Genomic DNA, 144,179 nt, shown 5'->3' on the forward strand with positions numbered 1-144,179 from the left:
CTTTATACATCTCCCATTTCCACAGATACCTTTTAATTGTAATTTGTCTACAAAATGCACCATATTTTGTATATATCTTTGTATGTTAATTATCATGGATGTTTTTAAATATGGTCATGACAGTTATTTGTATCGAAAATATTTGTTATAAAATATGAAAGTGATTTGTATCAATATTTATTTCATTTCTGTTGGAAATAAATCTGAATCTGACATTCGGACTAATTTGAAACTAAGTTGGATACTGTTCGTATTCGCGTAATGTCATTTACTCCAATGAACTCACCTTCCATATTGACGTGACCATCGTCATCCTTGTCTGCTTCTTGGATTAATTTAGTGGCCATACCTTCAATCAGCTTAGTATAAATCTCTCTAACTCCTTTGGATAACTCTTCAGGGCTATAGTTAATTCATAATAGAATGAAATATCAGTCTTTCAACTTTACTAGAACTTTATACCTATACGTTAACTCTAAGAATTATAGAAGGGAAATATGAACCACAAAGCGTTTCGAGAATGTAAAAAGATGAAAATAATATGCACAACATAAGATGTCAAAAAATTTGTTTACGATGTTTGATGATAAACGTCATAAATCATGAAATTACCGTCTTATTATAATTTGGCAGGGGAAACACTAATGGTGGAGAGTACATAAAAAAATAGGTCCAAATGTTTATGTTTACCTGATCTTTCCATTGCCATCTTTGTCGAGGTCTTCGAACATTTTTTGAATCTCCTCTGAACTGTACAAGTCCGCTTTGGTTGAACCTTCCATGAACAATACAAGCTCGTCAAACTGCATACGGCCGTCACCTGATTAAAGTTGGGCAAAAGAATCGAGTATCTAATGCAGCAGTAACATTTCCTCTATAAGGCGGCCGCACAGTGGGCCGTGGCGAAACCAAAGCCATGTTTGTGCGCCAAAATTTATTTTGGACAATTAGAGAATTTTAATTTTTGTCATGCCCAGTTGGAAGACAGCACTTTGAAGAATACCTCTGGAGAATATCTCTTCCGGGAAGTGCATTAAGGTTGTTAATTTCCTACTTCAAATAGCAAAAATGTGGCATTTCGTGATTTTCGCGGATGTGATGACCAAGTTAAAAAAAAACAAGTCGTTTCGATCAAGGTGTTTCATGCATGAACCTGAAATGGCTACCACACAATCCTGCCTGATACATTCCTTTTTCGTTTTAATGGGTTACGGGTGGATACAATATACCTTTCATATGGTTTATAGGATGATTATTCCACGAAATGAGGTGATTATTCATATTTTTCACATTTATATCAGAAACGTTTTGATTTCCGTCTAAATGCTATCACTACCATTTTATCTGATGTTTAAGCTTGATAGTTGATACGAGATTTAGCTGCAACCTCCTGCAAAGTTTTATGTTAGAGCAGATTTTACTTGATATTCTTCGTCCCATTTTCTTTTCTCAAAGTTTCTCCATTCTGTTTTTCTTTTTTTTTTATTATTCTCCTCTCTCAAACACCAATAATGGAGGAAGTCGAGGGGTTGAATCCCGTTTAATTGACGAGTATTCTAAGACACTTTTCAAATTTAAAAAATGTGTCGCGCATTAGAACGTAAAAATGTAAAGTATTTTGATAGAAATTGAAACTAAACGAAGACAAATTGAAGGCGTTTTATAACTTACAAACGGGGACACAATATTATTCTCTGCGAACAGACGCACTTTTCTTATAAGATAGTGAGAGCGTTTTGGCGTGCTCGAAACATGGGTGTTTATGTACATAATGTAAATCAACCATTGTCAAAATTATGATCAATGTCATTTGAGTAGATACAAGTCTTTGTTTTGAACTTACAGTTGACATCGACTGTCGCGATCATCTTCTGAGCCTCTTCTTCAGGACAGTCCATTAATTTAGCCAACTCTGCACAAGAAACGGTGCCGTCATTGTTTGTGTCATAGTTGTCCTTGAACTCCTTCTTCATCTCTACAAAGATACAAGTGAATCGATGTTATTAGGTTGATACATGAAATGTGTGACAAACCCTTATAAAGGGGGAGTTTCACCCTGAAGAAAAGTTTGTTGTAAAAAATGGCAAGAAGAATTGGTGAAGGTTGGAGGAAAATCCGTTAAAGATTAAGTTATTGGAATTTTAAGTTTTGGATTTGTGAAAGCTTAAAAGTCAAGTCCACCTTGACCTTGTAATTCTATATTACAAAACATCTGAGGCACGCAGCTGCTCGTTTCAATTACAGAAAATGGTCAAGAAATAAAAAAGTTCTGGTTATTTGAACCAAGGCTTGATTTTCAATAATTTCATAAAGTGAAGAGGTTTTACAGGCTAGCGTTCAAATTCATTCGACACTCCGTTTTCTGTTTCTATTTGTGGTATCTCCCGTAGGAACTCGGCAGGACAGCATTTTGCTGGTAAACGCCAAGCTGGTATAAAACCAATTACCTATGAAACATTTTACGTCTAGGTTAATCAGTCTTAGTGGCTGACGTTATACGACAGATATCACTCTCGGGCCTTTTTATCAAAGTGGAGACAATGGCAGAGTTGGGATTCGAACTCACAACCTTGCGATTATGAGTCCAATGCTCTAACCACTGGACCACACGACCCGTGTGTTGACGATCAGCCATGCATTAACGTGCGATAGCTTCTATGGGAAACCGGTGAAAACACGTTTATTTAAAGAAATTATGGAATATAAGCATTGTTTCGAGAAATTATAACATTTTTACTTCTTGACCATTTTTTGTGATTAAGGTATAAGATAAAAGAGCAGATATTGAATTTTTAGTAATGTGACTTTCGTTTTGAAATTTAGATACCCCCGCCAAATGAGTTTTTGGCATCATTTCTTTGAATTGTTTTTGCCCACTAAATCTTGAATGAGGAATAATCAAAGTAGTATCAGATGCAAGAGGAGATTCTAAGCTTTACGTTCATGTTGGTAGGCCATTTGTCTATTGCATTTATGATTAAGTTATATGGTAAATCATCGCTCAATCTCGGTTTCGTCTTTTGTGGGATATATATATATATATATATATATATATATATATATATAGGGCCTAGAGAAGAAAAAAGTAGGAAAGTTATTCATTTTAGCTTGGCGGATGGAAAGTTCCAGCGTTTCCAATGACTCCTACCCCTCCCCCAGACAACCCCCCCCCCCCTGTCCACAATTCAATTCTGGTTTTATTGTGAAAATGGTACATGACAAAAGCCCGAAGACTCATATTATCATATTTACAAAGTAAAAATGTACATGTATATTATTAAAAGATTACAATGAATCTAGTCCAACTTAAACGTGTCTAGGGGAAAGGTTCACTTTTTCTGATTCAGAACCGCCACCCCCCCCCCCCAAGAATTCTTGGTTACGGCCCTCAAATAAAACACAAAATTTGCTCATGGACCACTATGCAACTATGCAATATCTGCCCCCCCCCCCCCGAATATTTTGGTTCATTACGCCATTTTAGAGAATTGTTAACACCATACGCTATTAGCCGGTGTTTCTGCAAGTTTTGATAAATCAAAATACACAGTTATTCATATATACATATTATATGTATATATGAATAAATAATTTTAACTGATTGGATCAATTACAAATGTGAAATTTACACAATAACAGATTATAGACATTATTCATTCATAAATTACTCCAGAATGCATTAATAGTATTTTTGATGCAAAAATCTCAGTTTTTTTAAATCAAATCAAAATTTTCTTTAAAATATTTTTTGAATTCTTTATATTTTCTGTTGATCAAAATATTCTCTTGACTCATTTAAAAAATGAGAAAAATTCTTGATGTCACAATGTTTTTCATATGATCTCATATTGTATCCAGACAAGCAAACATGCTATAAAGCTACTTCATATTTAATGTTATGCAATACAGTCAGCCATGAAGGCAGCAAATATTTAGACGAAAAAGCATTTCACAACTAAACGAATTACCCCATGGTTGTGGTTTTAGGGCATAGGCGGCGGAAGTGGGAGGCGGGAACGGGGGTCCTACCCCCCCCCCTAAATTTGAGGTGGGGGACGCCCCCCCCCCTGAATTCGCGGTTGATCACATTTTTTGCATGTCAATTTTTTTACCCGTGTCCATCCCAAATTTCAGGCGGACCCCCCTAAATTTTTGGGCTTCCGCCGCCAATGTTTTAGGGGGTTATCTTACCTTCAATAACACTCTTGGGCACTCCACGTGTCTATAAAGAGAACAAAAAAATCAGAGGACACAATGTAAAATTTTGATAATGCCGATACTGTATAATGTAGCTACATTTTCACACTAAACCATGAATAGATTAATATAGATTTTAAAAGAAAATGTCCATCCCATGTTGATACCTACCTCTTAATCTATATTAACGCAATATTTTCCTATTCTTCCCCTCCCCTTCCCTCTCCCCCCCCCCCCTTCTCTCGTAGGGCCTCTCTCCTTTGCTCGCTCTCTATCTCCCTCTCTCTTTATTTCCCTCTCTTGCTTTAAAATACTTTCAGATTCATTCGTAACCAAAATTCAAATATAATGAAAAACACTCATCATGAACATTAAAAGTATTATATGTCCCGAACGAGTATACTCTTCCAAATAATTTAAAATCATATCAATGTAAAATTCGACTTCGGAGCTCTAGCTTCTGACCGCCATGATTGGAAGTCTTCCAAAGAACAAGAACAAAACCCTCAATTAATTTATGCAATGAGCGCTGCTATGACACTGAATAAATTATCTTTTGTTATGCCCCCCCCCCTTCAGAAATTCCCATAAAACAGCACCTAAACCAAATTGGTCTATAGATCAATGCTTGGATATCAAATAATTCGGGATAAAACTCTTTGCTGACGTAGTAAAGTGATGTGTTCAGAGTTATATGATGTACATTAAATTGACAACTTGTGAAGTATTTTTGTATACTCACCGGGTATTACCCATATCATAATTAGGGAGCTCTATAGTTGCAGTTAAAGATTAATTCGGTGGATAGAGGATATAGGCCTACTCATTATAATTTGATTTGAAATTTCCTTTAAAGCGATATCAGCCAAAGCACAAATTTAAGATAGCATGCCCATTTAGATGTTAACGAGAGAATAGACCAGTTCGTAGTTACTTCATGGGACAATTTTGGTCGAATGACCTTTAATTTACTTCATTGAAATAGGCAGATTTTAAAACAAGATATTGGGTAAGCATGCCTTACATAGCAGGATGAAGAAATTGAATAGACCAGGAGACTAGAATATCTCATCAATTATCAATCTATGAAGGTATTTATTGCATTTCTACTTAGAATGCATATATATAGCATGTTGTATAATGACCAATGTACTTAGCAAACTGTGAAATACCAGCCGTTCGTGGGCGCATTGTTGCATGTTTAGGGATGTAAATGAAAAACACAATTCAAAAGAATTTGAATAATCGATACATCTAAGTTGGTGCTTATCTCATTAAATTTTAAACCACCATGTCACTTTAGTACAAATTATGACCTTCCTCTGAGCTGATCATGCGTAGAATCTTTTGATCATGCGCAGAGTGGAACTATACGAATTGGCTTATTACTGCGCAGAAATCGTGAGCTGATTTCATGCGTGAAATCACAAGGGTGTGTCGATATCAGCAGGCGGTTCTGTAGCTAGCTCTGAAGTACGACGTCGATTACACACCACTTCAGTCGTGAAGTTCGCGACTAAAATTGCGAAGCCTTTGCAACGAAAATCGCGAATATCACGACTGAAGTCGTGCGTCATGTGTGGGTCGACCGTTCTTGAGAATCACCATAAAAATTACCTCTGGGTCAATCATAATGCAATAATTCCAGAAGTTGTCGAAACAGACATCACTGAGAAAGAAAATGATTCAGTGAACACGAGGGGAGGAGCAGAAGCGGTTTGTTTCGGCACGGGTTCGGCTGGCCCTTTAGGCAGGGGCCGCGGAAGCGGGTAGCTGCGGGGGATTCACCCCCCCCCCCCACACACTTTTTTCCAAAACCGTGTACAAAAACGTAAAAGTGACCTATGATTGTGATTTTTGGCATGGTCAGACCCCCCCCCCCCACTCTGAAAACCGTTCCGTGGTCCGTAAATTTTGGAATGAAAAGAATAAATGCAGTCAATCAATAATCCCTGTTATTAATAATTTTGTGGAATGTAATTACCTTACCACCTCCTGGACAGATTTCCCTAAATTTGAGATGACATGTTGATTGTTGACCCTAAAGGGTCATGAGAATAATTTACGATGATTGAGCTCTCGCTCGCGTCGTTGACGCGTATAAATGAATAGACCGGTTTACTAACATATTCAAATTTTATGCATACCAGTTTGACTACATTAGTAAACCGGTCTATTGTATATAAATAATTCTGAAAAAAATATTGCACGACAAAATGTGACTTTGATATAGTAAGTCAATAAAGTTAAAATGTAACATTAATTGACCCAAAACATGTATACATCAGTTTGAGCGCTCAATCGCTTGCTCGGCAAGTAGGCTACTTGTGAAACGAATAGTTTTTGTAGGTAAAGATTGTTGTCCTTTGCGGTGAATTCATTTTTTTTATTCCCAAGAATGATTCTATAAATTCATTTGTAAACGCGACCTTTTTGTATACCCCCCCCAAGCGCACTTACCTTTGCTTCATCGATTTGCTCCCTCACACAGTGCCGTTTAACACCCCCCCCCCAAAAAAATATATATATATATATATATATATTTATATATACAGTATATATATATAATAATAATGATAATAAATAGATAAAACAAGATAAGATAAATAAATGAAGGATGAATAAATGGAAATACAAATAAATAAAAGTAGAAATTTAAAAAAAATATAAATAAATAAATGAATGAATAATATCAAGTTAAAAGAGACATAATAGTACCTAACAAAACAATATAATATTTAAAAATCGTATAGGCTCGCAATCCAGCTGACAATATTAGATAGACAGAAAGCAGTTTGAAATAAGGATTTCAACTTACAAACTTGGCTAGCGCATCAGACATTGTGATCGACTTTTTAAACTTTGTTACAAAAAAAACAAAGATGTTTGTTACAGTAGGTCTGGATCGGTTAGGATGCTCCCCTTCCTAGCTGACTTTCGACGACAAATGAGAAGGGTGTGGTGCTCACAAGGGTTTTAAATGAGTGTGGAATGGTTAGTCCCCCACTACAGACCACGCCCCCACCCCCTGAGAAGATAATGATCTTATTCTGTGTACCGACGCGTTCAATTCAGTGAGGTCGTATATAAAATAGGCCTTTATAGCTATCATCATCATCACGCTACTGCTGCAAGCATTTTTTTATAGTTGATTGAAACAAAAGGAACTTTGTTGTCACGTTAAAGAAACTTGTTAAATAATGATTTTTTTATTATTATTACTATTATTATTCCCTCGAACTTACATGCAAATTCGAGGCGCATCACTGTTAGATATTACGCCGCCGACTGTTAGTAGCCAGATGGCACATGAAAGTTTGGTGAAGCATAGGAGATTGATAGAGGCCCAAGGTAATCAATAGTAACAGGTATAAAGCGTCTGTCTGATCATGCATCTAGCTAGGGAAAACACATTCCATGAGAACTTTGAAGATGATTTATCAACCGTTAAAAGTCCGTTCGAAGCTTTTATCAATGCTCAATCACGCGAAATGAATAGCATTCCAATGTTCAAAAAGTGAAGGGTTTTCTTTTCATCTGTTTATCCTTTCCAAGAAGTCATTTTGTGTCCTACAATGTGAAATGTATTTGCAAATAACAGCAAACAACGTGGTTATATGTGCTTTAATTAAGGCATGCCACGCCTACAATCTGGAGTATCAGGCGCAATGCGTATTAGTAGTTTCTTCAAAACATTGTATATGAAATGCCCAGACAGCTAATCAGAGATTTCAGGGCATAAGGCGAGCTTTTAAGGTACCCTATCAAATCAAAGGGGGGCTCCGAATTAATGTTCGACATAGGGGCGCCGAATCGATGTTCAACCCAAAGACGTTATAATATATTAGACCTGTGCGGCGCCAAATTCATGTTCAAACTCTGGAGTTGTGCGCCAAATTCATATTCGACCTTCGGGGCGCCAATTTCATGTTTGACCTGGCGGGCGCCAAATTCATGCTTCACATGGGGGCGCCAAACCCATGATGTTCACATGAGTAATATAGGTAGATACCAATCATGTTCATGGTTACCAAAAGTGTTTATCTGCTTATAGACCTTCCAAAGTTAAGGTCAGAATATCAAACATTTCAGCTTGCGTTTTGCGCTCGCATCAATTGTCGAGATCACGGGCGTAAATCCCGGGAGAATGGGGGAATACACCCCCCCCCCCCCTCAAAGACAAACACACCCTTTTCGGAGAGGGGGATAACATGTACAATCATCCCCACACAGTTTTCAAGACAGAAAAAAATTGTAATCATCAAATTAATGGTTAATACTACTGTTAATGTAAGAATTAATTTATTCATCTTCAAATGCAATCAAATTGCTTACATTGGCCGAATTACATGAATTATGCATTCTAATAATGCAAATTTCTCGCGCAGTCGCTCCGCTCTCGCGTTCAACCTATATATTCTTACAAGAACTTGGCCGTGACAAATCCCTACGTTTAGATTATTGCAAATGTTATATCCCTGCATCATGGGAGTTTAGTTATAATAAGTCCATTTATGAATATGTGATTCCAATAACTTTCAAATATGATTATAACTTTTATCAGAGGAGGGGGTCATCTGGTATCTTTGTGAAAACGAGGATTTTTGTTACGTTAAATATTTGGCCTACCGTATTCTTCAAATGTACACGATGAGTTACTGAAGACGTTGATCATATCAATGCTTTTAATGAAACATTCATCTTTACCATTTATATTTTCCCTTATCCATTTATATAAGGGACTCTACATCAGAGTAATTAACACAACAATGTCATAAATATTTCATAAATAAATTTTGCTCAAAATTTGAAATGTTGAATCATCTCCCAATATAATCTTAAAGATTATATACTTTTACGTATTCATCATTGTGATATTTTCGCGGTCTTTTTTTTAAAGTTTATATTGTGGCCTGTGACGGCCTAAATTGATCATTTCACCTGGCACCCTTATTCATGATAATCATGATCCTATTTTTGTTATCATTCTCACCTCGCCTTTGACCAGTGAGCAAATGAGTTTTCATTGAACAATCTCGATTATTTAAATCCATATTTGCTCTTTTTATATATTTCTTGTTCACATTCTTCTAAAGTTCACGTTATTGATAATCAACTGTTGGGCAGAAGCATCCAGATACAGTGGGTCGTCCGGGATTGTGGATATTAGGCAGAAAGTACATGTTGGGACAGGATGCATTGGTCGGGATTAGGTTACGTTTTACTTTTTTTGTCTTCGTCCAGGGTGTACGGTCTGTTTAACAAGTTGTAGGTGTTGGCCAGTCAGGTCCTTGTCAAGTTTCTGGTAGGTGGTCACATCGGAGAGTTGGTGTATGCCTTGCATTGTATTTACTATTGATATTAGTAGGCCTATATTTTGTATTTTATATATTGGTTTAGATCCTGATGAAGGGCTTGATGAAGACGGGTATTGACCTTGCTACGGCCCTCTCCATACTATTGATCTCAAATATAATTATGAAGGAGACCCGTACACGTACATCGCCAAGATTGATCACATATATATTTATATATATGTATGTGTGTGAAGCTCTACATGTATATGTATATATATATATATATATATATATATATATATATATATATATTCCATAACGGTTCTCACGTTGCCCTCCCTCCTGCACTGTAAAAAATGCGGTGTTAAAACTAACACCAATTGGTGTTAATAAAGGACCATACCCTGAGGTGTTAAAAGTACACCCTAAAGATTAAACATAACACTAAAGAGTGTAAATGTAACAACAACAGGTGTTAAACTAAAACCACCAATTTAACACCGGTGTAAAATAGCTGGTGTGGTCCTCTATGTACACCGGTTAACACCACAGTTTTTGCTGTGTGGCTGCTGTTTCAAGCATGCATTTTCCTGCTTATTATAGCTGGCCCCTGCATACCCAACTTAATTTTTCACATGCTCTATTTATAATACAGTTTTCAGTCTTATAGACTATTCATATTTTCTATTGTCACACAAAAATGTATTCATTTGTATCATTGTTATTTTATGGATTTATCAATTTGTTATTGATTTATGAATAAAATGCAGAAACTCCTGCAAAAAAAAATCGGTAACATTGCTTCACTTCTTTTTTTCTCTAATTATTAAACATTGTTTTTTTTTATGTTGAAACGATATATTTCCTCTAATGTTACTTTTGCTTGCTATTGTTTCCTTCTTTTCTTTTATATGTTGCTGATTTTAAATCATTTTGATTATGTCTTTGTCATATATTATATTCTGTTTCGTTTTATTTGAATGTTTTGCTTTTCATAACTTTTGTATTCTTGTATTTTCTTTTAATCAGAGCCTCGCTGAAAAAAGTCAACTTTTATGCGGGTTGCGAGCAAGTAATATATTTCGTTTTTAACGGTGAAGAAATATAGTCAAACAAACAAAACATAACGTGTATTCAAAACCGCTGAAGCGAGACCAACGAAATTTTCTTAGAAGTAAGAACATGAAATGGGCTCTTTATTCCTGTACATCAATTCGGGCTTATTTCAGATGGACATTTTGGGGACGCGCTTCATGTGCTAATAAATTCTCACTTGGCATTAAATAGATGGTCCGCCGGGTTGAAAATATTTACATCTAAATAAAGAGAGTAAAATTCACAGAGCAAAATGCTTAAAATTTCATCAAGATCGGATAACAAGCAACGAAGTTATTGAATTTCAAAATTTATCAATATTTTGTGAAAATAGTTATATGCAAATCGTCATGAATATTTACTAGGTGGGCTGATGATGTCACATCCCCACTTTCCTTTTTCTTATGTTATTACATGAAATCATAAATGTTTCATTATTTCATACATGTGTAAATGATGTGTCTCCTATGATGAAATAAGATGCGGCAATAAATATGCACTTAATAACAAGTGAGGATATTACATCATCAGCCCACCTAAAGAATATTCATAAAGACCTGCCTAGAACTTTTCCGCACCGGAATAATGCAAATCTTTAAAATTCAATACTACTTTATTTGTTATCCAATTTTGATCAAATTTAGTCAGCATTTTGCTTTGTAGATTTTACTCTATCATTGAGATACAAATATTTCCAGTCTGGACCATCCCTTTAATTGCCCCCCCCCCCCCGGTCATATACTATAATCGGTCTCTTCTCATATTCGCATCATAGTGGTCCATGTCTCCCCCGTGTAATACGTCCTCTGGTCTCCCTTAAGCCCTCTTAATTATTCGCTCAAGAACCGAGCTAGGATGCACTTCGATGAGCATAGCCTAAGAGCATAGATTACCCGTGATTCAAACATGCATTAAGGGGCAGGGATCAGTGAGCGATTTTTAAGAAGAAAAGAAAAGGTCAGCAACCCACTTCCGAAGGCCGTGGTTATGGATTCGAATGCTGAATACAACATGATACAAACACGCATTGATAAGCATCGCTACTCTTTATTTGAGAAGAGATTAAAGATGAACAAAATCACCACAGAAATAACAGCGTGATTAATTTCTACTACTTTAGTCTATGGGAGAGGGTGTGGTCCCTCTAGTTCACTGCCACTGAAAAGCGAGTTGGTCATAAACACTTCAGTATTCCTAATCTGTCTCCAGATTAATGCGAAGGACGCATTTCAAGCAAAAATAATCTTTTTAATAAGAGTGGGCTATACATGGGTCAAAAATACTTTTTTTGTAATTTCAATATGGGAACATTTTTTTTTATTCCTTGTAATGTATCTCAACATGAAATGACAATATTTTTTGTCTTGGGTCCGAGTAAAAAGTGTGCCGGGCCAAAATCCAAAATGACCGCCAAAACTACCCAAAATCACAGTTTTGGCCACAACTTCTTTATTTGGTGGTCTTTTCTTTGGTTTTGGTGTCTATTCATATGTATTTGGGGGCAGGCAATTTGTTTTTCTTATAATTAGGACGTTTAAACCATTATTTGTAGAGTTAAGGTAATTATACCTAAATTTTTCAATTTTTATAGCCTTTTTTCAGCCAAAAAGTAGATTTTATCGTCCTGGGGTGTTTGGATATTATATGGTACGAGGTCAAAAATAGCAAGCAGCTTCATAGAGCTATATCGCTTTTATTCCTCTACTATGGGTTTCACAGATATTTGTGAAATATATCTTAAATAAAAAAAAATGTTAATTATCCATATAGGGGCTATACAGTATACAATTTACTGTACATACTGCACTGCATAAATGCATTGGCCACCATGACAAGGCATGTATAAACTATAGTGTTATACATGTAGAAATGAGCTGTTAGGTTTAGAATTAGATGCCTCAGAAATTGAAGATATGTTTTGTCTCAGAAACTGAGGACATGTTTGTCAAATATGCTAATTCAGGCGGCGGAGAAAGGTAAACCCCACATCATGGCATTTAAACTGTAGAAATTCTGGGCTCCGTATTACCATTATGTTAACTTAATACATGGAATCCTTGGTTCTGATTGGCTGCTGATCAACGTTACCATGATTATGTAGTTACCTGACCCCATAAACATAGGCCAGTTTGACACCACAACCAGGTAAAAAAGCCTCCAAACTATGGCTACATGTAGATTTGTGATGTACGTATATGATATGTAATATTTTATGTGCAGTTTACATTGCTGGTTTCATCATGTACATCAGCTGACAAGCAATCAAATTCACAATCTAATTTTGAACCTTAAGAGCTTATTTCTATGACACTATAGTTTATATACAGGCCTTGTCATATGTCATGGTGGTCAATGCATGGAAATATAGTGTAGTACGGTAACAGTACTGTTACTAGTACATTCTATACTGTATTGCCCCTATGGATAATTAACATTTTTTTATTCAATAAGATATATTTCACAAATATCCGTAAAACCCATAGTAGAGGAATGAAAGCAATATAGCTCTATGAAGCTGCTTGCTATTGTTGACCTCGTACCATCTAATATCCAAGAACTCCAGGACGATAAAACCTACATTTGGCTGAAAAAAAGGGCTATACAAATTGGAAAATTCAGGTATTATTACCTTTTAACTCTACAAAATAATAATGGTTTAAAAGTGCTAATTATAGGAAAACTAAATTGCCTGCCCCTAAAACATATGAATAGACACAAAAACCAGAGAAAAAGACCACCAAAAAGAGAAGTTGTGACCAAAACTGTGATTTTGAGGGGTTTATTTGGCGGCCATTTTGGATTTTGGCCCGGCACACTTTTTTCCCGGACCCGAGACAAAAAATATTGTCATTTCATGTTGAGATAAGGTAAAAGGAACACAAAAAACTGTTCCCACAGTAAAACCAAAAATCACCCATTTATAGCCCACTCCTAATATTAATGTCATGCTGGTGCACTGGCCATTGGAGAATCCAGAAAAGCAAAATAAAAGTAATGGTATACCACTTTGGTTGACTTGAAAATCGTATTCTGACACAAATCCTTTTCTAAAGTGGAAGTCCTTTCTGATATCATAGTATGCAATGATAAGACATTTATCAAATATTTAATTATATATATACGTAATCAATGATTAATCTATACTTCTACAGGATTTAGAAGTGGTAACTTTATGTTTTAAAAGCATCAGACTTCTTTAACAGAAAGTTTTACTCATTCTTCTTCCTCCAACTAAACCCCTGACACTCTCTCATTTTATGGGTTCATTCACTACATTCTTCCTACTGCTAGTAACTAAAAGGTCAAGTTATGACTACAGATTGTTTTGGTCAAGGTTAACCAACAGCTGTAGAGTGTAGTTGACCGGCCTTTTATAAGGGTTCATTTCTTAACTCCAGTCAAATTGTGTTTTTTTTTTAGTTTAAAGATTGGCTCTTAAGATTTTTATCTTGTACACAAGTTTGCAGAGTTACATTTTATCTTCATCTTCAGAGTATCAAATTACATCAAATTGCATCAAATTAATATCATCTTCAGTCATAGGCGGCGGAAGCGGGGGTCGTGTCCCCCCCCCCCTAAATTTGAGATCGGGGGACGGACCTCCCCCCCCCACCCTTAAAATGAAGGCAACGTTATGTTGATAACTTTTTCCTTTTCTTTTGCTGCTGCTTGACCAATCTTTTACCTGTCTCCATCCCAGAATTTCAGGTGGACCCCCCCCCTCCTATTGTTTTTTATCTTCCGCCGCCAATGTCTTCAATAACTGCACGCCTTTTCTTGCTTCGTCTTCATTTACACTGGTTGAAAATAAAAGTGTAATCGACCCAACAGCTACTAACGATTACACTTTGATCATCTGATCGTATAAAACTAAATATTTTGAACAATTATGGTCAAAAGGGCATAACCGAGGCCAAGAACAGATGGCAGATCCGTAACAGCAAAACCGAATGCTCTGTAAAGTTGGTTTTCAAAGTAGAGATATCCGATGTAGTAGGCGATTCGACCGATTACGAAATAGAAAACCAAGACGGGTATCACCGAGAGCTGATTAAGTGGGAGACTCGATGCCAGGGCTAGAACTGTTCCAATGTGTAAGACTGTCTGCTCCAAGGTATTCTGGAGATTCCTTTGGCGGGTCAAGAAGTCTCGATGTTTGATGGGGTCGACTGGTGCAGTGGGATCCGCTCCAAGGGTGTCCATGTTTTCGAATCGTTTATTTGCCACGGCTCTGATGCTCTTGAAGAGAGGCAGGATAGAAAATGCCAGGCAACGGAAAGCAAAGGTCAGACGCTCGCCATCCGATGTCGGGGCGTTTTGGGTTGATAAAAATGGGAGGGAATCTCTCAGGTAAAGGTAAAAGATGGCAGCCATGAAGGCTATACCAGTGGATGCAAACCTCACCACTGTCCATTGCTGACCATGAAACATCGTGGAAGATTCTGGTTCCAGTTTCACAAATGTAAATGAAAGTCAAACAGCCAACGCACAGAAACGTAGGCCTACTTTTCGTGGTGTACAATCTGTTTCAGTATGTTCACATTATAATCAAAGCTTTTAAGAGCTGATCCGTCTTCTACGGAGCTAAAACAAAAGGAAATATGCACTTTAGTATCACGATTTAAGGTCATACTGCTCAGTGTTTAAGTTCAATCTGGAAACCATCACGTGCATGCTATATCTCAATTGATTGAACCTGATATGACTGCAAAACATTGAGAAAGATCACTTGCGAAGCTTAGACTTTGATCTGCATGGACTTTAAACTATGAATACACCATCAAGATTATACACAATATGATATGAGGTAATCGCAATGTTTGTTAACTTTTGTATTATCATAAAGGAGAGTTCTCCCCCCCCCCTCGCGTGGCAGCCATCTTTGATCGTTATTGAATTTGGAGACTTTGAGCTGATACTGGATTCATGTTTAGATCTCTTCTCACGCATACTGCCGCGGAAGAAGCTAAGGTCAATTAAACCATATCTAAAGAAAACAATGGACATGATTTGAGGAAACTTTTGTTAAGATTGTATCGTTTATCATCCTTTACAAAATGATGGTGTACATTGATGACTATTGAAAATCAGGGCGTTTGGACTTGGCATGCTTGATTAATTATAGATTTGTACGTCTCATAATTATATCTTATTCTTTCAAAATTATGACATTTCAACTCTTTCAAATTAAAAATATATCTACATGGTTAGCTTCTGCTATGCAGACAAGACAAGGAGGTACTTCATGCTCTTAAATTCATAAATCTGGTTTTGATCTCTCATGAAAAGTTAAGATCAGCACAAGTGATGAGAATTGTTACCATCGGTCATCAACACCACCATCATCTATGTATTTATCATCAGAATCATTGTCATCAAATCTGTCCATCAGAAACACATGGGCAGAAATCTCTCCCGAAAAGTAGGGGGAACCAAGGGGCGGATCTAGGATTTTCCAAGTGTGGGGCACATTTTCCCCCAGAAAATTTGACCAAATTAAAGTTATCACTTTCAAAGGGGGAGCACACTTGGAAAAAGACAGATTATTTCAATTACATTTTTTTCCATCATATAAGACCACAAATAGTAGGGGGGACATTTTATATTGTGTCCCCCCCCACTTCCAAATGGTAAGGGGGATGCATCCCCCTGCCCCCCCCCCCCCCCCCCCCCGGCATAGCATTAATCACCACTATCATTACCAATACCATAATCAAGACCATGATGAAGGTTATCATCATTACCACCATCATAATCATCTTAAACATCACCAGTATCATCATCGTCATCACCATGATCACCATCAATCATCAACATCCTCTCCATTACCGACATCATCTCATATACTGTCATTATCAGCATGTGCAGTAGCCACATCACCAAACAATCTACACTGGTCAGGAGGAAAAATGCTGCATAAAGACATTCTTTAGAAAAATGCTACAAGCAGAAAGTTTTAATACAGTCCATGATGGCTTGAAACATCACGCCAACATCTCTCCCATTCCAGAAAAACAAAATTGTCACTTTCAAGTCTTCCAATCCTATGCATGTTTGGGCCCCGTCTTACAAAGAGTTGCGATTGATCTGATCGATCACAACTGTGGACGGCCAGCAACGTCAACATCTATTGTGCATGTTCAAAATATTTTCTAATTATGATGTATATTCATGCATTCATTGCTTCCTTTAAAATTCATTATGCTACTCTTTTTACAAAGGACATTGTGCAAATTTTCTTTAGAAAAAAGTATGAAACTGATGGATTTCCATATAATTACGATTGATTGGATCAATCGTGATTGATTGGATCAATCGTAACTCTGTGAAAGACAGGGTCCTGGAGTCTCTGCATAGTTCAGTTACATTCCAACAAAATTCAGTCAATGTTGTACAACTGAGTGGAATGTAAAAATATTGTATTTGGCCAGAAATAAGAGTACCTCACACCCATGCATGGCTGCTATACTCCCCGGGGAGAGGAGAATGTGCATAAATCGCATGTGGGCAAGACTGACTAAAATAACAATCCATTAAACATACAAAATCTTCAGCACCTACTGTATAATGCTCAAATGTCAGTACATATGCCTCTTTTTAGAATCACTTTTCAAAGCCACCCTAAACCAACACAAATAGGTTGTACGAAAAGTTTTATTCAGTTTGATGGATGTGCTATTGTCTGAAAAACACACAATGAATGAATAATTTGCTATGTAATACAAAAATTATCTTGCATATTTTCAACACGTACAGAAAACAGTGTAGCGGTTTCACGGTACACCATGTATTCTTCCATGGGCGTGTGTTGGACCTGAATAGGACCACCTAAACTCGATGTTTTGATAAGTGTGTTCTTCTCGTCTTCGGGAGAATGAGCATTAGTTGTGAGAATCAAGCTATATATACTCTTCTATCAAGGTGCCACATGCACAAAATACCCAAGCTGTTTATAAACTATCATGATCTGGAAGAATCAAATATAATGAAATTTGAATGTTTTTAATTATTCTAGTATGATCTTTTTGGTCTTGTTTGGGCCATTTCTCCAAATGTACTGCTTTTTACAATATTTTGAACACAGCCTCACCTCAGGAATCTATTCATCATATTATTTATATTAACAAATGTAAATGCATAATTTCGATACAATAGGTCCTAATGAACTTGATATTTCTTTTTAAAGCCCCATACGAAGCAAAAACTGAGATGGACAAATCGTAGACTAATCTAAGCTTCTAAGCACAACAATGCAACTTATGCATTTCCACTGCTTGCCAGCCGAGTACTTTGCTCAAGAAAAACTCCAATCTCATAAGCAGGTTTAGAAATAGGCTTAAGCGTGCATTTTGCTTGATTTAAATATTTGCCAATTCAAGTTTTTCCAACCATTTGTAGAGGAAAATGGCAATGAACAATATTTAGAGTTTAATTTAGAGAGACTCTGGAACCTCGGCCATTCATTCATTTCAGTCATGCCATACTTTGACACAAATCAAATTGCCCATCAGAGCAAAGAATACCTCCTGATTATAAAGGCATAAACATATGCCACATAAAGATGGTATCATCTTGTTTAGTAGAAGATACTCAGGACACATGTAATAATTACGTGTTCATGACACATTTATTTCTATAACTTTGAAATTTAGTTTTCTGACTCACTCAGTAGAGTATAAATAATGATGAGCCATATAAATAAACTACGAAACTGAAAAAAATTGTAAAAGTTTCATAGACTAAAAAAATTGATATGATCAGTGTACAGTACACAGAGATTAGCAATTAATAGTTTGCTTGAATTTCACGATTGATTGTACTTTGTAGTCAATTCAATTAATCGGAAAAAAATGTCTATGATTGCTATTAAAGCTTTGTGTTACAGGTCCTGATCTGTGAGGGTTACCATAGAATTCATCTCTTGTATTTTCTTGGTTTCAAAAACATCGTTTCTGCAGGACTCCTTCCATGAAGATCATGTCAGTATGTGTCTTTGTTAGGCAAGCATGTGGGAATCCAACAGCAGGGAAAAACTCGACCATCATCTCTCTCTTTGATCCATTTCAAAGTTGAAATGAAGATTTCCACTCAAAGTATTGAATGTGACCTCAAAGTTCAAACTCTCGTCTTCTTTCACTTCCGGGTTAGCCTTGATGAAATGGACACCTTGCTTGCTATGCATGTCCCAGACTAGTCTACTACTATTCTCACCAGACCCTTTGATTTTATCTTGTAGTCCAGTGGAGATAGTTGTTGTGTCATCCAAGTCGTACTCCATCCACAATGCAATGCCATGACAGGTTCCATCCCTAAGGAAAATCAGAAAGAAAACATCAGAATTTCAAGCTGCAAAATTATCAAAATACAGCAACTGAGAATCAATCACTTTAAGATATCTTTCTCACTAATTTCCTTTATGTCTTCAAATAAAAGACATATCTTTCGGGATAATGAAAAGGCATATTCCATACAATGGAATTCATTTCCAAATGCAGATGTCTAATGTTTAGTTTGTGATCCAAATTTATTATAACAAAATAGGTAAAGAGTTGATGCAGTGAATCATTTGTTTTTTTTAACTATTTCCTCTTTGGACTGTATTATGTGTATTTGTCGTTGGACATAGCAATAGCATTACGACATCCGATCACCAACTTGGTCATATTTCTCACTTCTTTCCAATGTCAAAACTTTTCGCTACAGATTTCACTTACCTGCAGAAATCAACGACTCCATTCCTTACCGACTTCCCTTCAGGAATTGGTTTGGAGAAGTCAAAGGTCATGAGTTCAAACTGTTGGGTCAACCGTCGACCAGGATACTCCCAGAGATGATGAGGTTCCGTAGGTGCATCAGTGCACTCGGATGACTTCTAGGGATACAGATTACAGAAGAAATACAGATAGCAATTTTACTTATTTTATCTAATTTCAACTACCGGTACGACAGCTCTTTCGTTGGTCGACACTGGAAAATCAGTGCTGAATACCTCTGGGTTCCCAGCTTTTCAAGAAAACAAACTTCCCTGATTTTTCCCTGATGAAGTTTAAAAATTCCCTGATGATACAGATTCCCAGTTTTGCATCTTTTCTAAGTTGTTGCAGTGAATTATACGTATTTCCAGTACAAAAACAGTAATATAAACCTCATTAGTACCACCATAACCAGTCATTCAATGGATGCTGTTTTCGACTATTGGGCCGATGAAAATTCTGATTTTTCCCTGATTTAAGGTATGTCTTAATCAAATTCCCTGATTTTCCCTAACTAGAAGATAGTACAATGATTTTTCCCTGATTTCCCTGATGGGCTGGGAACCTTGATATCTGTGATAAGTCGGATCTTTATTAGTGCAGCCCCTAAAAATTTGAATTTTCAAGATCTGACACACCCATAATTTACTGACCAACTGTGCTTGTTATATCAAAGAAAAAAGAAGAATGGACCCAAATGATTTAAATTTAGTCATTATATCCATGCGTGTGCCTATAATCTGAAGGAATAGTGTACCTCAAATGTAAGGCCTATATGAACATATGATGTAATAATTGAGTGTTGACCTCCACCCTTGAATCTGCCTATGCAAATCAATAACTTACCTGTACTATATCATCAAAGATTCTGACATCAAAGTCCTCTAGAGTCCTCACTGGGGCATGAAACTTCCAAAGGTCATCAAACTGAATGGCAATGCCCATGAGTTTACCTCTAGAGGGCAGCATTTTGACATTGGGTGCGAGGAGAGGACGCAGAGCAGACCAAGCATACCATAGGTAGAGATTATGCCAGGGTAAAAGACTTGTAAGGAAGAAAGGCTCAGCCAAGAGTACATCGACCTGGAAGATGGGGAGAAATAACAATCAAGTAAATGAAGCATGCATTTCCAAATGATAGTGGTTAGGGTTACAGTATTCCGAAGGGTATCACATCTTATTCCATTTATGAGTCGGAAAGGCATCTACTTAGAAAAGTGGTACTACATAGTCCATTAAGCCTACAGGTTGAGACATACATATATAAAATGTAAAATACCAGACTGTACAGTAAAATTTTCAAAAAATAAGTTAGATTTTTAATTGATTAATTATGCAAGTAAGTGTATGAAATTTGCCCTAAATTTGGTTTTTGTGTATGTTTTTGCTTTTAACTCAGTTTATATAGCTATTAGAATGTTAATTTTCGGTGGGAGTATCAATTATTACATTTTTAACAAATATCTAATAAATAGCAAAAATATAATTAATTTCTTATTGCTTTTTAAATTCTTATGTATTTCTTTGTGTTTTCAAACCTTTGTTTATTATTGTTTTTTCCAAAAACATTTGTCGGGAACACTGTTGCGATCATAAATAATATAAAATAATTCCATTTCAACCAACAACAGTCAAAATAATCATACATTTATGATTTTTGGTTGAAAAACACAATTTGCATTGACTTTGTAGATGGAATCACGTTTTCGGGCAATTTGGGGTCTGACATGCACTTACAAAATGTTGCGTAATTTCAGAACCGCAAACCCAGGCGTCGCAAATTTGGTCTCAAAAGATGCGCAAGACTTGAAAGTAAAAAGTCAGTGAGCAGCGCGGTAATAAAAAATTGCGCGTTGGCGTAGTGATGAAATTTCGTCAAGGGGGGGTCAAATTGACCCCCTCCCAGTTTAAGAGTTAAAGTATGACTTAGAGTCGCACTTAAATTTCCAGTTGCATGCTCAATAAAAGGTATGATCGAATTGGTCAAACCATGCGAATCGGACATGCCCTTCTGCGTGTTAATCAATAAGATTGCATGTTATATTATTATGTGCGCGTCAGTACAAATCATGCCTCTAAATCATACTCTTTGTAAAACACCCCCAGGACTAATAAAAACCCTGAAGTAACACTTTATACCGTACTTGAAAAGACATATTTATTTCATATTTACACACATTTCTACCAATGGTAATACAAATTTCATGCATATGAAATATGATCATAAGAAGGAGAATAACCACCAAATCATACCTTATTGCCATCCAGATCAGCTACTGAAAGATCTTGTGCTCTTTGGTCTAATAGTTTGACCTTTGACTTCAAGCTGTTGACCTCTATGACCTTTTCCATGACACGTCTACACAGAGATGAAGATTCAATACCGTAAACCTCAAGACAAAATAATATCAATTATTCAGATTACTCAAAGACAATGGAAAAATATCTCACCACTCAAACTTGAGAATTGCATTCAATTATATAATATCTATCCATTTTTCTTTCTTTGTACTTCTCTTTCTTTATTTATTTAGAGAAACTGGACCTAGGACTTATTTCACAAGATGTTAAGCTATCGACTATGTGATGGGGCCAGTTTTTGTAAACCCAAATAGATGTTGGTGCCAGAGGCAACGTAAGCTATGCTTCCTTTCAACCCCACCCCATCGGTGCCAACACCGAACTTTAATCACCAATTGTGTCCTCAAAAAAAAATCTCATACCTGCTACAGTTTCATGACAGGTGCTTCACAATCCATTAATGAATATTTTAGGTTAGGAATTTCAACAAGAGTGTCGCTAGGGCGAGCACATAATACGGCCACCTGTACCACGGAAAATGGAGTTATTGGTCGAGCAAGAAAAATGAAAGATGGCGACTGGACCTTCTGACCTAAAAATCAATAGGCTTCATGGGATCCATGCTAGTATCATACAGACCAAATCATGTGAGCCTAGGATAACTTAAACTAAAGTTATTGCATTCAAAAGGACTTCAGAAAGGCAAGATAAAAACATGTCACTGTGAATTTGACCTCAAAATCAATAGGATTCCCAGGATCCATGCTAGTATCATACATACCAAATTATATGAGCCTAGAATAAGTTAAACTAAAGTTATCGTCTTTAGAGTTAGAAGGGACTTCGGAAGGGTAAGATGAAAACACATTACTGTGACCTTGACCTTCACCTTTCAGCTTCAAAATCGATAGGCTTCCTGGGATCCATGCTAGTATCAAACACCAAATTATTTGAGCCTAGCTTAAGTTAAACTGAAGTTATCACATTTACGAGGACTTCACTGAAGGGTAAAATGAAAACATGTCACTGTGACCTTGACCTTTGGACCTCAAAATCAATAGACTTCCTGGGATCCATGCTAGTATCATACACACCAAATCATATGCGCCTAGGTTAAGTCAAACTGAAGTTGTCGCATGTACAAGGCAAAGTTAATGGATGGACGGACAGACATATGGACGGACACCAAGCGTGATACCATAATACGTCCCATCTATGACAGGCGTATAAAAAGTTGTACTGTACTATACTGTACTGAAATAAACAGGCATTAAGAAGGCTGTTTGTGTAAAGAACCTTCCAAAAAGCTAGGCCTGATTTGTCTGAAGAATTCTGATGGTTTCCTGCAGGTTCCTTTATTCTTCTCTACAATTCCTACATTAAGTAATTCTATTCTTCTACCATAGTCCAAATAAAATACAACCTTCACTCACTTGCTTTGCTCCTAATCTTGCAGCTAACAGAGGCAACATGGAACCATCGCTAATGTTAAGACACACACTATCATTGGTAATAATCTGAGAAGGAACGGGAGGAAAGGACAGATGTATTGAATCTTTTCAAAAATCTTTTGTATCCATTATCATCTCCAATTATCTAAAAAAATGCATCCATGTTCTCCTTCCTCTCGACCAAGGGAATAGTATTATCTACTTATTTAACTTGTATTTTGATTAAATGTTTCGCGATATACAAACTTTGTGCAAATATAGAAAACTTCAAAAAATACAAATGCGTTAATTGACCCCTTTCAGCCTGTGATGCTGGTCAATATTCCAGGTACACAATGAATGAATAATAACGATAATGTTGAATGCAAGTTTATCGTCCTGAATCTAGATCTGGTACAGCTACCTTTACTGAACTTTGTGAAATCATGACATCCAAACTGAAAAACAATCACGTTGAAGATTGCCGACACAGATAAGCATATGTGGGACAGAGTATTATAATTGCTTGGAAAAAAATACCAGACATTTGGATCGCACCCCATGCACATTTGGCCAGTTTATCGGCAATTACACAATTTCAAATCATTACCACAACTGGCATTTATCTCTAATTAAATGTCATCTGATAGTTCCTCGGTAAAACTCAGAAATGCTAATCTTTCAATTTTGAAACATTACAAGTGGAATGCCTCTGGCCGTCTCACCTGCATCACGCGGTTCAATATAGCAGCAGTGCTGACTTTGAATACTACTCTAACTCGCACAAGATGTTCAGTGATACATGGTTACTCTTATGTCCACTTTTTATGAACTAGACCAATAAACTTTTTATGAACTAGACCAATATGATTTTTTTTTTTTTTTTTTTTTTTTTTCTTGTTTTAAATAGAGTGAGAAGCTGGCACTCTACAAACTGTATTTGTTTGAGCAATTGCAAATGCAAAAGATATCGAGGCTAAAACCATAACATAATAACCTCTGAAAATAGTCAGTAGTATACCTTTATTTCAAAGTTTTAATATCCATATAGTAACATAATCTATATCTTACACTCATCACAAACTTTTATCGATTTGCAATCGCCAAAACTTTTATTTGTTTACCATGTACATGTAGCAGTAAACAACAGTACTGTCATGACTATAGCAAATCGAACTATTCCGAATGATTACATAAATATTAATAAACAATGTATATCCTCGATACCTTTTGTATCAAAATTCATCTCCTTTACTTCAATTACCATTATATCACGTTTATGATAAAGATATACTTTTAGGATCAAGTATCCTACAGTGATCAAAACACCCCCCCCAACTATTTTGAAAAATCCATAGACTGAGCTTCCCCAGATGTATACGATCAGAGGAGGATAGCATTCCAGAGCTGAGGTCTAGGTACTCGCCTCTTTCCCGCCTCTCTCCTTTCATTAATTTCTTTTCATATGTTCATGTAACCTGTGACTTAATGTCAAATGACTTCCTATAGTCACACCTTTATATTGCCCTTTGTTGAAGATGGAAAGCATGTTTTGTTTGCTTTCTTTTCCTTTCATTTCCAAATTCTATCGACCATAGTAAGGTATGCCCTATTGATTTCTGGACTCCACCTTACTTCCTTTTATTCCCTTGCTATCTTAAGGCAAATTCTTGTAATTTAAGCTTTGACATGGACAATTCTTCGATTAGTTTAGACTATGTCATTCGTCGTCAAACTTTAATTACATGCATTTATTAACAATGGGTCGATAACCTCTTACTACTTTTATTTATCACACACAAGTCATGCTAATTTGCAATTCCGATACGCTCTTATTTAAGTCCTGCCTTGTTTCTTGGTAATCCTTTAAATTAGAATATCTTTTGATATCAAATAAATGACAGACTATTAGGGGTCCACCAGTTCTCTTTCCCGAATTCCTTCCTCATTGTCCAAATTAAATGTTCCTTATGTTCAGTTCCTTTCTAATAACGATAATCACCAGCTATTTTTAACAAGGGATGCCCTAAAATCTGGCGAAAGGATTAACAGGATACCAAATTCCAGGTAAGGCGTACGGAATGTGAATCTTGTTGCATGCTTGTCTTGTTTGTGTTTGTTTTCTCTCTCTATTTATATCTTTCAGTAAACTCGAAATTTTCTATTGTAAAGTTCATATGTAAATTGTTGGCTACCGGTATTCTGATTTAATTGCCTTGCATGCCGGAGGTAATTTTATTTATTTAATTGAAGTTTTCTGCCATTTAATGTACTCCTTTGTGTATTGCATTTCTTGCATGCTCTCTGTATTTCACGTTTGAACTGTTGTATGCCGATTGTACATTTTATTCTCCCCCTTCAAGCTTCTGAATATTTCAGTCATTGCATGCCCTCCTCTTTCATGTTCGAATTATCTAGCATGCTGAACTGCAATTAAGTTCCACATTCTTTATAATATTGTCTATTCAAGCTTTCGAACGTTATGTTTTTTGCATGCCCCTTCATCTCAATTTAAAAGTTTTTTTTTTTTTCACAATTACGTCAATCCTAATCTAAAGATATTTGGTGTAACTGTCTTTTTTGTCTAACGAATGTAATTGCCAAATCAAGCAATTCAATGCATAACATGTCCTCATCCTATATCAACTATGTTAAATCATCAGGAAATGTTACTTTTCATTCTTCTAAATTACAGGTATACAAAGATGCAAACTGTGAGCTGTCAAATGCACGGGGTTTTGCTGACTCGATGATGAAAGTGAGGTAATGCGCGGCCTTTCTCGTTCCAACCTCTCTCTCTCCTTCCTTTGTATTCTCTCCCTCCCTGTAACACTCTTTTAATTATTTTCTTTCGTTTTTCACATGTCACTATCTCCCACTCTGTACCTGCATTTGCGATCCTTCACTTAGATGCCGAGTCTACGGAACCCTGTTCATTTGGCATAACACGTGTTTATATGTACATGTATGTGTATTCATCGTATATACAAGGGTGTGTTTGTATGTGCATACCTGTATACATATTTCTTTATAGTTATTCAGTCTCTGCATTCAATCTTTACATATTATATGTATCAAATTCAATACATGTATCACCGGTCTGTTTCGTCTTTTTCTTTGGCCTCTATACTCTGTACAGTTTCATTTATTATCTATTACACATAGTTTACTATCACACAGTCAACCTTATAACGAACATTTTTCTATTATTGTCACTTATACTTTTCGGCACGCTTTAAATAAGCGCACCGAATTTTACAACCTGCATTTTGGCGAGCTCGTTCTGCCATCAAATCCTTATGTACTTCATTATGCTATATGATTCAGAGGCCAAAGACTAAGAGAATGATAATAAAATGAAATAGCAATGTTAGTTACTTACTTAAAGCTACCACACACAACACATATATATATACATTCTATGTATCATTTATAATTAGTCTCATTGAGTGTATTGCAATCACTATTTTATCAAGGGCATCTCGCCAGGAACTTGTAAAGATGCTCCACCTTTTCTTTAGTTCATTTGTTCGTTCGTTCGCTCAGCCTACGAAGACTTTAGTTCGATGTTATTGTTACTTGTGCATTCATGTGATTTTTCGTTTTGTCTTGTGTCACTGTCATTTTTCTTTTGCATGTCAATGTTTTGTTCCTCCCGTTCATTTATTCATGTATCTGTTTCTCTGTAAGCCCACTCCATATGTTTTAAGCAGGACTCGACATTTTCTTATTTTTCTGAGCACTAAGACGAAATTCAATTATGAGATTCTCATCAATCTTTCACGTCTGATTTAGCAGATGAGCCATTTTTTTCTTTGAATAATGATGACCTTTTTGATTTACTCCAATCTTCGCCAACTAGTCATACAAATTCTAACAATGACGCTGCATATAACCGTTTTGTTGCAAGAACCTTAAATTTAGAAACCGATACTTTTGATTTGCACTCTGATGAAGACGAAATTCTAAGTCCTTCATCTGAATATATAACCCAGTCTCAGTTTAAAGAAATTACCAAACAATTCTCCATAGATACGTTTTCTCTTTTACACTTTAACATTAGAAGCATAAGTAAGCATTTTGAGGAATTCCAATTGTTATTAGATAATCCTTCCAAACTTCCCTTTTCTATAATTGGACTTTCGGAAACTTGGTTATCCAGCGAGTCTAATCTTCCATTTGCCCTGGATGGCTATGACTTTATCGTTAACAACAGGCAAAATAGGTCTGGTGGAGGGGTTGCCCTCTACGTTTCTCAAAATTACGATTACATAACTCATAAAGAATTTATTAAATCAAACGAAATTGTAGAGTCTCTTTTTATAGAAATAAATATTCCCACTTCCAAAAATATAATCATAGGCATTATGTATAGGCCTCCAAATTCTAATTCAAATGATTTTCTCCTCTACCTTTCAGATTTGCTAAAAGATCCACTTTTTGTAAACAAAGACGTCTTTATAATGGGAGACTTTAATATTGATATTTTGAAACATGAAAATAATAACATATCCCATGAATTCCTTGATATATTCTTGACTGCCTCATTCTTGCCTTTGATATCGAAACCATTCCGCCACACTCATAGATAATATTTTTTGTAACGTTCTGCCTTCGCCGGACTCTTCTGTAGTCATATCCGATATAACCGATCATTTTCCAATTATGTCACATTTCACCCTTAGGCGCCCACTGAACAATCTACACCGGCCATCAAGGCGAAGACCAACTCATGAAAACATAGCCCGACTTGACGCTTCTTTAGAATCTTCAGACTGGTCGCGTGTTTACAACTCAGATGATGTTAATGCATCATTTGAGAACTTCCTTGACATATTTTGTAATAAATTAGATACTTACATTCCAAAAGTAAAAGACAAAGAAACGGCATACAAAAAAACACCAAGACTTCCATGGATTTCCAAATCAATTTTACGTTCAATTAACAGAAAAAATAATTTGTACTATAAATTTAAGACAAAAGGTTCCGAGCGAGCCAAAATTAAGTATTCTAGATACAAAAATATTTTGACTAAAACAATACGACTAGCAAAGAAAAAATACTTCACGAAACAATTACATTTATATAAGAACGACATGCAAGGTACATGGAAGATTTTAAAACAAGCCATGAATTTATCAAATAACAAAACAAGCATAACTAAAATAAGGGATAATGATCAAATTGTTGAAGACTCTGAAATTATTGCCAATATTTTTAACAACTATTTTTCCTCTATAGGGGTAAACTTAGCTCACGAAGTCCCTCCTTCGAACAAGCATTTTTCTGATTATCTGGGCATACCTAATACAAATTCTATATTCTTTACACCTGTTGTTGAACAAGAAATTATCGATATTGTGTCTAGTTTGAATAACAAAAAAAGTCCTGGCTATGATGATATCAACAACTTTATTTTGAAGGGTGTAATTTCCTCTATTGTTAATCCTTTGGTATATATTTTTAACCTTTCATTGCAAAATGGTCAAGTCCCCGACAACATGAAAATAGGTAAAATAATACCTCTTTTCAAAAAAGATGATAAGCTTAATGTCAATAATTACAGACCTATTTCCTTACTATCCTCCATGTCAAAAATTTTAGAAAAGGTCGTTTACAATAGAACTATTAACTTTTTGAAAGCACACAATATTTTCTCCGATTACCAGTTTGGTTTTAGAAAAAAACATAATACTGAACATGCCTTATTAAATTTCATTGACAAAGTGGCACATGCTCTCGACAACTCTTCACACATGGTTGGTATCTTCCTGGACTTCTCCAAGGCCTTCGACACAATCAATCACAATATATTATTACATAAACTCGCTCACCATGGGGTGCGTGGGAAGGCCTTGGAGTGGTTCAGGAGTTACTTATCCAATAGACGTCAGTACGTAACATTAAATGGCTATACATCCAATATGCAAAATATAAATTGCGGAGTCCCACAGGGCAGTCTGTTAGGTCCTTTATTATTTATCATTTATATTAATGATTTTTGTAATTCATCCGATATTCTTTCGTTCATATTTTTTGCCGACGATTCAAATCTTTTTTATTCTCATAAAAATCCAAAAACACTACTAGATATAGTAAATTCTGAGCTAGAAAAGGTTACTTGATGGATAAGAGCTAACAAACTATCCCTTAATCTAAAAAAACCAAATACACGTTATTTAGTAATACTATAGACACACTGCCGGCAAACATTATGTTTGATGATACCCCTTTAGAAGTTGTTTCGTTCATAAAGTTCTTAGGCATAACTGTCGATAATAAACTTTCGTGGAAATATCACATTGAAAATATTTGCAAAGCGATTTCACGCAACATCGGCATAATAAATAAACTGAAATTTCATTTTCCTCCACAAACCTTATTAATGCTTTATTCTTCTTTAATCTTACCGTATTTGAACTACGGAATTCTTGTTTGGGGCAATACCCACCAAGTTTTATTAAACAGACTTCTTTTATAACAAAAGAAGTCTCTCCGTATAATTAACCATTCTTCATTTCTTTCACATACAGATCCATTGTTTGCCGAAAACAAGCTGCTAAAAATAAATGATCTATATCTGTTTCACTTAGGCCAATTTATGTATAAATATAATAACAATTCACTTCCTCACGTATTTGATTCAATGTTCCCTCAAAATCGTTCAATTCATCATTACCCTACAAGACAGTCTAATGAGTTTCATTTACCTCTTTTAAGAACATTATTAGCTAAAAAAAACATTTATATACGATGGCCCGAGATTCTGGAACTCCCTTAGTGAAGATATAATTAGAAGCCCATCCCTTTGTTCTTTTAAAATGAAACTTAAAAATAATTTTCTGAAATCATACAGGTCATCATTTACTCAGTTTTAAATAATTTTATCATTAAATTCACCATTTCATGCCTCCTTAACTTATTTTTTTTTTGGTATAATTATCCGCGCGTTGAAGTCCTGCTGTATTATCTCTGTTATCTTTCTTTATCTCTTTTCATTTTTATTTTCATATCCTTTGTGTGTGCTTCAATTGTTTGATTGTTTCTTGTTCTTTGTTCTGCTGTTCTCTGTTTTGTAAACTTGTCTGTCTTCGTAGGCAATTCTAAAATAATTATTTAGAGGGGTCCACACAATACAAGCACTGCTTTTTAGTGGATCCCTCCATTTTCACAGAATTTTTATTTAATAAAATGGTTATGATATTTGCTTATATATATTCTGTTTTGCTTTACTTCGTTTTATAGATAAATATCAAATACTGTACATGCCTGAATTTATTTTATCTGTATAAGTTCATTGTAACTATTTTGATCACATTACTTTGTTCTTCTGTTGAAAATGAAAATAATAAATTAGATTGAATTAGATTGAAATGATGGTTATTCAACAAAAAACCCCAACACGGCCAAAGTTCATTGACCTTACATGACCTTTGACCTTGATCATGTGACCTGAAACTCGCACAGGATGTTCAGTGATATACTCTTATGTACAAGTTTCATGAATCAGATCCATAAACTTTCAAAGTTATGATGGTAATTCAACAGATACACCCAATTCGGTCAAAGTTCATTGACCTATGACCTTGGTCATGTGACCTGAAACGCGCACAGAATGTTCAGAGATACTTGATTACTCTTATGTCCAAGTTTAATGAACTAGACCAATAAACTTTCAAAGTTATGATGGTAATTCAACAGATACCCCCGATTCGGCCAAAGTTCATTGACCCTAAATGACCTTTGACCTTAATCATGAGACCTCAAACTTGCACAAAATGTTCAGTGATGCTTGATTACTATTATGTCCAAGTTTCATGAATCAGATCCATAAACTTTGAAAAGTTATGATGGGAATTCAACAGATATCCCAATTCGGCCAAAGTTCATTGACCCTAAATGAGACCTTTGACCTTAGTCATGTGACGTGAAACTCGTGCAGGATGTTCAGTGATACTTGATTAACCTTATGTCCAAGTTTCATGAACTAGGTCCATATATTTTCTAAGTTATGATGACATTTCAAAAACTTAACCTCAGGTTAAGATTTCGATGTTGATCCCTCCAACATGGTCTAAGTTCATTGATCCTAAATGACCTTTGACCTTGGTCATGTGACATGAAACTCTAATAGGATGTTCAGTAATACTTGATTAACCTTATGGCCAAGTTTTATTAACTAGGTCCATATACTTTCTAAGTTATGACGTCATTTCAAAAACTTAACCACAGGTTAAGATTTGATGTTGACGCCGCCATCGGAAAAGCGACGCCTATAGTCTCACTCTGCTTCGCAGGTGAAACATCAAAATGGCCTACCTTTTTCATAGCTGTGACAAACTTGTTGGTTCTGTGTTGATCGTTGAGCATACCAAATCTTGGTCTACTCCAGACGACATGAGCTCCACAACGACAGATTGGTCTGGTCTGATGAGATGATGGTTCTTTCTCTCCGCTGCTTACCTCAAACCATTGGCTGTAATCATCGTGGGTCATTGTCAAGGAAACAGTATCACCTAGAATGAATAAAATGAAACAAACCCTTGGAGATAGATCATTACTTTCTGCAGCCCCAAGACTATGGAGTAACCTTCCCCTAAAGGTTGGAGTATCCACAGCATTAAAAGATTTTAAATAGACTAACAACCTCTTTTATTATGGTATTTATAGCGTTTGAAAACTCTTACTGCTCAGGAAAGTACATACTCTGTACCTATAGTAACTGCACTTAACAATTTCAAAACATTATTCACTATTATATCATGATAATGATGATTATGATCATCATCATCCTCCATCATTATCATCATCATCACCACCACCATCATCATAATCATCAACATCATCATCATCATTATCATCATCATCATTATCATCATCATCATTTTCCTCATCATTATCATCATTATCATCATCATCCTCATTATCATCATCACCATCATCATCATCATTGTCATCATATTCATCACCACCACCGCAACCATCATCATCACCATCATCATCATCATTATCATCATCATCACCATCATTATCATCGTCCTCATCGTTGTCGTCATCATCATCATACTGACCTTTGTTGACTTGAACAGGCTGATCTAAGAAGTAAACAGCTTGCATCCAGTGATCCCTCCATTGTGCTTCAGATCCATCTTGATGACACCATGTAGGAGCAGTGCTTAGTAACACTTTGCCTTCAGTGTCCATAGTAAGATCCCACCACATGAATACACCTAATAACACAAACACATCGACGGCCATGTCTTCATCAGTGTGATAAGAGCTAACAATACAGACTTACGGTAGTAGTAAATTAATGATAACAAAAAATAATAGTAATTTTTAAAAATAAATCATAAAGGTCTGATATTACACTCAGAACGCAAGTCTGAGGGAGGTAGACGTATTTTTGTCCGAACACATCCAATAGAAAGTAATAAGTTGAATGTTAATCTTAATTGATGATTCATTATTTAAGTCATTTGAACATTTGACATTGTTTATCCTATGTTTTCTAATAATACCAACTCAAAACGGTGGTTGAATTTCCTTGCAGTCTTTATTTCATCATAATTCATTTTGTCCCTATAATCAGAAATCATGTTAAGTTTCATGTATTCTTCCCACTGCTGAGTAACTGCCAATATTTATTCAGCTTAATGCTCTATATGACTATTTAGAGATCAGTTTCTATTCTCCCCAAAAAATTTAAACACCAACCAAACCAAAATATACCCCCAAAAAAATCATTTACAAAAATGCTAGAAAAATAAACACTCCAAAACTCTTGAAATCCACCCCCCCCTCCCCCGGGAAAAAAATCAATCTCACACCTTGGCACTTGCCCGACATCAAGCTTTCACAGCTGACTGTCCTTGTTCGACTCCCAGTAAAATCCCCCTGTGTGAAATTGAAATCGATCACACTTAGAGGCTCTGTGATTGGCTGGAACTGGTCAGGTGACACCTGACTGAGCTGAATATCATGGACAGATGCTGCCCCGGAGCATGATGTCATGTCAGGATGTGGTACAATGCCTTCACAGCCGGAGATTTGAATCGGCTGGAACTTGTGCCATCTCCAGATGAAATCAGACTGGACAAGAAGAGCTTTTACGACTGCTTTATGAGGAACGCATATGCAGTCATCCTGAAGTTGATAAAGAAGCAAGAAGAAGGTACAATTTTATTTTCATCAAAGCTTATCAAGTGCCTCATATTCAAGTCATTTGAAACTGAATGCACATTATCAAGATCGACAGTTAAAACAGCTGATCATTTATATGTCAGCGCTAGCTAGTCTGAAGAAGCCGGCATAAACCAGTAGATAAAAGCTAGCAAAGCATACAACAAGTTGATTGTGAAAAGATGAAAAATTCTGTTTGTTAGGACATCACCAATCTGATTAATCTCTTTATGGAGCTCATATAGATGGAGCTCATATAGTTATTTGCTGAAATAGCTGTACATTTAGGAATGAAATAATCTAGTTTTCAATAATACTATTCTATTTAAATTCATTCAATTATGCCAAATAAATAGGTCTGAAATGGCATAAATCTTCATCTATTCCAAACAGAACAGAAGTCCAAAAATTAAAACCCATTTTCCAGAAAATGGTTAACTTTCAATAGTTAAAATATGTTTTTACATGTTGCTTCATCAGCTGGGGTTATCATGGATTGAGTATTAGCTTTTCAGGTAAGATATATCTGTAAGCATGTATGGAAGACATTTGCTTCACAGCTCAGTGAATACAGTCAAGAGATATTTTTGATCATGTAGATATGTGATTCATAGCTCAATACATACTTACAGTCAAGAGACATTTGTGAGCATGCAGATATGTCGGAACAGCCCCTTCCCCAATAAGCTCTGTATCAAATACTTCTGTAGCAAGAATATTTGCTCTCACTGGCATGTCACCATCTGAAAAAAAATCAAATAATCAACAACAAAATTATATGATGCTCAGTAAAAATTTGTCACAAGCTCCAATCTAGTTCAGAACATCAATCCATGAAGTGAATTTTATTATGCCAGCTTACTACTTCAAACAAAAGGCATTCTGAGTGATACTTTGTGACCTGAATTATCAATCTCAGTTATGTGTTATAAAACTGCCTTTGAAACAGAAGACAAGAGTAGAAAATGCAGGACATAAATAAGTTACTTAAAAAAATAATTTCCCCTAATTAGGAATATTCAATTTAACAGAAAAACCTGGAAGTATTTAATTCCTCTAACAACCTGAACATTAGTTTAATGAATAATCAAGTAATAATACATGCAGAGCTCTACTACAAAGCAAATTTAAACACTGTCAATCTACTTGATTTTATTATGCAAAGTCCACAGCAAAAACAAGTTGATTGGAATAAATAATAATGATAATGATATGCAACATTTATATAGCGCTTAATACAATGCTTCTAAGTGCTGCATACTATTACCCCAGATTTAATGGCAACTTTTATCGAGTGCTCGAGCATTCAACAAAGTTTTTCCTACCAGGTATCCATTTACTACACATGGGTGGAGAGTGGCAATTGTAAATACCTAAATTGCCAGAGGATGCACGTGCTGCAGTGGGATTTGAACCCCATACCTTGTGGTTCAAAGTCTGGAGACTTATCCACTGAGCCACAACATCTCCAGATAATAAACAGATAATAAAATTCATAGAAGCATTGCACTGGTGTCTCCTCAAGATTGGATGTAAAACTCAAAAGTTATATTTCATTTCATTTATTGGTTTCTGCAACACTTTTTCATAAACACATTAGGAAAGAAAATACAATAATAATATACATATAGCTGACAAGCAAAACCTTGAACAAGATTGCATTTTCTATTAAAACATTTGCTATGCACATTTTCTATATGCATAAATGAGGCAGCATGAAAATTACAGATGCAATGACATCCCACATTCAATACTTCTTTGGTATTTCATTTTATAAAATATTCAATATTTCATATTTTCCAAAATAAAATGTAATAAATGGTTTTAATTCTCATTGAACATTGTAAATCATAATTTAATTGAAATATTCTACAATTTCATATAATACAATATAAAAGAGAGTGAATTTACTACATCATTTTTACATCCAATTTGATGGAAATTTTAACGGTTGTGCTCATCTGATTTTCTCCATTCAAATAGAATTTTCATTTGAGTTTACTTATAGGGTGAAAAATACAAACAGACCTGGGCCGACGGTGACTTCAGTTGAACGTTTTGAGATGACAGTGATTTTATCTGCAAACCCATTCACATCAATGATCTTCTTGGCTGCCTCTGCAATGGGTGGGAATGCCTGTAATGAGATTGGGAAATACATGAAGATTGGATTTTAAGTAACTACCAGTAATAAAAAAATAAATTGTTTGACTTATCTTCTTGCTCAACAGGACCAATGATAATGTGCAGCCCATAGCAATGCAAAAATGTTTTCAAGTTATAAAGATCTTAATAGTAATCATATCTACATGTTCCAGTTAAGACCAACAAGGCAGGATAAGTACAAATTTCAAAAGGATTTTACTGTGATGATTTTTTATTGTATATTTTTAGTATATTGCACAACTGTCAAGACAAAATTTGCTATGCCCATGTGCGAAGCTCTACACCTGCACGCTAGATGTTTAAAAATTGTGATTTCATGTAGAATTTCAATAGAAAGGATTCATAAATGCATGATTATTTTGGTTATCAGTAATCAAAATCAATTATTAATTGTGAAAGTTCATGATGAAAAACAAAGTAGTAAAAAACATAGAAACACAAGAACAATTTATATGAACAGTAAAATACATACAGGTATACAATACATAAACTGTGAATGAATTAGAAATCAATGAAATCCCACTTTCTAAAAAAAAATCAAGATTCCAATTTTCATAGATTGTTACATGAGCAACATGAGTTCTGATCTTTGGGGCAATCCTAGTCTTGAGGGGGAAGTACCAGTCACTTGACAATATAATATACCATAATAGCCTGACCATGTTCATACATGTAGGATGACCATTATTTCATGAAAACAATATGAAAACAAGATACTGAGATTATGACAGACAACTGCACAGAACATCACAGAGTTTGCTACGTAAATTCTACAGAACAGGGAAAAAACAGTTATTTTGTAAAAATACTTTCAGGTCATACTTTTTACATCCTACTGCTTAAATCTGCAACATTGGATAAGCATTTATGCTGCAGTGAATGAGGATTTTCAGAGGCTCAATTGAACATTTGGGGCAATTTTGGAGGAGCCATGATGTAGTGGTTCTGACTCTCGCCTTGTAAACAGAGGGGTCGTGTGTTCGAATCCCACCGCAGTCTGGAGTCCTTTGGCAAGGCATTAATCCACACTTTGCCACTCTCGACCTAGGTGCTAAATGGGTACCCGGTATGATGTGAAAGTCATTGTAGATTTCCAGTACTGTGTGCGCCTCACAGGCGACTGACTGGAATACTCCCCAGGGAGTGGAGGATGTGCAAACATTGTGTGCGGGAATGACTGTTTGAATCCAATGACCGGGGTAATAATATATCTGTAAAATGCTTAGACATGTCATTCTAATGTATTAAGCACTATATACAAGCAGATTAATATAATATAATAATAATAATAATGGTATAGGAATGGATATAATGCACAATGCTTCTCACATACCACCCTCTTACTCTCTCCTTTTTTTTACTACTACTGCTACTAATACTACCAACACCACCACCACGATAACAGCTAGCTACTAGTGCTACTTCTACTACATTCAAACACCTCCATATTAACTACTAGTAGCTCCTACTCCCATTTTCTCCTACTACTGATATTATTACTTTACTTCTACCACTGCCACCACCTCCATCACCTCCACCACTTCTACTACTGTTCTGCTTCCTCTGCCTCCTCCTGCTACTCTTAGGCGGCGGAAGCGGGGGGGACATGTCCCCCCCTAAATTTTAGTTGGAGGGGACGGTCCCCCCCTAAATTTTTTTTTGCTTGTCAACTTTTTTGCCTGCGTCCCCCCTAAATTCACCTGGCCCCCCCCTGAAACGTGTGTTGTCCCCCCCTAAATTTTGCTTGTTTAAAAATTTTTGGTTAGCAATTTATAAATTTGATATGATGACGACCCTTTTTTTTTTTTTGCTTTTCAAAAAATTTTTGGTTACCAAATCATAAAATTTCAGGTGGACACCCTCTAAATTTTCTGGCTTCCGCCGCCAATGCTCCTACTACTACTGCTGCTGCTGCTGCTGCTGCTGCTGCTACTGCTACTACTACTACTACTACTACAGGGCCCTGAGAATGATTTTTTTTTGTCAGGGGTGCTGAAGTAAACTTGACAAGCAAAAAGAAAAAGGTTTTTACTACAAAATGAAGGTCATTTTAGTCCTAACAAAAATTGACAAGCCAAAAAAAAGGGGGGTCCAAATGTTGATCATTTTCCATACATATTTCTCCAATTTGACACACCTCCCAGAATTCCAGGGGGTACTGCCTCTGGAAAATAATGCACGCAGCACCCCCTTGGAAAATCAAAGGGGGGCTTCACCACCCCTGCTTCCCAGGGTCATGAACTACTACTACAGTACTACAAATACTACTACTACTACTACTATATTACTACTTTTACATCTTGAACTGTACTCTCAGCTGCCCCATACTTACTTCACATGCATAAACTGAATCTGCACCACATTTTGCTGCCATCATTGCCAGAAGCCCTGTCCCTGTGCCAATATCCAGAACTCTCACCTCCTGGCCCCGCCCTCGTATGATGGATATAGCACGGCGGATACCCTCATAGTATTTCTTATTCTATATGAAAGAGAAGAAAAAAAAATAGGTGAAACTGAAATACTTTAAATGTTTCAAGAATGGTTACCAAAGATGTTTGGTAGATCTATACATTATGCTCAGGCCATTTTCAACATCATGGAGGAAAGGTTGTTGATCACTCAAGAATGAGCAAAGTAGGCCTACTGTCTTTTTTGGCATCAACTGATGAAGACTTAAGATCAGCTATCAATATCAAACATGAATATAATATCTAACATATCATATTTAGAGACAAAACTTTGACAGCTTTTCCCAAAGTGCAATATTGCAATTGTATGAATCACAACAAATTCAAGATTTTAATAGTGTCAAAGGGGGGTTTTACCCTCTCATCATCATGGAGCATATCAGTGTAAGCTGAGCGAGCAATCTCTTGATGATAATCGTAGCTCTCATCCTCCACCACCCACTCCAGTGCTCCAGTTGTGGGATTGACCCGTGATGATAATGGAGCTTGAGACATCCTACACGTTGTGTAATCTCTACTCAGCCTTGGCCTTGGGAATGTGAACAGGGTACGGCATGTACCGTATAGACCAGTCTGTAACAGGATGCTGAATCTTCTTATAACCATCCACACTAGTGCCTGCAAGAGAAAGGAAACATTAAGTCACACTAATCTAATAACAGTCTAAAATATCATTTCATTTCTCGGACAAGTCTGGAGGGCAGGGCTTTTGCAAGAAATTCTAATGGCAGGTCTCGCGTAATAAGTCTGACTTTCTCAAATTTGTATAACTTGGCACAGTGGGGATCCAGTATCTTTAAATAGAGGGGGTGCAAATGACATCTTTTTTTAATTCAAATAGTCATAAAAATGAAATTAATCAGCAAAATATTGTATACTGGGGTATGTGTAAATGGTGTGTTCTCTAACTGGGCCAATGTAACCAGTGGAATACTGCAAGTGAGTGTCCTTGGACCCCTGCTTTTTGTAATGTACATCAATGGTCTGCCAGACCAGATTTCGTCAAGTACTATTTATTTATTTGCGGACAACACCAAGATATACAAGTATGTAAAAAATGACAATATAAGCAGACTTTGTCATGTTTCCTATTCTGACAAGTGGCTATTAAAGTTCCACCTGGATAAATGTCAGGGGAAAAAATGATGAATTAAATGACTATACATAATGACACATGATAATGCCACACATTATCTATCACAAGTTAATACAAGATTTTAGAAGTGATAGTTAACACAAAGCTCAGTTTTGGCCAGCATTTTCAGTCAAAGGTAAGTAAGGCCAATAGGCTTATGAATGTAATAAGAACATTTGTTTATCTTCACAAGGAGAACTTTTTACTCCTATACAAAGCATTGATTAGCCCTCATTTGGAGTATGCTCGGTAGTGTGAAGTCCATACTTCAAGAAACACATTCAAGCACTAGAAAATAACAAAGGGCTGCTAAAATGTTACCCAAGGTAAAGATACTTCCATACGAATAAAGATTGATTCCATAAAAAATTCCTTCATTAGCATATTGCTGTGCGCAAGTTATTTCACAGGTATGACCAGGGAGTGGTGCCAGATTTGGGTCAGGTGCATGGAACTACCAGAAGTCATAACAAACAATTGTACATCTCTATGTCAGTCACTGAGAAGCGTATGAATTTTTTTTTTTAAGAATGAGGAGACCTTGGAATAGTCTAATTAATTAATCCACCCAGTGTCCACAATGTGCAGTGAAATTCAAGTTTGATGCTGACCTACCAGGACATGATCAGGCCAACCTGAAGAGGAGAAAGAATTTAGAGCTGAATACAAAGGCTTAAAGAGAAATTCTAGTAGTTGCAGTAAACACTGATTTCATGAGAAAGTCTGTAAAACAAGGCTTAATTGTCAGTATATCATCGAGGATCTAGATCTGGTACAGTTTCATTAACTGAACTTTGTGAATCTTGAAATCTTCGCTGAAAAATATTCACACCGAAGATCCCCAACACAGATAAGCGCACGTGGGACAATGTATAATTATTGCTTAGAGCGTCGGGCCCGACGCCCTACCCGAATCCTGTGCTTATTTGCTGATTTCTCAGCAAGTACACAATTTCTTCCAGAATCCTTTGGCACATGCGTTTTATTTATACAAACAGACATTTTGGTGGTCATTTCATTGGATTCTGTGCGAACTCATTTTGATATCGTTACCAAAACTAGCATTTACCTTTAAGCCTGCATTCAGAAGCACCCATAGGTATCCATAGGTAGGTTTGAAAATATGCTTAAAGGAAATTCACCATGACAAAAATGTTGATATAAAAATACTAGGAAAAAAAATAGAATTATTGGTGAGGGGGTGAGAAAAATCTACAAAAGAGTAACAAAGTTATATCTTAGAATTTAATTCTTTTGATTTGTGACGTCAATTGTCATGTACGAACCCCATATTAAACGCCATGAACATTATAGAATTCATAAGTTTCCATTTTTATGGTTTGTGATGACTGGTTTTTTATTTCTCTCAGGAGTGGGTGTGAAAAGATTTGTCAATGGATATACATAGTAATAGTAATAGTAATAGTAGTAGTAGTAGTAGTAGTAATAGTTGTAGTAGAAGTTGTAGTAGTAGTAGTAGTGGTGGTAGTAGTAGCAGTAGTAGTAATAGTATTAAGAGTAGTAGTACGAGTACTACTAGTAGTAGTTGTAGTAGTAGTAGTAGTAGTAGTAGCAGTAGTAGTAGTAGTAGTAGTAATAGTAGTAGTAGTAGTAGTAGTAGTAGTAGTAGTAATATAGTAGTAGTAGTAGTAAAAATACTAATAGTAATAGTACTTATATTCTAGTAAAAGTATAAAATTAGTAGTAGAATCGTTATTATCATCACAATAATAATTTAGTCTTGCCCTATTAAGCAAGATTAAATTAAATGTTTTATTTATTACTGATTGTAGAATTGATGTATGGAGCTTACTTAAAGAGGTAAACAGAGAAAAAAACTTTGAAAATTCACAAACATAACTGAATAAAATCAAAATTTTCATTATTTCCCTTATTTAGAACACGGTGTCCTTTTAGAGACACCTTTCATTGATATTTCAATGAAAGAGACCCTTGTCCGATTAAATTGATTTAACTAAGTAATTTTGACATTTCATTTGTTCAATATTCTGTATATTTATAGAATACTTATATATAATGATAATTTTGCAAATTATGCGTTAATATGTTATTTGTTGAGGTAAAAATAGGGTTTGAAGGGAGTAATAAGATCAGTAGTGTCTGATTGTATGAGACTAAAAAGGAAAATATGAGAGGCTGCGTGTGAAAAATCTAATTCATTTATTATATTTGTCAGATAACGCAAGAAATACAAATGAGAGTGTTTAGAGTATAAACATACCTCAGTTGCATGATGAGGCGAAGACAAGGAACATATGAACAATGCTGCAAACATGTCCAAGTGAATAAAGTAGTGCTTTGCAATAATAATTAAAACATAGAAAAAGTTGTGCAATTCGCGATGGAAAAAATACTATTAACAAAAATAATGCTAAAAATTACAACGATCATAAACGTTGGTCATATTTAAAGTTGATCTCCTAATTTATGGAAGTTTGTATAAGAATATATTAGGTTTAAAGAGAAATGCCAGTAGTTGCAGTAAACACTGATTTCATGAGAAAGTCTGTATAACAAGGCTTAATTGTCAGTATATCATCGAGGATCTAGATCTGGTACAGTTACATAAAGGGCAAGTCCAAGAAAAGGTCACCCTGGAAGGCAAAATTTAATCTTTAATTTAAGAAGTTATCTTTGGTGGGGTAAGAAAGCCCAAATGTGGAATTTTAAAATTTCATTAGGAAAAATTTGATAATATGCATATTTATGCTAATTTGGGGCACCTAATTTGCATAATCAGTAAAATGGGCGTTACGTATGGGACAATTATAAAAACTCATAGAAAATGAAAACAAAACTTCTGAGATTCAGTCATAGGTGGGACATGGACCCCCTTACATCTTATTACTTTTGGCAGAAAAGTGGTGTCATCTTATTAATTATGCAAATTAGGTCTTGTCCAAGGATGGAATGTCCCATACGTAACATTTGAGGATGTTATTTTAAGTTATTTCTCATAATACAATACTGGTATTGTTGCATCTCTGGGAAGTTCTAATTTATTAAGTATGAAAATGTTATACCACAAAAAGTTTCAAAAATGGAGTTTACTTTTTAATTAAAAGTTAATTAAAAAATTGTTACGTATGGGACAACATGTTACGTATGGGACATTTACACACAATGTCAATGGGGAGATTTGTGTACAAAGTGAATGGAGAAAAACAAATTTGAAGAGTGCTCTAAAAACTGATTATTTACCTTTTCTTTAGTTTTTAAACACTGATTTGTTATGAATACTGATTAATGAATACAAATGAAGCCCAAAAAAATGTGAAAATGGAAAAATATGAAAAAATAAAAACAATAGAAATACATAAGAAATTCATAAAACCATGAAAAACAAGGAATAAAAAGGTTGAAATGGCTAATTTCCCCTTCAGTGATATCAAATATGTCTCAGTAGAACATTTAAAAAGAAAGAAACTCTTTTGTTATTTCCATACTTTAAATTATTTCAATTTTTTGAATTATGGGGAAAATTGTGTACGTTCTCTATGGGGACAAAATGTCCCATACGTAACATGTCATTAATTTGTTTAATAAGAGTCTGTAATTAGAGGGATTTGGCTTATGACATGAAACTTGCCATAAATATACTATAGTATTGAGACTTCTATCACACTAAGTTTCAAGTTGTCAAGTGAAATACTTTCAGAGAATTCTCAACTTGAAACTAATGTATTAAAAATTGTCTTCTCTGCGTCCCATACGTAACGGCGCATCTTTTCGCTCTAAAAGGTCAAGATCAAGGTCATATGTCACAATTTTTTGCATGATTATTCTTCTCCTAGATGTCTACCATCACGAGGGTATTCAATCTAATCAAAGTCATTTAACACTATTTTTCAGGTCATTTAAGCCTCTGAAATGTCCCATACGTAACGCGCGCGAATTCTTGGACTTGCCCTAAACCAAATTTTGTGAAATCTTGAAATCTATTCTTAAAAATGTTCACGCTGAAGATCACCAACACAGATAAGCGCACTTGGGGCAGTGTATAATTATTGCTTTGAGTGTCGGGCCCGACACTTGACCCGAATCTTGTGCTTATTTGCTGATTTCTCAGTAATTACACAATTTCTTCCAGAATCCTTGCCCACATATGTTTTATTTAAACAAACAGACACTTTGGTGGTCATTCTGTTGGATTCTGTACGAACTCATTCTGATATTGTTACCAAAACTGGCATTTACCTTTAAGAATATACAAAATATATCTGTTCAACATTTCAAAGTTAAGGAGTAGAGACTACCGTGATTCTTTTAAAATGACATAGGAGCCGAAAGGGGTCTACACTACGATTTAAAATGCACCTCTTCGTATAGACTTTCCATAATCTTTTCTTTGATGAACTTATCTTCATTTGTAATGATTGTGATGGATTCATAAGCTATAGGCCTAATCTGTATCTTAAATTCAATTAGCTATTTTGTTCCTGCATATTTTTGTTTTGTTTCACATTCTCAAGTTATCCCAAAGCCAAGAATTAATTTTCATTGATTAAAATTAATCTCATCAAAAAATAATAATCAATGAAAATGAAATAAAAATAAAGATTTAGCATCTTAGTTTTGTGTCATTTGTCTTTTTCTTTGTTTTTTGCTGAACATTTCAAACATGTTTTTTTCCTTACATAATTTCTGTAAAAAGAAATTCGTTTTCATGTTGTTTAATTATCTATGAGAAAGCATGAGGGGTCAGAGAGATAGTGCCACCCATTTCGATAGTTCACATTTATTTTTTGTTTTTTAATGGAAAAAAGGGCGGGGATAAGACGGAGGGAAAATAAAAAAAAACATTTTTAAAAATATTTGGGCCTACATTACCCCCAAAGAAGTTAAAATGACATTCGTTTTTGGTTGTCTTGTCGACCTGAAATTGATGACAACTAGCCCCCATATAAAAAATAACCTGGCGCCATCCCAGATAAAATGCATCATCAACCACCTAAAAAATGTTTAAAGGTGATATGTCAGTGTGGCTTGCCGTAAATGCATTTTCTCGCTGACGGTGGCAGGCGGTGTGCAAAGAAGATAATGCCTACATGTACGTAGGACATGTCTGAAAGTCTCTTTCCAAGAACCATTCTTCGTATCGCCCAAATCGGCTTTGTGAAACAGTTGAGTGATATCTCGTTCTTACGGTTCTACGAAAGATCATTTCATGCAACAGGCCCTGGGCCTGGACACACTTTTCCTGTGAAAAACGTAAAAATAAAATAAAATTTAAAATGCTAACGTATAACCTAGGGCTAGGCTTTAAAAGTAATATTGAAAATAAAATAAAATAAGACTTTAAATCCTGGTTGGATTTTTCTCACAGTCAAACTTTTAAAAAAAAATCTGGTAAAAGTGGTATGATATATAGATCTAGATTCTAGGCCCAGCCCCAGGCCTAGTATTTTTACAAAATAGACTTTCGTCAGGATGACCTTCCCTATTTTAGATGCGCAGACAAGTTAGCTTAACTACATGTAACTGCATCCTTTCACGTGAGGCCTCTTTCACATGGTTTATAATATTAATAAACCCAACTCTTATCTTAATGGATGGGACTAGCTTACTCAGCAAGTGGATCTGACAGTGACCGTTAACATGGTTAACGTGGTTAAAAATGACAGTGACAGTTAAAAATATCTTCCTTGGACAAGTTGGTACTGTTATAAAAATAAAATCTTAGAATTTGTAAATTAAATGAGAGATTTATGAATTTATCAAATCAAACTTACGAGCGAGTGACTTAACTCAAGAAGAAAAGGGGAAGCTTCGTTTATCTCTTTTCCTAATACACATGCGGCAAAATGGGCAGGCCATTGAGCGACATTTTCGCGGGCGAGTGCAAGTCGAGTCCAGGGGGGCTTGAGCAAGTGGATTCGTGACGATTTTTTCATTACATAGCTCAATCACTCAAGAGATCGAGGGGCCGATTGCACGAAAGGGTCTTTGCAAGGACCGTCTTTCGTGTCGCCCATCTTTTATGATGCGCCATGTGAAACGCATTTTAAATAAATCATATGCAAACATATTTCATTCGTCCGTTAAATTAAACAAAATATTTGTTTATAAAATAATGTGATATATCATGAAATTGTATAAAAATTAGATTTAAATGCAAACTAACGAATCTTATTCTTTATCATAAATTTCAGAAACACCCCGCCTATAGCGTATCATAAAAGATGGGCGACACGAAAGACGGTCCTTGGAAAGACCCTTTCGTGCAATAGCCCCAGGATTCTACGAGATTCTACGGCTACGTGTAACTAGTTTTCTCAATTAGGATATCTATTCTTACGTTGGCGTTGTGACATTTTTGCGGGCATTTATACCGTACTTTACGTCGACTTTGTCATAACTCGCTCAGTCTGAAAATAGGAAACTGAAATGAAAAGTGGTGTGGCAGTGCAGTGGTAAGTTATTGTAAATGTAAGTGAACAGGCATGAAAGTTGAATTGAAACTAAGACTAAGTGATGAACACAGAACAGATGAATTGATTGACAATGACAGGTTGTATCCGGATCACTCTAACTTTACTACATGTTGACTGTTGTTAGACAGCTGGCAGCCGTCTGTTTCGAGGAGTTTTTTTAACATTTTTTTTTATTTCTCCTCGTACACCGACAGCTCGCTATCATGCAGCCACCATAGTAGAGGCGCTGGTCAGAAAATTGGGATCGTCCCAGTTTACAGGGACTGTCTCAGTTTATAAGGATTTCTTCACACAAGAAATCTAGGACAGTTCATTCACCTGTCAAGTGCCGACACCAATCAAGTGTGCTAGTCAATGTAAACAAATCAGGTTTCATAACAAGTTTATTGGAAGACGGTAAGTCATGAAAAATAGACAGTGAACTGGTGGGAATTAAAATTTAAGGTCACTGAATATATTTTTAGCACTCTTATTTTCCGTAATTGCGGTCTTTGTCCCGTAGGGGGAAGTGAAAAAAACCGTCATCATAAACAAGGACAGTCTCAATTTATCAAGACATGATTTGTCTTGGTTTATGAGGATATCCTTGTTTTCTGGGACAATCCCAATTTTTGGACCAGCGCCTCTACTGATTATTAGGGGGTTAACAACAATGCAAAATCCCCCCGAGGCTGACGCCGGGGCTCATCGATTTTTGGCCTAGGCCTATGCCTAGCCCACCCATGGGTTCATATCGTCTCGCGAGTGAAGGATTATCAGTCATACGCATGCGACACACCACTACACTTCGAAAATACAGTGGGCTTTTGCCCACATAAAATATTATGTATAAATAAATATTCCACATCCTGCTATGACACTTACCGAATCATTTAGATCCTTCCGTGACTTCTTGAAGTTTCTTTCTAAAAATATGTATATTTTCTTGATCTTTAGTGAAGATTTTACGGAGATAGAAATCAGTCAGCGTTGATATCAATTTTCTCCTGAAGAGGGCGCGCGATTTATATTCATATCAAAGACATGACAAGGGAAAGAATAGGCACCTACACTATTTTACACGAATATCGACGCAAGGCATTACGCAAAGTCCGTGAAGTGTCCAATCTTTTCATTGTATAGACTTTGGTATACCGTATACGTATTATTGACGTTCGTCAAAGCTTGTACTGCTGGTTTCTTTCCAGGCACGTATATTATTTTCATTTTTTTTTATCAGTCATCTTTTTAAATTAATGCAAATGAGTGTTATCATCACCAATAATAATCATTAATTATGTTTTTGGAAGGCATTTCATTAATTGGTGCCCATAATTAGTAAATTAATCATGAGGATTGCGCATTCAAAGAATTTAGATACAGTTATAAAATTACCGAGGAGCTGAATCAAGGTTGTGAAATTATTAGCGCCACCAACGGGCTTCCTTGTATTTCCGTGGAAGAGACAAGCGAAGTCACTTTCGAGGCCGAGGTAAGCAAAATGTGCTTTTTTTATCGATTATTATTTTATTATTATTTTTATATTCAACAAACTCTTGCTACTTACCGGCAAGAGCCCCGGTGCGTAGCGAGAAGGAGCTTCGGCAAATATTACTTCAGCAATGAAGCGATGTTTGCCGACTACTTCGAAATCCAGGGTCAAACACGGTCTATTGTACGAGGTTAGTACATACTAACCTCGTACAATGTGTGAGGCCTGTGCCTAGCCTAACTGTTTAGTCAGTAGAGGCACACGGCCAATATGGGAGACTCTCTCCAATATGGGAGACAATCTCCCACATTGGAGACTTGCCTTTGCAAAAGGACAAAAGAAACAACACCAACAAAGGCATGAATTTTAATTTTCCACCCAAAATTTTGTCTCGCTGAGGTCAGAAGCCCATTTGTTTTGTGTGTGATCGACAACAAAAATCCTTATCAAAACAAAAGTGGACGGTGAATTTTTAAAGTAGACGGTGAAAAGGGATAAATTTTCATGAGGAATCTGCTTATTATAATTTCATATTTTAATTTGCCACCAAGGTAATCCTATCGCAGCAAATGTAAACAAAGGAAATTTGTCTCCAAAACTGGAGACTGTCTCTGAAATTGGATACCTAAATTCTTTACAAAAGTTTCTGCTATTGGAGGTAATCTCCCACATTGGAGACAGTCTCCAATTATTGGCTGTAGGCCTCTGCTGACTAATGAGCTATTTTGACCTTATTTTATTTTTTTTAGAAATAATGTTAAGACTTTGAAAATTTGTTTTTGACCATTTTTCATCATCTTTCTATTCAAGTTCCCTTTGGACGGATGTTGCAAAGTTTTGAGCATATGAAATTAGGCCAAGAGAATGAAATGTATGTACACGTTGCGTTAGACTCTACAAACTCCAATGAACACGATGCCATATCGACATTAATTTGTATGATTTTGACCGAAAAGCAAGAAGTAATCGAAATTCACTTACCTGTGGGGTATCAGTGAGAAAATAGATCCTCCAAGAATACCTTTAATAATTCACATAAAATATAGGAAAGTGAAATTCTAGGGTGATTTTTGTACGAGGTGATAGAGAATTCCACACTTGTTTTGGTGGAAAAGTGTGTGGGGCTATGGAAGTCTTGCAATGCGCTAACCCAGGGAACTCCCGCCCGCTTCACGGGCGGGAGCCCAGGATCTTACGTGTAAAGGCATACTCACCTGACAAGCGTGAAGTATGGTCAAAATAATATGGTCAATATTCTCTTTCACCAACCACACGGGAACAGGGTCAAGTGAGCAAGATTTGTTTGGCGATGACATGATAATCTTCCTGACGGCATCAGCTGACGCGGATACAAAGGCTGATAGCTCTCCTCCACTTGCGGCAGGATTTTCTCCAGGGTGAAGATCTTCCGAAACAGGCGGAGTAGGATCAGTTGAGGGAGAAACTGATAATAAAGCCTCCCTTATCAGTGCAACTTTACTGCTAAAATGAGTGGCAAATCTGTTGGAGAGATCTTGAGCAGATGCATGTACCGGAAGGATTTTCGGAGACCTGTCCAAGAGCACATTCAGAGCGCCAAATATTTTCTTAGTATCAGCATCACTCAATTGGTCATTGTAGAATGATGACTTTGCTTGCTTGACAAGCTTGTCTATCGTGTGGATCTGGTTCAGGTATTTATGACGATTATCAGTGGTGCGATTCTTAGACCACACCTTTTCAAGCCTTCGTCTACATGTAGTACGTCTCGCTTCATAAATCTCATCACTATACCATGGAGGATGAGAACGAAATTTGTGGGTCCTTTTGGTGGCTGGACACAGGGTATCCAGTACTGTAGAGATTGCATTGTTGTAAAATGTAACCTGTTCATCTGCAGTACCTTGAAAAGGAAAGTCCACAAATGCTTCAGCTATCTCAGAACATAGAGAATCCTTGTTGAGGCTACGGAAATTACGGGAAACAGATGTCACATTCTGTAACTTTGGTTTTGCCACGTCAAGTACACAGCCAAGAAAATGATGATCAGAATATAACTTCTCTCGAATCCAGCAGGAATTCACAAAGGAATCATCATTGTCCTTAGGAATAATCAGATCAAGTGTATGACCGCACCTGTGGGTAGGGCCCTGGATGTGTTGGCATTGCCAACTTGGCAAAGGCCAGCTTCATCAAGGGATGAGAGAAACTGCATTGCCTCAGGTTTACTTGGAATGTCTACATGAATATTGAAATCTCCGAGTAAGAGGACTTTGGACGAACTTGCAGAAAGTTCTTTCACAAGTTCATCAAAATCAGCTATTAAAAGAATTCACTAGTTTTGAGGGAATTCCGCATAGAAGGAGGTGGTCTGTAGACAACCACATAGCAAACCATCCGTGATGGATCAGTAACACAGATATGCTCATAAGTATCATGTCTCAGTTTAAGTTTGATGACAGACAGGCTGAGCTGAGTTTTGTAAATGACGGCAATTCCACCATGAGCATCATCTCTTCCACGTGGTGCATTCATGAAGGTATAGCCTGATGGAGTACTCTCATTGATCACCACTGGATCCTCACTTTTCAACCATGTTTCAGTCAGAAACATGATGTCAACGTTGTTCTCTAAGATGTAATCAGTCAGAAGGAATGTTTTGTTCCTGAGTGAATGACAATTCCATAGATGAACATTCAGTTTATCATACTTCTCTCTTTTAACAGGCACTAGATTATCAGAGGTAGCTTTTCTCTTGTAAGAGCTCACAATTACAGGGATTGTGTCGTCATTCCCTCGACTGTACCTGCATGCTTCTTTGTACAACCATTTACAATCCTTTCTTGAATACATGTATGCCGTCCACCTCTCCTACCTCTCATTCGACATATACCCAACTCCTTGATACGAGTATAAGTATCAGGTGATAGATGACAAGATCCTGGGCTCTGACGGAGAGAGTAAATAGCTTGCTTAGTATAACATACATGCTTGTCATGTCCATTGGCAAAGGAGCTAGACTTGACACCACTAGGCATTGATATCATGCGCTCATCCATTGTCACTGTATTCATTATGTGTCCATCATCTATTGTCCAATGTGTGAATTGAACAACAGCAGGTCTCTCAACTGTAATCCCTGCACTGGGACTGAGCATCAAATACACCAGTAAAACAGTCCAAGATCGGGCAGAAAACATAGTGATATTACTCCAATACAGAATGATGAACAGCTGTCAAATTTGTCCAGGAGGTTGACAACAACTACCCAAACCACATGACACTAAGTCAGAGTGAAGAAAATCTCAAAAAAACATCACAATCAACATATAACTCAGGAGGTACATGTATGGCAGCAGCACAACAGCGCCCTAAACATGGATCTACTATAGTTCATAAAACATGGACATATGAGCAACCATAAAACATCCTGTGCAAGTTTCAGGTCACATTGTGTGTTTACTGTTAAGACTATAAAATTCTTCCAATTTAGAGAAAATACATGTAAGTACTCTACCTCATCAAAGTTGGCTGTAGCAGTCAATAAAAAAAAAGTAATTTTTATTTAAACTCAAAATTTTGTTTGGCCACTCATTGGTTGCTAAGGGAGGCCATATCTTAACAACCGTTTGACCTTGGGGCAAAATATTTCAGATATTTCCGTCAGACACTTTGGGAACGTCCGATGTGAGTTACAGAAAATCAAAGGGACTCAGGTGACAAATTGCCTGAAAATTGGTTGATTTGACATGGATTGACCCATATGTGATTTCATTAACATTGTCGTTGTCATGTCCAATACATTTTCACTTGAAGTTTTCACAAATAAAATGAAATTTGTATGAAGTAACTGCAATTCTTTCTTTATCAAAGAGGAAATTCACCCATATTTAACATTGCGTTTTGCCTTAAAAAGTAATATTTCTAGGTGAAGTGCTGAAGTTTGAAATATACATGAAATAATGTGATATTGACATCTAACAAAGATATAATGTATTGTTCATTTTTAAAGAAATCCCTGTAAAGACACATTAGCCCTGGCAATTTTTACCTCTGCTATTTCACCACTCCCATTATTATCTCTGCCATTTTTAACCTCTGCCATTTCACCTTTGCCATTTCACCTCTGCCATTATTACCTCTGCCATTTTCACCTCTGTCATTATCACCTCTGCCATTTTCAACTGCTATTTTTAACCTCTGCCGATTTTACCTGGCACCTCCCCAACGCCATTCCTAGCAAGTGGGAATGATGGCGTGCAGTTTGAACCAGGAAATATAGGTCAACTTCTAGGTATGAATGCAAGAGATCTATACACAATCTCAGTTTTCAAGATGTGTATAGCTAATGTGGGAAACGTGTTTCTGCTGAATTTCAAACATCTTTCCAAACTCCCATTTCTCCCCGTTTCATGTTTGTGATTTGAAACACGTTTACTTTTGATTAAATGCAGCAGAAACGTGTTATAAAGCGTGTTTCAGGCTGTGATTCTAGGATAATAAAAGTGGCGCATATTCGTACCTCTAATCCTAGTCATGCAAATCTCTTGAGTCAAGTACATGTTGTGAAGGGTTTTGCCTTGTGTAAACAATGGCTGGAAAATCACTTTCCTGTTGGCCAATGATACCATCTACCATGTAATGTACATTTACTAACCATGTGATTTGCTGTTCCTATGGAATTGTTTAAAATCTTTCTTTTTTCTTTTTTGACATCAGTTTAAAAATCCACAATTATATTCAACCTATTTACATTGTTCAACAATTCTTTTCATGTCCCATTTGATTTATTTTTTCATTATCAAGTGAGGTACTGAAAATGCTTTTATGGTTTGAAGTAGAGTACATGTACATGAGCTGTTATTTTTCTGTTCAGCGGAGGGTCTACATTGTACAAATGTAACAAGAATGTTCACAAATAACAGATTTGAATACTTGTTGGAATACAAAATATAAACACCAAGGTTATTTAAAAGATGGATCATTCATACATTTTCTGTTACAAAAATTATATATTAAAGACTTTTTAAGATGTTGTGTTGTGTTGCATAGACTCAAACACAGATCAGTTGACTGCAAGAGCTACTTTTTTTGAACTACATGTACTAATACCACTTTTTCGTACTATTAGCCCACAAAATATTAACATGATGGTTTATTGGAAAATTTTCACGATTCACTTTTTAACATACATGTAAAACATTCTGTCCCCTTTGTCTATTTCAGAATCTTTAGCTGTTCATCAATCTTGTGTTCTTCTCAAAAGTGTAAGCCCAAGTACTGGAATCGGTCCTCTAGAAGGGAAGGATCCATTTTCATCAATTTTCAGGAAAAATTGGTATACTCAAGGATGCCTACTGCTACTCCAGCTGGTCAGCTTCCCATGCCCCCTCTCCAAACATATGTAGCAATCAGCTTCCTGTTCTTAGCTTGGTCACTTCTACAAGCCAGAGAAGGTCTCTCTTTACTAGAAACCATGCAGGCTGGCAAGGAGAAAGGTCCTGCCGATGTCAGTCCTATCCAGGAGTCACTGGTCACCCCTGCCATCGGTGAGCCGGTCAGTCGTGAACCAGTCAAGGGAGAAAGTTCTAACAATCTACTGGATGAGCTTCTTGGTGAGAGTCATTTCCATCATATATTTGTTTACATTTTTTTTTTTTTGCTTTTCTCCCATCTGACTTGACTAATCTTTCAGTACATGTACAGTATCATTATGTGATAGAATGTTTTCAGTTTCCACTCATGTAGTAAATGCAGGGTTCCCAGCCCATCAGGGAAAATCAGGGAATTTGATTTTTTTAAAAGACCTGAAATCTGAAAAAAAATCAGGGAATTTTCATCTGCCCAAAAGTCAAAAGCACAGTAGTAAGTCAGACTCTTGTTATATTTTTGTTGGTTATGGTGGTGTTTTAGTGGTGGGGGGGGGGGTTACATGTAATTCACTGCAACAACTTAGAAAGCATGCAAAATTGAGAATGGTTTAAATGATTATCAGGGAATTTTTAAACTTCATCAGGGAAAAATCAGGGAAATTTCTTTTCTTTTAAAGCTGGGAACCCTGTAAATCATACAGTATTAATATTTGAAATGTGTTTGTACTGGTGATATTAATGGTTAAGATGAAATAATAGAGTGTGGTTTCATAGTTACAAGCCCAATAAGTTTTGATTTCATTTGAAGGAAGAAGGAAGAATAAAAAAAAAGAGAATCGGATGCCGAGTATTATCTTCCTGTGTGCAAAATACGAATTTGAAAATATAATGAAGTGGCACATAAGTTCACAAAGACAGTACATCTTCAATACTTTAAAGAGAATCAATTAAATTTGATGGATTCTCTGAAGATTTCATGTGTCTACACTGGTGATTGCATGCCCCACTTTGTGGAATAGCCTTCCTGAAGACATTAAAAAAATGTACCTCTGTCGAAACTTTCAAAAATCTTCTAAAAACTTTGCTATTTAACTCTTAGATCTTTATGCGCCTTGAGCACTCTACAGAGTGGATTTGGCGCTTTACAAGTCTCATTATTATTATTATTACATGTATTTCCTGATTCAGTGTTACCTTAATATTTGATGTACACTGTGATTGAATTTGAAGGTTTGAAACATAGAGATGTGGATCCAAATGGACACGGGATTTCACTTGGATCTTCTCAAGAGCAGCCCCCCAAAGGCTCTCCTGCTTCATCTCCAGCAACGAGCTCTACTCCTTACGATGGGTACCTGTCAGGATCAGAATCCAGTCCTGGTCCGGATCCTGTTTCTCCTCTGGACGGTGGTGAAGGAATGCAAAAGATCCAGGACCAGGAAAGCGTTAGACCTAGTCCAGAGGAAATCCAAGAAGAGATCTTCCGTAACTTGTCATTTGATTTTCGTATCCATCCTGACGACAGTGATGTCATCAAGGTGATGAAGCTCATGCTTCAGGATTCTCTCTCTGTCGTGGTAAGCTCAAATATCTATCATTCAATTTCAGTTTAGATTTGTTTTCTTTGTATCTATAGTATGTAAAACTCAAGAAAAATATTTATTTTGTACATCTTAAAAGTTTCAAGCAGTAGGTCTTAGAAACTGTTTGCAGATGTTTGTACAGTATACAAGTCAGCGTTATATAAGTTTATATTGTCAGTCATGAGTATTAAGGAAGAGTAGCTCTGTGTGGTAATATTTGCAGCAGTAAAAGAATTCAAATGTAAAAATCAGTGATTTTGTTTGTTACCATAGTAAACCAATCCATCTGAATAATCTTTTTATAAGCAAATTATATACAATAAAATGTTTGATGTACAATTTATATAATTTAATGGGTTGTTTACATTGTATAAACAAAATATTTGGTACAAACTACAAATTACACCTATATGGTATTTTTGTCCTATGTATTCATGTAGAATTGTGAAACATAAAGGTTCTAATCATCTTATAGTTCAAGTATGAAAACAATGTCAAACTGCTTTATGGATTTGGATCTACATGTGTAGATCTCTAATAGATTAGAAATTGTGTTTAGGAAGAATGTAAAGAGTGAAAATATACAGAAGGCCCATTCAAACATTGTTTTAATTTTTTTTTAATTATCATTTTCATTTTATTAATATCATTATTAACATCATCATCATTATTTGATCAGGTTGTAATCAACATGGCATTTTGTTGCCTTATACTCCTTGGAAAGGCTATCCAGTATATTGTGTTTGGCAACCTTAGAGTCATAGAAAGACAGGTAAGCTGTTTTACTCCCAATCATTCTACTTAGTGGCCCATATTCTGAAGTCGGGCTTAACTTACACTCAGGATGAAAGAAGTGGTTTAAGTATGGATAGCCAATTGTTACATAAATCGTTAATAGTAGAGATATCATATTTCAGCTCATTTGACTCTCAAATCATTCATAATTGTCTAGGAAGTATAAGTTGATGATTATCTTCACCATTGAAGAATCAGCAAAGAGCACAGTAAATATAAGAAACTTACAACTTAATAAAAGTTTTGACACTTTTGGCTTCCTATAATTTTAGCACAGAGTTAGACCATGGTTTACCTGACTTCGGAATACGGGCCAGTAACTTTTATGTGTGTGCGTTTGCCACTTAATTTGCATCTACATGGTAATTAAATGCAATTTGATATCGTTATTAAATATTATTATGCCACATAATTTGTATGCTATTTCTAATTCTTGCTATGCATAGTTTTAATTCTTTTGAATTTCATATAGAGCTTGTTTTTAAATACTTTTACATTATATTAAGGAATTGGCCCAAATTGTATAATGGAGATAAAAAGTTCACAGATAATTTTTACGCAATGTCACAATTTTCCATTTTTTGACAGCTACCTCACATTGGCAACAAATATTTTTCTTTATGAATTTCCTTTGATAGAATATTGTTTACCTTTTCTTAATTTCATCATTGAATATGTCCATTGATTGATATTAAATGTGCATTCTTACAATGTATTCTACATGCATAACAAAAGATGCCAGTAAACAAGTCGGTAACTGTCAGTCATTGAGAGCAGTTTGTGAACTTTGGAATTTAAACTGATTCTTTCCAAATATGTGTACATTATGTTTAGTTGTGTATCAGTGAAGTTATTTGAGTGTGTATGTATCAATATGGATGAGTGCATTTGATTGTTATATGAAGCAAATTTGTTTAATGAATGCATTTTTGACACCTACATGTAGGGGAAGGCGGGGTAAGTTGAGCCACCACCCCCAGGCCAATAATGAATGAGTCAGACATTATAGTGGTGTCATGTATTGATGACCCTTAAACCCACCACATTGTTTTCAACTTTGAAACAAAAAGTAAATTATTATATGGAAAAATACAAATTTCAGCAAAAAAGTAAAAAAGGGTATGAAAAAGATCAGTGTTTCTACCCACACACGTTTTTAAATATAATCAACAAACTAGAATTTAATTCGTCATGCGGACGAATTAGGTGGTCTGTCTTTATTATTGCCATCATGATCACTATCACTATGTTCATGCAGATCAATATGATGACAATGGAATGCTCATTATGGATGGAATACTTGTGAAAGACGGGAGATGATAAAGCACTGTGAAAAGGGTCTGTTTGATGTATGACAATACATGTGATATGAAAAAAGTAATTATAATCTGTTTTATCTTGCTAAATTTTAACTTTTGTACCTTTAAATTATCATAAAGGATCATGTACGAGGTGGTAAAAAGAGAAAAAAATGGAAAAAAAATCATCTTGTTTACCCCAGGACTCGAACCTCCGCCCACGAGAAAGCAATGAGATGCACGTCTGACGCCTAACCGATTGAGCTAGCATATTTCCCATAGACTTTACACGTAAGCAAATTTGAGAATAACAATTCCAATTTTGCAAGTGAAATACGAGCATGATCCCGGCATCTGATCAAAAAATGGAGGGCACACTTCCGAAAGCGTAGGATCTCAGCTACTACTTAGTAAAAGCTCAGGGAAAACCGACAAGAAAAAATGGAGATATGGCTCACGAAATAGAGGAATGTCGAATCTAGTTTTGAGAAAAAGTCATGTCCCATAGAGATTACACGCAAAATGAGGAAAAATGACTGCCTCTTTTCATCGGTATTTTACGCAATGATGCGATTCTCAAAACGAAAATTCATGATAAATGACGAGAAAGAGTAGCTTCTAAACTACAATATATGAAAATCTGGGTGAAAAACGATCTATATTCAAGAAGTTACAACCAAATTTGCATAAATTTGATGACGTCATTTTAAAAAAATTAAAATTTTTAGTTTAGGCGCCATTTTGATGACGTCACGATATAATTTAGGGACATTGGTGACATGAAATCAAATCTACAACTCATACTCTATCGATATATGAAAAAAAAAATTGGCGTCAACGGACTATTTAAAGAGCTACAGTGAATTTTCAAAAGGCATGTTTTTGCCCATATATGGCCTATAGTGAGAGCTCGCGCGCACACGTGCTGCAAACTTTAACGGGTGTTAATTTCGTTATTAATGGTCGTAGAAGGTTGATCAAGGTATCAAATTGTTCAAAATTTTATTATCAATGCAATGATGTAAAAAAAACGGTGTTTATGTGTTGCGTTCAGGCGTTTATAGGCCATTTGGAGAATTTTTTTACCTTTGACGCACGCGTACGCGCGCGTCATGACCTCTACATGACCTTTGATGACATTGACATTTGACCCTTGACATGAAGTTAATGTCATGTAAATATTGTTAAGTTTTGATAATTGATAATGAAGATATGATCAAATGAAGAATTTTACAAAATGGCGCGTAGATGACGTCATCATGACCATATGACCTTGAAAAGCTTATTTTGAGGTCTCTATGATAGATTCTATATATGACGAAAAAATCAGCAAAATTGATTCAGCCAATTTTGAGAAAAGTTGGCGACAAACATAGGTGCCAAGAATAAAGAAAGAAATAAAGAAATAAAGAAAGAAAATTCTGACGAAAACAATAGGTGATCTGTCATAGACAGACCACCTAATAAGAACAATATTGTTAGTCCAGGTATGGAATCTCATTCTCATCATAGTCCTTTTCATGATGGATGCATAAGAAAAGTGTGGATGTGATAATATCGCATGAAGTTTGGACTGGGGTAATATAGAGCCAGCCAGTATGGGGCAAGTTGAGCCATGGTAATTCTTATGGTAATGTATAATACAAAACAAACCTTAAGGAACCATTGATATGCAGGCAGAAAGAAGCTAATTCACATGACAGTTACTTTTACTTTTAGAGGATGTTTATAGAGAATTAGCAAGTGAAAATTAAGACTTTAAATTAAAAAATTGACATGTTGGTTCTTCTCGCATACATTTTGTACATAGTTTCTGTGGCTCAACTTACCCCACAGATGGGGCAAGTTGAGCCATTTGACATGGTTTTATATTCAAAGATCACAGTGACTTTCAGTGTTGGGGTAGAAAGTAAAGTGAAAAATATTTCCCAAGAATCAAATTTAAAGGCAACACACTTATTTCTACAATATTATTTATCATATCAATTCTAAACATGCAAATTGCAAAAAGTGTCACAACTTACCCCGCCTTCCCCTACATACATGTACATGTACCAACATACATGAATGTGCATGTACACATTTCTCTTACTCAATTAATAACCAATTTGTAGATATAAGTTGTTTTTTTCATGGCCAAAGATAAACACTGTGACCTTCACATCACATAATCATATTATGTAAACAGATGAATGCTTCGTAACTGATACCAGTTTATTTGTATTAGACAGTGGAGTGAGGTCATAAACATTAGTCACAGACAGTACATGCTGTCATACATGTAATGCTTGTATGTATTGTATGGAAATTAGAAGTATGATTACAAGTATCTTTGAACTCCCATGGTGATTGATATCATTATTAATATTTATAAAACTATTCAGTGATTTCTGCTTTTACAGGACAAATGGATTATACAGTATGTACATGTAACTTGTTTTTATAACTAGAAAGCATTTAATATTTGGTAAATATTTTGGAATCAGCAAATTTATAGACAGAAAAAAGACGAAGAGTGTAACAAAGTAACTATTTCACACCAAACATAGAAACATACAATCAAAATACATGTAGGAAGGTTACTTTTCAGACTAAAGAATTTTTCAACATACATGTATAGTTGGCTAAATAAAACACCTTTTTTGTGTAGGAAAAGGGTCATTTTGGATGATGTTCAGACTTTGTTTATTAAGCCAACATTTACATGTTTTGCCATCCCTGTGGAGCCCAAATTTCAATTAATGGTCAGTTTTGGGATTACAGATATATATCAGGCGTGATAATAAGTTCTAAGCACTGCACGTCATGAGATACCATTAAAATGATTTTGTGCGATCTGGGCCCTGTTGCATAAAAGTTTCTGTTATGATAACTCTGCCATCCACTGGTAACTACCATGGTAATGCTGATCAACAGCCAATCAAGGATTCCACGCAAGTTACCGTTGGATGGTAAAGTTACCATAATGGTAACTTTTCTGCAACGGGCCCTGTTTCCCATTTCATAACGACTAACTAGTTTACCATCAACCAATCAAATTCAATGATTTCAATAGCTTATATCTGTTATTGCATTGTAACAAGTTTTATGAAATGGGACCTGGTGGGTGTTTCATAAAGCTGTTCGTAAGTTAAGAGCGGCTTTGAGAACGACTGGTGATCATTTCTTTTGGTAAACGGTATAAACCATTGGCGATGGTTTAGTGTGTAAGAAAGGTTCACCAGTCGTTCTTAAAGTCGCTCTTAACTTACGAACAGCTTTATGAAACGGCCCCCTGGTCTATCATGATTGATTGATTGATTGATAAAAGTTAAAGTGGGTGAAAGGGTCGATAGTAAGGTTGACTCTTGGAAATATCTCAGTTATTCCGGGACATACCTGAGAAAATTGAATAAGTAAGTACTGGTCATGGTTGTTCACTATAGTCAACTCTATTTCTTGTTTATCAAATAAGCCAGTTCGTTTCCACTCTGCGCATGGTCTGAAGATTCTGTGCATGATCAGAGGAAGGTCATTTGTACTTAAGTGACATGGCGGTTTAAAATTTGATGCGTTAAGCACCAACTTACATGTAGATGCCTTGATATATTCTTTAGAATTGTTTTTCATCAACATCCCTAAAAAAAACAATGCCTCCACGAACACTGATATTTCGCAGTTTACCAATTACATTGTACAACATGCTATAATATGCATTCAAAGTAGAAATGCAACAAATACCTTCATAGAATGTGAATTGTTGTGCTATTCTAGTCACCTGGTCTATTCAATTTCTTCATCTTGCTATGTAAGGCATGCTTACGTAATATCTTGCTTTGAAATCTGCCTATCATAGTGAAAGAAATGAAAGGTCATTTGACCAAAATTTTCCATGAAGTAACTAAGAACTGGTTTATAATGTTATAAAATATATGTGCCCTATAATGTTTTCAACATTATCCTTTCATGATTTTGTACCTTACATGTTTCTTTCTAGCATCTCCGAGACAAGTTGTGGAACTTCTCTTTCTACAAGCTCATAGTGGTGTTTGGTGTACTCAATGTTCAGACCCTAGAGGAGTTGGTTCTCTGGGTTGGATGGTTTGCTATTTTGGCTTTCCTTCATGGCTTTGCCCAACTTTCCAAGGACAGGTTTGAATATGTGAGTAGAGAGCCATTTTGTTTTGATAATGAGTTATCTGGGGCCCGTTGCAGAAAGAGTTGCAATCAAACGCAACTCTAAAAATCATGCGCAACTTCATTTTCAGCCAATCAACAGTGCGCATTTGGGACTTGTGATTGATTTTTTGACTTGCGTTTGATTTTTTGACTTGCGTTTAAACGCAACTCTTTCTGCAACGGACCCCAGATAAGTATTTCATTTTGTCTTTTATTTTACAGTAAGTGTATTCAAAGCCAATCAGATACAGTGATTTCAGTAGCTTGTAACATTTTTCAGTGTAAATCCCAGACTAATTGTTTCATGAAACAGTCCCCAGAAGTGCAGGTCCAGACCCTGATTAATGAACTATCAACAAGTAGATCTTAGGGAGATCTAGCAAAATGTTAGAAATCATAGCAGAAAAAGATGAATCAAAAACACATTGATGCATAATGTGGGGCAAGGATATTCAATTGTGATGATTACTATTTAGTTGTGATGATTACTAATTTTGTTGCTTTTAATTGAGCGTCTGGGTCCATTCAAGTTTGCAGAAGCTATAGAACATGATCCCCATCCTTGTAGTCTTAAACACTATGGCCCGTATTCTGAAATCGGGTTTAATTTAGACCGTGGTCTAACTCTGGTCTACAAAAAAATCCTCCAAAGACGCTCATTGCACTAGCCCAGTAGCCATTCCTTTTTATACTCGTAAAAACTATGAATATACTTGTAACCAAATTTATATCTCATATTCTCTGTTTGCATTTTAAATATTATATTTCCACTATAAATAAACTGTCCACGTAATTCATCTCACTTTTGTTTATTTCTTATTTCTAAGCATGTTCCAGCACTTCAAGGATAATTAAGGTCTATCTGATCAGACCTGGGGGCACGTAGCACAAAGTTTAGCGTTTGATGGCAAGGCTGATTTTTGCCCTCTGTTTACATTGATCATTATGTGCAATCAATTAAGCATGGAAATCAATTCTATGATCAATCGCTATGCTTTTTGTTACAGGCTCCTAATCAAGTAAATGCATTGGCAGTGGGAACCTACCATAAAACAAACTTGCCTGACTATCTTTTGTTATTTTCCATCCCACAGCTTGCGTTCTCTCCTACGACCTCCATCAAGACGCACGGTTTGGTGATAACTCTATTGTTTCTCATCTTGGGTGTAACCGGTGCTCTGATGGCGGGTAGCTTCTATCTCTGTTTTGAGTTAGATTGGAATCTACTCTTCTTTATGCTGGCTGAGGTGAGATATCAAATAGTTTACTTTGTCCCCTGTTTTCCACGATATCATATAAAAAAAAAACTGAAATGTTTCACTGAATTGGGGAGTAGACATATTTCATAGAATTTCATGGAAAGTGCATGTTCTCAGATTTTGTATTATGTACTATCCAGTGAAAAATCATGGTAATATAAAATAAAATAAGACCCTATCATACTTATTCTGAATCAAGCAGAATTGGCCAGAATAAAATGACTGAGTGTTGTCCACGAACACCGTTCGGCATTCTTCCCTCTTTGCATGCATCTCGAAAGTGATGAACATGACACAAATATTCAGGGCAGCAACAACAATTGGTCCACTTATTTCATATTTACTCAGAATGCAGTCAGCAATTTAGAATTCCCCTCAAATATCCAAGAACGTGGCACAAATATTCAATCTCACTCCATTACGGCTCATTTTGCCTTCCATGTGACAAGTGTATCATACATGTAAGTAGCCTGGTCAATTTGCTGTATTTGAATTTGGATCCCCGCAAATTTTCCAAACTTTTTTTCATTCCATTTGATTCTGCTTGATTTATGCTGATTCCAAACAAGTGTGACAGGCTTTTATGTGCTACAGATATGTCCTGATCCATCTTTACTTTTAAAAAATGGATAATCAAATATAGGAATGGATTAAGATTCCTTAAAGGTCAAGTCCACTCCACAAATATATAGATTGGAATAAATAGAGAAAAATCAAGATTGTTTAACACTGAAAATCGGATATAAAATAAAGTTTTGCTTATATTCCACAAAATAGAGATATGCATAACTCAGTGACGTGCGAATGAGACAGATGATGATGACCCTCACTCACTATTCCTTTTGTTATTGTTTGACTTGTACATTTCTTCATTTTTTACAAATTTGACAATAAGGGCCAACTTGACTGAATTATATAGTATAAAACGATGCTAATTCAACATGTTTAGCGAGGAATTAATTGTTGTTTCACTTGGCAAATAGGAAAAATTAGAATATTTCATATAATAACATACAAAGAAATAGTGAGTGGATGACGTCATCATTCTCATTTGCATACTGATCTGGGACCAGGATGTGCAAAAAAAAAACTGTTTTGTGAAGTTAAGCGAAATTTTAATATGCAATAACTTCCTTATTTTAAATCCGATTTTGATGAAATTTTCAGTGTTATGCTTGTTGGATTTTTCTCAGTTTATTAAAATCAACTATTTGCTGGGGTGGACTTGTCCTTTAACATTTTTTAGTTTGGTACTTGGAATCAAGTTTTTATTTCTGTTAAGAATGTTAGACTTTCAGTTAACAATAACAAAATTATCTTTGGTTTTCCTCTCATCCCTATTTTTAGTGCATTTTGGTTGGCATCCGGGCAATCTTTGTCCTTGCAAGGTATGTACCAGTTTTATTTGTATCAATCAGCTATCTTCTATTCCGCTCTTAATTGTATCAGCATTTTGTAGCCTTTTATTTCCTGTTGAGTATTAGTAGTTATGTAAAATGCTTATGAGTGAATACAATTACCCATTATTGATCTTTCCTCTCTGTTGTACAAATCATTTAAATGACTAGATATTTTTCTCTATGGTGTATATCTTTTTTTCTGCTTTATGCATTCAGAAGTACAAGTTTATACACATAGGACATTTTTTAGTCTTTGTTTAAATTGTGCAACATATAATCAGAGTTCTGGATCTCAGTTAAAAGATTGTCAAAAAATAATCTTCTTTCAATTCATGAATTTTGTTAGTATCTGAGTCAAAAGTTGTAATTATAATCACTGATATTGGATGTTTATTGATAATTTACCCTTCCCGAAGTAGTACATTTAAACCTGTTATTAGTGACCACATGTTTATAAAGACCATTTCATCTTCTCTGAAACAAGCTTTCTCATTAATGCAGATAAGAGTCTTGTCCATAAAATATTACTTGCTAAGAAAGAATACTTTTGTGGGTTTTTTATTTTCAACACAGGTCACAGTGAATCATGGAAATTTAAAGTTTTAAACAATTAAAAAAAACATTCAAAATTAAAACATTAAAACTCAATCACTGTTGGAGTTGATCTGTTGTCTCACAATAAGACAACAGATCAACTCCTACATGTATAGCGATTCTGTACTACCACTCTGATCAACATCTTCTGTACTAGTAAGGCTCAAATTTACAAAAGAGGGCTGAACCAGGAGGGGGTTCAAAACCATGTACTGTATAGATTCCATGAATAATTGTGCTTAATTTAGCATGTATTTAGCAGAAGTATCGATTATTGGACATTTCTCAATGTACGAAAATCTGCATTGTCCATGATTTTGTGCCCGTTCTGGTTTAAGCCTCTGCGCAAATTTGGGCCAAAATATCATATATCATCATTCTTGGCATTGTTTGAGTTGAATATCTTATTCTTTCAGAGTAATGACCTTAGGTTGTTTCTGTGTGGATATCCCTAATGACAGGAAGATATAATGGTGCTATTCTCTTCATGCTATTCACCTGTGTAACTTGTTGTACTGTCTAGATATGCTATTCACCTGTATGACTTGCACCATGAAGGAGTCTGGGAGAATAGAGGCAGTATTATATACCATACAGAACTGGTCCTGGAACTCATCACACTTACCCTGGATTTTGTGCACCATCTTCACATGCTAGTGAGTAAACACTTTCCTTTATTGGAGTAATTATTATATGTACATGTAGGTTTCATAATGTGCTAAACAAATTACTGTTTAAAGACTTTGGCATAATGAGATGATGGGGGTTTCATCATTTAGAAGAGGCGTTGGCCTGTATTATGAAGTAGGGTTTAACACGGTCTAACTCTGTTCTTAGCGTACATTTCATATGTGTAATGTTTTGTTTCCCCTTGCTTTCATGATGAATAGAAATACTTTATTTGTCATTCCCAGACAGTTAAGAAATGTTTTTATTGTAAAATAAGTAGATAAATTGAACATTTACTTTATAGAGATTTGTGCCACAATTGTCTAGCCATAGTTACACCACAACTTATGGACTAGAGTTTTAACCCTAAATAGACTGGGCTATTTTGACACCTAAGAAGACTGGGGGGGGGAGCTGATTCAGCTCCCCCCAAGTAAATTGCGCGAGACTTGAAAGTAAAAAGTCAGACAGCGACGCGGTAAAAAAAAATTGCGTGGCGGATTTATTGCGAAAAATGACGGGGGGGGGCTGAATCAGCCCCCAGTCTTTTTAGGGTTAATTGAAATTAAAGTTCCTTTGGGTTCACCATGTCATTAGTATTGAGACCAAAATTGAAAGGCGAGAAAGAGAGATATGAGAGTGAGAAGTGGCTTTAATTATTTCACTAAGGCTTCATTATCATATTCATTAACTTTGCCTTCATTATTTTACTCTGCATAATGGAATTCAAAGGAGGTAATTTTGGGTCTGGTGATTGATAATTGACAAACCTGTGCTTGATAAACATTAAAAATGTGAAATTTTGAACTTTGTTTATCTGTTTGTAGTTGTGGGTGAATGTATTCCTGAGCATGGCCAGCTTGTTGATCTGTATGCAGCTAAGACATCTGTATTATGAGATCCAACGGAGAGTCCAGAGACACAGGAACTACAGGAGAGTGGTTGCTAACATGGAAGCAAGGTGACTAAGCAATGCTAAAACCTCTTTAAAACCAAAATATTATACAGATATTGACTGATGGGGTGTGTAATATAAATATTCTTTGGACCGCCGGATTTATATTTTCCCAAGGGGTTATATTTTCCAGAAGCGCACAGCGCTGAGGGAAAATATTAATCCTTTAGGTGGTCCAAAGAATTTTTTTTTTACACATCCCATCAGTCAATATCTGTTATATTAGATAGCCTCTAATGATGAAGATAAAGTTAGGCCTAACGATGCATGCAGCATGTTTATGATATTCACAGTAATTGATTGAACTGGTATAGATCTAACGTTAGATCTTGATCTATAGATATCTAAGTAACGTTAGTCTAACGCAGTGAATGACCCTTTTCTAATCAAATCAACTTTGTTTAGGCCTAGCCCTAGATCTAAATCTAAGTTCGAGCCCAGTCCAGGTCCAGGACCCAAGGCAGGCCAATAATGCATGGTAACATCTAATCCACAAGAGGGCGCCATACACATAGAAAAATATATTCATGGACCGGTTGGTCAATATATTCATCGAAGGTGGACCAGCTGGGAAAATACATTGATTTCGATCATATCACGTGACGCGCTATGGACCAATCGCGCTTGGCTATCTGTCTTGGCTATCTAATATATATATGTTTATTTCAGTAATTTTCACTGTTAATTTCTGTAGGATAGCTTTGTAATTTTTTATGCATGTTCATGGTATTTTAATTCAAGAATGTAAAATGCTATGTGAGAAATTGAACACATCAAGTGACTAATGATTAGGGATGAATGACTTCCTTAATGGATCTTAGTTCTTTTCATGTTAATGTATAATACAGATCATTCATACACCTCATTTCTCCCTGTCATTACAGCGTATTATTATTTCGAACCCTTCCCTTTGCATCATATTTACAATTGCTATTATACAGATCTTCTTTGATATGATTAGGTCTACATGAAGTGTAAACCTCAACTTTTGGCAAGATATGCACAATTTTGATAACTATTTGGTGTTTAGATCCCGATACTTACATTGGTCCTTGCGATGTTTTAAGTGGTTTCTTTTTTTTCTTTGTGAAAGGTTTCCCCGAGCTACTGAAGAGGAGCTGATAGCAAACAATGATGATTGTGCTATTTGTTGGGAAGAATTGAAAGGAGCCAGGAAGCTTCCATGTAATCATCTCTTTCATGAGTAAGTCACTCATCTATTGTATCAATTTTTGACAAAACAAGTATTTATTTTCTGGTGTTTGTATGCTTCCATCCACCATAGTTGGTTGATTAAGGCATGTTTTGTGTTGTCGGTCCCTTTTGGAAGAACAGTTTGATGGATGAATAAACTTTAAACATGACACATGTTTGCATATTGGAGTTGAGATGATCTGATCAGAATTTAGGGTTACAATGTTGAAGGAGGTTATTGTAGACATGAAAATGGCTCGTTTTGCATAATATGGGAGATGCAATGATTTGATTTGATTTGATTTCTGCATATAAAGGTCAAAAATCACAGTTCATTACATACATAAAGATGGGATCATTCTCATGATGCCTTTTGAACCACTTTGATTGATGAATTTCAAACATGGCTCATGTGTGCATTTCGGAGTGACAGTGATCTGGTGTCTTTTGGGGGGTCACAAGGTCAAAGATCACAGAGGTTATGACTAGTTGTCACTGCCTTCACCCAGTAAAGAAGTTGAAGAACTACTGGGTGATATCAAGTATGGTGTTCGGTGTGATGGTGTTAGGTGCCTTAAAAAAGCCACTGAACCGAGATGGGTTCAGAGGAACGATACTGATTGAGTTATCGATAGCTCATGACGTCACGCCTCTGCGCTGCGTTGCTAAATCATCTCAACTTAACGGAGAAGTCTCAACTACGAAAGTGTAATCGGGGAGAAATTGCATTAAATTCTCATTGTACAGAATGCCACCTGTTCGCGAGCTTGAGATTGACAGCACCTCCACCAAACTTGAAATCACGATCTTCCCAATTCCTGGGGGTTGATGTTGGTCAATGGGGACATTACATGTAGATCATCAACACCAGTCGCAATGCTGGGTTCAGCAGACGACACTCAACACCAGCCTTCAACACGAACTGCTGGAAATATGTCAGATTTTCCGAGGTCAATCCCAACACCAGCCTGATTTCAAGTACTGTGTTGTAGCTAGTGTTGGTGTTGTCACAACACCAACACCGGATTTCAACACTACATGAAATCACCCATTGTGTGCTAGGAAGAAAAGATGAACGTGACTCAGTTGGTGGAGGTGGAGGCTTGTTTGTTTTTGTATTGTTACATGTAAAGGGTTAAAACATGTAAGTAGAGAATCCATTTCGAGAAAATTGATAGCAGATTTATATTATATTTTACTCTTGATGATTGTGAAGTTATTCCCATTTATCCCAACAGTGCCTGTCTGCGTTCTTGGTTGGAGCATGAGACATCTTGTCCAACCTGCCGCCAATCTCTTACCATCCAAACTACCCCATCCCGTCCTACCCCGGGGAGGGGGCCCACTCCACCTGGTCATGGTGTCAGACCTAACCCAGCTGCTATGATGGGAGGGGGAGAGGCAAGGCCTAACCAACCTCTCAGAAATCACTTCTTTCATTTCGATGGTGAGTATGGGTTTCTGTTTTTATTTTCAACAGTTTATGTTCCTCAGATACCCTAAATGTCTTTGAGGAAGTGACTTAAAACATGACACGAACCTGTCATATTAACCTTAAAATAACTTTAAATGTTTGATGAAATGAAAAGTTGATGACCATATCAAGTATGTCATGATGATGATGATACGGAGTATGATCATTGTAATGCTAATAGTGATTTTATGGTGATGATTTTGGTATTTGGTAGGGTCATAGTAATGGTAATTGTCATGGTCATGATAATGGTGATGGTGATGATAGTGGTGATGATGATGATGATGATGATGATGGTGGTGATGATAGTGGTGATATTGGTGGTGATGGTGATGATGATTTTAATTTTGATGGTGAGGATGTCTTGGTAATGGTGATAAACATGTCAGATGTTCATAGATAAAGCATCTAAAGCATCAAATTCATCTCTCCCAGCCTCTGTTAAATGCCTCGATAGATGGATGATTAATCTAATATCTATTCTAATTTCCCTTTACAGGATCCCGTATATTCAGCTGGCTGCCCAGTTTCTCAGTAGAAGTGACCCATGCTCATGTAGTAGGCCCTCAAGCTGCTCATACCTCACAGCTGGATAATATGGTGAGTTATGCTAATAATGAATAATGATAATGATAATTTTTCAAGAAATTTTAAATTGATTACCATTCAAAAAATCCCCTTCAGCCACTTGTATGAATTGAACTTGGAATCTTAACCCTAAAAAGACTGGCCAAAAATGTTATGATGCTTTAACATAAGGCTCACTGCAATTTATCACAAAATCAACCAGTGTTCAAGCTTTAAGCTATAGACCTCTGAATGATGGTCGCAATTTCATGGCAATACACCTTTTTCAGGCCGAGTTAGTTATCTAAAGGTAAAGCTAAAAGTGAATTAGCATCATTTGAAAATAAATATCACATTAAAATATATATTAATGGTCTTAGTAAATCTTGCAAAGAAAGATGATTAAAAACAAATTAACAAAAGTACAATTCTTCTTTGCAAGGAGTTGTGTTTGAAACACATTTCATCTGAAATTAGTGCTGGTCGGAATCAGCGTTTATCATGATGACTGGTGGTCAGATATCTTTGGCACAGGTTGGGCCTGACCAGTGTAGCTATAAAACTGAAATCAACTTTGCAAGACATGTAGTTTGTTTGTGTTACTCTTTAATACCTTCAGTTTGTTTTATATTTTGTTCTTAGTTTCTGTGATGTAAATTGTTTTTGCCTATCTGATAATAAGCATTTAAGAGAAACACCATATTTGATATGAAATTGCTTTTTTGTGGGGTGTATTTTTTTATAGGCAAGACAAGTGAGCCAGATGTTTCCTAATGTTCCCATGAGAGCCATCCTTGAGGACCTCCGTGTTACCAGATCAATTGAAGTGACAGTGGATAACATACTAGATGGCAGAGTGGTAAGTCTATTCAATTTATTCAGATCAGCATCTTATTAGGCAGGAGGTGTGGAGCTTTCGCTCATTCATGAAGAATTGAAGAACTTTTAGCTTTGCATTATAACTGCTTGGACTGCAGGCTAACAGATTGTTTGTTGGACCTGAAAATGTGAATCTGTAAAGATTCTGATTTTGGTTGCCAGATTATGAGGGTTACAAGAAAATATTTGCAATCAATTGCAAATGTCAGATGCAAAATTTACAAATGATAAATCAATTTTAACTAAAATAAATCAACTTATACTTGTTGATGCAAGAAGCAGACCAGCAGTCGATTGCAAATTTGCGAGTAATCAAAGTCTTGTGATTGATTTTATGACCTAAAATTTGACTTGAAATTGATTGCATGTATTCTTGCAATGCTCCATATGACTCCTGCTGTACCACCTGAGCTATTACTCCTCCTTTAAAGTTGTATCAGACAAATACCTCATGAAAGTGTGTCGGGGAATTATAAATTGGGACTTATCATGTGGCCGTGGTCAAAATAAAAAGCTACCAGAGATTCTCTGTTCCATTCTGAGATGTAGAATAGATAATAACTTTTTTATTATGATATATGTAGATACAATAAACCAATATTTATTTTCCCGTTTGATTTGTCTTTGGTAGACAACTAAGGGAATGGTTTGTGTCAACATTCCTGATGCTGGAGACCGATTAGAGCGAACAATTCTTGGTGTTCAACCTTGTTATGATGTTTATTTTCCCCTCTGAAATGTTTTTGGTGGGCCACAATGGGGGTTGGTCAGTGATAACGATCCCGATACTGGAGACCAGTCAGATCAAACACATCTTGGTGTTCAACCTTGTCCTGATATAACTAACAGTTTTAATACATCACATTTATTTTCCCCTATGAAATGTTTCTTTGGTAGGCCACGATGGGGATGGTCGGCGATAACAACCCTGATGCTGGAGACCAGCCTGATCAAGTACCTCCAGGAAACTTCCAAGCCTTCCAACCAAACCAAGAAGAGGATGAAGGCAGGGGATTGCTCTACAGACAAGCAAGGCAGCATCCTAGAGAAGAGGAGGGTTCTATTGAAATCACCAGAGGGATGGAAGGAACAGAGGACAATGCTGCTAATTGGACTAGACCAGACTCAGGGTACGTCAGACCATTTGTGTGGGTGCATCGTGGTCTAGTGGTTCTGACCCTTTCAAACAAAGGGTCGTGGGTTCGAATCCTAGCCATAGTGTGTTTTCCTTCAGCAAGAAATTTATCCACACTGTGCTGCACCCGACCCAGGTGAGGTAAATGGGTACAGGCAGGAAGTAATTCCTCAAAAAGCTGTGTGCACCAGAATCGGTAGACAAGCAAAGCCGGGGTAATATAGGAGCGCTATGAGCGAGGTGGATACGTGTGCTATACAAATCCTATATTATTTATTAGTATTTATTTCATAAATGAATGAACCTTTGTTTACATCCAGCAAGTATTTTCCCTTTATTGCTCCACTTCCCAAACTGCCGGAGCCAAGATAATCCAAGGGCATTTGATTTTTTTTGTCATTGCTTTTTGCTGTACAATAAAGATTGATTTTCTGTATGATCTATTTCAACAGGACATCTAACTCTGCTCCAGGAACGCAAGATCCAGATCTCAGTAGCGGCTTCCCAAGTTATTCCAGTCGATTCTCAAAGTCTTCTTCAGAAAGAGAAACAATCCTCCGGCAGCGGAAAGAGAAGCTCTTACAGCAGGCCAGAAGGTGAGAAAGCGTTACAACCTGGGGTCTGTAACACAAAGCTTACTTAATCATCATAGAAGAATATCTTGACAATTGATTGTATTGACTGCAATGTACAATCAGTCATGAAAACCAAGTGAACAATCAATCACTAACCTTTGTGTCACTGGACCCTTGTGACTACTGGATTCTGTATTAACCCTTTCTAGGCCGGGGTATTTTGGGAGTTCATATGGCCAGGGGGGGCCTCCCAGGCCCCCCCCTTGAGATCTCTGCCGTCGACCGTGCGATCGCGCCAAAAATTGGCACGCAGGTTGTCTGCGATATAATCTACGAAATTGTATAGTAATTTATTTCATGCAAATTGTAATTAAGTCATTATGCTAATTTATGCATAAGTAGTATGCATAATCATACGTTTTCCTCTAACTCCATACATAAAGCTCCAAACATTTTAATTTTTAGCATAGAAACTTTGTGGTGTTCTTAGCAAGTCTACATGAAAAAATTGTGATATCAGATCAATTTCTTATGTATTATATTGTTTTTTGCAATTTCTTATGTATTTCTTTGTTTTTCATTGTTTTTTCAATGAAATTTGTTGGGGACTCTTGTAAGATCATAAACAGCATAAAATAAATACATTTAGACCAGCAAAATTAAAAATAATCATACATTTATGATTTTTGGTTGAAAACACAATTTACATTGACTTTGTACACGAAATCACGTTTTGAGTAATTTTTGGTCTGACATGCACTTACATAACGTTGCATAATTTCGGAACCGCATACCCGGTTGTCGCAAATTTGGTCTCAAAAGATGCGCAAGATTTGAAAGTAAATAGTCAGTGGGCTGCACAGTCAAAAAATTTCGCAGGGGAAATATTGTGCGACTCGTTGAGGGGAGCCTCCGAGCAGCCCCCCCCCCCCCCCCGGCCTAGATAGGGTTAAAGGACAAGTCCACCCGAACAAAAACTTGATTTGAATAAAAAGAGAAAATTCCAACAAGTATAAAGCTGATAATTTCATCAAAATTGGATGTAAAATAAGAAAGTCAGGACATTTTAAAGTTTTGCTTCATTTCATAAAACAGTTATATGCACAGCTTGGTTGGTATGCAAACGAGGGAACTGATGACATCACTATTTCTTTTGTATTTTATTATATGAATAAGAAATAATCTAATTTTCTCCCCATTGTCCTTTGAAACAAAGTCTTATTTCTCCCTGAACATTTGGAATTACCACTATTTAACATTTTATGGTTCAGTCAAGTTTGTACTTATTGTCAAATCTGTAAAAATTGAAGTATTGTATCATTCATACAATAAAAAAAACAAAAGAAATAAAGAGTGAGCGACATCATCGACTCTTCTCATTTGCATGTAACTGACTCGTTTATTTAACTATTTTGTGAAAAATAAGCGAAATTTTGAAATGTCTTAACTTTCTTATTTTACATCCAATTTTGATGAAATTCTCAGCATTAAGCTTGTCTGATTTTTCTCAATTGATTCAAATCAACATTTTTCTGAGGTGGACTTGACCTTTAAAGGGAAACCTTGAGCGAGAGGGTGACTTAAACAGTTCAGGAAGATGAGTAGCAAGGGGAAAGGAAGAAGAGTATAGGAGGAGAGAAGGATAGATATCAATATGATGGAAATGAAACTAATAAAGGAACAGGATAAATATATTTGCAAACACAGAAAGGAGGCAAGAACATGACACTGTTTTCTCAAGGTTCTGATATTTTTCATTTTACTTTTTGAGGGACAATATTATTTTTTTAATCTGTACATATATGTCAAATCAGTAGATAATACTTTGTTATAAGCTCAATTGTTGTTACTGTGCTTTTATGGTTTAAGGTGTGTAGCCATTTAACTGCAAATATATGATTTATTGAATTATTCAGTTACAATTTTTTTTTCTTACTTTCTATCAAGATCTTTGTTTATGAACATAGATCACATGCATTATTTTCCTGCATTTTTCTTTTTTTTTTACAGGAAATTTCAAGAAAAGCAGTTGAGAGAATCCACATCGGAGACACCACAAGGCGCATCACACTCGCAACCTTCGACATCCTCGATGCATTCAGGAAGCCAGGAGACCTCTCAAGGTACCTCTGTCCAGCCACCACCCAGGAATCAACCTCTTCTGTATTACCGTGCTACAGAGGATAACAGAGTGGGTGATGATAGGCAGAGGGTTAGGGCAGCAGCGTTGGAAGCGGCCCTCCGTAGACTCCAGCAACAGCAGAGTCCAATATGAGCAGCTGGTCTTGCTCATTCTCACTACAGTATCTGTCAACGAACTATTTTTGCCTACATGACTGACATCGGACATTGCTGACATTATGTTTGTATTGTTATCGTCTGCTAGAGGTGTAAAAAAGCTCTGCGTCTTGATTTGTAAGCTATGGGTTTCCCAAGGAACTTTTTTGGAAAAGGCAGCTTAGATTAGGTGAAAAAACGGATATTCCATACATTCAAAACAGTATTCTGTGTACACTCATGATCCTACTTGTAGAATTTCTAACAATCATCCCGGGGTTTATCAAACAGTTGTCATAAATCTTGCATTTCTTTGCAAATATGCAATCAATATTTGTGACTGATTGCTAGCTAAGTTTCTTGCAACACCAAATCATTTTTATAAAAAAAACTTCCTCTAGTCTGTTAACACTGCTTTCAGTTCATTGTTTAACTGCACTGAAAATATTTTTGATTGAAAAGAATCAGTGTGAATTATTGACAATTAGGCAAGTATGATTCTGACCATGTTAACAATTTTTTTTTGGGGGGGAGGGTTGATCATTTTTTCCTTGCATAAATTTGAAATCAATGATCCCACAAAAGTATGCTGATGAAAGATAGTAGAAGTCATGGAAAAGATATATAGATGATCATTTTGAGGTATGAATTCTTTTGAAGATATTAAGGAAGAATAACGCTCTCCATATGCCCCCCACATTCAAAATATAACTAATGAGCAAAGACAGTTGGTCGTCAATTTGGGTGGTGTCCCACGCATGCTTATCTGTGTGCAGTGCACGTGACCTTCAGGATTGAGTTAATTTTTGTCTCACCTGCATAGCAGAGTGAGACTATAGGCGCCGCTTTTCTGACGGCGGCAGGGGCGTCAACATCAAATATTAACCTGAGGTTAAGTTTTTGAAATGACATCATAACTTAAAAAGTGTATGGACCTAGTTCATGAAACTTGGCCATAAGGTTAATCAAGTATTACTGAACATCCTATTAGAGTTTCATGTCACATGACCAAGGTCATTGAGGGTCAATGAACTTAGACCATGTTGGGGGAATCAACATCAAAATCTTAAAGGAGAATGAAACCTTTGTAACAAGATCGCTTGTGTGAAAACAGAAAAATCAAAGAAACAGATAAACGAAAGTTTGAGAAAAATCTGACAAATAATAAGAAAGTTAAGAGCATTTGAATATTGCGATCACTAATGCTATGGAGATAGCGAATTGGCAATGCGACAAAGATGTGTGATGTCACTTGTGAACAACTCTCCCCATTACTTTAGTATATATTTCACTAGAATTGCCTCTTTTATCACATCTTTCCATAAATCATGTGTTCTGTCTACATGAGGGCATGTAATACATATTTTTTTAAGAATACATCATGGTTAAAGAGTTTGTATCGTAACAAAAAGCAAAAAGAGACATTTTGAGGGTATTTTATAGTCCACCAAAGGGAAAGTTGTTCATCAGTGACATCACACATCCTTGTCGCATTGCCAATGTGAGGATCTCCATAGCATTAGTGATTGCAATATTCAAATGCTCATAACTTTCTCATTATTTGTCCGATTTTTCTCAAACTTTCTTTATTCTTATTCTTTGGTTTTTCTGTTTCTACACAAGCCTATTTGTTCCAAAGGTTTCATTCCCCTTTAACCTGAGGTTAAGTTTTTGAAATGTCATCATAACTTAGGAAATATATGGACCTAGGTCATTAAACTTGGACATAAGGTTAATCAAGTATCACCAAACATCCTGCATGAGTTTCACATCACATGACCAAGGTCAAAGGTCATTTGGGGTCAATGAACTTTGGCCGATTTGGGGGTATCTATTGAATTACAATCAAAACTTTAAAAGTTTTTGGGTCTGATTCATGAAACTTGGAAATAATAGTAATCAAGTATCACTGAACATCCTGTGCAAGTTTCAGGTCACATGATCAAGGTCAAAGGTCATTTAGGGTCAATAAACTTTGGCCGAATGGGGGTATTTGTTGAATTACCATCATAACTTTGAAAGTATGTTGGTCTAGTTCATAAAACTTGGACATAAGAGTAATCAAGTATCACTGAACATCCTGTGCGCATTTTAGGTCACATGACCAAGGTCAAAGGTCAATGAACTTTGGCAATAATGGGGGTATTTGTTGAATTACCATCATAACTTTGCAAGTTTATTGATCTGACTTTTGAAACTTGGACATAAGAGTAATCAAGTATCACTGAATATCCTGTGCAAGTTTCAGGTCACATGATCAAGGTCAAAGGTCATGTGAGGTCAATGAACTTTGGCCACATTGGGGGGATTTGTTGAATTACCATCCTATCTATATACAGTAAACTGTATTGGTCTAGTTCATAAAACATGGAAATAAGAGTAACCAAGTATCACTGAACATCTTGTGCGAGTTATAGTAGTTTTCAAAGTCAGCACTGCTGCTATGTTGAATCGCGTGATGCAGGTGAGACGGCCAGAGGCATTCCACTTGTTATTCTGTTGGTTCATTCTAACACCAGTTTAAGGTGCACTATCAACAGCCTTTAAGTCCATTTGAAACAGTTTCCTCCATTATTCATATTCATAATGAGAACTAAAACATAATCTACAATCATGGTCATTTGTATTCTCTCACAGGACAATATTTTTTCAAATATTTTTAGCTTTGTGTTGATTATGAGATGAAGTTGGATATTTTGCTTGTAAGTTTGTATTAAAGGTCAAGTCCACCTCAGAAAAATGTTGATTTGAATCAATAGAGAAAAATCAGACAAGCACAATGCTGAAGATTTCATCAAAATCGGATGTAAAATAAGAAAGTTATGACATTTCAAAGTTTCGCTTATTTTTAACAAAATAGTTATATGAACGAGCCAGTTACATCCAAATGAGAGAGTTGATGATGTCACTCACTATTTCTTTTGTTTTTTATTGTTTGAATTATACAATATTTCAATTTTTACGAATTTGATGATTAGGACCTCCTTGCCTGAAGCACAAAATGTTAAAATAATGGAATTCCACGTGTTCAGGGAGGAATGAAACTTCATTTCACATGACAATGACGAGAAAATCAAAATATTTCATATTACAAACAATAAAAAACAAAAGAAATAGTGAGTGAATGACATCATCGACTCTCTCATTTGGATGTAGCTGGCTCGTTCATATAACTGTTTTTGTGAAATGAAGCAAAATTTTGAAATGTCATAACTTTCTTATTTTACATCCGATTTTGATGAAATTTTCAGTGTTATGCTTGTTGAATTTTTCTCTTTTTATTCAAATCAAGTTTTTGTTGGGGTGGACTTGTCCTTTAAGTTAATGTACTATTGATAGGCTGATTTGGAGGCTTATATCAAATATCTAAAGATATAAATTTAAAGTTTGCATTGTATTTTCTGTAATTATGATCGGTTTTTCAGACCTGCATGTAATCAATGCAATACGTTTCAAATGACCGTAACATTGGCGTCTGCTATCATTGTTAAATATTGAACTTAAAGTTGCTTTATTTTCTATTTGAGTTGTGCACATAGTATTGATATGTTGAATGTTTTTCTTGTTCAATTTTTCAAATCTAATATACATGTATATAAGGAGAACAATTTTATATCTATATATTATATATACACACGGTACACTATATGTATATTGTAAGATATAGGGATTATGATTGATTTAATTGTTTTCTTCTACTGAATTCCTCACGAATGTCTACGTAATAAGACAACATTCACAAAATGAAACATTTTAAAGTTTAGTTGCATTAGCTGCATTTACTGACATTGTAAAAGTGCCACTACACTAATTTCCTTAATTCTATAGCTATTTTTATTCTTTATATCTATTTTATGTATGTAAATTTTGATTGATATTTCTTTGCAAAATATTCATCAGTCCAGTCTCAGGCCTGGGACTCTCACATTAAGGATTCTTGTGCATCCCCGTCCCCCCCAAAAAAAAAAAAAACTTTCTCACGCCTGTATCACAGCCTATACCCATTAGATATACACAATTCCTGGTGGGTGTTTCATAAAGCTGTTCTTAAGTTAAGAGCGACTTTAAGAACGACTGGTGATCCTTTCTTACGCGTAAACCATCGCCAATGAACATTTTGGTTGTATGTCATTTACCACAAGAAAGCATCACCAGTCGTTCTTAAAGTCGCTCTTAACTTACGAACAGCTTTATGAAACACCCACCAGGTAGTCACACGCCAGGGGGCTGTTTCGTAAAGCTGTTCGTAAGTTAAGAGCAACTTTAAGAACGACTGGTGAAACTTTCTTACGCGCTAATCCATTGGCAGTGAACATATTGGTGCATGCCACTCAACACAAGAACGGATCACCAGTCGTTCTTAAGTTGCTCTTAACTTTCGAACAGCTTTATGAAACACCCACCAGGGGGCCGTTTCATAAAGCTGTTCGTAAGTTAAGAGCGACTTTAAGAACGACTGGTGAACCTTTCATACGCGCTAAACCATCACCAATAATATACTTTTTACCACAAGAAAGGATCACCAGTCGTTCTTAAAGTCGCTCTTAACTTTCGAACAGCTTTATGAAACACCCACCAGGTCCCAGTTTCCTGCCCGAAAGATCATGCATCGCTGGTCTTCGAACCTGGCATCTCTAATTTCACAAAGTCACAATCAGCATGAATAATTTTCACATCGTTGTTCTTTTTATTTGCCTTTTATGACTTGTTCAGAAATTGACTTCCTTTGTTATACTTCAAAATGTGCATTACACAAATGTATGTGTACACTAAATCGTGCCTAAGAAGAAGAAGGGGAAATGGTTCAGAATAATCACATTCAGGGAGATAATAACATATAGGCTCATTAAATTAAGAGATCATATTAATGACATTATTTATTAAATTCATCCATACCACCCACCCAGATACATGTATGTTCTCAATAAACTTTAAAGGTATACTCTGGGCTGAAAATGATTACATCTATTAATAGATAGAGTAAAATTCACCGAGAAAATGGTGAAAATTTCATCAAAATCTGATCACAAATGACAAAGTTTTTGATTTTTTTTAGTTTAGCAATATTTGTGAAAACACTAATATGCATGTTATGAATATTCATTAGGTGGGCTGATAATGTCATATCCCCTCTTTTCAGCCTGGAGTATCCCTTTAACTCTCTGTAAGAAAGTCTGTTGGGATGACGAGAAAAAATTATGCCCCAAACATTTAAATGGAGAAATGATTATTTTTTCTAGAATGGTCATAATTCTGATTTGATTCATTGTATTTGATACAAGTGCAAGTGAAAAATGTGTGTATTTTCTTGAGATTTAAAGATTTAAATCTGGCTAAAATTTCAAGTTACATGTGGTATATATCCCATTACTGTGTTGGTCAGATCATGCTTTGGGGAGGCCACTTAATTAGATAATTTTACTTTTGTATGTGCACTGTTTGTGCAACATTCCTTGTTTTAATATTCTTTGAACTAAATGAATGAAATAAAACAAATAGCATTTCTTTTACAAAGTTATAAGATTTACAATCCCCAACATGAAAAACAGCATAGGTTGTAATTTTCATTGTATTTGTATCAGATATAATTTTCATATTATTCTTCATTTTGTTTCTATTCACTCAGATATTTTGTGCATATATCGTTATCCCTCCACATTCAGATGTGCCTGATGACAGAATGAATGTTCAGGTAGTTATAGCCTCAACGAAATGAGATGTGATTCCATGTATCTATATACATACTGTTCGTTGCAAAAAAAACAAAACCGAGATTAATCTATGATTTATCATAACTTAATCACAAATACAATAGACGAATGACCTACCAATGTAAAATCTGACATCTGATATCACTGAGATTATTCCCCATTTACGCATGAGCAAAAACAATTTGAAGAACGGATACCAAAAACTCATTTAGCGGGGGGTATCTAAATTTCAAAAAGAAAATCACATGCCTAAAAAGTTCAATATCTGCTCTTTTTATTTGATAACTTAATCACAATTTTTTTGTGTGTGGGATGCAGTATATAAATGCAATGGATAAATCTTCAGTTGAATAGTGTAAGGTTTATCATGTTCATAATCTCAATATATATTGTGTTTGTTGTATTTTTAAGAATTTTTTGAACTTCATTGGTGGAATATGGTGAGATATTGCTTAACACAGGCAGCTAAGCACTGGCCCTAATGCTGGTAGATAGAAAGCAAGGTTACACAGTACTTCAAATGTCAAGCATCAGGAACTCGATTTATGACTTCTCTGAAAACGTAGACTCATGTATTTGATATTTTCCTCCAAACGCATCAATGTATTGTTTTGATGGTTCTGTTTATCATGATTACTGAATTTTGTTTTCCTTATCAATGCATCAAGCATGTAGGAAGTTTCCTGTCATTTGAATGCATTTGTAGTATAATTCTTCAGAGTTTGTGCTGAAGAAAGTATATAGGTAGAGTGAGATCTATTGCGTGTATTGAAACCATTTTTTTTTCCAAAGCTATCCTGCAAAGATATTGTAAATGTCTAACATTTTTGTTCTTGCTCGTTTTCTGGTATCCCATCTTCTTTTTTTGTTCAAATTCCTCTTCTACAATGCAATGAGACAAAAAAATATTTAAATGGGAGTGAATTAATAAAGAAGCACTAATAATATTCAAATTTCTTCATGTGAATTTATTTTGTAGTTTGTGATTTCACAGATATTTAAGCCATTATTAATTAGTTATGGAGGAAGTCTGCCTTGTGTATGTCAAATCAAAGAAAATAATCTCTGGCCTATTGAAAGAATAGTATATGTCATTTAGGTAGGAAATATAAAAATGATACTAATGGCCATTTATATTGTGCCATCTATCTAGTAATCTCTTTTGAGGCCGCTATCATTTTTACCCCAGCCTTTAGCTCAAGCAGCCTTCCAGCGCTCAGTGCATTTCAAGGAATTAATCCTGGGGCCCGTTGCATAAAACTTTTGCCATGAACTTGGGTTGAGTGCAGCACTATGTGGTTAAATTTCTTGCTGAAATATACATGTAGTCAGGGCATCTTGAATGTTTAAAATTGATGATTTGTGAGACATCACGTATGTAATATTATATTCCCCCTCTACTTCTAGAGACTCAAGAGAAATATGTCAATATATAGATGGAAATAGAGGAGTGAGCGAGCAAGGAAACAGAATTTGAATAATTTACATTAAGTCATGTATTACAGTCGCCTCGATTAAACCAACTCCGTACTGACTGATGGTATGTCGTTGGTAGTGACAAAAAAGCTTTTATCGATCTAGAGCCCTGGAGGGGCATTCAAACATATTGCTGTACACACGCGTGACAAAAAAACACTTTTAAAGGGGTTATTTTCAGTTTTGGACGTGGGCTGTGCGTGCACTTTTTAACCCTATCTAGGCCGGGGGGCCTCGGAACGAATCGCGCGATATTTTCGCCGTGCGAAATTTTTTGGCCACGCTCGCTGACTTTTTACTTTCAAGTCTTGCGCAACTTTTGAGACCGATTTCGCGTCACCCGGGTACGTGGTCCCGAAAATACGCAACATTATGTAAGTACATATCAGACCGAAACTTGCTCAAAAACGTGATTTCGTGTACAAAGTCAATGCAAATTGTGTTTTCAACCAAAATTCATAAATGTATGATTATTTTTAGTTTTGCTAGTCTAAATGTATTCATTTTATGCTTTTTGTGATCACAGAAGAGTCCCCAACAAATTTCATTGAAAAAACAATGAAAAACAAAAGGTAAAAAAAACAGAAAAATACATAAGAAATTTCAAAAAACAATATAATACATAAAGAAAATGATTTGATATCACAATTTTTTTCATGTACACTTGCTAAGGACACCACAAAGAGTTTCTATACCAAAAATTAGTACATTTGGAGCTCTATTTAGGGAGTTAGAGGAAAAAGTATGATTTTGCATACTAATTATGCATAAATTAGCATAATCACTTAATAGCGTTTCGCATGAAATAAATTACTATACAATCTTGTAGATAATGTCCCAGGCAACCCGTGTGCCAATTTTCGGCGCGGTCGACGGCCGAGATCTCAGGGGGGCCTGGGAGGCCTCCCCCCCCCGCCCATAGGAACTCCCAAAATACCCCGGCCTAGATAGGGTTAAGGGTATCAAAAACAAAGATTTTTTTTAAAAGGGGTAGTTTTGAAAGTCTGGTCAAAGGTCAATTGAAGGGTCAAATGTTTTTAGGGTATTTTTTTTTTCCAAAGCTTTTTTTTTACAGTCAGTCGGCAGGTCCCAAGAAAGTGGCTTCTTTCATCCAAGTGATATTCATGACTTGAGATGTTTTGCATATTTAATGAGCTTGATGCGGACAAAAACACCTCTTTTCATTCGGTCATTGCTGCTCTAATTGTCCATCAAATTTCATGATTTCTGTATCATTGTAAAGGAGAAGAATCATTCTTTTAGGTCATGTGTTTGAATTTATTCAAAGATTTTGTAATAGAAGTTAAAATTTTGATCTAAAATATGCTACAAAATAAATATTTTCACCTGACAAAAGCTGCTATTTTCACACTTTATTTTTGTTTGAGCCCAAATAATTTTTAGATCATGATAAAGCTGAATATATATGCTTTAATATGGCAAAGGTTTCAAAATAAGAATTGGTTTAATCAGGTCAAGATCACACTTTTCATTGGCCAAGTATAAAAAGCAGCTTGAAAACAAGAATACTGCACTCTGATTGGTCAAAAAGACCACACACTGGCAAATTCCAACGGTTCCAGTGCCTGGGTTCATGGGAAGGTCACACTACCCATGTGGTAATCTCCTCGAATTACCCGCGCCTGTTGTTCTGTGAACCTTATCCAGCCAATCAGAACTCTGGATTTCATGCATGTACAAAATTTCAGAAATCTTGTCTTTTACCTTGGTGGGAAAAGTGTGATCTTGACCCGATTAAAAGGTGCCGCATATCAAGAGTGGCATTGTGAGAAAGCACAGAAGTTCAGCTTTATGGTGATGTATATATCATTGAGGCTCAAAATAAAAAGTTTTGCACAAGAAAACAGAGGAAGAAAATTCAGTTTTGAGGCACATTTTCAGGCCAGAAATTTACTTATCAAAATATTGTATACAAAATAATGACAAATATGAAAGAATAAAATTTACTCTATCTGATGGTGCAATAATATTTCATTTAACTTGAAGTTAAAACAGGTAAATTCTTAGAGAAAGAAAATCTCACGAATCACAAGATTTTGCAAGGAGGATTCAGCCGCATCAGGATTCAGATGATTTGGATGAATCTGGCCTTTTTTCTCATTAGCATAGGGACCTGCGGTCTGACAGTGTTAGACTAGCCAAACGTGTTTAGGGTATGTTTTTTCCCTAAGCTTTTTCCCCAGGGTCATATTCTGGCGACGACTTGTTTAGGGGCCAAAGTGTGTAAATAAAGCCTGCGAAAAATTTGTTTAGGGGGTTACTTTGCAAACATAGAAAAACCCGTTTAAGGGGTGTTTGGAAATAATTTGGCCACATGTGTGTACAGCAATACATTTGACTGTACCCATCTTCTTACGTGTCGAAATAGCCCAGTCTATTTAAGTCACCTCCCTGTATAATATATTGGAATGCAAAGAATCAGTCACAAAATAAAGTTTATGGATACAACTTATTAGAGAGAAAAAAACATTTTAATTTTTGTACCAAATTTTTGTGTAATAATTCAGTTTGACACTATAAAACATTGGCAGCATATATTAACTTAAACATTTAAACATAATTCTTTATTACAAATATATCTTTCAAACCTAATTTGTGCTCTAATTATGGCACCAGCAATAACTTACATGACCCTTCATTTAGATAAGCCAAGCTTGTTAATAATAAATAAATAATCCTTAGAAGAGGTATGGAGTCATCCGCAAATATGAGAAAAGTTATTCTGCATTCACAAATTAATCAAGGAAGGTGTCTTCAGCCAAAGTTAAAAAGTTCATTCAATTGAGGAAATTTAATAAAATTTGAATTTTAGGTAAGATATGTTGCATTAATATCCATTGTTACTGCCACTGGTGACATTTAGTCATCATTACTATTATCATTAGACATGCATTTATGCGCACATCCAACATCCCACAGACATCATAATACTATCAAACATATCGCCAAACGGAAGTGGAAAGAGCACCTACACTGCACATAATATGGAATACAGTCACATATTCGGGAGTCAACCTCCAGAAAGTCTGCAATCGCCAAGTCAAAGCAAATATTTTGTCCGATTTAAGAAAATCTTGTACAAATGACGTCTCCTAAGTTGAACTTGTCTTTATATCAAACATTTTTTTTGTGGTTCAGTGAGGTTGATTTGGGTGATATTATTTATTTCTGTCAAAACCTTATTCAAAGTGAAACATGATTACTGTTCTTATTCCAAAGTCGTAAGATAAAAAGACTAGGGGCTATTACATAGAGAGTAAGTACAGTAATGTTGCCATTATCGTAACTATAATTGCCATGAAATCCTTGATTCTGATTGGCTACTGAGCCCTGTTATCAGTGTTTGCTCCGTCCTTAGTGTACTCCTTCATACTTCAAGAAATCCAACAAAAAAATAAGCAAAGGAAATACAAGACACATTACTGTAAAAAGCATGAATGCATGCCTAAACAAATTTTACTTTCTACAAAGTATGACTTTCTGTACCCTCAATTTCACATGCCTATTCATTTTATTGATTAAAATCATCAATGAAGGATTCATGAAATTACATAAGAACAAAAATCTGGACTCTGAATACCTAAATTTCCCAAAATTTCATACAATGGACCAAATTACCATTTCAAAAAGGGATGTTTTTAAAATGTGATCATCTCTGAATCTTGTTTGAAGCCTGCCACACAATACTTCTTAGAAAGTTACCAGATTAGACTCCATGGAAACTCAACTGCGTTCACAGGTTGCATTACATATCATCAGCATGATATGGATTCCTATCTGGTGGGTGTTTCATAAAGCTGTTCGTAAAGTTACGAACAACTTTACGCACAACTGTAACATGTTCTTAAGTCATAACTCAATTACATAGGGATATCACAGAGCACATGAAAGGATAGCCAGTCGTGCGTAAAGTCATTCGTATCTTTCGAACAGCTTTATGGAACATCCACCAGGTCCATTATGCTGAGAATGACCAAAGGGACTCCAAATTTTACTTGCACTTGCACCCTTACATGTTCTTTTGGTTTTAAATGTACGTGAGCCAACCAAAATCCATCCCTTCAACACCTCCATTCCCACTGCTCACAACTTATATCATAATGTGAAATATCATACTGAGCAAAGGAATGAAGAGTAACATGTAAGTGAATACATAAGTTGGCTATCGCAAGCTTCCTTGTACGAATCATGGCAACTGAGCGATTCATCGATTTTAATGCCATCCATCAAAACAGGCTTCCACCGGAACAAAATTTCAATTTCAGTAATCCTGTATATATTTCATGCCTTAAAGAAGATATTTTACTTGTTTAGACTTTCATAAATTTCAATTTCAGTAACCCTGTATACATTTCAAGCCTAAAAGATACTTGTTTAGACTTCATGCAAAATGCCATAACATACACTTTGATCACGAGTGTGGGCAGATCTAAAATCCTGTGACAACTGGTACCAGTTACTCCACATGGATGTGTAGAACGATGGCGGGATTTGTCTGAGTGATAATAGTCTTTGGATGTTATTACATGTACAAAATTATATCATGGGAAGCCATGATATGAGAATGCAGTGTAACAGAGGAGCATCTTAATTAGTCCTGAGCCAATAAAACATACTTTACAGCGCTATTAGACAGAACACTTCAAGTCTATGGCCCGTGTTCTGAAGTCGGGTTTAACTTAAACTCAGGTTTAAAGTTGTGGTTTAACTATGGAAAGCCAGTTGTTACATGAATCTATAACAGTAGAGGTTCAATGTATCAGCACATTGACTCCCAAAACATCATTAACCACCTGGAAAGGATAAGTATGACAGTTGTCTTCACCATTAAAAATTTAGTAAAGAGCACAGTAAACATGAGAAGCATTCAATGTAAACCAAATTTTGAAATGTTTGGCTTCCCATAATTTTAGCACAGAGTTAGACCATGGTCTAAGTTAAACCTGACTTCAGAATACAGACCTATGAGACAAATCTCCTATGCTGTGAAGAGTCTTTCTATTCCTAGATCTTCTTGGGTAGTACTTTGTCAAACTGGATGGGAGTCCATGAGATGTGTCTACAACACGCTATGCTGAGAAGAGTCATAATATATCTAAAGGCGACCGCACACCTTATGATTGGTCGGCAACCCGATTTCAGAATAAAATGTAGTAGAAATTGATGCTAATATTGAGACTTGGAATATCTCACTGTGTAACGTTCTAAATCATAGTAAGAATACCTATGTTACCTATGCTATCATCCTCAGAATAAAAGCGAGTTAAAATCTAGTCGTAATGACATCAAACAATCGTACGATTGGCTACGATTTGAAACTAATTTGGCTTTTGCTCCAAAATAAAGGCTTGCAACCTTTCAAAATGGTTATATTAGTATTTTTTCAATTAATTTTAACCTCAAATAAAATGATATGTTCTATTCACATTTTCAGAAAATGTGCAAAATGCGATTTATTCCAAAATCGGATCACGAACAGTCATAAGGTGTGCGGTGGCTTTAAGTCTTTTTGGTTTGGTGTCCCACTTGTTGAAAGTCAATGCGATGACATCACACTATACTGACTCAGAAGAATCTGTCTATATCTTGGGATGGTCTCCCACTGGGTGAGAGTCTATGAGACTCATCTACTATGCCGAGAAGAGTCTTAATATATCTAGGTCTTCTTGGTTGGTTGTCCCACTAACAGCATTACCAAGCTGAATAACAGCATCCGTTGACAGCTTGTGTGCTCTCATAAGGTGGGTCTTTAGATTACCTTTAAGAAAAAGAATAAGCAATATAGTGGCTCTTTAGAAAACAAAAGATTTTGAAATTACCATTGAAAAATTGCCAGAAGATTGTTTTGGGTTCAGTTATGAATAATGAACATATAATGATCATCAATATAATCAATTGAAATCAAAGACTGTCCAATGGCAAACGTATCTACAGTTTTAATGGATTTACTCTGGCAATAACACCGACTAGCAGATAGGGTATCAACAGAGGAAAGCAGATAAAAATTCGTTAAAAATCATGAATTGAAGAATATCATTAAGGTATGCCTCTATCACTAAATTGTTATGTGCCATTGCAAATTACAGAATATCAATAACGTATTCACTATTATTAAAAAACATGTATGGTGGAGGATGCACTAAAGATGCCCATTATCATCAGCATCGTCCTCACCTTCAACACCATCATCATCATCAAATTATTTTCTTCATTACAAAGTAATAGGCCAAAAGTAAAAGCAATAAGCATCCTTAAAATGCCCTGATACATAAAATGAGTGAAGGAACTCGTTTAAGTGTTTACGGTTGAGAAAAAATCTTCACTCACCTTTTTGGGAAAAGGACTGATCACAATATGGACATTTGAAAGGACGCTCTCTGGTGTGGACGTTCATGTGAATCTGAAGTGAATTCTTCTGACTGAAGGACTTGTGACATTCAGGACACGAGTATGGTTTCTCACCTGAAACAAACAACAGAAATGACTGATGAAATAGCATGTTACCAAATATCACAAGCAAAAAGACACTCTCTTCACTAATAGTTTAACATTTGTCGCACCAAAGTGATGGACACTTCAAACTGGATCCATACATGATGAGAAATTTACTAGGCTTTTTAGTGTTTCTATGCTCCATTGTTTTGTCACGAATCAACCTAAATAGATGCCTCAGGACATCCAACTAGTCAAGGCCGTCTTTACAATAACAGGCTGTCACTGGTGATTTATAAGCTGGAAATAAGCAAAGCTGACCAAGGGAAAACCAGAAAAGTAATAACATCTGCATAAAATATGTAAAATAAAAAACAAAATAGTTAAGAGATATTTTCACTAATAAAGAGCAGCTATCACAAACCTGTATGTGTTCTGAGATGCCTCTCAAGTTGACTGGGCTTTCCAAATACCTTTCCACACGTGCTACATGCATGGGTGCTACTCGTCTTCTTGGCTTCCTTCTTCTTTTTCCGTTCGGAATCATGAGTGGTCATGTGATCTCTCAGGTGACCTGGACGTTTGAAAGACTTGCCACAGACCTTACAGGAATGAGGCCGCAAAGACTTGTGCTTTTGCTGTTGGTGTTGGCTGAGCTGTTGCATTTTAGTGAAGAGCTGTTGGAAGATTTTTAAAAAAAATCATTCAGTCAAATGCAGGTAGTAAATAGTAACAAGCTTTCAACGAGAATGTTTAACGGTTCTGGAAAATACATAAATTTTAAATGGAAATCACATTTCCTCTTTGACATAAACATGCAACTTTTCAAAATCGAGAGATGAATTAAGCATTTGTATACTATTGCTATTAATGGACATAGCAGCAGATTGCATAGATTGGTCATGAAATATCATATACTTGCACAATGTGCAAAATCAAATATTAATATCCGATCACTCTGTTTATAACCACTGGAAATGGAGAAGAATGCTTATTGCTACAGATATCAAATCAACAATTTCAGCGTTTAATTTAATCTATCATGCATTATTTATTTTTCTGAATTGTAATGTAATATCATTATGTGCTGAATAAATATAACACGTATAATATTTCAAAAAAAATACTGTTGACTGATTGATGTCCTAATGGATTGATTGTTTATCAAACATAGCTGCATCAAAAGATCCTGAATGCCCAATGTACTCAATATAAGAAGGGGAAAAAAAGAGATTTCCTCAAATCTGAATATATAGACTTGCCTCATTGCAACCATCAACTGAACAAGGATAGAGAGATCCAATAGCGGCTGCAGCATCCTTGGCAGACATGGTTGGCTTTTCTCTCAATACATGATGACCTCCTACCAAAGACTCTTTATTTTGAATGTTTCCTTCTGTCACATAAATCTCTTCTTCACTATCCTCTTCCATCTCCTCTTCATCATCATCTCCATCATCATCATCCTCTTCCCCACTTTCCTCCTCTTCTTGCACAGGAACAGCATCTGAAGTAGTCGCAGTTGTTTCAACATTCTCATGCGACGCTAGATTAGCGAAATCAACCACGTTCACGGTAACTGTCCCTGCCGAGTCTGACTCTCCGAGTCCCTCACTTGATATTGTTATTTGATCTTGGGAATGAGCAATGCTGGATGTTGGTGTATATTCTACAGGGTTCTGAATGTTTGGTTGTTGGAGTAGGATATTGGGTTGTAATGACAGCTGGTCTCCTGATAACGAGAGTTGGAATGACTGACCAAGGTTGGACATATCTGGCTGTGAAGTAGGTGTGTCCGTCTGCACCAAATGTGTACCTCTTTCACTTGTATGGATGGTGTACAATTTATTGGTCATGACCGGCTCATCATGAGAAACGTTCTGAGCAAGGCTATCTGGAATATTCATCTGAACATCGGAACCTTGCAGGAATGGGGCCACTGTATTTGGGGGAGCCACAACTTGCGTTGCCATTCCTGAGGAACTTGGAATAAAGGATTGGTTCTGGAGGGATGGGATGATGTTCTGAATACCTGAATTTTGGACAACTACTTGTGCTTGATCATGGCTGGTGTTTGGAGCAGATGTTGTCTGAACATGGATGGTTTGCTGTTGATTAGGTACACCAGTATCAATCCTTATCATATGTGGAACCTGCTGTAAAGCTGATGGTTCCATCTGTACAAGGAGTCCAGTCTGAGGGTCAATAGTGCCATGTATGTTCTGAGATAAATTGACTTCCTGGTTACCAATTAGACTTGAAAGATCTGGCTGGGAAAGTTGCAAACTAGCCTGTCCTAAATTAAGATCTCCAGTCTGCAGTGTGATGGCATTGTGCTGCTGCAGCTGCTGAATTTGCTGAAGGAGTGTTGGATCAATTTGGACAGTAATGTTGTTTGCATCCAACCCTTGAATTTGAACATTTTGACCCAAGTTTGTTCCCGTTAGCTGTAACTCCAAACCAGTCAAAACAGTTGCTGAATTTTCAGACCCGTTTTCTGCATTGCTCATTGCGACGGTCTGAGGCTGGTTACCTATATTAAGTTGGTGTGCTGGGATCGTTTGCAACACAGGCTGATCAGAAGCAACTGGAACTGGCACATGGGTAACCTGAATATCTTCGGATCCTTGCTGTACAACTTCTGCATGAGTCGTCTCAACTATCACCTGTTCCACAATTGAATTCTCCTTGTTAGTGGCAACTTTCTGTGAAGCCTTACGTTTCCTTGCTGTTGCCGGCTTGAAGTGATTTTCAATATGTTGCTTTCGAGAACCAGAAGTCCTGAATTGTTCATCACAGTGTGGACATTTAAATGGTTTGGCACCAGTATGTAGCCGCATGTGAACCTTCAAGCTCCCAACAGTTGCAAATGTTGTTTTACATATGTGGCATGTCTCCTGCTTTCCACCTTTATGGGTTCTTAAGTGACACACTAGCGTTGACTTCACAGCAAAAGAACGGTCGCATTCTGTGCATTTAAATGGCTTCTCCCCAGTATGTGTTCTTTCATGTCTAACAAGATCACAGGGCTTTTTGAAAGACTTGGAACAATGAGAGCATTTATTAGCGAACAGTGGTCTCCTTTTGATAACATCTTCCTTGGATAAGACCTCACTGACACGATTCTTATCATTCACCATTTGGACTAGTATTCGCTCAGATGTGGATGCATTTCTGGCCAGGGGTTTCTTTGCAATCTGCTGAGCCTCTTCTTCGTTAAACCTGATTACGTTCCTTGGACGTTTGCCATCTTCAAGTTGCTCGCCATCATCGCTCTCTGTTGCATGGTCTTTCAAGTGCCTCTTCAGGTCCAGTTGTTTACGGAATGCCTCTCCACACTGCTGGCAAGAGTGGGGTCGCTGATCAGTATGGATATTCATGTGTCTTACAAGGGAGCCATTGGTTGTAAATGAAGTGTTACAAATGTTGCATTTGAAGCTCTTGATACCTGTATGAGTTCTATAATGATTTCTCAGTGTACTGGCAGAAACAAAAGACCTGCCACAAGTATCGCATTTACAAGGCTTTTCTCCTGTATGTGAACGAATATGCTGTTTTAAATGACTGGATTTCTTGAAACTCTTTTCGCACATGTGGCAAGGATACATCTTCTTTTCTCCTTCATTAGACCCAAACATAGATGACGGATTATTGGCAGGCAAGCGGTTGGCTTCTGGCGGAGGTGGTGGCGGTGGAGGCAGTTCCTCTTGGACCGGCTGGATATTTGCTGTCTGAGAGAACAAGGAAGCAGATTGTCCTGTAATTGCCTCCAACTGTTGTTGAATTTGTTGTGTTTGGAGACTAATCTGACTTTCAGCAGTGATATCACCTTGACTATTAGTAAGACTTTCCAATGTTTGCTGATTGAAGGCATTTACATAATTCTGAGCTAGGCTAGACTGAGCAAGAGCTTCAGGGGTCAATCCTTCGGCTAGCAAGTTACTCTGGGCAAGGTTTTGCTGTGCTAAAGCTTGAGAAGCAAGACTTGTTTCATTAAGAGCATTTGCTGCATGGAGTCCATCTTGACCAACAGTAAGCTGACCTTGTGCCAAAGCAAGAATGGAGTTTGATGCCTGTTCTATTGCCAAATGCTCAGCTAGGTTGCTTGCTTGCTCTGCAATAGATTGAATCTCTTGAACATGGTTTGAATCCTGGTCTATATTCTCCTGTTGCTTGGCCTGAAGAGCTAATTCCCGCTTATGCATCTTCATGTGTTTCTTACAATTGACAGAGGTCTTGAATGTCTTTTGACAATATGGGCACATAAACGGGCGTACATCTGTGTGAGTTGACATATGACGTTTCAAGCTGCCATTGGTAGTAAACAGACAATCACAAATAAGACATTTATAGGACTTTACACCAATATGTGTTCTCTCATGAGCTTTTAAAACTCCTGAAGATATGAATGATCGCATACACGTCATACACTGGTAAGGTCTTTCTCCAGTATGTGACCGGACATGCTGCTTCAAATGGCTGGATTTCTTGAAACACTTTTGGCAGAATGAACATTGATAAGGCCTATCGGAAGTAGTATTTTGCGGCAGCCCATCTGATAGATAATTATTGAACATATTGCTATTTCTCGGTGGCTGCTGAATCAAACCAGTATCTGTTATCAATATAGGTTCTTGGAGTGGTATGTCTGGCAGGTCAAGGTCTGGGAGTTTCTTTGCGCGGGCCTGGGCTGATCTACTTTTCTTTTCACTATTTTCCTTGAAGTGGGACAGCATGTGCACTTTGCGTTGTCCAGTTGTTCTAAACTTCCTATCACAGTGTTGGCAATCAAATGGTTTCGCTCCTGTATGCAACCTCAGGTGGATTTTCAGACTCCCGTGTGTTGCAAACATTTTAAAACAAACATTGCACTTATATTCCTTGACCCCTGCATGTGTCTTCATGTGGCTCATCAAGGTACTCTTGACAGTGAATGTCTTATCACACTGGGTACAACTGTAAGGTTTCTCATTTGTGTGAATGCGGACATGACGCACAAGGTCACTGGGTTTCTTGAAGGTCTTCGGACAGTAATTGCAGGTATGGAGCCGTATTCCAGTAGGAGCACTTCTCTTTACCATCACTCGCCTCTGAAGAATATCTGCGACAAAGGAGAATAACTGGTTAAGCTGGTTATTAGCTGGTGCTACAGTGGCCTCTGTTGATACCGTTGGTGCTGTGGCAGGAGCAGGAGGTAAATCAGCGGGTAGATCTGGAGCAGCTGGAGCCACAGGAGTGTTAGAGACAGTAGGAGCAGGAGTTTCAGTCTGTCCTTCAACCACATTGCTTGTTACACCACTATTGTCCAGTGCCTGTTGTAAGATGTCTGTATTGATAGTATTACCAGATATGATCTCCTGAATCCTGTCCAATGGATCCCCTTCTCCAGCATTCTCCTCTACCATATTGATCAGTTGCTCAAGGGCGCCAGCTAATGCTGGAATATCCACACTACTGTCTAACCAATCTGCTCCTTCCTGGATAGCTGAAAGTGCTGCCTTGAGTGAGAGCAATGGACTTGAAGCCTCATCGCTGTTGTGAAAGCGACTGATATGAGCATTCAAGCTGCTCATTTTGCGAAAGTTACAGCAGCACTGTGGACACTCGTACCTCTGCTCCAACTCGCTGTTAATCTCGTGGACCCTTACAATATGAGCCCTCAAGTTCCCACGCTGAGCAAATTTCTGACCACAGAATTCACATGAATGTGGTTTGGTTCCGGTGTGCTTTGTCAAGTGTACTTGCAGAGCTCCATTTTGGTTAAATGCTTTATCACACTGCGGGCACTTGTATGGCTTTTCACCTGTAAATAAGCAATAGCATAAATGCAAATTAAAGACTGAAAGATATTGACACGACCTTTGCAGACAAACTAGACCTTTCAGTAAGTTCATTTTAGTCACGGAATCAAATAAGTTGACAATAAAGACAATCACATGTTAACTTGTCAACTTTTAATACCAGAAAGCACATATAATTTATTCATTTCAATATACAAACGCATATATGTATACTATTAATATGGCGGCTCAGCTACAGCCGGGGTAATAATATGATACCAATTATCAAAGCGCAGTAGAGTATATGCACATAGTAGCTGCGCTATATAAATGGACCTATTATTATTATTATTACTATGGTTTCTTTCCCATTAAGATTGTGAAGGTGAAAGTGTTTAAGTTCTAGCATAGAAATCTAATTTGTATAGGAAATGTTTTGTAGCTATCCTAAAGTGCTATATCACGCCAAAATGTCTATTAAATATGACAAAGTTTAATTAAAATAATTCAGGCTTACTTGAAATGGAGAGTAATATTTTCTGATCTGCATTTGCTCAATACTCTGTAAATACATATTTTCCTGAAAAATTGTCAGGCAGATATCCCTTTTTTTTCTTCTTAAATATAACCCTGTGTAAGTTTTGCTCAATTCTGTGAACATTTTATTTTCTATTGTTACCAGTACCACAGTTAATCTTTAATATGATTCACATTTCTAACCTTCACTCTTTATTTTCCTCACTACTTTTTTATACAAATATAAAAACAGTTTGTTTATCAAAATAATTCAGGCTCCTCTTCCACATCAATATGCTTATAATCAGTGTTGTCAACACTACTGACCAAAACTTTTATAACCTCCCCCCCCCCCCACAAAAAAACAGAAAAAAAACTCACCTGTATGAATACGAATATGACGCTCCAGCTGACTAGGTTTATTAAAAGATTTGCCACAATAAGTACAGCCATGATGGAATTTTGATCTATCTGGGTTGCGTCTCACAAACTTTGTGTTCATAACCGCTGATCTGTATCCATAATGGAGGGGGGAAAAGAACACAAAAATTATCCATTTGACTGTTTCTATGTTAAAACATAAATTAAAAATAAAGTATACATTATGAATTTATGATACCAAAAAATAAGATTTGAGTGAAAGGAAAACATGAACGATTAAATTTTCCTAGGGCACTGTTCAAAACAATAGCCATTTACAGCCATGTATAATACTAGGTCAATAATATTCAATAATACAGTTCTTATTTGTGGTACTTGTTTTTTTTTTCTTTCCAAGTGATGCTAGCATCAATCTTCCTAATAAAGTGGAAAAATTACAGATGCAATTGCCTGCTGATCGCCCGCAATGACAGCACACGCAGTTGCCTGCGAAGTCCATGCAAAAAAGTTTGTTGCGGATGATTTGCGAGTGATTGTGATTTATGTTCTATGATATAACATAGAAAGTAACTAAGAATACCCATGAATATCTTAACGGCCTCTAAATCTTCAATCAATATGCACAATATTTGCACACATCTAAAAGCCTACATACCTAAACTTGGGTTTGTGTTTCTGCCTCATGTGTTCTTTGAGTATGTAATGCATAGGGAACTTCTCTCCGCATATCTTGCATGTGTGTTCCTTAGGTTCATTGGATTCATTAGCATGCTCTTGAAGGTGTTCATCTAGAGATCTCTGTTCAAATTCAAAGATAAACATCAGAAGTCAAACAGCTGCATAACAAGTTGAAAATCATAGCACCAGTGTTGTGTACATGTGACCAACTGGTAATAGATCCAAGTTGCTAAGTACTGCTCCCCCCCCTTGCTTTCCAAATTCTTTAAATGAAGTCCATCCCAACAAAAAGTTGATTTGAACAAAAAGAGCAAAGTAGCATTATACTGACAATTTCATCAAAATTGCATATAACTTAATAAAGTTCTGACATTTTAAAGTTTCACTTAATTTCACAATATGCACATCCCTGTCGGTATGCAAATGAGGGAACTGATGACATCACTAACTATCCTTTTTGTATTTCATTACATGAAATATTACATAATCTCATTGTCATTTGTCATTATTTTGCCCTAAACATGTGTAATTACCATTGTTTGAAATTTTATGGTACAGTCATGTTGGTCCTTAATTGTCAAATCTGTAAAAATGGAAATATTGTATAATGCAAACAATAAAAAACAAAAGAAGTAGTGAGTGAGGGACGTCATTGATTCTCTCGTTTGAATATCACTGATTTGCGCATATAACTGTTTTGTGAAAAATAAGAAAATATTTTAAAATGTCATGGCTTTCTTATTTTACATCCGATTTTTATGAAATTTTCAGCATCATGCTAGTTTTATTTTTCTATTTTTATTCAAATCAACAGTTTTCTGGGGTGGACTTGACCTTTAAGCAAGCCCAATACCAGACACTTCCTAATCCCTATGTGAAGTCAGAATATAACAACCAATACTCTTTTTCTAAACTGTTAATATATATCTAATGTGCATTACCTGGAGGCCAAATTCATCCCCACACTCTGGACAGATAAGAACTTCTTCTTTGGCATGAAGCATGATATGTGACTTGAGACTTGCCACACGGCTGAACTTCTTCTTGCATTCTGGACACTCCAAGTTCTCCACATCATGAGTAGCCTTGTGAAGGGTTAGGTTGTATTCAACATTGAAGGACATGGGGCATTTATCACATCTGTGCAGCTTGTCATACTGGTGGCTCCGTTGGTGCCGTTTCAAGTCTTTCCACCGAGCAAACTCCTTAGCACATTGGACAATTTCACACTTGTATGGTCCATTGCCTGGGCTTTTGGGAGGTGCGACCACAGCTGGGACAGGAGCATCTTCCTCAGCATTTACTACTATAAAAAAAAAATAGTGAATATATAGATTTTCGAATAAAAAATTTCTTGCATTTTTTTATTCGGTTTACAAATTTAAACGGCAACATGATGATTGAAAACACGATATACATAATGCATATATCGAAAAACAAAGGGTGTGTTTCATGTCCTCCTTTCTCAGTCGTAAAAGTAAACGTCTTTCAAATCATGATTCAGAGGAAAATTTAAATTTCGAAAAAGATGCGCTTGTACTTCTATGCGATTATATAGCTCAGATTTTATGACCTTCAGCATCGTGAATGCGACATTGAACACGATTGAGTTTTGAAACATCTTTAAAATTGCTCTCTCATTGGAAGCCTACATGTACATAGTTTAAACTGTACACTAAAGCTGTGAAAGCGGGAAAATTAACCCTAAGAAGGCTGGGGGGGGCTGATTTCTTTTTACCCCGTTGGTCGCTGACTTTACTTTCAAGTCTTTTAATATCAAAATTGTGCAGTTCCGATATCACGCAACATTTCATAAGTGCATGCAGACCCAAAATTGCTCAAAAACATGAATTTGTGCACAAATCCAATGCAAAGTGTTTTTAGCCAAAATTCATAAATGTTATTATTATTATCATTATTTGTTTGGCGTCACCTGTGCCTGGGAAGCGAAAGGCGAACTGAATCACTATGATGCCGTCTCTCCTCCCGATATAACTGATTGGGGGATATCATTATCATGTTTGGTCAAAATAAAATCCCTGACAATTTCCATTGACAAAAACAATAAAAAAACAGAGAAATACATTAGAAATATAGAAAACAATGAAATGTATAAAAAAAATAGTGTGATGTTGAAATTCTTTAAAGTACATTTGATCAGATTTCTATAAGGAGTCTGTTAATACCAAAAATTAACATTTTTGAGGCATTATTTAATTACAGCAAACTTTTGACTTTACTTAATTAGCATAATTTATTAGCATTAGCAATGAGATTTTTTGCAGAATGTGATTTTATAGTTTTGTAGATTATGTCATGGGTAACACAAGTACCAATTTTCTTCACAATCATGCAATTGACAGCCGTGATTGACAGCTGAATCAGCCCCCTCCACTCGTCTTTTTAAGCGTTGTAATAGCCCAGTCTCTTTAGAGTCAAAGACAGTGAACAGTGCACAGCTGATCATGTTTGTGTTCTGTGTTTTGTAAGTTTTCAATGATTCATGTTGCTGTTTTAAATTTGAAAATTGATATACAGTGCATCTAAAAAAAAACTATACACTTTTGAAATGGCTGCCAAACAAAAAATATGTCAGGGCTATTCCACGGTTACTCACGTTACATTTGGAGACACCTTGACTCATACTTGGAGCTGTAACTCCATTATTATTGATAGGAACTAAACATCTCCTTATCACAACAAAGTACACAGTCTGACTATCCTTTGTATAAAAACAAAACTTGGGAAATTCTATTATGCTCCTGGCAAATCTTTGGAATGTGTCAGTTACTCACGTTACATGATTTGGACATGCATAAAATGAAAAGTCGACATAAGTGAAAAGTCTCCTCATACAAGGCTTTTATGAAAGTTGATTATATCCATTTCAAAGAAGTATATTAGGGAGACAAACTTTGTATATAATCAAAAAAATAAAGAACACATGGTTTTTACTTGGGGTGCAGATAATATGGTTACTCACGTTACGGTTACTCACGTTACATTTTGTCCATGTATGGTTAACAACACACATGTCATTAAAAATTCAATAATGTGTGTAAAATTCATTGCTAGGAACATCAAAAAGAGATTTTATACCAAAAATTTGAACAATTGGAGCTTTATTAGGGAGGAGGGAAAAGTATGATATCGCTTACTAATTGTGCATAAATTAGCATAATCGCTTAATACCAATTTGCATGAAATAAATTACTGTATAGTATTGTAGATTATGTCCAAGACAACCTGCACGCAAATTTTCGGCGTGATTGTGCGGCCAATGGCCGAGATCTCAAGGGGGGCCTGGGAGCCCCCCCCTTCCCCCCCTGGGCCATATCAACTCCCAAAATACCCCGGCCTAGATAGGGTTACAGATAAGGGCATTCAATGTGTTGTTCGAACACTCTTTAAAGTTTGGTTAATCAAAACCAAGTCTTACTAATGCACTCTCGCATTGTGAATACTTCTACTAATATTCAATTTTTTGTGTGATTGTATGACCACTGATATTTTGATGAACAAAAAGTCGCATCAAAGAGATGTACCCTCATTTTCCTTTTAATTAATCAAAAATAACTTCTCAACTCACCATGACACTTAAAACTTGACATCCCACAGAAAAATGAGACAATGTTACCGAACTGAATAATTTTTACTGGTTACTCACATTACATGATGGTTACTCACGTTACAAAGTTACTCACGTTAGTTTTTCTTCATCATTTTTATAAAAAAATTGTACTTTTTAATGATTTTGATAGTCATCACTGTGTCAAAGATTGTTTGAAGGAAGAATTTAAAATCCCACCAATTGTGAAGAATTTTTCTCTCAGAAAACAAAGTCCTTTTTTTTGGTTATTCATGTTACATCACCTGAGCAGGTTGCAATATTCATTTTTGAATGAGTACTACAAATTTAAATACTTGAAAAGCGGTTGTGTATTTAAGAAATTTGACTCTTCTAAACTTCAGAAATATATAAAGTGGTATGTTGTTGCAATAATAAAATGTTAATAAGGCATATTTCATTTTTCACTCTTTTTCTTGTATTTTGGTACACAATGGAAGACACAACTTTTGACCTTTTTTTTCCAAAGTATACATATGAAAATAAACTTATTTCTTGTTCCTGAAACTATCATGTATGAAGGACTTGAAGTATTAATTTTAATTTTTAAGCTCATGTCCACCAACCTGTGGAATTGCCCTGTCACCTTTTTGGAAAAGACCTATGAAAGCCAATAAGGTCAATTTTTAAATGAAACCAAAAATAATTTGGCAAATTATCCATACTTGAGCACTATCCACTTAAACAAAGAGTATGAAAATTAGGCTGGGCAGGAATTACACTTCCAATTTCTTTCATTTTCTGAGAGGTGAGTCCCTAGGAACTTGCAAAGTTGATAGTGTTGTGATAAATTAATGATTATTCATGATCAATTTTGGTTGTTTGAGCAAATTTCATGAATTGAAATTGAATGCATGAGTGAACATGAATTGCAATTTTGAGTGCATTTTTTTTTCATGTGAATCTCAGCAGTGTATTCATGGGAATCAGGAGAATAGGGGTGAAGTGAGTGAAGATGGTTGATGGGACAAAGGTCAACAGAACATTTAGCCCCCCCCCCCTCCCACCTTCTCTCTTCTTGAGACAAGGCTTCGCTTGGGTGGGCAGGAGTTTAAAGGTGAGTCCTTTGGGACTTGCAAATGTAATTAGGGTGTTGTGCTAAATTAGTGATCAGTTGAGACCAGTTGTGGTTCCTTCAGCAAATTTCATGAGTCAATGAATTGAAGTTTTGGTGTCATAATGGCCCGAATTCACGAAAAACCTAGCTCCTGGTTTTTGGTGGTTTAAACCCCCTCCTGGTTTAAACCCCGAGCTGGGTTTTTCATTTGCGTTTCACAAAAGAGGTTTAAACCCCGAGGGGGTTTAAATGCGTCATAAAACGTCATGAAACGTCATATTTTTTAGTCTGCTCTTAGATGTGGTTTAAACCATGGTTTAATTTTATGAGCATGCGCACTTGAGGAGTTTGTGAAAAATCCGTGAAGCAAAGAAAATTTTTCTTGCGGTCCTGGACCTGACAAGTGGTCTTCTTGATTAGAAATTCGTAAGTATTCTTCTTTGAATTCGTAAAAAAAATTCCCGCTTTCCTTCTCTGGAATATATTGATACGTTTTAAGCAGTTATATGAAATTGGTAGTGTTGTTTTTCATGATTGCGAACGAGGTTTTGATATTGACAAGTCCAGACGATGCACTTTATCGTCGCGTGTGTATTGCCACAGTCCCATCCGTGCATGTAAGTGTTGGGATATTTTGTCGCTGTGTTGTTGAACGAGTTGAAGGTGCTCAGCCGCGGGCCGGCCGGGCTTACTTTTATGAGCTTCACGAGGATATTTATATTATTATGCCATCTATATCTTAATTTGTCAATGTCAAGATGAAAATGAAATATCTAAATCTACATAATTTTTGTACTATTTGGTGCATTTTAAGAGGAGAAACTCAGAGTCAGAAAGATTTTTTTTTTCAATTTGATTTTGAATTTGCCTTGACTAAACTTCGTAGGCCTACTAAAAAGCCTAAATAAGTAAATTGCATTTCAAATTCAAAATATACATTTGTAGATCGAGACCTACCTTTTTGCTTTCGGCACAGGCCAATTTTTGAGGCTGTAGGAATATTAAAGAGTTGATTACTCAAAATTTGGTCTTTTCACTTGCAAATAGAGAAAGTAGAGCCCCCCCCACCAAAAAAAAATTAAGTTAAGTCGTTAGGCCTAGGCCTAATTTTGAAAGGCATATTCCAGTTTCAAACAAATTATTACAATATTTTTTTTATTTATTTATCATTCACAGTGTTTACTGTGAGATTTGCATTTAAAAAGTGATAAACCAATGAATATTTAAATAAATTTTTTTTTTTTTTATTTGACCACTGTTTCACAGAATTACATCGGCATCAGAGGTACCATACAGTGTAGGTCTCTATGGATTATCTCCATCTTCTTCACAGCTTTAAATTACTAAGAGGTATGACTATGATTATTAATTTGATTTACATTGTTTTGATTTGTTTAAAAGTATTATTGAAATGATTTAAGATATCGAACATGAAATATTTAGACTGAAGAAATGAAATGGCTTGAATGTAGTTTTTGTTAATCTCTGGAAGTAAATTAAGATTGTAGTAATTATGTTGGCAGATCAAATCTACATGCACATGTACAGTTTGGAATGATTATAAAGATCACAAAATAAAAGAATTAAAAATAATATTCAACTCTTCTGCATACAGCTACCTTTCCCAAGACATTGTGGGCTACATGATGCTAAAAATCCATCGAAATCGTACAAGGATGGGCCATCTCGAGATCAGTATCGACTGTCAAAAGAAACCGTCACCAATATGCTGGAAGCCGAAATGAAGAGGGACACACAGCTCAGAGGATAGATCAACTTCCTGTTTATTTGCAGGTGTTGACAACTCTCCATTTTTATGCAGTGGGTAAGTAATTTAATTTTTCATAAACTATTATTGAATGTTTCTTGGCACTGTTAAATCTAAATGACTGAGATTGTTTCTATAATTTTAGGACTCCAGATAAAGCTGATGACATAACAATATCTAGAAATCAGAGAAGGAGCACATAAATAAGAGTATCATTTCAGCAACAGTCAAGTACCTATGAATTGCATAATATAAAAATTCCAAAACTACCACAGCAGTAGTGAAGCTCTGCTTTTACAACTGTTATGTCAGGTTAGAGTTATAAATTTTGCCATTAACCCGTGGTAGAGCTTCATGAGGTTCACCAAACTTGTACACAAAATTTTGAAATTTTGAGTATAAAATTATGCTAATTTATGCAAAATTTATTCATGCTAATTTATGCGAAATTCATAATCACAAAAAATGCTTCTGTATTTGTAGACCAATTTTGATTTTTTTTTCATCCGTCTGGTAGAGCTACATGTACATGAGGGTCGCCAAATTTCCACACAGACTTGAAATTTTGACTAGAAAATTATTTGTGTTAATTTATGCAAAATTTATTCATATATCAGAAAAAATGCTTCTGTGTCACTTCTCTATTAATTTCAATTCTGTTTCCTCAATTTATGTCACAAATATAATTCACTAGTGACGACTTGGCTGAAATTAAAAATTGATGGTACATTGTTCGGGTACTGTACAACCCAATTATTTTTTTTAACTTCAATCAAAAGATGTGCAAAACTTCAAGGTAAAAAGTCATTAAAGCATTGGGCAAAAAATTATTCAATAGTTGTTTTTGAAAGTCAGCAATGCTGCTATATTGAATCGCATAATGATGGCGAGACTGCCAAAGGCGTTCCACTTGTTAAAATATATTGGAGAAAATTGTATGATATTTGTACAAGATGAATATTCATTGTTTATCATCTGTATGTGCTTCAATGAAATGTTTTAAATTACCTCAAAACAATCACCTCACCCATCAACCATATGGTTTGTTTTTATTTTACAGGATCATTTTAAAAGATGCATGGTGGTGAGGCAGCAATATAGCAGTCATCAATGTGTCAGAAGCTAAAGCAAGAAGGAAGAGGCAATACATGAAGATTCCTACAAGAGAAGAAGTTGAAGCAACTCGGAGACAGTTCTATCTAACTGTTAGATTTCCAGGAGTGAAAGGTGCAATTGATGGGACACATGTCTACATCAAGAGCCGGGGGGGGGGGGGGGATTGGGCCATATGCTTCTTATATACCCCTTCCAACTTCATGTGGAGAGGAATGCCTATAACAATGGCAAAAGCATTAAGAACATAGAAACACAGAGTTCATTCAAATTTATGAAGAATACTTTACTTCTTTATTTGTTAATAAATTGATTATTATAACCCTGTGATTCCTGCAGCTTAGCTTCAGCAACCTCTCTTTCTTTATTCAAAACGTCCATTCGTAGTTTGTGCTCCTTCAAGCTCATATCGTGTCTTTCAATCTCATTTCATGCTTTTCAATCTCATATCATGTTCTTTCACTCTCATCTTGTACTCTTTATAAAGTCGAGACCATGTTTCTTCCATTGAACTTCAATTCTAATGGCATGCACTTCTACCAGCTCAAACTCTTCTGACAGATGATTCTTTTTTCCTTGAGATGGGTAATTCAAATTCCATTTTGCAGAACAAAGGTTTGTGGTATTGCTGCAGGGTTAAAATTCAATATTGAAATGCATTTAAGTACATAACATATAGTAACAGTACAGTTGTAAAACACATACTATAAATCATGTTGTCAAAGATGTATGTTGTTTAACGTACTGGTAACTCTCTACTTGATAGGTTCAGCTTCTGACACCAATGTACATTGTGTTTTCTGATTGTTCTCGGAACCATAAATTGAATTTTTGAAAACATTAAAGACTTAATTATAAAAATTTCTTTAAAAACAGACAACAATGCAATGCATTCTTTTCAGAAGTATACAATATTCAGTGCACAGTTCATTGAATTGCTTGAATCTGGTAACACACATATATTGAAGCCCTTTTCATACTTCAAATGATTCACCCTCCCAGTTCAGTTTTATAAATCCCTCTTCACCTCTAAATACCTTACTACATATCTGTAGTATATTCAGATTATTTTGTGTGTACCAGTGTATTGTGCATCCAATTGATCTTGTAATTACATGTACATGTACTTGTACTTCATTTGGGGATCATGTTTAATTTGCTACAGTATTTAACATCTATTTCAACTACTTCTGATATATGAGTCTGGCCAAAAAATATTCTGGCAGAAAGGGTCAATGGAAAAGGGAAAAAAAGGCATGGTAATTTTAATGATACTAAATTACCTTGAAGAGGAATGCGATTTCGAAGAAATTCCAGCAGTCTGGGAATGTTTCCTTGATACCTCAGACAAATGAATTTGTAGAATTTGTCCTTGTTGTGAAATAAATAGATGAACTTCTGTTCTTTTGCAGATTTATAAATATCAACAATGTGTCACATTCATCTCAGTTGGGAGGGTTTTATTATTTTGTTTCAAGGAAAGTGATGAATACTCTTGATAATGTAATTATATTATGATTTGGGAAGTATTTTGAGAGGTCCACTATGTGAGATAGTTTTTATTCAAAAAAGCTTCAACTGGACATGGAGTTTTCACATTTGCAATCATTATTTGTGTATTAATTGCAACAAGCATAAAAAAGAAGAATGACCTTTCATTTTGTGAGGATGCATTTCCTAATTTAAGAACTGTTTATTTCAATAGATTATCAAACATATTTTTGTTTCATAAAATATTTAAAAGATAAATGTTCTTTACACGGTTGATTTATTGAGATATGTCTTTCAGTCAATGATGGATTTGAAGTGGAGGGGGGGGACAGGATGTTTGATTAGGTTTTATTTAAAATTCTTATATGCAAGAGTATTTTCTAATCATGTATTACAATAAGGATTAAGAATGCAATTTTATAGTGCTTGCTTCAAAGGATTTTCACTAGTAGGAAAATTGTATTCTGCACTTTTGTTATAAGTACCCCCTTATATATATTATGGGGGGATGTCAGATATATTGTGAGAAATATTCACCCAGAATGGGAAAACGAAATCAGAGTAGATGCACTTGGTTGTTTGGGTGGTGTAACTTGAGGCAGTGCTGGATTTGAAGTTGCCGTATTCCATGGTTGAGGGAAATAAAGATGATAGTTTAATTCTGGGAATGCTTTATATTTATATAGATTTTCAACAAAATTAAATGCATAAATGATCTACACTAACTTATTAAAAGAATTTTGTATGTATGAAAATGAATTAATTGGAGAATTAAATTAATAAAAAAAATCACTTCAAAAAACAAAATCTATTTTTAATTAATGTCAACACAGTTACAAAAAATAAGCGTGAAGGGAGTGAAGTCAAAGTAGATGCACTGGCTTTGCTAGGTGTTATTGGAACTTGATCTATACATGACCTGCAATGTATATATATATATATATATTTTTTTTTTTTTTTTTTTTTTTTTTGGGGGGGGAGAAACATTGTTCATTGGATTAATACATTATATGTACATGTACTGAGAATATTATATGCCTATCGAATGTCCACTCTAATGAATTTGACATTTGAAAATATTTCCATTATATTTTTTTGCCAAGGTATTTTGTTGTACAATCATTAAGACAGGAAATAGTTATATGCTTGTATATTGAAATTTTCATGATTTCTCTATGTACACCGCCTTGAAATATTGAAATAAAAAAATAGCTAACTTTAAAATATTTAAACTGCTTTGATGTAAGATGCTTCTTATTACAGGTTTTCTGTTGATGCATTTTTGAAAGAGCAAGGGGAGGGGGTGACAGAGAGAAAAAGGTAGTAGGATGGTGAATGTGTGTGCAGTAGCGTACCTAGGATTTTCCACAGGGGGGGGGGGCAAAATCGTCCGCAAAAAAAATGACAAAAAGGGGTCTTCAATCACAAGGATTTCGTACCAGAAAAAAATGGACAAGCAAAAAAAAAAGTTCTCGTCGGGGGGGGGGGCAGGGATAGGTCCCTTGCATGGGTTGTGACTCGTCAGGGGGGGGGGCAGTCTGCCTCCCGTAGGTACGCTGGTGTGTGAGAGAGATATAGAAAGAAAATGAGCGGTAACAAGAGAAAGATTATGAGAACGAGAGAGAACACTTCATCACTTTCACTTCAATATTGTGTAACTATTGAGAAAAGTTTCAAATTGAAATGAGAAATAGAAATTGATATAATTTATTTTGATAAAAAAATATTCAGGAAATATGTATGATAAACCTCTATTTTTTTTTGGGGGGGGGAATAAAATAAACTTCTAATTCTAGCTACAACTACCCCACCCCCAAAAAGGTTATCTTTCCAAAAGTCGGGTCATCTCGTCCCAAATATATGTTTTATTTCGATTTTGAATGACCTTGTATTTTTCACCATCATAAAAGAACTAAACTATTTTGAGTAGGGATTTCAGCCAATGTTCCAGTGATCCACAAATATTTATTTTTTATGCGTGCTAGAGTTATAGGATGCACTTTTGATTACCATTAACAAAATAAAGTCAAGATTTAGGGAATAAATCAGGGCGGTCTCAATTTTAAGAAAGGAAAATAAGCAAATTGGAGGAGTTTACTTCAGAAAATTTTGGGGCGTGTTCTTTCTAGAATTTACATTTGAATTTAATTTTTTTGATATTTTTGGAGATGGAACTGGATTCAAAGGTCGTTTCGCAATTTCGATTATGACGTAAGAACAGCTGATCGACAATCTTTGTTATGATTGTTGTTTTTATACTGAAAAAGCATTAGAAGACCCATATATTTTTCGAATATTGGTTGCCGGACGACTGTACGGGCATGCGCGTTGTTAACTCTCAGCTCAGCCTCAACTAAACTTAGCGATCGAGATCGTAGACATGCAAAATCAACAGCTTATTTTCATATTAAATGCCGCTTAACACCAAAAAGGCAAGTATTAAGAGAAAGCGATCTGATAAGATACTACTTAATCTTGAAACTGATGAAGTAATTATATTCATACTTCAAGTTTCATCGGGTAATCTTTATATTACATCTGTTTGTTGTCATTTTCTTTTCAGCCGAATTAAATTTATTCAATGATTAAAAACATGACATCGATGTTTACGGATGGGACCGACATGAGATTATCGTCGACGCGCAGACGACCGCAATGGTTGAGACAAATTTTCATTTTTATTGCATTTTGTGATGTATATAAAAATAGCGGATGTACAATACAATTCGACTCATCAAACAATGAATACGTTTTTAATGTACTTTCATTTCATGTAATCGACTGAGATTGCAAATTTCGGTATTTTATACCCCAGACTCTGGATTTTCGAACCCTGTTTGCCGTGGTCAGCAAAGACGTAGCAGACAACATACGCTCTTACTGAGCATGCTCAGAACCGTGGACTAAAATTAAACCATGGTTTAAACCATGGTTTAATTTTAAACCATGGACTAAAGAAACCATCGTTCGTGAAACAGAGAGGGGGTTTAAACCCCCTCGGGGTTTAAACCTCCTTTGTGAATTCGGGCCATAAAGTTTACTATTTTTGCTTTCCATATATATAGTTCTCTTACCCCATGATCACATATTATTTATTTAGCGGCCATTTCAAAAGTGGTCTTTTTTTAGACACATTGTAGATGCTCTTAGATTAATAAACTACATGTACATGTTTATAAATGTATGTGTATACAATATGCCTGAAGTTTCACACATTTTCAAATAAGACTAAGAAAGTGAGGGAGCGAAAACCAAGCTCGTAATTTGGGCGCTTCTGTATTTTCAAGTGACACCCAGTGCAGTAGGATTTTGTGCATGCTTTTGATGAATTTGTGAAAATTTTCAGTACAAAAAAATTAAGCACCTTTAAGCCAGGCCTAAAATAAATTTTCAATTTAGATTTGGGTGCTCAATTAAGCCACTGCAGTTTGCACTGTCTGTGTAAAGAAATATATATATATTATAGGCCTGGCTAGCTATGCCTAGATGCAGCACGCCAGCAGCAAAAATTAATTTTCATATTTTTTTGTGTGAAAAGTGTGAATAGGCCTAGTAGTCTTACAGATATTTCTCAAATGTCTGTTTAGTGCTGATCTGAATTGATACATATTACAAATATGTCAAGGGTCTGTCCCTCAAAGTGGTTTCAGTCCAAGCGCCCTGACCATGACTAGACTAGTCTAGACTAGAGACTTGACCTGGATCTGTTTATAGACTCGACCACAGCCACAGGGCTTGCATAGTCATAGTGAATCAGTCAGTCGGCAAGCCCCTGTGTTAATGAGCAAATGGGCCAGATTTATCCAAGTCCTCTCGTGGCTGAATTCATGTCCCTGCAAAATCTCGTGAATTGTGAGACTTTCTTTCTCAAAGAATTTAACCACTTTTTCCTGGAGTAAAATTGATTATTTTTGTACCATTGGGAAGAGTAAATGTTACTCTTTCATATTGGTTATTTCTTTTGAATAAAATATTTTGATAAATAAGTGATTTTTTTACGAGAAAAGATGGATCAAACAGAAATTTCTTCCTCTGTTTAAACTTGCAAATTGTGCAACATTTTGTGTTTTCGGTACCAACATTATTTATATCATCAGAAAGCTCAAACTCTATACTTTCTTACAATGCCATTCTTGATATGTGGCATCTTTTAGATGGGTCAGCAGCCAGCTTTTTCCATCAAGATGCAAGACGAGATTTCTAAAATTTCTGAGTAACATAAAATCCAGAGTTCTGATTGGCTGAATAATGTTTTCACAACAACAGGCGCGGGTTATTTGAAGAGATTACCACATGAGTGTGACCTTGCAGAGGCCCAGTGTGGGGAACATTGGAATTTGCCTGGGTGTGTGGTCTCTGTGACCAATCAGAGTGCAGTATCCTTGTTTTTGAGCTGCTAAATGTACTTGGCCTATGAAAAGCTGGCTGCTGACCCATCTAAGATACATCTTCTTATACAAATTGTATCATATTAAAGCGTAGATCTTCAGCTTTATTATGATCTGAAAATCATTTGTACTCAAACAGAAATCAAGTGTGAAAACAACAACATTTGTTGCATGAAAACAATCATTTTGTTTCATGTTTTATATCAAAAGTTTTCCCTATACTACAACATTTTTTAAAGAATTCCAAACACATGACCTGAAAGAATGATTCTTCTTCTTTACAAAGATACCAAAAACATGAAATTTGGTTAATATTTAGAGCAGCAATGGCAGAATAAAAAGAGGTGTTTTGGTTCGCACCAAGCTCATTAACTATGCAAAAACCCTATAGTCATGAATATCACTTGGATAAAAGAAGCTACTTTTTCAGGGCTTGCCGACTGACTGGAATAGCCCCGCCGGACGATCGGCTAGCCTGGCGCTTCATCTCGCTCAGCCCAATTTGTGTGTGTGAGTGTGTGTATCAATGCAAGTTATGAGGCCTAAAACGGAATTCAATATTCCATGAATGATGATGAAGATTGCAAAATTCCATAACTTTGTCTCCCTAAAACTTCACGGATTTTAGCCAAATCCTTTCGATTTTGGTACCAAATAAGGCTTCACATAATAACCTTCGATATGATACATTGGATTTCAAACACGGAGCGCAAAATAGCTTTAGTAAATGGAGAAAATATATCACTCCGCCGATAATTTTATTGTGCAAATTTTGCACTTCGACGACCACTACGCTACACGTACAGTACACGTACGTACACACATTACGCTATTACAGGAACTACATACTTGCTATACGGCTTGCAATGCGGTTTGTGCATACAAACTCTCGCAGAACCGCATAACACATCTCCACAAAACAAACGATTTCAATTGCATTGAAAAGGTAAAATGTAATTTAAACAATAGAAACTTACACCCAACATCTTCTGCACGATATCGGAGTCGAACAAATCGTCGACGAGGCATATTTATTTTTCAATTTCAGCTTACTTTATGAATTAGCTCGATCTTTACTATAGAAATGATGGAAATTCACAACGGGTATGCTGACGTCATCAAAAGAAAATGCCCGGATGAACAGTACAGTCAACGACATCGATCATTTGAACCTATTGTTTGAACTCAGAATTGAAAGAGGTACACGTTTATTTTTTACACATGCACCCCCGGGATGCACCCATGACACTGATTATTATTTCATTTTTCATTTATAGTGGGGGTGCATGATGCATATGGAACTCTTGCTGATAGCTCGTCCCACCTCCACCCCCGACGCCCCCCCCCCCAAAAAAAAATGGGTCCTGCACCACTACCCCCAAGAGGGGGTATAGGTGGATCCAAATCGAGAGTGCCCGCTCCCCCCCCCTAAGTTGGCGGAGCAAAAAAGGGGGAAAGAAAGAAAAAAGGGAAAGGAATGGGGAAAGAAAGACTCCGGGCCCCCCTATTGGCGAAGGCTGGATCCGCCCCTGATGCCAGTATCAGAGTATGCATCACCTATTATTTGGTCTTCATCCATATTACTGCTCGCCAGTCTGATGTGCAGAAGCGAGTTTGCAGGATCATTCTTGGTGGATATCATTCCGATATCATACAGCCGGGCTCTGGACCAGCTCAATCTTGAATCGCCTATGCGGTGTGTATCAAAAAAAAGTTTACACTAAGAAAAAATCCTGTAAAATTATACTTTTGTAATATCCTGAATATTTTTCCACATTTTAACACTGGTACAAATCCATTTAAGCAAATGACGATATAACTGTCGAAAATATTTCCGCTTGAGTGAGCACCACTTACTTTTGAAAAGTTAGTGAAAAATGATCATGCGCAGAACTTTTAAATAGTTATGCAAACAAACGTAGACCTTAATCATGATGAACACATGGAATTTAGCTAGTAAAATTGATTTGAAGATATCTTTTACATTTTTAACTTGTTTCCTTGCCCAATACATTTCGAAGAGTGCATTGCGCCCCACCCCATCGTGACGATATATGCTTTATATACACTGAGCTGTGATTTACATGAAATTGCTTACGCTTGATTTTCATTTTATTATTAATTATCAAGCTTTTGAAAAGTGTATACAATCGAGTATTAAATGAAAATGTAAACCCACTTTAAATGATAAAAACTTAGTGAGATTTAAATGCTGGAGATGTCTGATATAAAGTTTTGTTCAGATTCGGTTTTGTCCTCAAATCCATGCAGCTGTCACAAAAAGGGTAAAGGTTGTGCTTACTAAGTGTTGAAATTTCATTTTGGGTGGCAAAATTGTTCTATTTAAAATGATTTAATATATCCGTTTTAATTCAATTGACTAAAAATGCAAAGGAAATGTATGAGAAAAGATTCGCAGGGTAAGTTTGATTTCGCCCTTTCCCCTTCACACAGCGTGAAAACCAGCATTTCTGCGAGCTTTACAAAAATGGACAGTGCTCACTCAAGTGTAACATTCTGTCAAAGCTTTTACTTTCATTAGATAGATGAGACCCAACCCCAAGAATATTATACCCACGTGTTGTATATTTTCAAATAAAGGGCTTTTGCAAAGTGTAAACTTTTTTATACGCACTGTAGATCCCACCGAGAGGGGGTATTCTTTCCTTTTCGTCTGATCCCGCGTCTGATCTCCTCAGGTCGTGGCGCCATCGTGACTTTCTTCCCCAATCTCGTCAGTCTGTGTCTGGAAAGCAGTTACGGAACTCTCACCTACCACAGGAACCCAAATCAAAGGAAATGTAGGATATAAAGCCCAATGTCTAATTATCATCCCGAATTACTCTCAATGACGATTTTTGAGAAACTTCTACATGTATATACATTTCAATGCAAATAGTATTCATATTACAATATCTACATATAGTATACTGGCATATTTTTCCGGGCAATACTGTGTTCAGGTGTGAATATAAATTTGATAATATAATATTTCCCGGGAATATTTCCCCATTCTATTTATTGTCTGTTGAATTTTGTATTTATAGTACTAGATTTTGATGAATTTTTATTTCTCTATTGCATAATTATAGTGGCAAATGTTGATTAATTGTATTTATTACACTACATGGCTTCATTTTCAGCGATTTGTGGCAATTAATGATTAATCTATTTTCTACTTTCAACGGAAATAATGTATGATTAACTAAACAATTCTCTTCAATTTATTAAACTTTGATCGCTTGAGTTTCTATTTATCTGATCTATCTATATAGACCCAATATTGTTATCTATCAACGATTTTTCTTAAGTCTACGAGGTCCGACGAGGTCTAATACATGTATTATTTATACTTTCTTTTTATGTGAACCATTTTGTAAACACATTTTTTTTTCAGCCATTGGCTGCATGTGTATTGTTTTTGTAATAAATAAACCATATGAATACCCTGCAATATAAAATAAAGAAAAACAATAAATCAATCAATCCATCCTTCAATGAATAAAAATTAAATGCGTAAAAAAAAAGTTAATCACTATAAAAGAATGGCGTTTGGTCCCCGTTCTTTCCCTTTCTCTCTCTCTCTTTCTTTGTTGACGCAATTTTACAGTATATGAGCACGCACTTTTCGCCTCCATGCACCCACGATCCTCGCAGGTTCGCTCTATATAGGCCTAACACAAAAAGGTCTAAAATATTCTTAATATTAATAAAAATGCTTACCGGTAAGGGGTTTATTTAGTTTCGGAGGTTAGGTTTGATTGTTGGCTTAACGTACAATTTTCAATCGTGGAGCAATTGTCGGGAGCAATGGAATTTAAAAACCATGCAGCTCGCGCTAGACAGCTATTATAGGCCTCATACCATGTGGGTATTCTATTATAGGGGGCCGCTTTGGAGCTTCCCCTCCCCTCCCCCCCCCCACGCCGGGTAGGCGAAAGGGGGGGGGGCGCCAAAAAAAGTAGAAGAAAAGAGAGGAAAAGAAAAGGGGTGTAAAAGGGAGGAAAACAAGAGAAAGAGAAAAAATAGGGCTAAAGAAAGAGTAAAGAAAAAGAGAGAGGGAAGAGCCGGCGTCGAACTGTTCGACAGAGGCCGAGGGCGCCGAATTTATGTTCGACATAATGTGGCCGAATTGATGTCCTAAATAGGGGCGCCGAATTGGTGTTCGATGATAGGGGGTGCCGAATTAAAGTTCCACATAAGGGCGCCGAATTGATCTTCAACCTATATGGAGGCGCAGAATTAATGTTTTACCAACATGACAAGGGGCTCCGATTTGATTTTCGACATAGCGGGCGCTGAATTGATGTTTTACTAAGGGACGCCGAATTCATGTTCGACATAGGGAGGGGGGGGGGGTCGCGGAATCGATGTTTTACTTAGGGACGCAGAATTAAAGTTCGACATATAGGGGTGCCGAATTGATCTTCAACCAAGGGAGGCGCCAAATTGATGTTCGACATGTAGGCATATATTCATTCTAAATTGCATTCGCAGGGATTTAAAATAAATCTATCAGATGGACTGTAGTTATAGGGCCGAAACAATCGATTTTAAAATTTAGTCTGAATCCTACAGATTCATTTTTAAATCTAAAAAAATTTCAATGCAAATCCCTCGAGATTTAAAACTAAAATTTAGGATTCAAACTAAATCCAGGAATATATTTCAAATCCCTGTCATTAAAATACATGTATATGGGATCATTGCCCTGGTTTTAACACATACCCCGGACATAATATTAGGCCTATATGCAGTAGGCCTATATACTAGAAATTAGAGATATATACTTAGGCGACATATTTCTTGGGGGGCAATGACCGAGTTCCACACTTATTATATACATAAAAATCATTTATTGCAAGATAATTTTGAGCAGAAGGCTGATGGATGGCGTATCAGGCCTATAGATAAGAACCTTATTAATAAAGTTAAAGATAAAGTAACAGCATACAAAGTAACGTGACACTGAAAAACTATCAAAATTTGGTGTAAAATATTATAAGTTTCGCTTATCATCAGTTATAAATATCAGCAACCTCTTTACATTTATAGGCCTATACGAGAGATCCGATAATCTCCCCAATCTGATGCATTGTTTCTCTTTTATCATAATTTATGCAATGGCTCTCACAAAATTTGAATAATGATGACTAAACATGGTCCGAAGGGATCAAAGAAAGTTTTTTTTTTGTTTAGTCTTTAAGCGAATACTATTTAAAGACAGATCGTGAACATTACATATTGGCCTATTTCGAATATTGCAAACTATATACCGAGTCAGACCGTTATCTGTTCCCACCACTGGCGTAAATCCGTGTTGATGGGTGGGGGGATGACTGAAATACTTTGGCATTTTTTTGCAATCATGCTTTTAGATATGCAAAGAATTGTCATTGATATATGTCCACAGTGGCGTACCGTGGGTCACGGCATGGGGGGCACCAACAAAATTTTTAAATCACTGCACGAGTGCGCTCAGTTGCCAGGTATACTGACCTAATAGAGACATTTTAAGGACAGTGTCATTAAAGGGATATGCATCTCACTGATCATATAATGCGAGCGCGAAGCGCGAGCTGATTTTTTTTATATTTACACCTGAAAAGGGACATTATAATCAAATTTGTGTAATCATGATAGATACCTGTCTCACTAAACAGAAACAATTCGAGCGCGAAGCGCGAGCTGAAGTTTTCGTCTATTTTTGACCCCAAACAGCGAGATTTTAAGGAAAACATTTTTGAAATCCATTAAGAGTATGCATATCTCACCATAGTCGTCTCATGCGAGTGCCAAGCGCTTGCTGATTTTATTAGAATTACATCTGAACACATGAAACACTTTTTGTAGTCATTGCAATCATGATTATCATACCATCTCACTAATCAAATATTGCGAGCGCGAAGCGCGAGCTGAAAATTTAGATAATTCGGACATGAAGTGGGGCATTTTGAGGACTGATTTTAGGAATTCATGAAGAGCAGACATGTATGTCCATATGGCAAATACCCCTCCAATATTATTGTCTTCTTTACCCCATGATGGTTTAATGGTTTTATTAGAGATTACATAAAAAAATTGACATTCCATCTTAACCCCTTCCCAAAGACTCCAACATTGATGAATGGGAAGAAACGGGGGTTTCTCTTTAATGTCATAATAAGGACATACAATGTAAGTATTTCGTTTGGAAATGGTGAACTCGCTCTTTATTTGCATTGTATGATTCAATAATATTTTTTGATTTGTTAAGCGGTATTTCAGGTAGAATTTTCACCAATAAAACAATTATCTCTTTGATTTTTTTTTTCATTTCTTTCGTAAAAAGTGGGGGATGATTGTACAGGCCATTCCCCCTCCTCAAAAAGTGGGGGGATATATCCCCTACCCCCCATGGGATTTACTCCAGTGTTTCCCACCTCTAATGAGCGGTCTGATTTCCAAATAGGCCTTGTAAAATTATTTTATTTTTTATGAAGAGGAAAACTTGAAATAGATGGGGGAGTGAGAAAGAAATAAAGATTTTCGTACCAGAAAAAAAATTGACAAGCAATAAAAAGGTCTTCAATCTCGTCAGGGGGCAATCAAGGTCTTCAAGCTCGTTGGGGCAGGGATATGTGTCTTTTGTATGGGTTGTAGCTCGTCAGGGGGGCAGACTGCCCCTCTGCCCCCCCCCCCCTCCCCCTCCCCCCGTAGGTACGCTAGTGCCCTGCTGCTGAGATTACATGTAACCTTACTTGCCATGTATTAAAAGGGTCACAACACAAAGGTGCGAGGGATTTTAAAGTCTGCCATCATATTTCGGAAAACATTGCAACGTTAAACCTTAATTGGTTGAATAATCAAGAATGTCATTCATAATTAATGGAGGTCCCTTTTCCCAATATGTGAGTGAACGTTAAAAATAGTTGACAAAAAACATAGATCAAAGAACATGTGATGTGAGCCTCCCTGGCCCTGTGAGCGGCCTTTTAGTCCACGACGAGGCCTATATATTTTATCATATTGTCTTTTTTTTATTATGCAGGGTAAGCCCAGCCTACAACGCAGAGAAAAGCGCTATTTGAGACATGCTCTATATGCATACTCTTCATTTTGTATTGCTGTCAATCAACCAAATCGCTCTGACGATTGAGAGATTGGAAAACAAAAGTAGAATCGTCTGGCTCTCGGCCAGCGCCCACAAATAATGACCAATCACACTCCTCATAGCCGACAAGCCCCTTTCGGCCAATGACGCATGCAACTACGTATATATGCAATCACGTTGAGTCGAGAGCTGTGTTTTTTTTCGGTGGTCGGCGTGCATGCATCAGTAAAATTACACCGGCATCTTGTACCGGCGGAATTTGAGAGATCAATCAAAGTCGAAGATTGTCAAGACAACTGGTAAGATTTTACTTGAAGTAACCTTAATGGTTGAAATGTCATGATGATGTGATCCAGTGAATGATCAGCTTATTTTTATTTGTGTTGGTGTTAATTGATTAATCTTGAAATAACAATTTTGCTGACATGGTACGATTGCGGCAGTTGACATTGCAGAATGAAAGCATCGGACGATTTAGACCTACTCATGCAGAAATACCGGTACGGTACTACTGTATACGATGAGCAACCCGTGTTATGACTGCTGCGCCGCTGGTCCGTCCATCCATGTTTGCATTGCATTGATGACGCACACTCAGGGTCACTGAAAAAAACTAAATACTGATTAATAATTGATAACTAATCAGATATACCTTGCTTATTACTTAGTATTACTTATTTTACTACACTGGATGTTCAAAAATATAATCAATATTGAATGATCCATCATACTATACAGTAGACAATAAGACAGGAATAATCTTTTTTAATTTGGCTTGTATAGTAGTTGTGTGTTTGTTTTGTTCATTTTTAACAGATGCTTTTCTGTGTTGTTATCTCCAACATTCATTCATGCAATACACGTCAGAGAAATCTTAGCCATCAATCAAAAACTGCTTTGAATTCATTCTGATAGCTTGTGTCAAAGAATGGAATAGATTACCGCAAAGGCAAAGCATAAAATCCAGTCCAACACTGCCATTATTAAAAAAAGCATGTCGAAAATTGTTATTTGAGAGCTTGGAAAATGTCTTCAAATTAATTATGTTTACTTTCTAGTTTATCATTGTAAATATATTTGTATTCTTTTTTTTATGTTTGTTTTTATCATCAATATTTTAGCTACAATGTTTTATCATTTTATATCTTATATTATTTTTGATTATTTTTGTCGTGTCTGTATGTTTGTTTTATCATCAATATTTTGCTATAATGTTTTATATATCTTCCTCTGTTTTTTTTTATGTTCTTATATAGTAATTTCATCAAGGGGCCCCCCTTTCACAAGCTCTGCTTCTATGGGGTCCCAAACCTTTTATGTTATATTCTCTTTGCCAACCTTTGTACTAAATATTTATATTACATAGGCTATGTAGATTCGAATCAGTGATAGGTCAATACGCCATCACGTGACCATAGCTGCGAGGATCGCATTTGTTATATTCTAGGTTTTGACGTCACCTCAGGGAATATACTGCGTAGTATTTTCAATTGCGGCGTTATATCCACTAAGGTGACGTCACTCGCTGCATACAAGTTGCGCAACAAGATAGTTTATTTGATGTACGCGCTAGTGTTAACGCGTCGATTGCATGAAGAACGCGTTTGATGTATTTAAAAAAAAAATCTATTATGACGTAGACGGATCAGAGCTGTAGCAAGAATTTTGCTCTTGAACCAGATGATGAATGCAATTTCTGATGGCGAATCCACATATACTATATAATATAACAGATATTGCCTGGTCTATCGTTTTAATAAATAACATTTCAACTCCCCTCCGAAGCTATATTTTTCCCTCGGGATAATATTTTCCCTCAGCGCTGCGCGCTTCGGGCGAAATATATTCCCTTGGGAAAAATATAACTCCATCAGGGAGAGGAAATGTTATATTCAAACTCTAGGTAGGCAATATCTGTATAGTATTATACCACTTGATTGGTTTGAATAAACTTATATCACTTATCACTTATATTAAATCTCTCCCTCAACATCACAAATTTGAATGTTTTTAAAGTACATGTAAATACTCAGCTGGAAAGCTGGAAAATGCATGAAACTGGCGTAGTGTGCAGATTTGAAAGATGAATAAAACGGTTTTGTAGCTTACATGTACATGTACATAGCTTTCCATTGGTGGATGGTTGAATAACATCAATTATCACCCGTATCAGACATCTGAGCTGGTCATTTACAAAACCGTATTGCCCTACATTTTTTGAATATCGGGAAGGGTAGGTATATTGTTTGTATTTCCCTCGGTCTCAATGCGCGTATTTACTTCGCATGCAGAGACAACGCAAAATATACCTTTGTATTTTCCCTGGTCTCACATTCGGGTATTTGTGGATGCGTATAAAGAGATACGCTTCATAAGGATCCGCGCACCAACAATATACGCCATAATAAAGACAACGCTGGATCCGAGCGGCTTGCAAGAACTTCATAATGGTAAAGTGCAGAGCCTAGACCGATATTGACATTACACAATAGAACTCTATTTTCAAAAGTTCTATCCCCATTATGATTTTTGCTCTAGATATCTGATTTGGATGAGAATAAATATATTGACTAGCTTTTCTTTCGGGGAACATCAAATATATTGTCCTTAAATGACCCATATTGCCCTCGTCTAAACACTCGGGCCAATATGATTCTTTTGCTGGCAATATATTTGATGTTCCCCTCAAGGCCAGTCAATATTATATAATTATTTTCTCACTTCTGATAGTCTTTGAAAGAGAGATATGAAATGATCAAAGAGAAACAAGGCAAATATGTGCTCCCTCCTACCTGTACTTGAGCATAGACCCCGGAGAGGGGGGGGGGGGACACTTCCATTGATGAATGGATACCACGTGTGACCATGGGTTTTGAAAATATAATAATAATGTAATATGTCCATTTATGTACTTCCATATTGATAGACGCTAAAGTGTTCAAGGAATAAATCCTACCGGGTACTCATTAACCTCACCTTGGTTGAGTGCAGCACAATGTGGGTTCCTTGCCGAAGGAAATTATGCCGTGGCTGGGATTCGAAGCCACAACCTTCTATTTAAAAGTCCAGAGACTAATCCACTGGGCCACAACACTCCCTAAAAAGCACCCTAAACAAGTATTTTTCATGTTCTAAAAATGCCATCCTTAAAGGTGAAGTCCATCCCAGAAAATGTTGATTTGAATAAATAAAGAAAAATCAAACTAGCATAACATTTGCTGAAAATTTAATCAAAATCAGACTTAAAATAAGAAAGTTATGACATTTTTAATTTTCGCTAATATTTATCACAAAACAGCTATATGCACAACTCAGTGACATGCAAATGAGACAGTTGATGATGTCCCTCACTCATTTCTTTTGTTGTTTTTTTGTTTGAATTATACAATATTTCATATTTTAATAATGTATTTCTTTACTTCTTTACTTTTTGTTTCTTATAAATTGTTTTGTTAGGATATTAGCCTTGAGATATTGTTTTTATGTCCTTTTATAATTTATTAAAATTCTCTATTTTGTGCTGTACTGAAGGAATGTGCCCTATCCTATTATGAAGATAAAAATGGCCCTGCTCTAAACATATTGCAGTAGCATACAATATTTATAGCAAAAGTTGCACCTTTCTATTAATGTAGGTTTTCTTGCAGTACTTTGGCACAGCTTCAAGAAAAGCAAATAGGCATTGCATTATTATGATTCAACATGCTGAGTACTTTTTATTTGCTGCACCTGCAGAGAATTATCTGTTCTGTGGACATATTTTTTTCTCATATATGGAAGCAGCTGTTTTTGTGTCATGTAGTATCTTTATATAGTATGTTGATGGTTTGTCGTTAATCTGGCATGCTCTTCTGTTGTTGTGTTGAAAATTGTTAGTCAAAGGTATATGAATAATTGTGCTTTGATGTTCCAATACTTTTGTTTGTTTTTTATGCAAAATTATACAATGTAAATAAAATTGCACATTTGCAAAATTTTGCATGACTTGCAGTGTGTACTAGGTACATGTAGTTGAGTTATTCTTTATACCTCGGTCACATTTGCTCTATGGCGAGTCGAAAACAGCCGTTTTATTCAAACTACCTATATTAAGCTGGCACAAAAAGTGTTAAAACTGATCATGTTTTCTCCTCGCCATAGAGCAAATGTGAACGGGTTTTATGTCAGACAGAACATTATTGATTAGACAACTCAAGTCTCTTATACCCTTTTTAGACAGGCTAAAATTTCCTTAACCCCGTACTATTGGTGGGGCTAAATGGCAATTTAGCCCCACCTATAGTACGGGGTTAAGCTTAGCCCACTTTCGTTTTACACAGCGTTTTTGCAAAGTGGGCTAACCCCACCTATAGTACGGGATTATTTGGCCCTGCAAAAAAGCAGGGTTATCCCACCAATTGCGGTGCTAAGAGCAATAGTACGGGGTTAAGATCGCATGTGTAAAACGAAAGTGGGCTAAGAGCTCCCATTCATGCCCCGCAACAGAGCCGGCCCTGTTGTCCAATCAGAGGTAAGTATAATGAATATTCATGAACAGCGATCACGGCGATGAAAAAAAAAGCGCGTGCCAGAAGTCAGCGATTTTGGATATGACCCGAATGACCCCTCAGTGCGCTCGTGAATATTCATGAGCTACCAATAGTCCGGGGTTAGCGAGTTTCGTGTGTAAAAAGCAAGCATTCCTTATCCGGGGTTAGCAAAAACAATTTGGCATGTGTGAAAAGGAAAATAAATAGTACGGGGTTAAGGATAGTACGGGGTTAGCGATAGTCCGGGGTTAAGAAAATCCTGTGTAAAAAGCCTCAAAGAATGTATAGCCAGATATCCTTTGTTATTGATTTGCAGAACAGTACTAGGTTGTATTATATGCCAAAGAAAGGGAACAAGAGCTCTCTTTTATGCTGACTTCACAATTTGTAAACTGTCTATGTTATGTCTGCCATTTGCCCGAACATAGTGAGCATATTGTATGTTGGCATTACATTTAAAGTAACATGCATTTAGCAGATGTTTGTTGTATCTGGAGTTTAGAGATCTTATTAAAACAAATCTTGGAACATTGAATCTGAGAAACTAAATAGAATTTTAACACTGAGTTTTCATAGTTGCCAATGTATGTTACACTGCATTTTGATTGGGTATTTGGTCCAAGTCTAGCAATATAAAAAACAATGAAACTATGAAAGTGAATCGACAATTAAATTTGGCACATATTTAGGGTGCTTAGATTAACTGAACATCTATATCTCATTCTTCTTCCAAACAGATAATAATCTATTCATATTGTGAAGACCAATCTACGCCAAGGAGCACCCCAAAAAGTATTTTTCCCCCAACTCCTAATAAACATCAAGGATAGTACAATTAAAATAGGTATGGACGGGTGATTGATCTATTTTCTTCACTTCCAATATTTCCTTCTCTTATACATGTGCAGGTATTAATGTTTTCTTATTTATTTTGCCTGTATGATGACTTTAAATGGAAATCTTATGATTTCCATGATCTGTGCTGGCAAAAACAACAACCAGCCACACTGACCATCAAATTTATAATCAAACCATTTGTAGGCCAGGATCGCTGTGGTAAAACCATGGTATTTCTTCATCATGTTTATAGGACTTGGCACAGTATGTAATGTTTTCTTATTGATTTTGTCTATTATGCCTGTATAATGACTTTAAATGGAAAAGTCATGATTTTCATGGCCTGTGCTGGCAAAAACAACAACCGGCTACACTGACCATCAAATTTATAATCAAACCGTTTGTAGGCCAGGATCGCTGTGGTAAAACCATAGTGTTTCATCATCATGTTCGTGGACTTGGCACAGTAACCATGGTCATCAATCATCTTTTACCATTTGATAATCCATGCTTATAATACTTCGAAAGATATTGAATGGTACAGAATGCCAAGGGGTTCTGAATACAAGCTCATGTTATTACCTCTAAGTATTTATGCCTGCTTTCATATTGTGTACAGTCGACCCTCCTCAGAAAAGCATGGAGAACGGCTACCATAAAAAACCAAGATGGCAGGTCAGAGCATCAGACGCTTCTCTACGTACTATCAATCCAATCCGTGGTATCGTTGATGGTATGAAACTGGAACCTAACCCTGATAAGGATATCATCGCTCTATCAATAGGCAAGTTATATCAGGTTTACTTTTGTTGGATACTGTTTGCTATATATCTTGAAGGAGTTTTCCATTTCAAATTTGCAACGTCACATTTGTTGCAATGATTTTATTCAAGTTGTAAAATGATAAATTTCCTATAAATCTTTTTCTATGACAGTTTTTCCACAATTATGCCACTTACTATTTGTTTATCCATGTTTGTGCTTATTAGAAATATTTTGAGAAATAAGAAGTATATGAACCTAGATAAATAAAAAAAACTCTTTAAATTGTTTGTTCACTTTGTGATCAGGGGGTGGCAGGATATGTTGAGGTAGTGGTGGGGGAGGCAAAGACTACCCAAATGTGATGTCATTTTTGTTTTTCATTTCTAGCTAATATAGAGTCACATGACCCAGACCTCTCTTTTCATACTCTTCTTTCTTAAAAACAATTTGCTCCTTTTTTCACTATTTGAAATATCAAAGGGGTAGTCATCCCCTACCCCCATGGTAGGTCGGTCCCTGTTTGTTATGATGCAGTGGAATACTGTTTTTCAACTACCAGTATATTACCATGTGTTTCCACCTGGTCCATATTAGTACAACCAACAGTTTGTGCTGGTAGTTCCCATGTGTTTAATAGACATACATGTAGTATATTGCATTCCAGTCTGCTGTGAAAAGTAAAAGATTGTGGCCTTGTGAGGTTTTCATTCCCAAATATTTTTCAAACAGCACATCATTATTTATTTTTTTTTGGTAATTCATGTCAACTGTAAAAGCATAACAACTTCAGGCTGAGGAAATGTGAATGCTATGAGTTTTCTCAAAACTTGAAAATTTCAGAACTTCCGAAGTTAAAGCTGCAACCCTTTCCCCATTCCAAACTTTTGTTTACAAAAGTTTACACCTACGCCCTAACTTCGTGATTTATCTATTTTTGGGGGGTATAATTTGACCTGAATCAATATGCATTTTAACCGGAAGTATTTAATGCATGGGAATATCTGTTTTTGCATGCATATTTCTGAACTTGTATAAAAGAGAAAACTTTTTAATTTAGGCTCATGTGTGAAGTAAGTAGGAATACTCATACTGTAACAGCTTGACAGGAAGCATATAATATTTAGATCAGGAAAGGTGATTCATAGATCATAAAGAGATTCATAATGTGTTCATACGCACAAGGGAGATGAAAACAAAGTTAGACTGTTGACAGATGGCCTGGAAATCAATACGTTCTGTGTCAAATGAAAATACTGTTATCTGGATTGGTAGCATGTACATGTGCCATCAGTTATGCCTATGTGCACATACTACACTGCCTAATACTTGCATACTACCTCGTGGAAATTTTTCCAATGGAATTATTTCTGTTTTCACTTGCCAGACACTGTTTGCGTCCCATTTGCACTTTTTTAACATTGTTGTTGACTGTTGTCGCACATAAAAAAAAATATGTGACATCATGAAAATGCGAAAGAAATTTTTAAAGCTTGGAAATAGAATGTTATGCATGCTCAAAATCTGCATGAGAGTCCTGTTGTATCTCCATTCAGTGTCTACTTTTTGTAGTTTTGACGATGACTGAGACTCTTTTAAAATCAAATCACAATAGGTTTATATAGCAATAGTAATAAAACATGTAACTGTTCAAGAAGGATTCAAAGATTGTTTCACAATGTAATGAAAGAAAGTTGGTATATCTCATCTTTAGGTGGTTTCAGACCGCCTCGAAGTTCGCCAGTTCCAGGTATTCTCTGATCGGGAAATTTACCCCGATCAGAAAATACCAGGTATTTTGGTAATGTGAAAGCAAACTACGCGTAATTTCCCCGAAAGAAAATACCCGCTAAATAGTAGGTACTTGGCGAAATTACGAGAACTTTCGCAGGGATTTTTCCAAGGTCGCAGGTATTTTGGCGATGTGAAAGCAAATTACGGGAACTTTTAGCCCAGCGTGTCGTTGAGCGCGGCGGCGTGGGTGGCTGCTGGGCTAGTGAATTTGAATCTCGCGCCTTGCCTGCTTATCAGACCATACTGCGCATGCTCGTAACTTCGGGAACTTATCTAGAAGGGTACGTCGCGGGGCGGTGTGAATGCAGAAATAATTAATGGGTATTTTTTAGCCAAAAAAAGTTCTCGTAATTTAACGGGGATTCTTGTGATCGAGGCGGTTTGAAACCGCCTTTTTTGTAATAAAATACAAAATGAATTGTGAATGGAGGACACCATCCCCCCCCCCCCCAGTATCAGCACAGTTCTACAGCTTTGAGCTGTAGAACTTCCTTATCCTTAGTTTGTTGGAATGTAGCCATGTCTGCTTGCTTCATTGCCTATTGCTTGGGTTATTATTAAGTTTGAGGAATGGGGTATGCTCCTGGTATTGTTTTTAAAAAGAACATAATTTTTCTCTAAAATAGTCCTTCTAGAAAGAGTCTTGAATTACATGTACCTCAATGTAAATAACACTAAACAACATAGCTAATCGTATTGTCCATTTCCACTACCACTAGGAGTCTCTATTGTGTAGCAGTCTCTATTGTGTTTAAATTTCAAGATGATAAAAAATCTCATTAAATATAGTGCCTAATAAAGCTCAATTGAGACATTCTGGTATTTTCGTAATCATTATATGCTATGAATATCCTTGAAGAGGAAATAACTAATTAAATGAATGTAATTGCTCTTACAATTATTGTGTAGCAAAATGTTGATATGTTATGAATTTCTAGTTAAATTTCACATCCAGTTTTAATAAAGATTTCAGCATTAAACTTTTTTGTTTTTTCCCTCTTTATTCAAGTAAACTTTTTGTAGGGGTGATCTTGCCTTTACATCCTTTTGATAAACTAACATATCATTTATTACCTTGTAATGGTATGATTCTGTTTTCCTTGTACAGGTGATCCAACCAAGTTTGGTAATCTAGATCCTAGTGAAGATGTTGTAGATGCTGTGAATGTATCACTAAAATCAGGAAAGAATAATGGCTACAGTCCTTCTGTGGGTAAGAACATGTACTCAATTTTGTATCTCAAGCCTAAATGTAATTAATGTTTTCATCTAATACAAAACAGAAATTATTAAGAGTTCTTTTCATTAGATTCTTTGTGGAATTATGCGTTTGTTATTTGAAATTATTTTCAGAAAGATAGATACACAGATGTTTTTATTTTGGTTGGATCCTGACCAAAATAATTTTTCATTTGAAATTGCAAATTATACATCCAATAAAACTAAAAAAAAACACATCTTTTGTAACATTCACATTTACTAGTAACAGTTAAAGGATAATAATATTCATGGAAATAAATAAATCATTGTTGTAATAAACTGGAACAGCGTCTTGATCTAATAGTGACCAAACTTATCGGGGATTAACCAAAATATATAAAAGTGAGATATACTGTAAATACTGTATGAACAAGAAATTTATAGTTGTGCTGATTGTGATCATGCTTTGAGTATTTTATTCAAGTAGCATATTCATGTAAATATTTGGGAACTTAAAAGTGCGAAAACGCATTTGCTGCAAAAAAAAAACACACACACATGCACTTCAGTCATGCTTATTCTGTATCATTTATCACCTGTTGATTCAGAGATTGTGTATCATCCTTATCTCTTAGTCAGTTTAACAGGTGGCAAATTGAATATAACACAAAGTTGGAAATTGAAAATTACATCAAAGTCAACATAAGACTGAAAGGTGTTGTTTGGTTAAGTTACACAACTACACTAAAATACCATTAAATGATGAAACGAATATTTGCTTTTTTTTTTTTTAGAAACTATTTACATGTTTATTTTTGTAGGTTATGTTGAAGCCCGTGCTGCAGTAGCCAAGCAATACTCACACCCTGATGCCCCTCTTACCTCTGAGGTTAGTGAGTCTCTGTGAAGTAGTTATCTTTCCTTCATATTATTAATTTAGAAAGTGATGGTTGGTTGGTTGGATGGATGGATGATGGATGGATGGATGGATGGATGATGGATGGATGGCTGGGTGGATGGATGAATAGATGGATGGACGGACAGACGGATAGAGGGAGGGAGGGAGGGAAGGATGGATGGATTGTGGTTAGATAGAAGGAGGGATGGGACGATATTGTAGATGGAATGGATGAGTGTGTGATCAGGAAATAAGTTGAAGGATAAAAAGACTTATTGTTTGATATTTTTTATTGATAACTGGTTCTTTCACTTGTCATTGCATGATTACTCTTACAGGGTTTTTTTTGTAACTTTTGGGACACCGAATGAGATCCCAAGCAAATTAAGCTGAAGAAAACTTTAATCATGCAGAAATTTTATTTCCTGACTTAAACATTGTATTTTTTATGACTTCAGGATGTAATCCTGGCTTGTGGATGTTCAGGTGCTATAGACCTAGCTATTGGAGTCTTAGCCGATGCAGGTCAGAATATTCTGGTCCCAAGACCAGGCTTTGCTCTCTACACCACCCTCTCTGGAAGCTATGATATTGAGTACAGACACTATGAACTACAGGTAAGTATTTGAAGATAAGGATAGAATATGTTCGGCCTTATGCCAAAAGGGCCTTAACTGCTTTTGGCCATTCCGAGATAATGGCGTTTATAAAGGTTTTGGCCTCTCTAATAATCAAAAGTTTGTGGTCTTTTTTTTGCTTTTGAAGCCAATTTCGATAAACGTGTTAAGTTATTAAGTTTTACATGAAATGTGTTAAATTTATTATAAAATATTCAGAACCCCTAAAATCGGGTTAAGGCCCTTTTGGCATAAGGCCGACGATATGTTCTATTTGACATGCATTTGGTGCTAGAAGGCTGTTAACTTGTGCTTTGATATACAGTGAGCGCCCTCCTAGCTCTGGAGAGATGATGCATTATCTGGTCGGAGCCAAAAGTATGTTGAACTTTGAGTTAATACCATTGTGATTTGAATAGATGATTTGTTTCACACTTACTAAAATCCGACACTGAATACTGAAAATCCGATGTATAATGTGGGTATGAAATTAGAATAAAGTAGTGTAGCGTTAAGCTATAGCACCATATCAAGGCTAGGGGCAGAGTTAAACTATAGAAGCCAATAAAAATGTTGAGCCAATAATTCAGCCAGAATACTCTTATTCAGAAGTACATGTACCTGCATTATTTTTAATTAGAGGATGTGCATGGTAATAAAATACCTGCCTTGATATTAAAAATGGTTTGTGCATTGTAGAACTAAAAAGAAAGCAAATCACATGGCTGGGCATGGTAATGTCATGTGATATGATCATTTAAAAAAAGATTGTGGGATGTTAGTTTCCTTACAAAAGAAAGGGCAGAAGAAAAAGTTGGAGGGGGGGGGGAGAGAATGTGGTAATTAATGATAATAAAAATAATATGCAATATTTGTATTACTTATACAAAATTAATGTTTCAAAGTGCTATGCAACATTTGTATATTGCGCTTTTAGAAATGTTTCTAAGAACTGCATATCGTTACCCCAGAAATGCCTTTTTTTAGCCAGAAAATAATTTTAGTACAGATTCAATAATGTATATGATATTGGACTAATATTCTCACTTTTGAATTTTGCAAAGTCAGGGTATTTATGATAATTACAAGTAGTACATTGGATACTCTGAAGAATAATGTGTCTTTCTACAGTTCAATATGATATACAGCCCTTTCTTGGAGAGCAGTTTAATAATGTGCTACTGTCAGTTAGTAATACATTGTTATCTGAACATTATTATAACTACGCAAGTCCTTCACCTACGTGTATAGTGGCCCAATCCTTTGGTATTCTCTATCTAGCACTCTTTGATCACAAAATAATCGTGATATTTTTTTAAGCAAACTTAAGACATATCTCTTAAATAAAACTTTTGATTAGATTATTACTTCTAGGTTAACCATAATTGATGTTATTTTATATGGTAATATTAGAATTAAAGGTATTGTTTAACTTTGTGAGCAGCTGATTTAAAAAATTCTCAGACCAAGATGAAACATGTGTACAAGTGCATGTATTAGAACTAATAAACCCTGAAAACAACCATTATTGAGAATGAAAAGCTAAAACTAATAAGTGTATGGGATGAATTTAAGATGGTGTTTCCGGTCACTTTATATTTCAATTTTTGAAGCCTTAAATAATTTTTTTCGAACGCAATTTTTTCTGGGCTTCATTTTTGTAACATAGCCTAGACTCAGGTGACAAGTGTGACCTTCTCGCTCAGATTTTTTAAAAGTCAAACCAATGTTAACCAATCACTTTAAGCTATTTCCAGTTTTCAATTTATGATGTAGATGTATAACAATTATTATTATTATCATTTTCATTTTTCCAGCCCAGTAAGTCATGGGAGATTGATCTTGAGAACTTAGAATCTCAGATTGATGACAAGACAGCTTGTATCGTGGTTAACAACCCATCTAATCCTTGTGGATCAGTCTTCTCTAAGGAACACATTCAAGACATCATTAAAAGTAAGGGTTTATTTTTTTACCCATTGTACTAATTTGTAGAGATAATTTCAATGATAAGCAGCAAAATTTCAAATCTTCATTCTTTTTATTGATGATTATTTCATTTTTTACATTTATTTATAGGTTTTAATGAAGATTTTCTTAATAATGGAATAATATTTCATAATTGATATCAAAATTAAAGGTGTTATTTAGCAAATTGCACAGCAGGTATAAGACCAAGGACGATGATACTCTCATACTATTTGCTTCATAATGTGTATAGATACTGTAATAGATATTGTGACTTTTGTCATTATAATTCCTCTCAAACTATGCCATGCCTTGTATAAATATGTTTTATTTAAAAAAATCAGCCCTTTTATGCATTATTTTCATCGGTTTCTAATGTTTTAAAGATAATAGATTTTGTGACTTTTGTCATTGTAATTCCCAACAAACTATGCTATGCCTTGCAAAAAGCAGCATTTGTATACATTATTCACACAAGTTTATACTAAGGTTAGAGAAACATCAATTAATTTTGATAAATAGAATTTATGCCTTGTTTCAATTGTTTGAGATAAGTTTAATGTCTGAAATATAAAAAAATCATGGGAAATATTTAATCTACCCTGCATTCATCAAAGTTTCAATATCATGACATCACAATATTATTGTCACATCATTTAGCCCTAATATCAACTACCGCAAATAAGACTTCATTGAATACAAACAGTTTGCATGTTTTTATGACACTAAAAAATGTTATTCGGGTATTGTTACCATAATCCCGTACACAGTATTTGCATGATAGCATAATGTTCTTCTTTTCAGTTGCATCGAAGCACCATCTTCCTATTGTATCTGATGAGGTGTATGCCGATATGGTATTCTCTGGCCATACCTTCTATTCGGTGGCATCATTGGCTTCTAATGTTCCCGTGCTTACCTGTGGAGGACTGGCTAAAAGGTACTCTTCACTCCTCATCTTTACTCAATATATAGAGTGGTGTTCAAAAGTTAGCGAACCCCACCTGGAAATTTAAATGCCCATATTCTTAAGGCGGGTTTAACTTAAACTCAGGTTTAAAGTTGTGATTTAAGTATGGATAGCCAATTGTTACATAAATCACTAACAGTAGAGGTATCATATTTCAGCTCATTTGGCTCTCAAATCATTCATAATTGCCTAGGAAGTAGAAACAGATGATTGTCTTCACCATCAATGAATCAGGAAAGAGCACAGTAAACATGAGAAACATACAATGTAATAGAAATGTTGACACTTTTTGATTCCCATAATTATGGGCCAAAGTGTTCAAGTTCTGCCATGTTTTTCTTATAGTGGGTTCACTAACTTTTGAGCACAACTGAATATACCGTACCCTTGAAACGATCGCCTCACAGACAACTTTCACTTTTCGCTGTAATTGTTATAAGTTCACCCCCATCCTAACGGATGTTTTACAAAGCTATCCATAGTGTGACAGAATGAATGACTAGAATATGATATGCAAAATGAGATTTTCATAACTGTTTTGTGTGCCATGCCTTTTACCAATTTTAGTGGCATTTTAATTGCTATACTAGGGGTTTCTCCTGTTTATTTGGTTTTAATTTTAATTGTAAACTGACATGGTCTAGTTTTTTGTGTGATTCAGATATCTCTGCCCAGGATGGCGTCTCGGCTGGGTTCTTATCCATGATCCAGTTGGAGCATTTGAAGAAGAGGTAAGTTGTTAGGGTTAACGACGGTATAGAAAATGTTACTGTCACAATGGTACTTAGATCTTTCTGTTTATTCCATTATGTTATGATTCTCGACAAAGTACTGCAATGGGTAATTATTTACACACATTTACAATACCTTGACACACGAGGTTGCACAATTCAATGAAGGCACAGGTCCAAATGACTTTGGAGAAATCATGTATAGTAGTAAGTAAAAAAAAAGAAACATATTAAAGCCTTGTTATAAGCAGGAAGTATGATAGTCAATATATATTGTGTTTAGTTGGGACAGAAGGGATTTAATTGTTGATAATCTGTTGAATACATTTAGCTATAAATTCTAACTATGCTTCGCAGTGAAGCCTATACTTTTATTACTGTGATATTCATCTTGTGGTAGGTTCGGTTGGGACTCTTCAGATTGTCTACCAAGATACTTGGACCCTGTACACTGATACAGAGTGCTCTTCCGGCCATCTTTGAGAAGACATCAAACAGCTTCCATGAGAACACTATGGATGTATTGAAGGTATGCCTCCCTCTTAGTTCACATTGCCTGCTATCATACATCTAGCAGGCTATATTGATCATGACACTACTTTTGCAACGTAAATTCCCGTTCAGCATCACGCAATACCCCCCGACCCCCCCCCCCCCCCCCCCGCTTATTCTGAAGGGGTGTTACATATGCATGTATTTAGGGAGTATGTCTCAATCTGATCATAAGAATTGTGTCATATATGTACAGTAATGTTTATTTGCTTTTACTTCAAATGTACACATTTAGAAATCTTATATTTTGATTGGCCCCCAGAAAGAAGTAACCTCTTGAAATAGAGGCCTTTTTTTCATACTTTTTATTTTTTTTTGTTCTCATCAGACAAATGCGGAAATATGTTTTAAATTCTTGGATTCAACACCAGGCTTGAAGCCCATCATGCCCAATGGAGCTATGTATCTCATGGTAAGTTCACTTTTTCTCTACTGCATTCTGTAATTCTCCATCAGCTTTTTATAGAGACCATCTTGCTCCAGATGGCAAAGGGTAAATGACATGATGTCATAGATTACAATTATGATACATAGGGAGAAAGTTGATTTGCCCTGAAGTTGTCAACAATTCTTTCTTAAGTTGCAAAATATCTTCCATAAATCCTAATTACGATTTAATACAAAATGAATGAAAATTATTTGTTTGGAATATCTTATTTTTCAATTTCAGAAGTGGCGAGTTGCATATTTTTACGTTTGTATCACAGTTATGTCTTTGATATACTCACTTTATTGATACCCCCTCCCCCCTTTTCACACAAAGTCCAATGAAGCATATTAGAACCAGCTAATTGAAGAATGAGTGGTGGTCGGTCACTCTGTTGGCAAAACTTGTAGATCAAATTACTTCTACAATTTTTGCCCAGTTCTCGTTGAAGAACTTGGCACCCATCTTGATCTTTATAGTGTAAAGAGGTCTGGTACTGTAGTGGCAGTGACATAGGCAATAAACCAGGGGAAAATTATATTTTCATTTCTGTATATATGATACATGTTTTTTTTTTGCATGAGGAAGTTGCCATATAGCACAGTATCTTTCCCTGTCAGTGGTAGTCCTAGTTTGTTCTATAAAACTCTTCTATGGTTGAAAATTGAATTTTCCCTTTTTTTCAGTGTGGACTAGAGATAGATAAATTTGATGGCTTCATGGATGATATGGAGTTTGTTCAATCTCTGATGTCAGAACAGTCGGTTTTCTGCCTGCCAGGAAAAGTAAGTTTCCTCATGTTTTCAGTTTCTCCATTTAATATTCTTCTCAAATCCAAGCTTATTCCTAGTGTAAAATATAGAAGAAGCTGTGTTTTCTCTTTTCTGTAATTCATGAATTTTATATTTTATACCTATTGTATAGAAATATGCAATACCTGAATCCTGAAACACCTGAAACACTGCTGATAACTCTCTATTGTACATTGCTATAGGAATCAAGAATTATAGGTATTCTCCCCAAAAAAAATTACCTATGCTTTAAACATTATTATTGGCTTGCTGTTATTTCTTTTCCTCTCATTCTTCTCCATCTGGAATTACTGGTAAAATATCTAATATTTCAACATTTCTGAGAAAAAAATAGGATGTCAGAATTCTGAAGTTTGTCTGTTTGCTCAGAAGGAACATGTCACTGTTCTATTAATGAGTTTCATCTCAACCTGTCTTCATACCTTACAGTGTTTTGATTATCCCAACTTCTTCCGAGTCGTGCTGAGTGTTCCAAAAGAGAAGACGGAGGAAGCTTGTCAACGGATCAAAGACTTCTGTACCCGGCACTATAGAGGTGGTGTCATTAACACCGTAGAGGAGACATGAATGAGCAGCTGACCAGAAAATCAAGAATATTCAAAGAATATTGATGATATAGGGATATATCAAAGTATAGTATAGTATAGTTCAGTTGACGGTTGCAAAGTGTGACCAGTATTGCTGCTTTGTAATGAGGAAATTGTGTGAAGTCAATTGTGCAAAGATCTTTAACTTGTTTTATTGAATTTCCATGGTGTCATGCTTTTACTTTCGTGACGTAGAGGATATATGAACATTGTATGAGAGATTGTAGTCAGGAAAAAAAATTCCCTGTAGATATGCTTCACAATATGATGTGCTGCGTAACAAAATTCTTTTAGAATGTACTGTATAATCAAATCCCCACTGGACCACAATCTATGGTGAATATGAAATAGATTACGTTTTTATCCAGTATTACATGGTAATGAATTATGCATAGCATATTGCTGGTAGACTGACTGGGGAATTAACTCCCATGATGCCTTGTGATAGCACAAGATCTGTTTTCATATTATTTGTCACTAAAGTATGTGGCTGTAAAAGCTAGGAACTAATTGAATATTTCTAGTTTGTTACCATTGTGTTTAAATGGAAAAGTTGTGTGCAATATATAATTCCATTTAGTATGAAGGTATTATTCAGTCACTACAGTATATTTCCTTTGTGCTTACATGCACAAAGCATTATATCTTTGTTGACAACAATCAATTCCGATGGATGGCCTGTATTTAAAGGGGAATGAAACCTTTGGAACAAATAGGCTTGTGTAGAAACCCAAAATTCAAAGAATAAGACGAGAGAAAGTTTGAGAAAAATCGGACAAATAATGAGAAAGTTATGAGCATTTGAATATTGCAATCACTAATGCTATGGAGATCCTCCCATTGGCAATGCGACAAGGATGTGTGATGTCACTGATGAACAACTTTCCCTTTGGTGGACTATAAATACCCTCAAAATATCTCTTTTTACTTTTTCTGATGATGATACAAACTCTTTATCCAAGATGTATTCTTAAAAAATATGTATTACATGCCCTCATGTAGAAAGAACACATGATCTATGGATAGATGTGATAAAAGAGACAATTCAAGTGAAATATATACTAAAGTAATGGGGAGAGTTGTTCACAAGTGACATCACACATCTTTGTCGCATTGCCAATTTGCTATCTCCATAGCATTAGTGATCGTAATATTCAAATGCTCATAACTTTCTCATTATTTGTCCGATTTTTCTTAAATTTTTGTTGATCTGTTTCTTTGATTTTTCTGTTTTCACACAAGCTATCTTGTTCCAATGGTTTCATTCTCCTTTAATGTCATGTCAAATTAAACAAAAACAAACTGTATTTGAGTCTTCATTAACTTTTATTATTATTCAACATGACTTGTCGTATTATCTGGTACAGTTGAAATGCAGACTCTTCTTTTTACCAAATTTTAATTTATTCAAAGGTCCAATGTGTACACATGTTTTCATAGATTCCTGTAGATGATGGTGTGCATGTTATAAATGACTTTTATTTTGACATTACAGCATTTATTAAGAAGTCATTGATACTGAAATGATGTGTTTGTTATTGCAAACATGGCTGTTTGTATTACATTCAAATGTGAGAAATGACAGCATGATGTTTTCTTTTCCTTGAAATAACACATGATGTAAATATTTAGTTTGCTTTGCCATATTGAAGTGTTCATGTTGCCTTTATATAAGAGTTATGATAATATGGTTCATATGTAATTGTGTGCTTCCAACTTAGTTTGCCATTTTATAGAAGCAATAATTTTATACTGAATGCTGAGTGGCTCAGTGGTTCAAGCACCAGTTTCATGTACAGTTGCGGGTTCAAATTCTGGCCAAGTCATACTAAAGACTGAACGGAAAATGGAACCTCTTTCTCCTAGTAAAGGTGCTCAGCAAAATACATGTAGGTTGGAGATTGGTAGGTATTCTGGTCCTGATGGAAAAAAAGCTTAATTTTTATTTTTAATATTGTTGTTATTGTTACTGTTTATTATTATTATTATTATTATTATTATTATTATTATTATTATTATTATTATTATTATTATTATTATTATTATTGTTATTATTATCATCATCATCATCATAATCATCTTTATCATCATTGATATGTGAAGAAATAACCTTTTGTTCCACAAGGCATTGATTGAATTTGGCAACATTACCGGCATTGTTTTTATATGTATATGTGATATAATGCGATTGAATTAATGTTTTTATTGCCTCTTCCATGTATTGTGTGCCTGTTATGCCTTAGTTTTCCAAACCATGAAATATCAAAATTGAAACTCTGAGGCCCATATTCTGAAGTCAAAATAAATTTAACTTAGACCATGGTCTAACTCTGTGCTAAAATTATGGAAAGCCAGACATGTCAAAATTCCCCTTATATTGTATGTTTCCTATGTTTACTGTGCTCTTTCCTAACTCATGAATGGTGAAGAAAGCTTATTTACCCCTCCGAAACAGTTAGGAATGATTTGAGAGAAAGATGAGCTGATACATTGAAATTCTGCTGATTTTTGCCATTATTGGCTTTCCATAGTTAAACCACAACTTTAAACCAGACTTCAGAATACTGGCCTGAGAGTCTAATAGCAGTGAATTGTTATTTCTAATTGCTTCTGTAGCCTTGCCTTTAACTGCAGTGCACACTGCATTTTTATTTATTTATCTATTTATTTACACTACATAAAATACATTGTTCAGTTTAACACAAAATTGCACTGTTTAGACAATCATGCTGAGCATGTCTTTAGCTCAGTTTCATGAATTCATCATTCTTCAGTCTTAACATCTACTCTTACAAAGAGTTGTGATTGATCTGATCAATCACAACTATGGAAAGCCAGCAACATCAACACCTAAAATGCTTAAATTCATAATTCAGTGATTTCTTGAAAATTCAGTGTGCTGTTCTTTCTCTACAAAGGAAATTGTGTAAATTATTTGTAGATGAAATTATAACATCAATGAATTTCAATACAGTTGAGGTTGATTTGATCAATCGTATCTCTTTGTAAGACAGCCCCTAGATTCATATTTTTAAGAATGTTTAAGGGACCATTATAAAGCAAACACAGACCATTTATTATAATAATGATAATAATTATACTTGCTTATATAGCGCTTAATACTTATTTTGTCAGAGTCTCTAAGCGCTCTACAGTATATACAGCATAATTACCCTGGCTTTAGCAGTGCAGCTCTTACGCGCGCTGCATTTCAACAAGGAATAAATTCCTGCCAGGTACCCATTTACCTCACCTGGGTTGAGTGCAGCACATTGTGGATCAATTTCTTGCTGAAGGAAATTACACCATGGTTGGGATTCGAACCCACGACCCTCTGTTTCAGAGTCCGGAGACTAATCCACTGGGCCACAACGCTCTCCACCTTTATTATATATATATATTTATTTGAGTTGTTCATGTATGTCAACTTTGAATCTTGTGAAAATTATTTCATTCATTTGATTAGATTATTGTGCCCTGCGCCATCTCTTATTTTACCAATTGGAGTGACATTACATTTCAATTGATGTATAGACACATAGAGATGTACTGATAAGTATGTTTTGCTAAGTTGATGTTAGTGATGAACAGTATTACAGGTGCATATATTGGATAACAATATACATATCAAGGGCAATTTATTGGTGTCATGGTAAGTTGGGCAATGTTCATCATGAGACCTACATGTAACATGTTTCTATAAGTTGGGATTCATTGAAGCTGAATTCATTGAGGTGGAGTTATCGACTAGAAGAAGTTTTCTGAAATACAAGTTTCTCAATAGGCCATAGATGTCATATTTATCATTTACCGGTTCTCACTTTACAGCTCAAATAAGTTTGATTGGCAATGTCGTAGATTTATATTAACTATTTATCATTTATTTATTAACTTGAGCTCTGTATACAGTCAGGGTATGTTGTACCTTCTTGGAGTATAATGGTGAATATATATATCTTAAATGAAATATCATTTAACCTTCCCTTAGAACTGTTTACATTTTATTATTGGAAAATGGACCTTAGAAAGGCCAGTTGTAAGGCTGAGAATTCATATATTAAATTCATTTATTTATATGATCATCAGGATAGAAGGATATGCTCCAAGGGGAGTGGAGAAAGTGCTTATAAAGTGGAATTCTAGGTACACTCTCTGTTACAAAACTTATATATTTGTCTTCTGATATAACTTCTATTTCATCTTATTTTTTTATATTTTATAGTGTGCATGCCAAGTATAAACACTTGGCAGAAAATTATTTAGTTGTTCTAAAACTTGGTAATCACCCTTCCTCATTATACTTGTAACAACGTTAAAAAATCTGGAGTTGTTTGAAATTCAAACAAACTTGCAGTATACTCTCGAAGATATATTTATTTTACTTGCATCTTCCGGTACATCTGCCTGTGTCAAATCATTTGGGACCACATAAATCTGTGTGACTTTGGAGAAATTTGACTTAGAAAAGGTATATAACATAATGTTATTCGAATAACATTGTCTGAAATGTATTTCCTTGCTGATGACAGATCATTACCATAGCAGAGATCTATATTTGATACAATGTAGGATATAAATACTCGTTTTATTTGTTTTTTCTTCATGTTACAAGTTATACATTTATGCCGAAAGCAACTGAGAAGTTGGAAAGTGTGTGTGTAAAATTGAGCAATTGATTACAATTCATTGCAGCTTGTTTTTTTTGTGGTATTGGTGTTTTTTGTGAATAAATATTTCTCTCTTAAAAAGACTTATCATTCTTATGAGCCATTAAATGCAGACAAGATGGGACAAGCCACCCCCAAACCACCAATAAGTCGCCGGGAATGGTTCTCTGTAATAATCCAAAATGGTAAATTGGTCTTCAAAAAGCCGAAATTTAAAAATTAGCATATCTGAAGGTGCATTTTTTCTTCATTATACTGTAAGATTTTGAATTGTAAAGCTGATCAGAGAACAAGATACAAGAGTTTCTTTGACACAAGTTTGTGTGGACTGCTTCGAAGATTCATTGAAAATTACACAGTGTGCACATTTTATGCTTTAGTGAACCCCTACTTCAAACTTTGTTTTATTTTTATTTTCTGAAGCTCTCGCTTTGTTTCTTCTGCATTCAATTGAGTATTTGTATGGGATATTGTTTATCAATTTTGATAAATTATGCATCATTTTAAAGAAGGATGTGCTTTTTCAAACTAAATTTAAAAAAAATTTAATTCCTTTTGGGCAACTTTTAATTGGTTTGGGGTGGCTGTTAGCATATGTCTTGCTCATTTTCCTTGATGTAAATTTATGGTTTTAAAGAAAATATTGTATTATACAAGGGTTCAGTCGGGATAAACATATTTTTTCATCCATGTACAGAATTTATTGATACAAGTATTTAATCATTGTATTGCATTGTATGTTCTGCTGATATGTGTTCTAGCTGATGACAGTTGTAATTATTTACCCATTCAGAAATTGTTTATTGATGACTGTTTGATGACATTGTTATAGTTCCTGTCTGTCTTTCTTTCTTTTTTCCTTTCTTTTTCTTTTTTTTCTTTCTTTCGTTCTTTCTTTCTTCTTCTGCCTTCTCTTCTTCTTCTTCGTCTTCTTTTCTTCTTCTTCTTTTTCTTCTTCACTTGGTTTAAAACTTAGTTTTGAATTTATATTGTGTTATACACTTTTAGAGTTTGTAAAAAAAAAAAACTATCTTTGATATGCTGTACATATGTGGAAAAGTAGTCATTTCAGCTGAAAGGGTAGGTTATGAATTTAATCTGGTTTTCTTTGCATTGCTATTTAGACATTTTGAGACTTGTCTATGAAGAACGTGTATCAGAATGTCCATCTGTGGTAAAAGTAGATTTCTTTCTTTTTGTAGTGATAGTATTGGTTGACACATTCTTGCAATACAGGTGTGCTTTTAGTAGAGGTATGCAAACTAATCATTGCATATATCTACTTATGTTTGTTTATTTATTTTCCACAGTGTTGTGCATAGAACTTTCTCTCCTCCAATCTCTCTCTTTTCTTTCATTATTTCTTTTCATCAAAATGCACCAAAAACAAATACACAAATACAGTGCATATATTAACTTAATGATGTAGTTTGATATCACTTCATTGACGTACGTTCTTCAGGGTTTTATTATACATGTATGTGCACAATACATCAATATATAGACATTGTTGAAAGGAAAGTACCCATAAAAAAAATGTTCTTCATTAATTGAAATATGAATAAATGGTACCCTCTTTCAAGATGTACAGAAATTTCATGATTAAGATTTATGTTTCAGAGTATGCCATTAATTTTGTGCAAACATTTTTTTCTTGTGTGTCATGCTACTTTACTATTTCCTAGAGAGCATAGTGTGCTTGTGGACGATATTAACTCTATCTCGTATGGATTATACATAATTTACAAAGTTTTATTGTTTTGCAGTGGTATTTCTTATCTCAATATCATGTTGAAATAGATTTAAACTGAAATTGTATAGTACTTTTCAAAGTACTCTACATAGTAATTAATCTCATTTATCACAATCTATGAAAACTTAGCTGAAATTGTTTGTTGTTTAAAAGAATTTATCATCCTGAAAACTTCAATATTCTGAGAAGTGATTACTTATTCCAAGCCAGCCTTTATCCTATCCTCATTTTGAAGTATGTAGTACTTTTCCTGAAATAGTGAAACCTATCGTATTAAAATAACTTATATTCATCAAGTCAAACTCCTTGGTTTTACTTTGTTTATTTGACCAAGTGAAATATTTATTAGTTCTATGACTCTTTATATCGTCTGACATCAAAATAATTTTATTTCACATGTATATGAATCTAAGTATATATTTTTTGAATGTGTTTGAATATATATCTGATTGGTTGTAATTATGCTGACCCTTCTTATCATCTAAAAAATGGGTCAATTAAAGGGCAAAAGGAGAAGAAAAACTTAAGGCACTATAGAAACAGAATCTAATATGATATCATATCAGCTTTTTCATTTCGAGGGGAGGGGGTGCTTCATGAGCATGTAGCTACAATGTATATACAGCATTGAACATGTGAAATTTTGAAAATGTTCTTTGATTTTCCTGCTGCTTGAAAATTGAATTTAACAAAAAAAAAGAGTCAAAAGGGGCCTAAGCTTTCGATCCTAGCAGAATCTTCTTTGGAGGCAAAATGACAAACATATAAAGTAGAACAACCATAATATAGACCACAGACATTCAACAGCAACACTAGAAACAAGGAGACAAAAGGGGCATTAGTGAGAAGAGATGACCATCAGGTTTTAAAAAAAATGTGTCACTTTTGCAGTTAACACACGTCAGAAAAGACTATAAAATTTGTCACGAACTGGGATAAGTAGGGTCTATGCCACAAAATTCTTCATGACTTCTGTCATTGTTCTGACTAGCTACAGCAGTAGAGAAATAATCACACTGCATCTTATGTTGCAATAAGGGTACAAGAAGCATTATTGTTGTATTATCATTTGGAACTTTCAATAAATTCAATTTGTCATCAACTTTTGTGTCATTGTTTCTTCTTATTACTATTTCTTCAAGATAAGAATCCGGTCCCTGTTGTGATGATTATACATTCAGCATGGACATCAAATAGATAAATTTATTTTATATGGGAATAAAATTTATTTTGATAAAATTCCACAGGGATCGAATATGATTATCATTAATTTCAATTCATATAATATACATATTGTAAAGAAATGGATGAAGAGAACAATGGTTAGGCATAGCTTAAATCAAGGTTCCCCAGAGCTATCTACCCTTTGGAAAAATCGGTGATGCCGAAAAAATGTCTGCCGGGAATCGAACCTGGGCCCCCAGCTTTGAACACTGGTGCCTTGGCAACTAAAAGAGTTGCCAAAACTGTTGTACAGTATAATTTCTCACATTTGTGTAACTAAGTTTCTCCCATACGTGTACTAAAGCTATAGCTTTGATCCAGCTGAGGCATGGTGGCTTGTCATTGTTCAAAACCCACCTACACCCGACAAAGGAAATTATAACTGGTATGGTATCAAATTTTTTTTTATCTGACGGTCATTCGGATCGGGGTCGCCCTTGCCACTAACCCGTCTCTGTGGTCTAGTGGTTAAGGCACCAGCATTCCAAGCCAGTGGGGCCGGGCCCGGGTTCGATTCCTGGCAGAGACAATTTTCGGCATCACCAATTTTTCCAAAGGGCAGATAGCTCTGGGGAAGCTTTATTTAAGCTACGTCTACTATATTGTTCTCTGTTCTCTTCATCCATTTCTTTCACAAAATATTTAAATAAAAGTGTTGCCAAAGCTTTTGTACATGTATAATTTCTCACATACTATATGGCTAAAAAGAATAGTAGTGAAATAATTACTGCTGTGCCAGCATTTGCTTTCAAAATATAGCCAAATAATGAAATCATAGTCTTGCAATCATAGCGACTCAAAGGCGGGGAGGAGGGATGGGCCCTCCCCGCGCTTAATGGGGGGTCCGGGCTGCTCATCATTTGCATGTGGCCGTATGGGGGGAGGGGACCGTATACCACTCCGCACCGGCGCGGCGCCTTGGATAATTTGGTATCATCAATCTCTCATTCTGCGGATCGACGGTACGATCGGGAGCAAATTATGCAAATGATACTAGTAGATGACCTTTCAACCTTCAATTTGTAAGAAGCGTGTTGGAGGCCGGTTATTCTGGATTTTAACCTGTTTTAATCGTGGTTTATTGGGTTTATTTAGTTTATCCAGTACCCACGCTTTATCAGTCTGACAGGGTAGAACAATATCGGGAATTATTTTCAATTACAAAGAAAGAAAAGCATTTTGTCTGATCGGACTTGCCGAGCGAGAAAGACACCGTGTCATTGAGGTAACTGCCCCGTCCCAGCCCAGCCGCGTTGCTCCGGTGTGTGAACTGTGATTGCAGCATCATAGCTACGAGCTACGTGTAGTTTTCATCGCCTTGTGTGGATTTGGACTTCGGCCCTGAGTGTGATATTGCGACTATTAAAGACATTTTAACATCTCTTCCAGTATGCCTGAACAAGAGCAAAAGAAAGAGTCGACAGATGCAAAGATTTACTCTTTAGATGAGGTCAAGAAACATAAAACAAGTTCATCACTTTGGCTGGTTATTCATAACAAAGTTTACGATGTCACAGATTTTCTGGACGAGGTAAAATATCAAATAATCTTGTAATGAGTTATTTGGATCTTTTATTTTATGTTCATAATGAAAAAGCCAAATGCTTATTTCAACAAATGATCATTTTTAGGAAATAAACTTCTTAAATGTCTAAGTAAGTCTTAAAACTCTTAATGTATCATTTTCAGGCCAGGGTTTTGCCAAACTTTTGCCCATTTTATTTAGCAAACTGATTTTTTTGCCAATAATTGATTGCAAATCATGTGCAACATCAAATTAATTGATCACCTGAATTTCATTGTATCACTTTAGTAGCAGTTGCTTTGTTATCTTTGTCTGATCAATCTACAGTTCCCAGAATTAGGGAGGCAGCGTAGCTCAGTCGGTTAGAGCACATGTTTCGGATAAGATCGTAGATCTGAACGTGAGGGGTTCGAGTCCCGCTCATGCCGAAACGCGGCTAACCAAAATCTGATGCTATAGCGTTGTGTGTTAGCGTGCCTCACCACTGTATTCAGTGCAGGTGTGAATGCAGTTGGAAAACACCCCGTCCATCGGAAAGGACGCAAATGTTGGTCCCGTGTATAGGAGAGTCACAACCTACATGTATGCACGTTAAAAACCAATACACTATTTGTCAAAGAGTAGGGTGTTCACCCGGTGTATTGCACCTACCAGGCCCTGGTACTACAATACTGCGAGAATCTTCAGGATTGAAGGATGTAGTCAATGTAGCTTGAAGAAGAATTAAAATTCCTTACTTCAAAGATTTAACATAGCATTGTCTGAATGCAGAAAACAGTATAAATACAGTATAAGAGTTGATCAGTAGTAGACAGAAATGACTGCTCTTTGGATCTTCGAATTATTTTTTCAATGCTGATATTAACTATTATTATTGTCATTTCATTTCAGTACTTAAATAGCAGTTCAAACTTTTGAAAAATGTTCTAAAGTTGAATTGTTTTGTTTCACAAAGCATGAGCACTTAGTGGAATTCTTTTTTTGTGGAACTGATGGCATTGCCCAGTTACTATTTTTTGTACTCTATTACAAAATATTGTAATTTTTTCCTTATTGAATTATTCAAAACAAACTTGTGAATCATCTTTGAACTTGGAACTGTCTTGTGCAATTGCCATTCTATATTTTGAATCCATGAAGAGTTTCATTAAGTTGTCATATCTTTTATAAATTTAAATATTTTTAATTAAAAAATGCTGAAGAATTAGACTGTTATCACATAAATTTGCATATAGATGCTGTACATGTAAATGAAAGCAAGGAGAAAGTAACTTCTCATTTTATCTCTGGTTTTCATGTCAGAACACTTCCTTGTTTGGTTTTCTTTATTTATTCAAAATTTCAAATAAACTTTTTGTTTGGATGGAATTGATGTTTAAAATAATTTCCCAGAAAAAGTTAGTGTAGAGCAAGATCTCTGGTTCACTGCTACATGTACCATCCTGCCTGTGGGGAATCTACAGGTATATGTATGGTATGCCAATGCTGTATAGAGCACACACTTTAAAAAATCCTTAAAATATCATTTTTGTGGCCATAATTATTGATTTCTATACAGTTGCATTTCAATTTTCATTAGTTACTTAGAATAATTTTTGTATTGACCAGAGCGCTCAAAACCTTGAAATTTAGGCATATTTTGGTGTATGCCCTCTATTGGTGGAAAGTACATGTAATATGGCAAGAAAATTTTCATTTTTCAAGATTTTTTTTTAATGAAGAAAAGAATAATTTAAAGAATCAAATTTACTTAAGACTAAAGAGCCAAGTTATATAATGAAAAGCTGTAATGGAAAATGACATTGTAAAAGAAAAATAAAGCATTTGTCCAAAAGAAAAAGAAAATAAGCCAAACACTGTCAACCTTATTTTGCCACACATGGAGATGTAACTGAGAACAAGGTTACTAGTGTGTCATAACCTTGTTCATGGAATGAGTGAGCAAGATAGCATTTTGAAAGAGTTTTTGTTGTTATGCGTCATGAGCTCGCCCCCCAAAAAGGGTGGTGCTGTTACACATTTTGGCTTCATGCTATAGTAATTCTTAATTATTTTCAAAACCATAGAGGCTATTCCAACAAATTTAGTATCATTTTAAAGCTGAATTAATAAGGCAATAGCCTGGAAAGTTTCATTGCTGTAGACTTTATAGAACTTGAGTTATAGCTCTCAAAAGTCAGGACACCAGAGGTGATGAGGGGTGGTGCCGGAAGCGGCGCTCCCGGAAGCGGCGCCGCCTGTACAAAGTCAATGGGAAAACGCAATTTTTGGTGCAATTTTTGGGAAAACATCAATATTTTTGTCAAAACTTGGCCTAAACCTACAAACTTGGTATCAAATTAAAGCTAACATACTCTACTTTACTGTCTAATGATTGAAAAGTAGGTTTGGCCATGTCATAGACCTGTGTGATAAGGTTGAAACATAAAAATCTGATAAATTTGCAATGTCTTAATTTTGACATTTCTTCCAGATTGACACATATTTGAATGACAGTTATTGTTTAGCACTAAACTTGCATCAATTACAAAAAAAAAAAACTTCCTACAATTCTGAGGGGATGAAAATACTGCTTAGTATCAAGGCAAATCATCCAAATTATTAACTGACAAAGGTCAATGACCTTCAAACATCCAGAAAATGTGTTACGAATTTTAGAAGGTTTAGCATTATTTTCTTAAAAGCACCAAGTTTGTACATCTTCACTGATGTCTTATTACACATTCATGTATATTTCACTAAATACACACACTGACATTAAACAATAAGTGTCTGTGTGAAATGGTCAAATTGACATAACCTACCTCAAATGCTATCATACCAAAGGACTGCATACTATATTTTGGCTTTGAACTCATCAAAACCCGCCATGGCTTTAAACTATCAAACACAGACTATGTGGATATAATGTGTGCAATTGCACTTTAGAAACTTCTTTCATGAAGCTGCAGTAGTCATATAAATATATGTATGTTTGTACATATAGCATCTGCAAACTTGTTTCAGTCTTTACTCCTGAACCTATAGACATTGTCTCTTGCATGTCATCATCACTTGGCAGATCATTGTAATAAGAGCCTTGGTAAGCAAATTGTGTAACTTACATTTCAATTGTTACTTTTCCTTTGAATTGTTTATGTACCTACATGTACCATCAATTCCTTTTAAAATGTTAATAACTTATAAATTCTGATGTACAAGGCAAAGAAAACCCAACAAATGTTGGTATTGCAAGCATTATAACACCTGATATATAGTATACGATTCCTGAAACGCATGATTTTTTGGCTAAAGTCGGGGTCAATTTTCAGATCACTAATTGAACATGAACCCTACACAATTATATATTGTTAGAAAGGTCTGAATGTGTTCTGCATAATATAGCATTATTTTGGGCATAGAGGGACTACACAAAATTTTATGACAAAAACCATGAGATTAAAAAAAATATCAGAATTTCCCTATTCAAGTCCATGTAAAACTGTTGCCTTACACCTAATGCTATTTTTTAGTGCAGATTTGGATTCCTTGTGCAATTTCCTTTCAGAAAATGTATACTTTTGCTATCATAGGGTGTATACTTTGCCAGATAAATGTTTTTAAAGTTGGAAGTGCGTCGCGAAAGCAAAAATCACCATGTAACGCAAAAGGGGGCGACCTCATGACACATGACCTT

The 144,179-nt window shown here is 35.8% G+C and overlaps 7 protein-coding genes and 1 long non-coding RNA gene across 12 annotated transcripts in view; 4 read left to right on the forward strand and 4 right to left on the reverse strand.

Moving 5' to 3' along the window:
- LOC121408255 (calcium-binding protein LPS1-beta-like) overlaps positions 1-7,164 on the reverse strand; it is a 25,178-nt gene extending 18,014 nt beyond the window's left edge. For both annotated transcript variants that reach the window (XM_041599655.1, XM_041599656.1), the window contains exons 1-5: positions 7,016-7,164; positions 4,192-4,222; positions 1,844-1,975; positions 691-820; positions 287-402 (exon numbers count right to left, since the gene is read on the reverse strand). In XM_041599655.1, coding sequence (XP_041455589.1) covers positions 287-402; positions 691-820; positions 1,844-1,975; positions 4,192-4,222; positions 7,016-7,039 — 433 coding nt within the window. In that variant the 5' untranslated portion in view covers positions 7,040-7,164. The remainder of the gene's footprint in view (positions 1-286; positions 403-690; positions 821-1,843; positions 1,976-4,191; positions 4,223-7,015) is intronic.
- Positions 7,165-14,230: 7,066 nt separating this feature from the next.
- Positions 14,231-15,633, reverse strand: LOC121409498. Its single transcript, XM_041601417.1, has one exon. The coding sequence runs from the start codon at positions 15,018-15,020 to the stop codon at positions 14,460-14,462; it is 561 nt and encodes a 186-aa protein (XP_041457351.1). The 5' UTR covers positions 15,021-15,633; the 3' UTR covers positions 14,231-14,459.
- Positions 15,634-16,526: 893 nt separating this feature from the next.
- On the reverse strand, positions 16,527-50,276 carry LOC121408257 (protein arginine N-methyltransferase 7-like). Its single transcript, XM_041599660.1, has 13 exons — positions 48,169-50,276; positions 38,251-38,511; positions 37,755-37,904; positions 35,285-35,393; positions 33,887-33,999; positions 32,905-33,220; positions 32,146-32,304; positions 31,394-31,590; positions 23,077-23,160; positions 21,596-21,733; positions 20,189-20,425; positions 19,304-19,461; positions 16,527-18,898 (listed from the first exon to the last, which is right to left on the reverse strand). Exons 1-13 carry the CDS (start codon positions 48,268-48,270, stop codon positions 18,631-18,633), a joined length of 2,292 nt encoding a protein of 763 aa, XP_041455594.1. The 5' UTR covers positions 48,271-50,276; the 3' UTR covers positions 16,527-18,630.
- LOC121408256 (E3 ubiquitin-protein ligase AMFR-like) lies at positions 45,371-73,301 on the forward strand. Of its 2 annotated transcripts, none has more exons than XM_041599657.1 (16): positions 45,371-45,462; positions 52,160-52,548; positions 53,536-53,882; positions 54,568-54,660; positions 59,958-60,122; positions 61,234-61,386; positions 62,746-62,786; positions 63,916-64,048; positions 64,889-65,022; positions 66,110-66,220; positions 67,449-67,657; positions 68,184-68,284; positions 68,997-69,110; positions 70,028-70,260; positions 70,718-70,861; positions 72,851-73,301. In XM_041599657.1, the coding sequence occupies exons 2-16, from the start codon at positions 52,284-52,286 to the stop codon at positions 73,113-73,115; spliced, it is 2,508 nt and encodes an 835-aa protein (XP_041455591.1). In that variant the 5' UTR covers positions 45,371-45,462; positions 52,160-52,283; the 3' UTR covers positions 73,116-73,301. The 2 variants fall into 2 exon arrangements, with proteins under 2 accessions (XP_041455591.1, XP_041455592.1); XM_041599658.1 differs by lacking the exon at positions 45,371-45,462 and adding an exon at positions 45,865-45,879.
- A 12,445-nt stretch (positions 73,302-85,746) lies between these two features.
- On the reverse strand, positions 85,747-108,676 carry LOC121408258 (zinc finger protein 236-like). Of its 2 annotated transcripts, none has more exons than XM_041599662.1 (8): positions 108,535-108,676; positions 95,054-95,415; positions 94,090-94,232; positions 93,435-93,565; positions 88,020-92,560; positions 87,182-87,434; positions 86,653-86,787; positions 85,747-86,083 (listed from the first exon to the last, which is right to left on the reverse strand). In XM_041599662.1, the coding sequence occupies exons 1-8, from the start codon at positions 108,584-108,586 to the stop codon at positions 85,956-85,958; spliced, it is 5,745 nt and encodes a 1,914-aa protein (XP_041455596.1). In that variant the 5' UTR covers positions 108,587-108,676; the 3' UTR covers positions 85,747-85,955. The 2 variants fall into 2 exon arrangements, with proteins under 2 accessions (XP_041455596.1, XP_041455595.1); XM_041599661.1 differs by having other exon boundaries at positions 95,054-95,418.
- Positions 98,929-103,856, forward strand: LOC121408259. The gene is made up of 4 exons (XR_005969024.1): positions 98,929-99,223; positions 100,064-100,147; positions 100,413-100,622; positions 101,626-103,856. It is a non-coding gene; the product is annotated as an uncharacterized LOC121408259 (long non-coding RNA).
- A 6,168-nt stretch (positions 108,677-114,844) lies between the features above and the next one.
- On the forward strand, positions 114,845-132,088 carry LOC121408260 (tyrosine aminotransferase-like). The gene is made up of 13 exons (XM_041599663.1): positions 114,845-114,949; positions 119,917-120,023; positions 120,636-120,800; positions 123,681-123,785; positions 124,594-124,661; positions 125,129-125,287; positions 127,105-127,243; positions 128,060-128,195; positions 128,887-128,956; positions 129,357-129,485; positions 129,837-129,920; positions 130,622-130,720; positions 131,177-132,088. Exons 3-13 carry the CDS (start codon positions 120,656-120,658, stop codon positions 131,312-131,314), a joined length of 1,272 nt encoding a protein of 423 aa, XP_041455597.1. The 5' UTR covers positions 114,845-114,949; positions 119,917-120,023; positions 120,636-120,655; the 3' UTR covers positions 131,315-132,088.
- Positions 132,089-139,928: 7,840 nt separating this feature from the next.
- LOC121408261 (cytochrome b5-like) overlaps positions 139,929-144,179 on the forward strand; it is a 12,691-nt gene continuing 8,440 nt past the window's right edge. The window contains exon 1 of one of the 2 annotated variants that reach the window (XM_041599665.1): positions 139,929-140,509. In XM_041599665.1, the coding sequence (XP_041455599.1) occupies positions 140,369-140,509 (141 nt within the window). In that variant the 5' untranslated portion in view covers positions 139,929-140,368. The remainder of the gene's footprint in view (positions 140,510-144,179) is intronic. The other variant, XM_041599664.1, reaches the window with a different exon arrangement.

Source organism: Lytechinus variegatus, chromosome 2, assembly GCF_018143015.1.
Source record: "Lytechinus variegatus isolate NC3 chromosome 2, Lvar_3.0, whole genome shotgun sequence".
Classification (NCBI taxonomy): domain Eukaryota; kingdom Metazoa; phylum Echinodermata; class Echinoidea; order Temnopleuroida; family Toxopneustidae; genus Lytechinus; species Lytechinus variegatus.

What these genes read in the sequence shown, in the direction of transcription:
- LOC121408258 (XM_041599661.1), bottom strand. Translation starts at nt 108,586, where the DNA reads ATGCCTCGTCGACGATTTGTTCGACTCCGATATCGTGCAGAAGATGTT. An exon ending in GGGATGAATTTGGCCTCCAG is followed by an intron (nt 94,233 to 95,053) that starts GTAATGCACATT and finishes GAATTTGAACAG; the next exon opens with AGATCTCTAGATGAACACCT. An exon ending in AAACACAAACCCAAGTTTAG is followed by an intron (nt 93,566 to 94,089) that starts GTATGTAGGCTT and finishes TTATGGATACAG; the next exon opens with ATCAGCGGTTATGAACACAA.
- LOC121408260 (XM_041599663.1), top strand. Translation starts at nt 120,656, where the DNA reads ATGGAGAACGGCTACCATAAAAAACCAAGATGGCAGGTCAGAGCATCA. An exon ending in ACACTATGGATGTATTGAAG is followed by an intron (nt 129,486 to 129,836) that starts GTATGCCTCCCT and finishes TGTTCTCATCAG; the next exon opens with ACAAATGCGGAAATATGTTT. An exon ending in ATGGAGCTATGTATCTCATG is followed by an intron (nt 129,921 to 130,621) that starts GTAAGTTCACTT and finishes CCTTTTTTTCAG; the next exon opens with TGTGGACTAGAGATAGATAA.
- LOC121408257 (XM_041599660.1), bottom strand. Translation starts at nt 48,270, where the DNA reads ATGTCATCGCCAAACAAATCTTGCTCACTTGACCCTGTTCCCGTGTGG. An exon ending in TGCTCCATGATGATGAGAGG is followed by an intron (nt 37,905 to 38,250) that starts GTAAAACCCCCC and finishes TCTTTCATATAG; the next exon opens with AATAAGAAATACTATGAGGG. An exon ending in TTGTCACAGCTATGAAAAAG is followed by an intron (nt 23,161 to 31,393) that starts GTAGGCCATTTT and finishes GTTCCTTCTCAG; the next exon opens with ATTATTACCAATGATAGTGT.
- LOC121408256 (XM_041599657.1), top strand. Translation starts at nt 52,284, where the DNA reads ATGCCTACTGCTACTCCAGCTGGTCAGCTTCCCATGCCCCCTCTCCAA. An exon ending in TCTACTGGATGAGCTTCTTG is followed by an intron (nt 52,549 to 53,535) that starts GTGAGAGTCATT and finishes TTGAATTTGAAG; the next exon opens with GTTTGAAACATAGAGATGTG. An exon ending in GTTGCTAACATGGAAGCAAG is followed by an intron (nt 65,023 to 66,109) that starts GTGACTAAGCAA and finishes TCTTTGTGAAAG; the next exon opens with GTTTCCCCGAGCTACTGAAG.
- LOC121409498 (XM_041601417.1), bottom strand. Translation starts at nt 15,020, where the DNA reads ATGTTTCATGGTCAGCAATGGACAGTGGTGAGGTTTGCATCCACTGGT.